The sequence below is a fragment of the Cherax quadricarinatus genome, chromosome 5, assembly GCF_038502225.1.
Source record: "Cherax quadricarinatus isolate ZL_2023a chromosome 5, ASM3850222v1, whole genome shotgun sequence".
In the NCBI taxonomy this organism is placed as follows: Eukaryota; Metazoa; Arthropoda; class Malacostraca; order Decapoda; family Parastacidae; genus Cherax; species Cherax quadricarinatus.
In genome coordinates, this window is record NC_091296.1 from 6,027,697 (window position 1) to 6,171,875 (window position 144,179).

At 41.8% G+C, this 144,179-nt stretch overlaps 4 protein-coding genes across 20 annotated transcripts; 1 reads left to right on the plus strand and 3 right to left on the minus strand.

Annotated features, from left to right (window-relative positions):
- Positions 1–9,586: 9,586 nt before the first annotated feature.
- On the minus strand, positions 9,587–20,257 carry mad2 (mitotic arrest deficient 2). Of its 2 annotated transcripts, none has more exons than XM_053771324.2 (5): positions 20,102–20,257; positions 14,496–14,642; positions 12,131–12,260; positions 11,560–11,666; positions 9,587–10,045 (listed from the first exon to the last, which is right to left on the minus strand). In XM_053771324.2, the coding sequence occupies exons 1-5, from the start codon at positions 20,175–20,177 to the stop codon at positions 9,879–9,881; spliced, it is 627 nt and encodes a 208-aa protein (XP_053627299.1). In that variant the 5' UTR covers positions 20,178–20,257; the 3' UTR covers positions 9,587–9,878. The 2 variants fall into 2 exon arrangements, with proteins under 2 accessions (XP_053627299.1, XP_053627300.1); XM_053771325.2 differs by lacking the exon at positions 20,102–20,257 and adding an exon at positions 19,952–20,086.
- Positions 20,258–23,477: 3,220 nt separating this feature from the next.
- On the plus strand, positions 23,478–63,945 carry Fibp (acidic fibroblast growth factor intracellular-binding protein). 5 transcript variants are annotated; one of them, XM_053771323.2, is made up of 9 exons: positions 23,478–23,602; positions 27,448–27,646; positions 28,989–29,108; positions 34,904–35,011; positions 37,136–37,390; positions 38,791–39,048; positions 52,548–52,565; positions 56,948–57,108; positions 60,863–63,945. In XM_053771323.2, the coding sequence occupies exons 1-8, from the start codon at positions 23,575–23,577 to the stop codon at positions 57,024–57,026; spliced, it is 1,065 nt and encodes a 354-aa protein (XP_053627298.1). In that variant the 5' UTR covers positions 23,478–23,574; the 3' UTR covers positions 57,027–57,108; positions 60,863–63,945. The 5 variants fall into 5 exon arrangements, with proteins under 5 accessions (XP_053627298.1, XP_053627294.1, XP_053627295.1 ...); XM_053771319.2 differs by having other exon boundaries at positions 23,502–23,659; XM_053771320.2 differs by lacking the exon at positions 60,863–63,945 and adding an exon at positions 59,957–60,853 and having other exon boundaries at positions 23,502–23,659.
- An 11,085-nt stretch (positions 63,946–75,030) lies between these two features.
- Positions 75,031–92,611, minus strand: LOC128684949 (uncharacterized). 12 transcript variants are annotated; one of them, XM_053771337.2, is made up of 6 exons: positions 92,424–92,588; positions 91,623–91,826; positions 83,230–83,371; positions 76,966–77,059; positions 75,994–76,187; positions 75,031–75,173 (listed from the first exon to the last, which is right to left on the minus strand). In XM_053771337.2, the coding sequence occupies exons 4-6, from the start codon at positions 77,054–77,056 to the stop codon at positions 75,069–75,071; spliced, it is 390 nt and encodes a 129-aa protein (XP_053627312.1). In that variant the 5' UTR covers positions 77,057–77,059; positions 83,230–83,371; positions 91,623–91,826; positions 92,424–92,588; the 3' UTR covers positions 75,031–75,068. The 12 variants fall into 12 exon arrangements, with proteins under 12 accessions (XP_053627312.1, XP_053627304.1, XP_053627306.1 ...); XM_053771329.2 differs by lacking the exon at positions 83,230–83,371 and having other exon boundaries at positions 92,517–92,611; XM_053771331.2 differs by lacking the exon at positions 83,230–83,371 and having other exon boundaries at positions 92,556–92,608.
- Positions 92,612–99,156: 6,545 nt separating this feature from the next.
- On the minus strand, positions 99,157–129,739 carry LOC128684625 (uncharacterized). The gene is made up of 6 exons (XM_070104689.1): positions 129,577–129,739; positions 124,944–125,097; positions 121,883–122,014; positions 120,968–121,111; positions 114,473–114,724; positions 99,157–100,932 (listed from the first exon to the last, which is right to left on the minus strand). The coding sequence occupies exons 1-6, from the start codon at positions 129,709–129,711 to the stop codon at positions 100,748–100,750; spliced, it is 1,002 nt and encodes a 333-aa protein (XP_069960790.1). The 5' UTR covers positions 129,712–129,739; the 3' UTR covers positions 99,157–100,747.
- Between the last annotated feature and the right edge of the window lie 14,440 nt (positions 129,740–144,179).

Below are 144,179 nucleotides of genomic sequence, written 5' to 3' on the forward strand. Positions count from 1 at the left end.
GGGGTTTAAGAGGTAAGACCCTTGCTCATCCTAAGGAAAATTGGCAAAAATCGAATATTTCTATTTGAGCAATTTCAAGCTACTTATAGTCCTGAAGCCACCTACAGTTATCTAAATCAGTAGTATATCTTCCATTCTATCAAAAGATATCAATTATATTATAAAGAACAAAAGATACCAAGCAGCAGCAAATAAAGCCATAAAAATAAAAAAACTCCTCAAAGTTGGTATATTAAACCAAACACACTATCAGTTTTGCTTTTCTCCATCGTGCACTGCATAGGGCAGGTTTTTTTTATACTGTGCACACTCACTGCACAGACCCATTCTCTCATATCCGGTCAAAATTTACCACTCACAGCTTATCTGAGGGAGCCGAGCTCAAAATGTAGATCTAAGTCAGCTACTAGCATCAATGACAGATCTGCAAACGAGACAGAAAAAGGGGTAACCTCCCTTGGACCATCAGTGTACTTAAGTAAAGTTTTTTCATATTTTGAGAGAGCATGGTGGAAGTGTTTAGCAAGATGTTAGTATGTGGAAGTTACTGCTGTAAGATAGGATGCATACATGAGCAACTTTACCTCTCCCTTTCTTTTGAAGTTTCCAAGTGGGCCTCTTCCTCATCCCATGAAACTAATGATTTTGAATTATACACAAGAGATGAACCAGCTAGTCAGGTAACTCACTGCTTCATCAATAAAGTGTGTTCTTCCAAGTGATATTGCAAAATGTAGAGTAAGAAAATGCTCAACTGTAGAGCAGATGTTATTTTCTTGATTAATATAAGAATCCAATGTGTTTGTATTATTAACTAATTTCTTGTATTCAAAGTGCTAACCTTCTGGGTTTTTCAGCACTGCATGGCCAAAGATATGCTGATACTATTTGGTAGTGTAAAAACTGAGCTTATGTGCAAAAGGGTAAAATTATAGTTAAATCAGTTTTAGTTTAAGTCAGATTATTATTATAATCAAAACCAAGCACTAAACCCACCAGGGTCATACAGCACTGTTAAGCAGCAGAGCAGGGCTACATAAATAAAAACAACTAAATGGTAAAAGCAGCATGAAAGGTGCAACTCGATGTCAGCCAGGTTGAGAATGTGTAATGCCAGGCAGTAACACAAGCATTTTTTGTATTTTAACCCTTTAACTGTCAAACTGTAGATCTACACATTACTGCTAGGGCTCATGACGTAGATCAATGCACTATATTTTCTGCCTCCAAATTTGGCGCCAGAGGACTGATAGGCCTAGGCAGTATAGAATGGGTCTTAACACTCAGTGTGCTCAGTATTACAAAAATCTGGGACCACTTAGTACCTTGTGGAAGCACCAGTTCAATTGAGTGCCAGATAGAGCAAACAGCATGGCAAACCCCAAGGATTCACTAATGCCATGTCGTAGTTAACACTCCTTTTTTTGAGGAAAGTGATGTTGAGCCTGAGTTTAGTGGCTTTGAGATGGATAACCCATGTGCAACATCCTTTCAATTTTGATGCAACTGGTAGTGTCATCATGACAGAATGTCCTAAGGAGAAAGAGAGAAATGTTCAGACAAATGAACACTAAATAGACAAGAACCAAGAGGTGGAGACCACTGTCCCAACTATTTAAATGTTTTATTATAAAAGTGTAATTTCTATTTACACACACTACTGATTTTTAGTACTTTTAAATATTTCTTGTTGGATAAATAAAAACCAATTCAGGAATAATTTTAAAAGTATAAAATATCTATATTATGCAGATAATAAATGTTGAATACAAACTACAAAAAATAAATTTCAAGATTACTACAGTATCAATAAGTCTGAAGATGAAACAGCATATGCTAGTTATGAAAACATTAATTACTGCACTCAGCACATCTGTGTATATTATACCTTAGCCTAGCAGAAATCTTAACTCATACTTACAATCGATGAAACAACTGAATAATACTTTTGGCAATCTCATACAGTCTTCTAATCTCTGCATAATACTCGCCCCTCAAGGAAGGTTCCTTGATGTTGGTGAGGGGCTCTTGATTTAGGGAATGGGATCTGTGCTCCAGTTCCCCAAATTAAGCCTGAATGCCTTCCACATCCCCCCCCCCAGGCGCTGTATAATCCTCCGGGTTTAGCGCTTCCCCCTTGATTATAATAATAATGCATAATACTCGCACCACACGTTGCTCTCAACCACATCTCCACTGCCTCCAGCTGTTTCCTTGCTGTAATGTCTAAAGTCCATGCCTTACATCCGTACAAGTGATGATACTCGTATACTCGATGCATTCCAATTTTTGTCTCCGTGAACTACTTTTTACAGATGCCTCAACACACTTAACATTTATACGAAGGGATTCAGGGAAACTAGTTAGCCAAACCCGAGTCCTGGAGATGGGAAGTACAGTGACTTAATACTGAAGGTGAGGATGTTGTACAGAGGGTCACTTGAACTGTGATGTCAGCACACTTCTGGGAAGACAATGATTGAATAAATGATGGTGAATGTATATCCATTTTTGCAGGTTGGGGGTGAGCCACCCTACCTTAGCAGGACACAGCTTGTATGTTGAGAAAAAACAATTATCCTACAAAATCAAAATGAACAGGCGTTGAATGACTTCTTTGTTGCACATACTGGTAAAATACAAATAAAATCCCTACAATAAGCTAGGTTTTAACAAAATTACTGGTGTGAAAGATTGTCAGAACTGGAACATTACATTCATTAAACTGAATAAACAAGAGCTGTGGGAGCACAGATTACCCTGCCTCTATTTAAATAGACAAGAAAATTTTACTTGGAAAATAATAAGCATCACATCTATCGAAATGCTTGCATTCTCAACAGCTCCATATTCATCTAATATGAACTATAATAGGTGTTCTGTAGCTCGATCGCTAGCGCACTCAGCTCACACACTGAGGTCCGGAGACTGAATCCCCAGTACGGCTGGAAAACATTAGGACATGTTTCCATGAGACACCTGCTGTCCATGTTCACCCATCAGTATAAAATGGGTACCTGGGCGTTAGTCGACTGGTATGTTTTGCATCCGGGGACAAAACTGACCTAATTTGCCCGAAATGCTCTGCATGACAAGTGGCTTTCCATATACAGTAGTCAGCGCTGTATAGCCCTTGTGGCTTAGCGCTTCTTTTTGATTATAATAATAATAATATTGTATTCTGAGCACCTCTGCAAAAACAGTGATAATGTGCGAGTGTGGTGAAAGTGTTGAATGATGATGAAAGTATTTTATTTTTGGGGATTTTCTTTCTTTTTTGGGTCACCCTGCCTCGGTGGGAGACGGCCGACTTGTTGAGAAAAAAAAAAAAAAAAAAAAAAATAATAATAATAATAATAATATATACAGTAGCAGTATGTATGTCATTGATGTCAGCTAAGCCTGTATACCTTATACATGTACTTGTAGAAATAAAGATATTATTATTATTGCAGCAGACCTACAAAATCATCATTATAATAATCATCTTGGGAAATGGTAAACAAACAGGGATCATAAAGCACAAAGGAAATGAGAGGCAATCAGATTCAATCCAAGGGAGGGAATGCTCAAACAAAAAATCCTGCAAGTAATATTATGTAGGTTTGTAGTTGTGAGTGAGTTAACCCAAGTCCTGTTATATATATTGCAAATGATTAAGAAATTTGGTAATAAGTAATACATATTTTATGAAAAAGAGGATAAATAAATATACAAGGTATGATGTAGCACGTAATGAAAGTAGTTTATTAGATTATGTATTGGTGGATAAAAGGTTGATGGGTAGGCTCCAGGATGTACATGTTTATAGAGGGGCAACTGATATATCGGATCATTATTTAGTTGTAGCTACAGTTAGAGTAAGAGGTAGATAGGAAAAGAGGAAGGTGGCAACAACAAGTAAGAGGGAGGTGAAAGTGTATAAACTAAGGGAGGAGGAAGTTCGGGTGAGATATAAGCGACTATTGGCAGAAAGGTGGGCTAGTGCAAAGATGAGTAGTGGGGGGGTTGAAGAGGGTTGGAATAGTTTTAAAAATGCAGTATTAGAATGTGGGGCAGAAGTTTGTGGTTATAGGAGGGTGGGGGCAGGAGGAAAGAGGAGTGATTGGTGGAATGATGAAGTAAAGGGTGTGATAAAAGAGAAAAAGGTAGCTTATGAGAGGTTTTTACAAAGCAGAAGTGTTATAAGAAGAGCAGAGTATATGGAGAGTAAAAGAAAGGTAAAGAGAGTGGTGAGAGAGTGCAAAAGGAGAGCAGATGATAGAGTGGGAGAGGCACTGTCAAGAAATTTTAATGAAAATAAGAAAAAATTTTGGAGTGAGTTAAACAAGTTAAGAAAGCCTAGGGAAAATATGGATTTGTCAGTTAAAAACAGAGTAGGGGAGTTAGTAGATGGGGAGATGGAGGTATTGGGTAGATGGCGAGAATATTTTGAGGAACTTTTAAATGTTAAGGAAGAAAGAGAGGCAGTAATTTCATGCACTGGTCAGGGAGGTATACCATCTTTTAGGAGTGAAGAAGAGCAGAATGTAAGTGTGGGGGAGGTACGTGAGGCATTACGTAAAATGAAAGGGGGTAAAGCAGCTGGAACTGATGGGATCATGACAGAAATGTTAAAAGCAGGGGGGGATATAGTGTTGGAGTGGTTGGTACTTTTGTTTAATAAATGTATGAAAGAGGGGAAGGTACCTAGGGATTGGCAGAGAGCATGTATAGTCCCTTTATATAAAGGGAAAGGGGACAAAAGAGACTGTAAAAATTATAGAGGAATAAGCTTACTGAGTATACCAGGAAAAGTGTACGGTAGGGTTATAATTGAAAGAATTAGAGGTAAGACAGAATGTAGGATTGCGGATGAGCAAGGAGGTTTTAGAGTGGGTAGGGGATGTGTAGATCAGGTGTTTACATTGAAGCATATATGTGAACAGTATTTAGATAAAGATAGGGAAGTTTTTATTGCATTTATGGATTTAGAAAAGGCATATGATAGAGTGGATAGAGGAGCAATGTGGCAGATGTTGCAAGTATATGGAATAGGTGGTAAGTTATTAAATGCTGTAAAGAGTTTTTATGAGGATAGTGAGGCTCAGGTTAGGGTGTGTAGAAGAGAGGGAGACTACTTCCCAGTAAAAGTAGGTCTTAGACAGGGATGTGTAATGTCACCATGGTTGTTTAATATATTTATAGATGGGGTTATAAAGGAAGTAAATGCTAGGGTGTTTGGGAGAGGGGTGGGATTAAATTATGGGGAATCAAATTCAAAATGGGAATTGACACAGTTACTTTTTGCTGATGATACTGTGCTTATGGGAGATTCTAAAGAAAAACTGCAAAGGTTAGTGGATGAGTTTGGGAATGTGTGTAAAGGTAGAAAGTTGAAAGTGAACATAGAAAAGAGTAAGGTGATGAGGGTGTCAAATGATTTAGATAAAGAAAAATTGGATATCAAATTGGGGAGGAGGAGTATGGAAGAAGTGAATGTTTTCAGATACTTGGGAGTTGACGTGTCGGCGGATGGATTTATGAAGGATGAGGTTAATCATAGAATTGATGAGGGAAAAAAGGTGAGTGGTGCGTTGAGGTATATGTGGAGTCAAAAAACGTTATCTATGGAGGCAAAGAAGGGAATGTATGAAAGTATAGTAGTACCAACACTCTTATATGGGTGTGAAGCTTGGGTGGTAAATGCAGCAGCGAGGAGACGGTTGGAGGCAGTGGAGATGTCCTGTTTAAGGGCAATGTGTGGTGTAAATATTATGCAGAAAATTCAGAGTGTGGAAACTAGGAGAAGGTGTGGAGTTAATAAAAGTATTAGTCAGAGGGCAGAAGAGGGGTTGTTGAGGTGGTTTGGTCATTTAGAGAGAATGGATCAAAGTAGAATGACATGGAAAGCATATAAATCTATAGGGGAAGGAAGGCGGGGTAGGGGTCGTCCTCGAAAGGGTTGGAGAGAGGGGGTAAAGGAGGTTTTGTGGGTAAGGGGCTTGGACTTCCAGCAAGCGTGTGTGAGCGTGTTAGATAGGAGTGAATGGAGACGAATGGTACTTGGGACCTGACGATCTGTTGGAGTGTGAGCAGGGTAATATTTAGTGAAGGGATTCAGGGAAACCGGTTATTTTCATATAGTCGGACTTGAGTCCTGGAAATGGGAAGTACAATGCCTGCACTTTAAAGGAGGGGTTTGGGATATTGGCAGTTTGGAGGGATATGTTGTGTATCTTTATATGTGTATGCTTCTAGACTGTTGTATTCTGAGCACCTCTGCAAAAACAGTGATAATGTGCGAGTGTGGTGAAAGTGTTGAATGATGATGAAAGTATTTTCTTTTTGGGGATTTTCTTTCTTTTTTGGGTCACCCTGCCTCGGTGGGAGACGGCCGACTTGTTGAAAAAAAAAAAAAAAAAAAATTGATTCTCACATCCCATACTTATGATACCAATTTTACCAAAAAGCTGAACACTAACTTAAAGCTACCAGAGCACTAAAAGAAGTATTCTGGATAAACTGCTTTCTCTACAGCTAAATCAAGGATTTGCAGAATGTAAAATGGTCAGTTAAATGGTGTGCAGGAATGCATGCAAAAGATAAAATCCTAATATAGAATACTTTATATCTCTGCAAGTAGTAATCTATGCTTCCTATCTTGCCTCCAAGACAATCAATATGATAAAACATATCTCCACTGGCCAAATGCAAGAATACAGGGAAGTCTTACTCAACACAACCCCACAGGAAATAGTCATGGGAGCAATGACCTAAGTGTCGTGTTTTCAGTTTCTCCAATTTCTAATATTATACGTGGCATTATTCTATGTTATATTCCATCATCCAACTTTTGCTATTGTTTCCAGTCTTTGTAAAGCTTACTTTTTGAAGGGTTTTGGTAGTCAACAAACATATTAATATTTTTCTTTCTGAAAAATAATTTATATTAGAAACACTAGTTGGTTAATTAGTAATCCTTGTGGGACACCACTGATGGTATCCCTCTCACTTTTCTCATCTCAATTTCAAACTACCTTTAGTGCCCAAAAGTTTCAATTAAGTGGTGCCATTTGCTGTACACTTCCCATGCTGCAATGCACATACATACCAACAAGTTTCAATGTGAGAGTACTGTACTATTTTCCACAGCACAATATTATTTTTTACTTTAGGCATCTGTCAAGGCAGGGCGAGCCAAACAAGAAAACACTCGCCACCATTCATTAACTTGCTGTCTTGCCAGAAGTGTGTTGACATCATGATTCAGATTACCCTCTGGCCTCAACATCCCCACCCCTCGTTTTAGAGTGCAGTCACTGCCCTTCCCACCTCCAGAACTCCAGTTTAGCTAACTGGTTTGCTTGAACCTTTCATAAGTTACCTTGCTCACATTCCAACAGAGCTTGTCCCAGTAATTTTAAAAAAAAAAATGGAACAAAGCCATAAGATATGCAGACATCTCGCATCTAAACCACTTCAAAGGAATAAATCCTTTTTTGACGTAAATTTGCTTTGACTCAATATAGCCAACTTCATAGCAAAATGAAGTACTGTAGTTTCTAAAGCAAAATACACAAGTCTAATAAGAAACTGGATAAAGTTCAGATGTTGATCCCTTACATATGTTTACTCACTGAATATCAGCAATCTACAGGATATAATACTCTTCATGTATGATGGAAGCAAAGCTATAAATTGTACTCATGGACAATTGATACAGATGGAAGGTCATATTTTTAGTTACAAAAACTCCAAGTACAGTGGAACCTCGAGTTTCGGCCATAATCCGTTCCAGAAGCTCGGCCGAAACTCAAATTGTTCGAAAGTCAAAGCAATATTACCCATAAGAAATAATGTAAATCCAATTAATCCATTCCAGACACCCAAAAGTATTAAAAAAAATACATTTTTTAAAGAATAACTATAGTTTTACAAACATAAAACAATTAATAAACATTTAAAATCACATTTACATACCTTTATTGAAGACTCTTCTTGGTGTATGGAAGACAGAGAAGAGAGAGAGGAAGGACTTATTATTGTTTGGAAGGGTAATCCCCCACCCTAAAGACTTCAGGTATCAAAGCCCTTCTTTGCCTTTTACAGGCACTAGGACCAGCTTGAGAGTCGCTGGACCCCTGTCGCACAAAAAAACTGTCCAGAGAGATCTGTTTCTGGCGTCTCTTTAAGATTTGCCTAAAATGGGACAAGGCATTGTCATTGAACATGTTGCAGACATAGCTTGCAACAGCTTTGTTAGGATGATATTTCTCCACAAAATTTTGCAGCTCATTCCACTTTGCACACATGTCCTTAATCACTGAAGAAGGCACATTTCCCCCTCTCTCTTCCTCCTGCGTGATGTAGGTCCTCTTTGGCCTTTTCTTCCCAAAGAGGCCTGTTTCATCACAACTGAACACTTGTTGGGGGATGAATCCTTCAGCCTCTACATAGTCCTTGAATTTATGAACGAATTTTTCAGCCGCACGTTTGTCTGAACTTGCAGCCTTGCTATGCCTTACAACATTGTGTATGCCACTACGCTTCTTGAATCTGTCGAACCAGCCTCTGCTGGCCTTAAATTCACTAACAGCAGCACTTGTTCCAGGCATTTTCATCACGAGATTTGTGTGCAACTGCCTCGCCTTTTCACAAATGATCGTCTCCGAAACACTATCTCCCGCTAACTGTTTATTGTTGATCCACACCAACAACAACTTCTCAACATCTTCGACTGTTTGTGATCTATTTTTCGTAAGCATAGTTACCCCTTTCGCAACATCAGCTTCCTTGATTTCTTTTTTCTTCGCCAAGATGGAACTGATGGTTGATTTGTTTTTGCCATACATCCTGGCAAGCTCGAGCACACGCACACCACTTTCATATTTTTCTACAATTTCTTTCTTCAATTCTATAGTGTTTCTCACTTTCTTTACCGAAGGGCTGGCACTAGGAAGTTTCTTTGGGCCCATGGTTAATTATATAGCAGTCGTACTCAATCAACAAGCACAAAAAACAATGGATTATTGTGAAATGTTTGGATGAACGCGCAGAGTAATCTTCACTCGAGGAGGAACAAAGCCAGACTGACTCACAACACATGCGTGGGATGGTTTATTTTGGGCACGAGCAGGCGGTCAGGTCTGGTATGGCGGCCGAAACTCGAGGTACTGTTTGAAACTCGAGACAAAATTTAGGTGAACTTTAACAGACTCAGGAAAACTTGCTAACCCCACACATCCCAGAGGTGGGAAGTACAGTGCCTGCACATTGAAGGATGGGTGACAGTGTTGCAACTCGAAAAGGTCATGTAAACTGGGATGTCCATGCACTTCTGGGGAATGAGCAATGGTGAATGTTTATTTCTTTGGCATCATTATCTTGGTAAGAAACTGACACTGTATTAAACAATATACCACACATTCCTAGTTCTTTCAAAAATATCACCAGGCAGTGCCTAATGTTGCCTATATAGGCTGCGCTATGCTGAATCATCTGCGTATTTAAACTCTTCACTTCACATACCAAAAGCTAGATGGGACACCGAGATGATCTTTCTGTATGATCAAGGAAGCTGGAAGGCAAAAGCAATACTACTATAGAAATGCAGTTTAGCCATCACAATGTGTATTTGGAAGTTTACATAAAAGATAAATCTTGTATATTACTGAAGTAAAAACCTACATAATGGGAACAAATTTGGAAAGTTACCCACATACTTAATTTTTTAAAAAAATCACCATTAGGTGCACTATATTACCTAAATATAAGCTGCTGCACTACAGTGAATTATCTGCATAATAAATGGCATTAACTTATTTCATAAAACTGGACAGTGTGATGGAAGAAGGTAGCCAATGACTTGTTCATCTCTCATAAGATCCCTACAATTTTCATGCATCAGTTTTGTAGCTAACACATGCTTCGACTTTGTGGACAGAGGTAGAAAATGACTTCAAACGAACTTCTTGCGAGTTAGCAATGAAGCAGGGAGCAGACTCTGCCCACTTTTCTGGCACATCAGCACTTTGATAGGTATAAACCAATAAGTCGAATGCACCTGAAATTAGAAAATAAAGTAAATTGGAGGATATTTAAACATTCCTTTACAAACCTTATTATAATGAGCTTTATCACAACTTTACCTTATTTCAATCTTTCCAGCACTGCTCTCTTTCAGTTTAATAATCAAACACTCCTCAGAACACATTTCTAATGAGATGGAATGCAGTATGTCCCCGTTTTACAAGGTTCTGTTTTTACAACACTGGCACTTTGGAACCAGTTAACATCTTCTGAACACAGATTCACTCTTCCAATATGTGAGAATACAGTAGTTACTTAAGATTGAATTATATAGGATTTTTCTCATTTTATTTACCAAATGCCATCATACATGATATTCATGTTATGCATTAATAGAGCTCTCACATTTGTTTGGTTGAGACTTAACAGCTAGAGACTTAAATATTTACAGTTTTCTGAAGGATGAACTATATTTTCATAGTAAGTTTACCAAATTCATTCATACCTTGTGTGTGTGTGTGTGTGTGTTTTATGCATGTATACAACTCACACTGATTTGAATAAGACTAATCAACAACTATATATTTATAAATTTTTTGATTACATATCGGCTGTTTCCTACCAAGGCAGGGTGGCCCGAAAAAAAAAAAAAGAAGTCATCATTCACTCCATCACTGTCTTGCCAGAGCCGAGCTCACACTACAGTTATAAAAACTGCAACATTAACACCTCTCCTTCAGAGTGCAGGCAGTAGGCCTACTGACCCATGCTAGGCAGGCCCATCTAAAATCTAACCTTTTTCACTCATAAATCATAAGAATGGAGAAGCATCACAGTAAGCCTATTGGCCAATGCTAGGCAGCCCCTTAAAAAAAAAAAAAAATTATAATGAATTCAGATATTTTTCACATCCCAAATTCAATGATGTAGCTCTATAAATAAGTAAAATATTAGATGCTAAATGTTGAAAAATACAAGTGGCAGGAGTTGCAGGCAGCATCTCTGCTTGCACTAAGACTTCCTGCTGGCCAAGTACTGGATGTGTATGAGCAGAGGAAGGTTTTGAGCTTGTCACATAAAGACCTATACTGCCCAATAACAAAATTGACCTACATTTTAGCAAGCAAAACAAGTGATGAATATTAAGGGTTGCTCTCAAAAGAGGCATCCTGAAATTATCACTTGGTTATGAAACAGAAGAAAAAAAAAAAAAAAAAGTGAACCATTATAGGTATCCCCTCCCAGAAAGACTTAATTTATAGTTTATAGTGTTTAATAATAGGTGGGTTTTGCAATATACAGGCACAAAATATAAGGTTCTCCATTAAACAACTCACTTATTGTTGGAGAAGTTTCAAAAAATCCATATTTTCCTAGTGGCTAAATTAAATAGTGACTAATATTTTATTTATAAATCATGTATAAAAATGAACTTAGTGAGCACATACATCTTAAAATACATATGAACTTCAGAACACAAAAATTAAGCAATAAAATATTATTTATACTGTTTATAATCCAAATACATAAAGCAAAGAGAATACCTACACACACAATCAAGCAGAGGCAAGAAGGTGACACAAGCAGTTATCTGACGGATCACATCTCGCATCTCATTCTGGATCACTTTCAGGTCTTTCTCTCCAACTTTGCCCCTGTAAAGTTAAAAAAGCTATTGATAAACTTGCCTTGTAATATGTGATCTAGTATGCCCACAACTTTTCAAAAACGAACTTTTAAAATTCACAAGAGGGGGAGAGGGTGTCTGGTAATTCTGAACATTCGTTAAATCTGAATGATGGGAATGTTTTTCCATGATCATAACAGTAATGGACAGTGCTGGAAACAATACACTTTGTTCATTAAATCCAAAATAAATTTACCCAGCAGAACACAATATTAACGGACAACTCTGGAAACAAGAGACTTTGTCCATCTTTTCCATTAAATCCAAAATCCATAAAAATAGATGTTTTTTTTTTACCATAGGATGCTATTGATAATAATCTTTTTTAACATACAGCACCTGTAACATATATATCAAAATAAAAATACCCAATATTACTTTTAGAAAATCTTACTGATAACCTGTCAACCCCATTCTACAGTAATTACTTACTCTTTGATAGACAGTGGAGCAAAGCCAGGTTCATGTTGAACAGTGAAGTCCCACCTCTCTATAACCTCCTTTGTGTCAACATTGGTCAGCACCAGTACCAGCCTCTCCACCTCCCCAGCCTCCAGCCAGTCTGTCATAAAAGTACAGTAGTGAGACGAGGATACTTCACACAGTTTTGTCTGCACACATCAGCTTTTCTCGTGGTAGGTAAGACACATAGGCAACAGTTAGGCAACTTTATTCCGAAACGTTTCGCCTACACAGTAGGCTTCTTCAGTCGAATACAGAAAGTAGGCAGGAACAGTAGAGATGTGAAGACGATGTAATCAGTCCATCACCCTTGAAGTTGTAGAATTTTGAGGTTGTCAGTCCCTCAGCCTGGAGAAGTTCAGTTCCATAGTCAGGAACTATGGAACTGAACTTCTCCAGGCTGAGGGACTGACAACCTCAAAATTCTACGACTTCAAGGGTGATGGACTGATTACATCGTCTTCACATCTCTACTGTTCCTTCCTACTTTCTGTATTCGACTGAAGAAGCCTACTGTGTAGGCGAAACGTTTCGGAATAAAGTTGCCTAACTGTTGCCTATGTGTCTTACCTACCAACCTGTCGGTATTGTATACCATTTTGATGTTCAGCTTTTCTCATGTTGTCTACATTCACATGGAAACAAGAGAGAGTCCCCAATGACACACTGACTTTCTTGAGTTATCCTCTGTGGCTAACCCTCTGGGTTAAAAATCCAAATAAATCATATTTTATTTTCTCAATCTTTAGTAAATCTTAAGCTTTTAATCTGGATTCTGATAATATTAAAACTTCATCAGAGTATAAAACAAATTCCAGCCACAAAATAGAGCGAAAAACTAACGTCAAAGACCTGGGAGTGATCATGTCGGAGGATCTCACCATCAAGGACCATAACATTGTATCAATCGCATCTGCTAGAAAAATGACAGGATGGATAATGAGAACCTTCAAAACTAGGGATGCCAAGCCCATGATGACACTCTTCAGGTCACTTGTTCTATCTAGGCTGGAATATTGCTGCACACTAACAGCACCTTTCAAGGCAGGTGAAATTGATGACCTAGCAAATGTACAAAGAACCTTCACGGCGCGCATAACGGAGATAAAGCACCTCAATTACTGGGAGCGCTTGAAGTTCCTCAACCTGTATTCCCTGGAACGCAGGAGGGAGAGATGCATGATTATATACACCTGGAAAATCCTGGAGGGACTAGTACCGAACTTGCACACGAAAATTACTCACTACGAAAGCAAAAGACTTGGTAGACGATGCAACATCCCCCCAATGAAAAGCAGGGGTGTCACTGGCACGTTAAGAAACAACACAATAAGTGTCAGGGGCCAAATACTGTTCAACTGCCTACCAGCATACATAAGAGGGATTACCAATATAGACCCCTGGCTGTCTTCAAGCAGGCACTGGACAAGCACATAAAGTCGGTACCTGACCAGCCAGGCTGTGGCTCGTACATTGGATTGCATGCAGCCAGCAGTAACAGCCTGGTTGATCAGGCTCTGATCCACCACAAGGCCTGGTCTCAGACCGGGCCACAGGGGCGTTGATCCCCTGAACTCTCTCCAGGTAAACTCCAGGTAATTCCCATATTAAGTAATACTGGAAACTTAATGCCTCATTTTTTCTCAACTCTCATAGCATAAATCCCAGAACAGTACAGTACCTGTCTTATGGATCAATTTTACAATTATTATATTTATGAGGCAGCACAAAGCTCATAAATTATACAATAACTGGAGAATCTGAGGTGTTCAAGTTTATTCCAAGGAATGGAAGGCTAGCTCCAATTCCCCAGATCAAAAGACCTTCACAAGCATCAAAGCACCTCTTATGAAAGGAGAGAGCAAGCCAGAAATTAGCACCTACAGATGCTACATAGCATTTATGGCACCATATAAGTACCTATACTATACAGGTAAGCCATTAATAATAATAATAATAATAAAAATGTATATGACAATTTCAAGTTACATTAAGGTTATATTCATGAAAAGCATTTAAACTATGAAATTCTCAGCTACAAAAGTATATAAATTTATACACAACCTTAAAAATTTATCTAAATTATATATATAGCATATATAAATTATAAGATAAAATCATATAAATTATAAGATAAAATCATATAAATTATAAGATAAAATCATAAATTGTAAGATAAAATCATATAAATTATAAGAAAATCATATAAATTATAAGATAAAATCATAAATTATAAGATAAAATCATATAAATTATAAGATAAAATCATAAATTATAAGATAAAATCATATAAATTATAAGATAAAATCATAAAATTATAGATCAGCTTGCTCACCTTTGATTTGTGTCAGGGTTTTATCCAGGAAATCTTTGACACCATCATCTGTGATGGTTAAGAGGGTCAAACCATACTTTTGCTTGCAAGTGAATGATTCCTGAGGATATATACCTCGCTGGTACAGGATGCTATTGATACCAAAGTCTTGGAAAAGATACAAGAAAAAATACATATATAAACATTTCAGGGTAAAACTCTATAAGAAACATATTCTTTTTGCCACTAGCTATGTAAAAGTTGTAATTTTTTATTATAAAATTAGGTAGCAAGGGGGTAGTACCCTTTGTTTATCTTTTTATATCACCAGTAAAAATAAGTCAGTTTGCATGACTTTTTTTTGGGCTATCTAGGTAATTTACACTATTTATGATAATTGTATTTAAGAGATGATTTTGTTCAGATTTTTAACCCTGAAGGGTTAGCCACCCAGGACAACCCAAGAAAGTCAGTGAGTCATCAAGGACTGCTTGTCTTTTTTCTATTGGGGTCCTTAAATCTTGTCCCCCAGGATGCAACCCACAATGGTAAACTAACAGCCAGATACCTACTTGCTTGCTAGGTGAACAGGGATAGCAGGTGTAAAAAAAAAAAAACGCCCAATGCTTTCACCCGCGCCGGGAATCAAACCACAGACACTCAGTGTGTGAAGCGAGTGCTGCCTAAGAGGCCACGGGACACCCGTGTACACCTGTGTACCCGTACCTAAATAAACTTACACCCGGCCTCGGTGGGAGATGGCGAGTGCATTAAAAAAGATGTTAAGCTACAATCAATCTTTCTATCAGTTGCTACATACAGGTAAAACATTCCTTAAGTGTATGAGCATAAAATTCAGAGATTATACCAAATGGACGAGAAAATTTAATAGATATGAAGGGAAAAGAGTTTATTTCGGTACAGGTACACATAAGCAGTTATCATATATAGTAAATTACCCACCAGGATAACACAAAAAAAGTCAGTGACATATGCCCAGGTCCTTCAGACTTCAGTTAAGGACTTTAGTGGAAATAAATAACTGATTTTTTAATTTTTATCCTGGTGGGTAATTTACACTATGTATAATAATAATAATAATAATAATAACATGTAATATGTTCATTTCTACCAGTACATGTACAAGGTATACAGACCATAGTTGACATCAGTGACATACTACTATTTAGAAAGTCACTTGTTATGCTCAGTATTTCCTGCAAATTAGGTAAATTTTGTCCCAGGATGCTACCCACACCAGTCCACTAACACCAAGGATGCGACCCACACCAGTCCACTAACACCCAGGATGCCACCCACACCAGTCCACTAACACCCAGGATGTGACCCACACCAGTTTACCTGGAGAGAGTTCCGGGGGTCAACGCCCCCGCGGCCCGGTCTGTGACCAGGCCTCCTGGTGGATCAGAGCCTGATCAACCAGGCTGTTGCTGCCGGCTGCACGCAAACCAACGTACGAGCCACAGCCCGGCTGATCAGGAACTGACTTTAGGTGCTTGTCCAGTGCCAGCTTGAAGACTGCCAGGGGTCTGTTGGTAATCCCCCTTATGTGTGCTGGGAGGCAGTTGAACAGTCTCGGGCCCCTGACACTTATTGTATGGTCTCTTAACGTGCTAGTGACACCCCTGCTTTTCATTGGGAGGATGGTGCATCGTCTGCCAAGTCTTTTGCTTTCGTAGTGAGTGATTTTCGTGTGCAAGTTCGGTACTAGTCCCTCTAGGATTTTCCAGGTGTATATAATCATGTATCTCTCCCTCCTGCGTTCCAGGGAATACAGGTTTAGTAACCTCAAGCGCTCCCAGTAATTGAGGTGTTTTATCTCCGTTATGCGCGCCGTGAAAGTTCTCTGTACATTTTCTAGGTCGGCAATTTCACCTGCCTTGAAAGGTGCTGTTAGAGTGCAGCAATATTCCAGCCTAGATAGAACAAGTGACCTGAAGAGTGTCATCATGGGCTTGGCCTCCCTAGTTTTGAAGGTTCTCATTATCCATCCTGTCATTTTTCTAGCAGATGCGATTGATACAATGTTATGGTCCTTGAAGGTGAGATCCTCCGACATAATCACTCCCAGGTCTTTGACGTTGGTGTTTCGCTCTATTTTGTGGCCAGAATTTGTTTTGTACTCTGATGAAGATTTAATTTCCTCATGTTTACCATATCTGAGTAATTGAAATTTCTCATCGTTGAACTTCATATTGTTTTCCGCAGCCCACTGAAAGATTTGGTTGATGTCCGCCTGGAGCCTTGCAGTGTCTGCAATGGAAGACACTGTCATGCAGATTCGGGTGTCATCTGCAAAGGAAGACACGGTGCTGTGGCTGACATCCTTGTCTATGTCGGATATGAGGATGAGGAACAAGATGGGAGCTAGTACTGTGCCTTGTGGAACAGAGCTTTTCACCGTAGCTGCCTCGGACTTTACTCTGTTGACGACTACTCTCTGTGTTCTGTTAGTGAGGAAATTATAGATCCATCGACCGACTTTTCCTGTTATTCCTTTAGCACACATTTTGTGCGCTATTACGCCATGGTCACACTTGTCGAAGGCTTTTGCAAAGTCTGTATATATTACATCTGCATTCTTTTTGTCTTCTAGTGCATTTAGGACCTTGTCGTAGTGATCCAATAGTTGAGACAGACAGGAGCGACCTGTTCTAAACCCATGTTGCCCTGGGTTGTGTAACTGATGGGTTTCTAGATGGGTGGTGATCTTGCTTCTTAGGACCCTTTCAAAGATTTTTATGAGATGGGATGTTAGTGCTATTGGTCTGTAGTTCTTTGCTATTGCTTTACTGCCCCCTTTGTGGAGTGGGGCTATGTCTGTTGTTTTTAGTAACTGAGGGACGACCCCCGTGTCCATGCTCCCTCTCCATAGGATGGAAAAGGCTCGTGATAGGGGCTTCTTGCAGTTCTTGATGAACACAGAGTTCCATGAGTCTGGCCCTGGGGCAGAGTGCATGGGCATGTCATTTATTGCCTGTTCGAAGTCATTTGGCATCAGGATAACATCGGATAGGCTTGTGTTAATCAAATTTTGTGGCTCTCTCATAAAAAATTCATTTTGATATTCGCCTCTCAGTCTGGTTAGCGGCTTGCTAAAAACTGAGTCATATTGGGACTTGAGTAGCTCACTCATTTCCTTGCTGTCATCTGTGTAGGACCCATCTTGTTTAAGTAGGGGCCCAATACTGGACGTTGTTCTCGATTTTGATTTGGCATAGGAGAAGAAATACTTTGGGTTTCTTTCGATTTCATTTATGGCTTTTAGTTCTTCCCGCGATTCCTGACTCCTAAAGGATTCTTTTAGCTTAAGTTCGATGCTTGCTATTTCTCTGACCAGTGTCTCCCTACGCATTTCAGATATATTGACCTCTTTTAGCCGCTCTGTTATTCTTTTCCGTCGCCTGTAAAGGGAGCGCCTGTCTCTTTCTATTTTACATCTACTCCTCCTTTTTCTTAGAGGAATAAGCCTTGTGCATACATCGAGTGCCACCGAGTTAATCTGTTCTAGGCATAAGTTGGGGTCTGTGTTGCTTAGTGTATCTTCCCAGCTTATATCGGTTAGGACTTGGTTTACTTGGTCCCACTTTATGTTTTTGTTATTGAAGTTGAATTTGGTGAATGCTCCCTCGTGACTAGTCTCATTTTGTCGGTCTGGGGCTCCACGCATACATGTCTGAACCTCAATTATGTTGTGATCTGAGTATATTGTTTTTGATATGGTGACATTTCTTATCAGATCATCATTGTTAGTGAAGATGAGGTCTAGTGTATTCTCCAGTCTAGTAGGCTCTATTATTTGCTGGTTTAAATTGAATTTTGTGCAGAGATTTAAAAGCTCGTGCGAGTGTGAGTTTTCATCAGAGCTGCCTCCTGGTGTTATTACTGCAACAATATTATTTGCTATATTCCTCCATTTTAGGTGCCTTAAGTTGAAATCCCCCAGGAGCAAGATGTTGGGTGCAGGAGCTGGAAGATTTTCCAGACAGTGGTCAATTTTTAACAGCTGTTCCTGGAATTGCTGGGATGTTGCATCCGGAGGCTTGTAGACTACCACAATGACTAGGTTTTGGTTCTCGACCTTTACTGCTAAAACTTCCACTACATCATTTGAGGCATTAAGCAGTTCTGTGCAAACAAGTGACTCTGCAATGTACAGGCCAACCCCCCCCTTTTGCCTGTTCACTCTGTCACATCTGTATAGGTTGTAACCTGGGATCCATATTTCGTTGTCCAAGTGATCCTTTATGTGGGTCTCAGTGAAACACCCACTACTACACCACCACTAACACCCAGGATGCGACCCACACCAGTCCACTAACACCCAGGATGTGACCCACACCAGTCCACTAACACCCAGGATGCAACCCACACCAGTCCACTAACACCCAGGATGTGACCCACACCAGTCCACTAACACCCAGGATGCGACCCACACCAGTCCACTAACACCCAGGATGCGACCCACACCAGTCCACTAACACCCAGGATGCAACCCACACCAGTCCACTAACACCCAGGATGTGACCCACACCAGTCCACTAACACCCAGGATGCGACCCACACCAGTCCACTAACACCCAGGATGTGACCCACACCAGTCCACTAACACCCAGGATGTGACCCACACCAGTCCACTAACACCCAGGATGCGACCCACACCAGTCCACTAACACCCAGGATGTGACCCACACCAGTCCACTAACACCCAGGATGTGACCCACACCAGTCCACTAACACCCAGGATGTGACCCACACCAGTCCACTAACACCCAGGATGTGACCCACACCAGTCCACTAACACCCAGGATGCGACCCACACCAGTCCACTAACACCCAGGATGTGACCCACACCAGTCCACTAACACCCAGGATGCGACCCACACCAGTCCACTAACACCCAGGTACCCATTTTACTGATGGGTGAACACAGACAACCAGTGTAAGGAAACACGCCCAATGTTTCTACTCTCGTCGGGAATCGAACCCGGACCCTCACCGTGTGAAGCGAGAACTTTACCCACCAGACTACGTGCTGCCGTGAATGTTGTACTTATGTGTACCTGTGCCTAAATAAAATTAATTACCAACTGAGCCACGAGTCAACATATTACATGTTCGTAGTTACATTAATTACACCAACGGCATTATTATACTTAAGGGAAGTGATAAACCCGTAGGGGATCATACAGCGCCTGGGAGGAACGAAAGGCAACGAGGTTTAATTACTTTTTTTTGGGTTTATCATAGTTATTTTACACATACGTTACTATATATGATAATTCACAAGCTATTTACATACCTGTACCTAAATAAACTTAAATTACTTAACAGAGATCCAGTAAATTTCAAGACTCCCTGACATCAAGGATCATCCCTACACAGCATAATTAAATCTCCACAATATACTTTTGTGCCCTGAAGACCACAACAAAATTATTTAATAAGTTACGTGCTTAATAAAAACATAAAATCTTGCTACACTGTCCAGACTGGTAACTTCACGTGAACATAATTCTCTCCCCCTCGAGGGTCTTGCCAGGCTCCATCAACCACACCAGCAGCCGGGGAGTTACATGGAGAAACTTTCTAGGTGGGTTACTCACAGAAAAATTCCGACACATGTTGTGCAGAGCCTTTTAAAGTGATGCAGTTCTTGTTGCCTAGTTTGGTGCCCTCCATGTTTGTCCCGCGTGGCAGCTTGAATGTGATTGGTCAACAACCGAGCTCTCTGATTGGCTCACACTCTCCACAATGTCACATCTACATTAAATTGCCTTCCTCCTGGAAAATACTATACTTTTTCTTTATAAATATAATGTATTCCGATACATAAAAATACATCTTACTCTTATAATGTTTCGTATTGGGAATCATTAAAATTTATTATCACTAAACATTTGGCACACTGGCATTTGTTTTCCTGTTCAGCTGATGCTTGTGGTTGTCAGAGGTACAACAACGACCACTTATATACGATAATGCAATACTAAATGTGATGTGAAAGTGAAATATAATTCCCTCTCATGTGATTATTGTTTTCTGGTCACCCGCTTGATTATACTCCATTAAAGCTACCTTACAACTTGATTACACTCCATTAAAGCTTCCTCACAACTTGATTACACTCCCTTTCAGCTAACTCACAATTTAATTACATTCTGGTACAGCTAATTCACAACTTAATTACACATCATTACAGCTAATTCACAACTTAATTATACATCATTACAGCTAACTCACAACTTAATTACACATTATTACAGCTAACTCACAACTTAATTACACAGCATCACAGCTAATTCACAGTTTAATTACACATCATTACAACTAACTCACAACTTAATTACACATCATCACAGATAATTCGCAGCTTAATTACACATCATTACAGTTAACTCATAACTTAATTATATATCATTACAGCTAACTTACAATTTGCAAAGGAACCTTTATACTCACCTTCAATCCGTCTTGGACTAATGCCAAATGTAACTTCTTAATTTCCTTTTTGCAAATAATTATCTGAATCTAAGACTAAATTAATCAACTCACAACTGAAATACTTTAATCAAGTTCTTGTTGGGTGACACAGTAACTTATATGTCAGGGTGTAAATAGGGGTTACATACTTACCACACCTACTTACCTTACTATTCACCTTACACCCTATATTAAGATCATTAAGACAACAGATATTTTAAGGTAAGTAATGAGTGTACTGGATATGCATTTTATCGCTCTAGGGCACTTTAAATGCCTATGTTCACTCGAGGAGAAACAAAGTCACACAGACTCACTATGCCTGCTTAGGGAGGCACCCAGGCAGACAGGTCTGGTACGTGGTACGAAACACGGGACACATTTGATAATAGGGACAAAACGGGTTCGAAAAAACGGTCGAAACTCGAAGCATTCGATAGTCGATGCATTCAAGGTTCCACTGTATTTTAACTTGATAAATCAAAGTTCAGTTGGTAGTAAGTCGCCACTGATAAACTAGAGAAGGTTAAGAGCTTACTGATTGACTGACAACAAATATCTTATATTAATAAGTCATACTGACATCCATGTGATACCACTGTACAAATAACAGTTACTTGCAGTTAATGTACAAGAACCAGTTGCTGTATAAGATGAAGAACCACTTGATGTACAAGATTAAGAACCAGTTGATATACAAGATGAAGAACCAGTTGATGTACAAGACGAAGAACCAGATAATGTACAAGATGAAGAACCATTTGAAGTACAAGATGAAGAACCAGTTGATGTAAAAGATAAAGAACCAGTTAATGCATAAGATAAAGAATCAGTTGATATACAAGATGAAGAACCAGTTGATGTACAAGATGAAGAACCAGTTAATGTACAAGATGAAGAACCAGTTAATGTACAAGATGAAGAACCAGTTAATGTACAAGATGAAGAACCAGTTAATGTACAAGATGAAGAACCAGTTAATGTGCAAGATGAAGAACCAGTTAATGTACAAGATGAAGAACCAGTTAATGTGCAAGATGAAGAATCAATTGATGAACATGATGAAGAACCAGTTGATGTACAAGATGAAGAACCAGTTAATGTAGAAGATGAAGAACCAGTTGATGTACAAGAAAAATAACCAGTTAATGTAGAAGATGAAGAACCAGTTGATGTACAACAAGATGAAGAACCAGTTGATGCACAAGATGAACCAGTTGATGCACAAGATGACGAATCAATTGATGCACATGATGAATCAGTTGATGCACAAGAAGATGAAGAACCAGTTGATGTATAAAATGAAGAACCAGTTGATGTACAAGATGAAGAACCAATTGATGCACAAGATGAACCAGTTGATGCACAAGATGAAGAACCAGTTAATGTAGATGAAGAACCAGTTAATGTACAAGATGAAGAACCAGTTAATGTAGATGAAGAACCAGTTAATGCACAAGATGAAGAACCAGTTAATGTAGATGAAGAACCAGTTAATGTACAAGATGAAGAACCAGTTAATGTAGATGAAGAACCAGTTAATGCGCAAGATGAAGAAGCAGTTAATGTAGATGAAGAACCAGTTAATGTAGATGAAGAACCAGTTAATGTACAAGATGAAGAACCAGTTGATGTACATGATGAAGAACCAGTTGATGTACATGAAGAACCAGCTAATGTACAAGATGAAGAACCAGTTGATGTACATGAAGAACCAGCTAATGTACAAGATGAAGAACCAGTTGATGCACATGAAGAACCAGTTAATGTACAAGATGAAGAACCAGTTGATGTACAAGACGAAGAACCAGTTGATGTACATGAAGAACCAATTAATGTACAAGATGAAGAACCAGTTGATGTACATGATGAAGAACCAGTTGATGTACATGAAGAACCAGTTAATGTACAAGAGGACGAACCAGTTGATGTACATGAAGAATCAGTTGATATACAAGATGAAGAACCAGTTGATGTACAAGATGAAGAACCAGTTGATGTACAAGATGAAGAACCAGTTAATGTACAAGATGAAGAACCAGTTGATGTACAAGATGAAGAACCAGTTAATGTACAAGATGAAGAACCAGTTGATGTACAAGATGAAGAACCAGTTGATGTACATGATGAAGAACCAGTTGATGTACAAGATGAGGAACCAGTTGATGTACATGAAGAACCAGTTAATGGCCCGGTGGCCTGGTGGCTAAAGCTCCCGCTTCACACACGGAGGGCCCGGGTTCGATTCCCGGCGGGTGGAAACATTTCGACACGTTTCCTTCCACCTGTTGTCCTGTTCACCTAGCAGCAAATAGGTACCTGGGTGTTAGTCGACTGGTGTGGGTGGCATCCTGGGGGACAAGATTAAGGACCCCAATGGAAATAAGTTAGACAGTCCTCGATGATGCACTGACTTTCTTGGGTTATCCTGGGTGGCTAATCCTCCGGGGTTAAAAATCCGAACGAAATCTTATCTTATCTTACAAGATGAAGAACCAGTTGATGTACAATAAGAGGAAGCATCATGTACGAGGTCACTGGGCTCATGGCTGCCATCTCTGGTCCTCAGCTTGACGGCAGAATTTGAGAGCTCAGAATGCTTCCAGAAGTTGATATATTTGTGGGTAATTACACTATAATTGACCAGGATGTGTTTGAACTGTGGGTACAAGGTTACTCTGGTGAGTCACTCAACACTGTGTACCTGTCATGTTCATTGATGATGGCCCCTCAGGGGAGGTACCATACTCTCCCTTGTGGGTTTAGCGCTTGGTTTTGATTATAGTAAGTCCTTGATGCTAGTCAGGGGTTCTTGATCTAGTGAATTGGATCTGTTCTCCAGTTCCCTGAATTGAGCCTGAATGCCTTCCATCTCCCATCCCCACAGGTTTAGTGCTCTTCCATGAGTTTAATCCCTGCTGGTTTAGCGCTCCCCATTATAGTAATCATAGTATTGCTGAAGGCTTGATTAGTCTTTAATTTTGGGCATAAATCATCATTATATTTGATTTTTCTAGTCACAGTCACATCAAGGAATTGTGCCTTGATGCATGTGAGGGGCTCTTGATCCAAGCAGCTGGACATATTTTCCTTGAACCTGAATACCTTCCACTCCACAGGTGCTATATAAACCCTGTGAGTTTAGCACTATCCATTGATCAAAGTTGATAGATTATCACATACACGGGGGTCGTCCCACAGTTACTAAAAACAACAGACATAGCCCCACTCCACAAAGGGGGCAGTAAAGCAACAGCAAAGAACTACAGACCAATAGCACTAACATCCCATATCATAAAAATCTTTGAAAGGGTCCTAAGAAGCAAGATCACCACGCATCTAGAAACCCATCAGTTACACAACCCAGGGCAACATGGGTTTAGAACAGGTCGCTCCTGTCTGTCTCAACTATTGGACCACTACGACAAGGTCCTAAATGCACTAGAAGACAAAAAGAATGCAGATGTAATATATACAGACTTTGCAAAAGCCTTCGACAAGTGTGACCATGGCGTAATAGCGCACAAAATGCGTGCTAAAGGAATAACAGGAAAAGTCGGTCGATGGATCTATAATTTCCTCACTAACAGAACACAGAGAGTAGTCGTCAACAGAGTAAAGTCCGAGGCAGCTACGGTGAAAAGCTCTGTTCCACAAGGCACAGTACTCGCTCCCATCTTGTTCCTCATCCTTATATCCGACATAGACAAGGATGTCAGCCACAGCACCGTGTCTTCCTTTGCAGATGACACCCGAATCTGCATGACAGTGTCTTCCATTGCAGACACTGCAAAGCTCCAGGCAGACATCAACCAAATCTTTCAGTGGGCTGCAGAAAACAATATGAAGTTCAACGATGAGAAATTTCAATTACTCAGATATGGTAAACATGAGGAAATTAAATCTTCATCAGAGTACAAAACAAATTCTGGCCACAAAATAGAGCGAAACACCAACGTCAAAGACCTGGGAGTGATCATGTCGGAGGATCTCACCTTCAAGGACCATAACATTGTATCAATCGCATCTGCTAGAAAAATGACAGGATGGATAATGAGAACCTTCAAAACTAGGGAGGCCAAGCCCATGATGACACTCTTCAGGTCACTTGTTCTATCTAGGCTGGAATATTGCTGCACACTAACAGCACCTTTCAAGGCAGGTGAAATTGCCGACCTAGAAAATGTACAGAGAACTTTCACGGCGCGCATAACGGAGATAAAACACCTCAATTATTGGGAGCGCTTGAGGTTCCTAAACCTGTATTCCCTGGAACGCAGGAGGGAGAGATACATGATTATATACACCTGGAAAATCCTAGAGGGACTAGTACCGAACTTGCACACGAAAATCACTCATTACGAAAGCAAAAGACTTGGCAGACGATGCACCATCCCCCCAATGAAAAGCAGGGGTGTCACTAGCACGTTAAGAGACCATACAATAAGTGTCAGGGGCCCGAGACTGTTCAACTGCCTCCCAGCACACATAAGGGGGATTACCAACAGACCCCTGGCAGTCTTCAAGCTGGCACTGGACAAGCACCTAAAGTCAGTTCCGGATCAGCCGGGCTGTGGCTCGTATGTTGGTTTGCGTGCAGCCAGCAGCAACAGCCTGGTTGATCAGGCTCTGATCCACCAGGAGGCCTGGTCTCAGACCGGGCCGCGGGGGCGTTGACCCCCGGAACTCTCTCCAGGTAAACTCCAGGTAAACAGTACAGTAGACCCCCGCATAACGATCACCTCCGAATGCGACCAATTATGTAAGTGTATTTATGTAAGTGCGTTTGTACGTGTATGTTTGGGGGAATGGAATGGACTAATCTACTTCACAATATTCCTTATGGGAACAAATTCGGTCGGTTTAGAACAGGTCGCTCCTGTCTGTCTCAACTATTGGATTACTACGACAAGGTCCTAAATGCACTAGAAGACAAAAAGAATGCAGATGTAATATATACAGACTTTGCAAAAGCCTTCGACAAGTGTGACCATGGCGTAATAGCGCACAAAATGCGCGCTAAAGGAATAACAGGAAAAGTCGGTCGATGGATCTATAATTTCCTCACTAACAGAACACAGAGAGTAGTCGTCAACAGAGTAAAGTCCGAGGCAGCTACGGTGAAAAGCTCTGTTCCACAAGGCACAGTACTAGCTCCCATCTTGTTCCTCATCCTCATATCCGACATAGACAAGGATGTCAGCCACAGCACCGTGTCTTCCTTTGCAGATGACACCCGAATCTGCATGACAGTGTCTTCCATTGCAGACACTGCAAGGCTCCAGGCGGACATCAACCAAATCTTTCAGTGGGCTGCAGAAAACAATATGAAGTTCAACGATGAGAAATTTCAATTACTCAGATATGGTAAACATGAGGAAATTAAATCTTCATCAGAGTACAAAACAAATTCTGGCCACAAAATAGAGCGAAACACCAACGTCAAAGACCTGGGAGTGATTATGTCGGAGGATCTCACCTTCAAGGACCATAACATTGTATCAATCGCATATGCTAGAAAAATGACAGGATGGATAATGAGAACCTTCAAAACTAGGGAGGCCAAGCCCATGATGACACTCTTCAGGTCACTTGTTCTATCTAGGCTGGAATATTGCTGCACTCTAACAGCACCTTTCAAGGCAGGTGAAATTGCCGACCTAGAAAATGTACAGAGAACTTTCACGGCGCGCATAACGGAGATAAAACACCTCAATTACTGGGAGCGCTTGAGGTTTCTAAACCTGTATTCCCTGGAACGCAGGAGGGAGAGATACATGATTATATACACCTGGAAAATCCTAGAGGGACTAGTACCGAACTTGCACACGAAAATCACTCACTACGAAAGCAAAAGACTTGGCAGACGATGCACCATCCCCCCAATGAAAAGCAGGGGTGTCACTAGCACGTTAAGAGACCATACAATAAGTGTCAGGGGCCCGAGACTGTTCAACTGCCTCCCAGCACACATAAGGGGGATTACCAACAGACCCCTGGCAGTCTTCAAGCTGGCACTGGACAAGCACCTAAAGTCAGTTCCTGATCAGCCGGGCTGTGGCTCGTACGTTGGTTTGCGTGCAGCCAGCAGCAACAGCCTGGTTGATCAGGCGCTGATCCACCAGGAGGCCTGGTCACAGACCGGGCCGCGGGGGCGTTGACCCCCGAAACTCTCTCCAGGTCTCCAGGTACTGGCACCTGAACATACTTCTGGAGTGAAAAAATATCGTTAACCGGGGGTCCACTGTATACAGTTAATAGATTATCATACACTATGAGGTATACAGTGATGTACATATCTTTTAAACACTACAGTATAGTTAAAAAAACAAGAGTCATAAATGGCCATGTTTACTAAGCCATTATTGTTTACTTTCAGCGGAGTCTGACATTATGGTAGGGAGAGTTTATCTTAGTAATTTAGAGAATTTATTTTTGTCTTCATCTTTTAATGCATGTTTCTCCACAGTGGTGGAGACTGTGTCGGTACTTCAGCAACGGGGTGAACTGGAGACATGGGGTGCTACATTGGAGCTGCTGACCTCTGACACGGCTGACCACTACCGCACCTTCGGCTTGCTAGAAAAACTTTTGCAGACACCCACTAAACTAGCAGAGGAATGGACGTTTCAACTGGAACCTGCAGTCCAGAAGATGGTCATTCAAAAGTAATATAGCCCTTTGTTTATCATGGTAAAGGAGAATTTTTTTTTTACAGCAATAGTGATGAGCCTGGCTGAAGACCAGGCTTTGGGAATAGAATAACTCTTAAAACTCATCAAACATATATGCATGAAAGTAAAGTATTCAGTTTATATGGAATTCTTAACATGATTATAAATATCTGAATTTTTCCTCTTATTCAGACCAAATAATCTGAAGTAACTTGCTTTGATAAATGATAGAATGCGAACCATTCAGTTTGATATGAGTCATGAAGTTGTAATGACATGATTGCAAACAAACCACGGTACTGGTGGGGCTTGAACTTGCAGTGAGTCATAAAACTCCAGGCCAGTGCGTAAGCCTCTGGGCCAGTGGCTTACCCGCTGGCCTTGAGTTTTACAACTTGCTGCTTGTTCAAGCCTCACCCATACCATGGTCAGTTTGACCCATGTTCAGGGGTCTTTGCCCAGTGTGATACTTAATTTGTTACATTCAAATAGTGTAAAATGTATTATACTGTGTGTAAATAAGGTAATCTGAAGTCAGTGTTTAACACTGTATGAGGGTGAGAAGGGCAAGAATTTGAAGGAATAAGGTTAGATAAGATAAGATTTGTTCGGATTTTTACCCCAGAGGGTTAGCCACCAGGATAACCCAAGAAAGTCGGTGCGTCATTGAGGACTGTCTGTCTTATTTCCATTGTGGTCCTTCAATCTTGTCCCCCAGGTTGTGACCCATGCCAGTCAACTAACACCCAGGTACCTACTTACTGCTAGGTGAACAGGGACATCAAGTGTAAGAAATCATGCCCAACATTTCCACCCATGCTGGGGATTGATCCATGGACACTCAGTGTGTGAGGTGAGAGTGTTGCCTACTGAGCAAGAGGACCTACTCTGAGAGTTTAATTAGGAAATATGATGTAATTTAGTAATTGTAACAGTAGTACTAGATGAAATATGTAAGCAAGACTCATTACACCTGCTGCCTCTGCTCCTCTAGCAGTAAATAGATAACTGGGTGTTTGTCAGCAATTTTGGGTTGCATCCTAGGGAAGGGGACCCAAATGCAAAATAGAAATAAACAACATTATTTCACTTTCTTATATTGTCCTGGGTTAATAACCCACCAGGGTTACTCTAAAGAAAACTGTCACCTTTCCCTGTTTTACATTAGCTTAGGAATAATGCTGCCAGTTTGTGTTTTTATTCGGCATTTAGGTTCTCCCTTGTATGATGTACAATAATTATTGTCAAACATATGAAAGGATATAAGTCTTTGTTTAATATGCATAATAACAATTTATCATTATTAATCACTAAACTGTCATTTCTATTATTACAGATATTATGAATTTGATGATATAGTCATTCGAGAGATTCTTGGCAAGAAGCTCTCCAGTAGAACACGCAAAGATCTTGATGATGTTGCTGAAAAGACTGGCGTCCTACTACGATCATGCAGGTAGTATTGTTTTGTAAATAGATAAAAATAGTGGATTTTCCGAGATATTGACACTGTAAAGTTGTGTGAATGAACCTCAAGGCAGAGTTGTTGTTTTTATGGGTTAATTAGGCTTAAAATGAATTGCTGAGATCTGTGGAGATGTTAACATGTCCTCTGCATTAGTTTTTTGCTGTATTGAATGTATACTTTTAAACCAGTTTCTCTACATTTGCTATTTATGTTTGGTCAGGATAAGTTAATTAACCAAATTTAACCAATTACCCTACAGTAAAATATTCATTAATACAATGTATACAATAGTTCATAATAACAAAACTATGTTTTTATGAACACACAGGAATTCACTGACAAGTGCGAAAATAAGACAGTGTAATTCCAGTTTTAGTGGAAAAGAATTCTTTCGTAAGCCATGCGTGTCGTAAGAGGCAACTAAAATGCTGGGAGCAAGGGGCTAGAAATCCCTTGCCTCGGTGGGTCACCTTGCCTCGGTGGGTCACCTTGCCTCAGTGGGTCACCTTGCCTCGGTGGGTCACCTTGTCTAGGTGGGATGCGGCCGGTTCATTAAGAAAAGCAAAATTCCAATTTCCCAATTTAGTATCACAGTCACTTTACCAGCAATTCTGAATTACATTAAAATAGCAACATTTGCTTGAAAGAATGGGTTCGTATATGTGAAGTAAGCTGTAAGAATATTTGTGAGTTAAATGATTATGGAGAAGTTTTGAGGAGGACTGAAAGGTTCATAGAGGCTAGAATAAGGAAATATTTCTTTACTGTATACTGATCCTGCATTATGCCAGGGGTCTGTGATACAGCCACACCTTACTATACAGCCACACCTTACTATACAGCCACACCTTACTATACAGCCACACCTTACTATACAGCCACACTTTACTATACAGCCACACCTTACTATACAGCCACACCTTACTATACAGCCACACCTTACTATACAGCCACACCTTACTATACAGCCACACCTTACTATACAGCCACACCTTACTATACAGCCACACCTTACTATACAGCCACACCTTACTATACAGCCACACTTTACTATACAGCCACACCTTACTATACAGCCACACCTTACTATACAGCCACACTTTACTATACAGCCACACCTTACTATACAGCCACACCTTACTATACAGCCACACCTTACTATACAGCCACACCTTACTATACAGCCACACCTTACTATACAGCCACACCTTACTATACAGCCACACCTTACTATACAGCCACACCTTACTATACAGCCACACCTTACTATACAGCCACACCTTACTATACAGCCACACCTTACTATACAGCCACACTTTACTATACAGCCACACCTTACTATACAGCCACACCTTACTATACAGCCACACTTTACTATACAGCCACACCTTACTATACAGCCACACCTTACTATACAGCCACACCTTACTATACAGCCACACCTTACTATACAGCCACACCTTACTATACAGCCACACCTTACTATACAGCCACAGGCAGTATACATAAGGCATACACATGTAAGATTTAAAATTCTTCAGTCTGAAGAATGGATGATTCAACCTGAAGATTGAAGTACCTGTTTTAGTCCATAAAAGTTTCATTATAATCTGGATGATAATTATCATATTCTTCTTAGAAAGGTAAAATATAATGTTAATTCCTTATTTTTTTTTTTTTGTGTGTGAAAATATGAAAGTCATATACCGTGGACCCCCGAGTTTCGTGATTAATCCGTTCCAGAGAGTCTGCCGAATGTCGAAATTGCCGAATGGTGAAACCATTTTCCCCATAAGAAATAATGGAAATAAAATTAATCCGTTCCTGACACCCAAAAATATTAAAATAAAATATTTTTTTCAAATTAAATAAAGATTTACATACTTAAAACAATGAGAAATCAAGTACATAGATATAAAAAATAATAATATCATTACATTTACCTTTACTGAAGGCTTCTGGGTGGATGGAAGACGGGAGGAGGGGATAGGAGGAAGGTGTACACTATTGTTTGGAAGGAGAATCTCCTTCCATTAGGACTTCAGGTATGAAGTCCTTATCTGGGGTTATTTCCCTTCTTTGTTTTTTAAAGACACTGGGAACAACTTGAGAGTCACTGGACCCCTGTCGCACAAAATATCTGTCCACAGATCTCTGTGTCTGGCGTTTCTTTAAGATTTGTCTGAAGTGGGACACAACACTGTCATTGTACATGTTGCCAATATGGCCTGCAACAGCTTTGTTAGGGTGAAGTTCACCCATAAATGTTTGCACTTCAGTCCACTTTGCACAAATGTCCTTAATCTTTGAAGAAGGCACCTTCCTCCTTCTCTCTTCCTCCTCTCCTCTGCAGCAGTTTCCTGAGCTGTGATCTGTTGCTGTTGCAGATGAAGCTCTTGCAGCTCTTCAGTGGTTAGCTCTTCCCTGTGGTCCTCCACCAACTCTTCCACATCCTTGCCACTCACCTCCAACCCCAGGGACTTCCCCAATGCCACAATAGATTCCACAGCTGGCATAGGCACCTTAGGGTCAGCCCCAAACCCTTCAAAATCCCTCTCTTGTACACATTCTGGCCACAATTTTCTCCAAGCAGAATTCAAAGTTCTGCAAGTCACTCCTTCCCAAGCCTTACCTGTAAGGTTTATGCAAGTGAGGATATTGAAGTGATCTTTCCAGAACTTTCTTAGGGTCAATTCAGTGTCTGAGGTCACTTCAAAGCACTTTTGAAACACTGCTTTGGTGTACAGTTTTTTGAAGTTTGAAATGACCTGCTGGTCCATGGGCTGGATGAGAGGAGTTGTATTAGGGGGCAAGAACTTCACCGTGATGAAACTAAACTCCTCCACTATTTGCTCTTCCAAGTCTGGAGGATGAGCAGGAGCATTGCCCATTACCAGGAGGCACTTGAGTGGCAGCTTATTTTCCAGGAGGTATTTCTTCACACTGGGGCCAAACACTTCATTAAACCAGTCTAGGAAAATTTCCCTTGTGACCCATGCCTTACTGTTAGCCTTCCACATCACACACAAATTACTCTTGGCGGCACTGTTTTTCTTGAACACTCTGGGATTTTCAGAGTGATACACCAGTAAAGGCTTCACTTCGCAATCCCCACTAGCATTACTACAAAACATGAGAGTAAGCCTGTCTTTCACAGGCTTGTGTCCTGGGAGCCGTTTCCTCCTGCATGATGTAGGTCCTCTTTGGCATTTTCTTCCAAAAGAGGCCTGTTTCATCACAATTAAACACTTGTTGGGTTTTGAATTCTCCAGTGTCTACGCACTCCTTAAACTCCTGTACAAACTTCTCAGCTGCTTTTTTATCAGAACTGGCAGCCTCACCGTGCCTTATCACACTGTGAATGCCACTACGCTTCTTAAATCTCTCAAACCAACCTTTGCTGGCCTTAAAATCACAAGCATCACCACTTGTTGCAGGCATTTTCTTTACGAGATCATCATGCAACTGCCTTGCCTTTTCACATATTATCAACTGCATAATACTATCTCCTGCTAACTGTTTTTGGGTAATCCACACCAACAATAACCTTTCCACTTCTTCGAGGATTTGCGATCTCTTTTTTGTCAGCATATCTACCCCTTTTGCAACAACAGGACACTTTATTTCCTTTCCCTTTGCCACGATCGAAGTGATGGTTGAATGGGGTTTGCCATACATCCTGGCAATTTCTGTAACACGCACTCCACTCTCATATTTTTCAATGATTTCCTTCTTGAATTCGATCGTGTTCCTCACTTTCTTTACCAAAGGGCTTGCACTAGCTTTCCATGGTAACTTATTTAGCAGTTGCAAGCACAAAAAACAATGGATCATTATGAAATGTATTGTATGAACCCGCGGGGTGATGGTCACATGCTGGTAAACAATGGCACACTGAGTGTGAATGGTGCGGGAGACTGGCTTTGTGTGCGCGGTGACGGGCGGATGGTTGCCGAATCACAAGTCCAATCACGAACCACGAGGCTAAATTTTGCCAAAAAAACTTGCCGAAAGTCGGATTTCATGAAAGTTGATGCCGATGAAACTCGGGGGTCCACTGTACAGTAAGTATAATGTATTAGCTGTGGGTATGGCAATAAACATTGTAGGTGCGAGTATTTTTTGTAGGCTGAAAATAATGCGAAAGGTCTTAGTAACTATTATTTATTATACAGTGGAACCTCAAAAATTGAACTTAATCCTTTCCAGGAGCTAGTTCTAAATTTGAAAAGTCTGAAATTCGAAGCAATATTTCCCTTAAGAAATAATGGAAATACAATTAATCCGTTCCAGAAACCCAAAAATATTCACACAAAAAATACTTTTTATAGAGATTAATTACAGTTTTACATACAACAAATACTATAGCTTTTAATTATGGATTGTAATACATATAAAATAACATTTTTACTTACCTTTATTGAAGATTGGTGATGGCATCTGGTAGATAGGGAGGAGAGAGGGAGGGAATTGGGGTTAGTGTTTGAAAGGAGAATCCCCCTCCATGAGGACTTCAGGTAAAGCCGTCTCTGGGGTTACTTCCCTTCTCTGTCTTTTAATGCCACTAGGACCAGCTTGAGAGTCAGTGGACCCCTGTCTCACAAAATAACTGTCCACAGTCCTCTGTTTCTGGCGCCTCTAACATTCCCCTAAAATGGGACATGGTTCTGTCACTGAACTTGTTGCAAAGATGGCTTGTTTCAGCTTGCTCAGGGTGGTACTTCTCCACAAACATTTGGACATCATTCCACTTGGCACAAATCTCCTTAATCTTTGAAGAAGGCGCCTCATCCACTCCCTATGTTAACACCTTTTGCAACATCAGCTTCCTTGATTTGTTCTTTCTTTGACAGGATAGAACCGATGGTCGACTTGTTTTGTCCATACATCCTGGCAAGCTCAACAAGTCTCACACCACTCTCATACTTCTGTATTATTTCCTTCTTCACATCTATGGTGTTTCTCACTTTCTTTACCACAGGGGTACCACTAGCAAGTTTCTTTGGGCCCATGGCAGCTTATTTCACAGTCCCACAAGCACTAAACACAACGAAATAATCGTAAAATACGTGAATGAGAGCGCAGGTTAGTGTTCACTCAAGCATAACAAAGCTAGACTGCTCACGGTGCCTGCACGGGGACACGGACAGAGCGGGCGGTAGACAGGTCCCGTACCCGGCGATCTGAAAATAGGGGTGCGTTCGATAATAGGGACACAGTTTGTCCGAAAGAATGGTCCTATTTTCGAAACGTTCGATATGTGATGCGTTCGATTTTTGAGGTTCCACTGTAATGGGTCACTGGAACTGTTTTTTTATTAAGAAATATATTACATATTGTAATTTATTAGTCATGAATAGTTACCAGTCACTTTAAATATACAGTGGACCCCCGATTAACGATCTTTTTTCATTCCAGAAGTATGTTCAGATACCAGTACTGACCGAATTTGTTCCCATAAGGAATATTGTGAAGTAGATTAGTCCATTTCAGACCCCCAAACATACACGTACAAACGCACTTACATAAATACACTTACATAATTGGTCGCATTTGGAGGTGATCGTTAAGCGGGGGTCCACTGTACTGTAAATGTTGTGTAATATTTTTATTGTCGTAGTAACCAAATCTGCGAGGTTATTGAAAGACTGGTGTGTAGACATAGCTTTTTATTTTATCATTTTAATATGTATGAAGTTTATTGTTTTATTGCTCCTCACCTAAATAAAACTTCAGTTGCAATGCATTAATTCTTGGCTCAAGTATTGTTCTGTTTTTTTCAGGCGACAGTTTGATAACGTTAAGCGGATCTTCAAGCAAGTGGATGAAATGACCGGCTCCGTTGTCACAAACATTCAGTCAGTGTTTCTTCTGTCAACTCCTCTGGCCAAGTGAGTCGAGCAGTCTGTCTTTGCTTCATCATGGCTTCACTAGCTGCACATGTTCTTGATCAAGTAGTCTTAGTTTTTATATACAGGTGCTCCTTGACGTACAGTGGTTTGACTTACAGTATTTCGACTTTATGATATTGCAAGAGCAGTTACTCTGGAGCTCAAACTTAAGATAATTACCCATCATGAGGGCGGCAAGTCCATAACTTGTATACATTTTTTTACTTTTCAATACTGGTATTTAGTTAGTTACAGGAATTATTTATTTACTTATTTAGTGACAGTAGTTATTGATTTACTCATTTATTTAGCATATTATATTTATATTTGACTTACAATATTTTTTATTTATAATGGGTTCATCAGAGCACAACCACCATTGTAAGCTGAGGATCAGCCCCTACACTGCCGCTGTAGGGGTATTAACTCTTTCACTATCGGTCCTGTAATATTACGGTTTGCAAGCCAGTGTTGGTCCTGTAATATTACGCCAAAATTCTAGCGGCTTCAAATATTGCAGGAGAATGCTGGTAGGCCTACATATGAGAGAATGAGTCTGAGTAATCAGTGTGCACAGTATAAAAAAAATCCTGCAGCACTTAGTGCTGTAGGATTGCTGTGTTTTTCGTTTAAAACGCCAACTTTGCAGTGTATTTTCATATGGTATTCATGGTTGTATTCTCGTTTTCTTGGTCTCATTTGATAGACTGGAAAATATGTTACAGAAATAGAGATGATTTTGAATGGTTTACGGACGAAAAAATACCTTGACATTGAACTCAGAGTAGTGGAAATGTTCAATTTTTGCCTATGTTCAAGAGTAAATAAATCATGTCACATGTGCAATACATGTCAACTGGTGAATCTAATATGCTTTCACATATGCACTGATATTATTTATACCATTTTTACAATAATGCAATAGTCTGCATAACAGTAAATCTTCAATTTTTTGTGTGAATAAAAATTCAAAATGGAAAGCAAGCATAATATAAGAGGGGCTTGGAGACATGACTAATGAATAGAGAAAATATTATTTTAGTGCTAGGAATGTTTGTATTGTTAATTTTGAACCCTATTTTGAAATTGGTGTTACTTGAATTGTGTATGAAACTGGCAAAATTACCAATTTCTCATCACTTTATTGGGTAGTTGAAATCGGTAAATGGGTGGTTTCTTGTACTCAATCAATAGGACAAATGGAGTTCTAGCGAAACAGCTATGAGTTTGGTCGACTGGAACACTGGAATTGGCCGAAAATTAGGCTCAAAGTGGGCGAAATCATCGATTCATGAATATTGCCGAGACCGCTGAATTTATGAGAGAGTATTTCCATAAGTTTTCCATCAAATTTCGAACTTTTGGTGTCATTACCATCGGAAAAAGATTCTCTATCGTTTCATAAGAAAAAATAATATTTTTTTAAGTTCTTCAACACTGAGAGCAAGATTGTGAGCAGGGGTCTCGACAGTGAAATGGTTAATCTCATTTCTTGGATCTAACCTACTAATTCCCTTTACCCATATGTTGTATGACCCCTTTGGGTTGAGTTCTTCAACATAATTGCAAACTCTCCTCACTTAATGATGGGGTTCCATTCCTAGGAATAGGTAGGTAAGTGAATTGGTCGTTAAGCGACGAGCATACTATACTGGTAGTGGGTTTGTGTCAATCATCTCTAGACATTTTTTAATGTCACTTTTGCACTATTTATAACATTTCTGGTATATTTTTGAATGTTTATACAGTAGTGTACTGTATACTGTAATAAAGAGAATAGAGGAAATCAGCTCTAATATACAGTATTTAGGTATGCATACTGGTCAAAGAGCCCATCATAAGTCTGAGGTGTCAGTAAATGAATATGTTGCTAAGTGAGAAGTGGGTGTATATATTGTTTAACTTGTGTTTATTCCTGTAACCACTAAACTTTTTACGTCAAATCAATGAACGTGCTCATTTTTGGAACTGATCTAACCCCATAACTTTTAAAGAATTCATCTTAACTTTTTCTTGTATAAAACTAATAGTGTTTTTGGGGGCGGGGGAAGAGGATGGTTACATATCTAGTTTTCTTGTTCATTGTTTGAGTACGTGAGTAGATAATTTTTCCTTCAATTTCAGAAAATATGCAGCTATTGTCTTCATTATCAACAACCGCTTTGAGACCAGCAAACGCAAACTGAATTATCTCACCTTTGAGGATTTTTGTGTGTGTGCCTCACTGATGATGTCCACCTGGACGACTGCCAGTCCTCTTGCTGCTGGGGGTGCCAACACTGGACCAGATGCAAGAGATGACACAGATTTTGATCGTGACTTCCTGATTGAGCTCAGGGACTTCAAGTTTTTATTGGATCGTGAAAAAGAGCATCGAAAGTAAATATTACATGATTCTTGTTGAATATCTTTCACTGTAATGTGTAGTTGTCCATTTCATTATCTGTTTCTTATGATTTCTGTATATTAGCTGTAGTTTTGGGAGGTAAATTAAACCTATTGTACGTACTATGAGGGGTCAGTCTTTCTGAAAGTTGTTTTTATGGCAATGTGTGGAGTTTTTAAGGTTAAGACTAAGATTCTTAGTTTCAGCATGATACGGTGTTTGTAGAGAGATGAATAACATTCAGGTGTGTGTGTGCAGAAAATCCCTTTATGTGCAGAGTATTTCGGGCAAACTTAAGACTTTCTTGAGATTAATGAGGCAATGACTAACTGAGCGCTTTTTAATACAGTCTCTTAGGGAGGTTGTAGAGATAAATTTAGTAGTTAAAATGACTCCAAGAAAATTGAACTTTGCATTATTGCAGTGTTGTTGTGAAAATATCCCTTATGCATTTTGCTTAATAATAGCCCATCAACACTCATGTCTTACTGTGTGTAATTTATCAGTTAAACTTTATCGTAGGTACTATATGTATATGTAAATGAAATGCCTTATATATATGGTTTGCTACTATCTGCAGTTTTGAGCATCCCTGGCAGGTCTTGGAATGTATCATCTGCAGATACGGGGAAGCTACTGTATTACATAATATAATGCAGTACTGTAGTGCAGTACAGCATAGAAGGGCCCTGCTTTACACTGTTTCACTAATACCATTCTTCATTTATACCATTCTTCATTTATTCAGACTTCCAACAATAAATATATTCACCACTTGCTATAAGTAAGGATGAAAATATTTTAAGGTAAGTATTGTGTGTACCGTATATGCATTTTTTAGGTCTAGCTCTCTTGCTTACTTAATATACATATGATAGTGTAAACATGTTGTGTCTTTTTTATATGCATTTGAAAGTGAAAAAAGTTATGTTTCATTTTACAGCGATTTTTGCTTTTACAGCAGTAGTCCACACCCTAACCTGCTGCACAAGTGGGGCCCTCCTGTACTGCAGTGCAGTACAATACTTGCTCACACACTGAATTTTGCAAAAACAAAACTTGGTAAAGGAAGTTACTCAACTTTCAAACTTGTTGCACTCCTGATATTTCTGCTTACAAATAAGTTTTGTTAAAAAAACATTAATACAAAACTGCAGTATGACCATATTGCAATTTTGGGGTCATAAAACTTTATTTAGTTGCAGAATGCTGCTAACCCTGATTTTGGACCTATCCTTTCCTTGAATTGAACTTGATTGCTTCCCATTCTCCCAGGTACTATGTGATCCCTACGGGTTTAGTGATCCCCCCCCCATGAATGTAGGAATAATAATCATAAATTCTATATGAAACTTCTCTAGTTTATATATTTTGATTTTTGTTTATCTAACAGTGTGACTTTAAGTCATCTTCGTGGGAAAATTCCAGACCGTATGTGTTCAGAAGTTGAAAACAATTTCAAGGTGTACTCACGAGGCATCATTAATATTGGATGTGCCCTTAATAACACCAGAGACATGCGGGACTTCTTCGTTGACACAGTGGAAAAGGTGGTAGACCCCTGTCGTCAGTCACGATGGAAGGGGACAGAGCTAGAAGTGTTCCTTCAGGTATATACTGATGCTGGTTCTGCACTCGACATTATGACCAGGTAAGGCCAAATTTCACATATTTATTTTGAAAATGAGCATATTCATATATACTCCATGGGGAAGTGGAGAAGAATCCTTCCTCTGTAAGCCATGTGTGTCGTAAGAGGTGACTAAATTTGATAGTGGACTGACTACAATGTGGTCTATTAACTATTAATGTGATAATTGAAACAGGAACACAGTGTTTTATATTTTGGAGTGTGAGCAGGGTAATATTTTGTGAAGGGATTCAGGGAAACTGGTTAACTGGACTTGATTCCTGGAAATGGGAAGCACACAATGCCTGCACTTTAAAGGAGGGCTTTGTGGCAGTGTGGAGGGACATCTAAGCTGTCATATCTGAGCGCCTCTCCAAAGACAGTGATTATGTATGATTGATGGTGAAAATGTTGAATGATGATTAAAGTTTTTTTTTTCTTTTTGGGTTTCTCTTTCTTTTTGGGTCACCCTGCCTTGGTGGGAAATGCTGACGTGTTAAAAAAAAAAATGTCTATAAAGTGAAATGGAATAAAAGTTAACTTATAGTGATGCAGTGGTTTATTTGTTTAGTGAAATGAGATATAGATGTCGTTTTAGCATTAGATACAGAAGGGGTTACTAGTTCCTTGCTTCTGGCATTTTAGTCACCTTCAGCATTCATTGCTTATGAAGGAAGGATTATAACCCGCTTCTTTCTGGAATCAAAAGGAAACAGTACTAGGGCAACAAATTAAGAAATTAGAAAGAAACTCTTGAGTGTGCATATACATGCACAATTGCATTTGTGTAGTGTTTACTGGATGTCATTATGTGGTAGTAGTAATAGTAGAAGTGGAAGTAGCAGCAGCAGCAAGTTTTTCCAGTTATCTTTTGTGTTTATGATACAGAAAGAAAAGAGACTAGTACAATCAGCAGTGTCTTGTATAAAAAAAATTCTGGTAGGGGACTATGGCTTTGTGTTGGGCCACATCTGAAGCATAAGGTTCAACTATGGGAAGTAAGATACATGTTTGGTAGCAGAGCAGGAGTTGCGCAAATTAACATTAAGATCAACAACACTCTAATTGCCAGACATAATGAGGGCAAATTCCTAGGCCTATACCTCGACAACAACCTGAATTTCAGCACCCATGTCCAACACATAACCAAAAAAGTATCCAAAAGAGTTGGGATCCTCTCCAAGTTATGATACTACATGCCGCAAAATGCCCTTCTCACACTATACCACTCACTTATTTATCCATACCTCACCTATGCTATTTGTGCTTGGGGATCAACTGCAGCAACACACCTAAAGCCAATAATAACCCAACAAAAAGCCGCAGTAAGAATAATCACTAAATCCCATCCCTGGCAACACACCCCCCCCATTCTTCATAGATCTAAACTTACTCCCTGTTCAGTACATCCACACTTACTACTGTGCAATCTACATCTACAGGACCTTAAATTCCAATATTAACCTTGACCTAAAACTCTTTCTTGATAGTTGTGACAGAACCCACAGGCATAACACCAGACACAAACATCTCTATGACATTCCCCGTGTCTGACTAAACCTTTACAAAAATTCAATGTATGTCAAAGGCCCTAAAATCTGGAACACCCTACCTGAAAACTCTAGAACTGCAGACACATTCATCACCTTCAAAGCTACCATTAGAAAACATCTTATCTCCCTGATACACCCTGTCAACTAATTACACGAATACCACTTGGTGGTTCACACTTACACTCACTCACCCATTTGACCATAAACAGAAATATCAATCTCAATCTTAAAATAATGAATCCTAACTAGTCATAAGTATTGTATTGTATTGTGCCAAAACAAAAGCACTCACATTGCTAAACTCACAAACTAGTATTTAGTCACTTAGCCATAATACCAACTTACCTCATAATTTGTAATATTTTAAATTTAAGATTTAATCTAAGACTGCCCGAAGTGCCTAGCCATGCTAGGTGTTCTAGTGGTACACTCTGTAATCATTATTTTACTACATGTAAACCACACAATAACCAAATTCTGTAAACTCAGCATTGTAATCCTTATAGAGAATAAACTTTGAATTTGAATTTGAATTTGAAGGATTCTTTAAACTTGCTCAACAAATGTATCACCAATAAATAATGAAACAACATTTACATTTACAATTAACATTTACATTTAACTTGAATAATATAAGAAAGATCAAGAATATTATATGTGCAGGAAAGATGTCCTCACCTGGACTGAGCTGCACATAGGATCCATACATAACTTTAAGAATAGGTATAATGGCTCAGGAAGCCAGGAGAAAGTGAGCCTAGTAGTGGTCACTTTGAGTGGCAGGGCTAGGAGCTGAAATTTACTTCTACACCCACAAATAGGCAAGCACATTAATATATTTACAAGTCAAATATGCATTGTTAGTCTGAAGATGAACCAGGAAGACCTATTGTAATGGAATTATATAGGTCTCCTGTTCTTGCTAATCTTCATATGGAATACTTTGAGGCTGTTCTCTCTTTCTCTGTGCTCTTTGTATTTGTGATCCTCAGTTCCTTGAATTGGAAATTTCCACTCTTCGTAATTCATTTTCTCGTCTTGGCTACCCTTCCTATTTCATAGACTCTGCCTTCTCATGTGCTGAACGGACTTTCTTCTTTCCTAAACTTTCTACTCCTGGGAACTCTCCTGTTCTCTGCCTTCCCTATATTTCCAGTCTTTCTAATCTCAACAACTCTCTCCATTCCTTAGACATCAAACTTACTTTTTGCCAGACTAACAGTCTTTGCACCTATTTAGTTCATACTTCTCCCTCTATAGATGCTCCTAGTGTCTACTCTATTTCCTGTTCCTCTTGTCCTCTTCAGTACTTTGGAGAACCTGGCCATTCTCTTTCTGACAGACTCAAGGAGCACAAAAGTAGTGTTAGGCTTGCCGACACCAACAATGCTCTTTTCTGTTGTGTCAGAGATCACAATCATCCTATTGACTGGTCTTCTGGTAAAACTGTCTACCCTACTTCTAACTTTCACAGTCGCTGTCTGGTTGAATCCTCCCTTGAACACAGCTTTCCTTGTATGGATCTTGGTCTTGGCTTTGCATCTGTAGATGCCTTCCTTTCCCATTACATTGTAAAATGCTCAAAACTTCAGAACACCCGTGACTTAACCTGATTCTTTTTTCTCCTTCTCCCTCTTCCTCTTTCCTCTTTCTTCTTTGGGTTTTCTTTCTTCTGCCCTGGGTGTTTGGTCCTTTATTTCTCCCCCCTTCCCTCTGTGTTTTTGCTCCTACCCTTTGTGGGCCCCTAGCTCTCTTGCAGTGTTCCTCTTTCTTGGTCTTTGACTGACTACACTATTACTACAACTACCTCTCTGCTTCCTTTCCTACTACCTGTCTTGTTCTGGCCTTTATATACTGCCTCCTCCTCTCCTTTCTGTTAGTGTGACTTTGTAAATGGTCCAAGTCAGACCGAAACATCGTCGTAAGCTCCTCTCTCTAATGTGCGGGTTATTTGTGTATTGTTCCAGTCATGGTATTGTGTCTTTTTGTTATTTATAACTTAAACTTCTTGACCCTTACAGTATCGGATGGTGTATTTAATCAGGGATTTATAGGTTCTGTGTGGAAAAAAAAAATGGTTGAGTCTTTCAAGGCAGCACATTTAGCTGCAGCATTACCTTACTTATTTTCCCATATGCCAGACTGTCCAAGTGACAGGCAAAAATGCAGTAGCTGTATGTTTTGCAGAAATGAGAGAGAGGACTTGAATTTTCTACAAATTTTAATTTTTTTTTTTTTTTTTTTTCAACAAGTCGGCCGTCTCCCACCGAGGCAGGGTGACCCAAAAAAGAAAGAAAATCCCCAAAAAGAAAATACTTTCATCATCATTCAACACTTTCACCACACTCGCACATTATCACTGTTTTTGCAGAGGTGCTCAGAATACAACAGTCTAGAAGCATAAACATATAAAGATACACAACATATCCCTCCAAACTGCCAATATCCCAAACCCCTCCTTTAAAGTGCAGGCATTGTACTTCCCATTTCCAGGACTCAAGTCCGACTATATGAAAATAACCGGTTTCCCTGAATCCCTTCACTAAATATTACCCTGCTCACACTCCAACAGATCGTCAGGTCCCAAGTACCATTCGTCTCCATTCACTCCTATCTAACACGCTCACGCACGCTTGCTGGAAGTCCAAGCCCCTTACCCACAAAACCTCCTTTACCCCCTCTCTCCAACCCTTTCGAGGACGACCCCTACCCCGCCTTCCTTCCCCTATAGATTTATATGCTTTCCATGTCATTCTACTGTGATCCATTCTCTCTAAATGACCAAACCACCTCAACAACCCCTCTTCTGCCCTCTGACTAATACTTTTATTAACTCCACACCTTCTCCTAATTTCCACACTCCGAATTTTCTGCATAATATTTACACCACACATTGCCCTTAAACAGGACATCTCCGCTGCCTCCAACCGTCTCCTCGCTGCTGCATTTACCACCCAAGCTTCACACCCATATAAGAGTGTTGGTACTACTATACTTTCATACATTCCCTTCTTTGCCTCCATAGATAACGTTTTTTGACTCCACATATACCTCAACGCACCACTCACCTTTTTTCCCTCATCAATTCTATGATTAACCTCATCCTTCATAAATCCATCCGCCGACACATCAACTCCCAAGTATCTGAAAACATTCACTTCTTCCATACTCCTCCTCCCCAATTTGATATCCAATTTTTCTTTATCTAAATCATTTGACACCCTCATCACCTTACTCTTTTCTATGTTCACTTTCAACTTTCTACCTTTACACACATTCCCAAACTCATCCACTAACCTTTGCAATTTTTCTTTAGAATCTCCCATAAGCACAGTATCATCAGCAAAAAGTAACTGTGTCAATTCCCATTTTGAATTTGATTCCCCATAATTTAATCCCACCCCTCTCCCAAACACCCTAGCATTTACTTCCTTTACAACCCCATCTATAAATATATTAAACAACCATGGTGACATTACACATCCCTGTCTAAGACCTACTTTTACCGGGAAGTAGTCTCCCTCTCTTCTACACACCCTAACCTGAGCCTCACTATCCTCATAAAAACTCTTTACAGCATTTAATAACTTACCACCTATTCCATATACTTGCAACATCTGCCACATTGCTCCTCTATCCACTCTATCATATGCCTTTTCTAAATCCATAAATGCAATAAAAACTTCCCTATCTTTATCTAAATACTGTTCACATATATGCTTCAATGTAAACACCTGATCTACACATCCCCTACCCACTCTAAAACCTCCTTGCTCATCCGCAATCCTACATTCTGTCTTACCTCTAATTCTTTCAATTATAACCCTACCGTACACTTTTCCTGGTATACTCAGTAAGCTTATTCCTCTATAATTTTTACAGTCTCTTTTGTCCCCTTTCCCTTTATATAAAGGGACTATACATGCTCTCTGCCAATCCCTAGGTACCTTCCCCTCTTTCATACATTTATTAAACAAAAGTACCAACCACTCCAACACTATATCCCCCCCTGCTTTTAACATTTCTGTCATGATCCCATCAGTTCCAGCTGCTTTACCCCCTTTCATTTTACGTAATGCCTCACGTACCTCCCCCACACTTACATTCTGCTCTTCTTCACTCCTAAAAGATGGTATACCTCCCTGACCAGTGCATGAAATTACTGCCTCTGTTTCTTCCTTAACATTTAAAAGTTCCTCAAAATATTCTCGCCATCTTCCCAATACCTCCATCTCCCCATCTACTAACTCCCCTACTCTGTTTTTAACTGACAAATCCATATTTTCCCTAGGCTTTCTTAACTTGTTTAACTCACTCCAAAATTTTTTCTTATTTTCATTAAAATTTCTTGACAGTGCCTCTCCCACTCTATCATCTGCTCTCCTTTTGCACTCTCTCACCACTCTCTTTACCTTTCTTTTACTCTCCATATACTCTGCTCTTCTTATAACACTTCTGCTTTGTAAAAACCTCTCATAAGCTACCTTTTTCTCTTTTATCACACCCTTTACTTCATCATTCCACCAATCACTCCTCTTTCCTCCTGCCCCCACCCTCCTATAACCACAAACTTCTGCCCCACATTCTAATACTGCATTTTTAAAACTATTCCAACCCTCTTCAACCCCCCCACTACTCATCTTTGCACTAGCCCACCTTTCTGCCAATAGTCGCTTATATCTCACCCGAACTTCCTCCTCCCTTAGTTTATACACTTTCACCTCCCTCTTACTTGTTGTTGCCACCTTCCTCTTTTCCCATCTACCTCTTACTCTAACTGTAGCTACAACTAAATAATGATCCGATATATCAGTTGCCCCTCTATAAACATGTACATCCTGGAGCCTACCCATCAACCTTTTATCCACCAATACATAATCTAATAAACTACTTTCATTACGTGCTACATCATACCTTGTATATTTATTTATCCTCTTTTTCATAAAATATGTATTACTTATTACCAAATTTCTTTCTACACATAGCTCAATTAAAGGCTCCCCATTTACATTTACCCCTGGCACCCCAAATTTACCTACTACTCCCTCCATAACATTTTTACCCACTTTAGCATTAAAATCCCCAACCACCATTACTCTCACACTTGATTCAAAACTCCCCACGCATTCACTCAACATTTCCCAAAATCTCTCTCTCTCCTCTACACTTCTCTCTTCTCCAGGTGCATACACGCTTATTATAACCCACTTTTCACATCCAATCTTTATTTTACTCCACATAATCCTTGAATTAATACATTTATAGTCCCTCTTTTCCTGCCATAGCTTATCCTTCAACATTATTGCTACTCCTTCTTTAGCTCTAACTCTATTTGAAACCCCTGACCTAATCCCATTTATTCCTCTCCACTGAAACTCTCCCACCCCCTTCAGCTTTGTTTCACTTAAAGCCAGGACATCCAGCTTCTTCTCATTCATAACATCCACAATCATCTCTTTCTTATCATCTGCACAACATCCACGCACATTCAGACTTCCCACTTTGACAATTTTCTTCTTCTTATTCTTTTTAGTAATCTTTACAGGAAAAGGGGTTACTAGCCCATTGTTCCCGGCATTTTAGTTGACTTTTACAACACGCATGGCTTACGGAGGAAAGATTCTTATTCCACTTCCCCATGGATATAAAAGGAAAATTAATAAGACCAAGAACTATTAAGATAAAATCAAAGAAAACTCAGATGAGTGTGTATAAATAAATGTGTACATGTATGTGTAGTGTGACCTAAGTGTAAGTAGAAGTAGCAAGACATGCCTGTAATCTTGCATATTTATGAGACAGACAAAAGACATCAGCAATCCTACCATCATGTAAAACAATCACAGGCTTCGTTTTACACTCACTTGGCAGGACGGTAGTACCTCCCTGGGTGGTTGCTGTCTACCAACCTACTACCTTATAAATTTTAATATAATGAGGAATTCACAAGTTACCGTCCAGAAATAACCTGCTGGAAAAGGAAAAAATGATGCTGATTTGAATACTACTGTACTATACATACGGTAAGGAAAGAGTATAGGAAAGCAGAAAATTTTAATCACATGTTAAATTTCTTTATAGGAAGTACAGTATGCTGTAAATTTTCAAATTTAATACAGCAGTACATCTTGTGTATGAACATTTATCACAGATTATTTTGATTGACTTTGAAGTAAATATAGATAATTTAGTTTATGTAATTCCCATTATACTTTGCTGAAGAAACTTTCATTAGAATAGAATATTAAATTTTGATTACAGTTCCTGTAATATAATCACAAAAATGTACGAAACTCATATGGGTCATTCAAAACTGGGTGGAATGTTGATATACTATAATTTCATTTTATGAAAAGAAGCTGCCTCATGTTCCTGTGTCATGGATATTGCTGTAAAGGCCAAGGAAGCTTGCTTTGTTGACAAGAAAGACCTTTTAACACCAACTGGCACAACTAGTGGCCATATATATATAAAGTAGGGAAGAAGGACTGCCAAAAGTACACTGGAAAGGTTTTCTTCAGTGATAGATCAGTGGAATGGTTTACAAAAAGAGGTAGTAAGTGTTACAACCACTGACAGCTTCAGACAGCTTTACGGTAGACTGATTGTTAAAATTGGGACACTAGAGTGGTCTTGTAGATATAAATAGGCAAACACACTATACTCTTTGATGTTATCTACCTTCCTTCATTATTATTATTATTATAATCATGGGGAAGCGCTAAACCCATAGGATTATACAGCGCCTGTGGGGGGGGGGGGGATGGAAGGCATTCAGGCTCAATTCAGGGAATTGGAACACAGATCCAATTCCCAAGATCAAGAACCCCTCACCAGTGTCAAGGAACCTCCCTTGAGGGGTACCTTCCTTCAGTTCTCAGAGCAACACACCATTCTCTTATGCTTGATTAATTACCTTAATTACTGCTTTGGACTATAATGAATGTTTAAAACACCTCTCAGTTGTTCCTTGTCTTCTGTATCTCAGTTGACTAAGCTCTGGCCATGACCCATTGTTCATTAGTTTAACCCTTTCAGGGTCGCCAGGCTCTCTCCGAGACTTGTTCTCAGGGTAGCCAAATTTAAAAAAAAAAAAAAATTTCTTATGAAAAGATAGAGAATCTTTTTCCGATCATAATGACACCAAAAGTATGAAATTTGATGGAAAACTTACAGAATTATGCTCTCGCGAAGTTAGCGGTCTCGATGTTTATGCATCGACGATTTTGCCCACTTTGAGCCCTATTTTCGGCCAATTCCAGTGTACTAGTCGACAAAAATCATAACTATTTCGCTAGAACTCCATTTTTTCTATCGAATGAGTGCAAGAAACCACCCATTTACCAATTTCAGCTATCCAGTGAAGTGGTCAGAATTTAGCAATTTTGCCAATTTCACACAAATTTCAAAAGATGCCAATTTCCAAATAGGGTCCAGAATAAACAAGAAAGACGTTCCTGGCACTAAAATAACATTTCCTCTGTTCATTAGTCATGTCCCCAGGCCCCTCTTACATTCTTTTGCTTTCCACTTCGAATTTTTATTCTCACAAAAAATAAAAGATTTACTGTTATGCAAACTGCTGCATTAGTGTAGAAATGGTATAAATAATATCAGCACACTTGTTGAAGAATATTAGACTCGCCAGTTGATGTATGTTGGACGCATAGCATGATTTGTTTATTTTTGAACTTTGGCAAAAATCGAAGATTTCTGCTACTTTGAGCTCAATTTCAAGGTACTTTTCATTGTAAAACCAGTCAAAATCGTCTCAATTTCTGTAATATGTCTTCCATTCTATAAAATGAGACCAGGAAAACTAGAATACCATAATAAATACCATACGAAAATACAGTGCAAAGTCGCTGTTTTAAACCAAAAACACTGTCAAAGTTTTTTTCCTCATTACGCACTGTGTGCTGCAGGATTTTTTTTTATACTGCACACACTGACCACATAGACCCATTCTTTCATATATAGGCCTACCAGCTTTCTCTCACTAGATTTGAGGGCGCTAGAATTTAGGCATACTAGTACATCAAAAACCCTGGTCCGAAACCCTGAAAGGGTTAAGCTAGTCTAGTGTAATAGGTTTGTAGAAAACAGTTTAAATACAATATACTTACCATACATGTATACAGTACATATACTGCATACAAATTTCAAAGGGCAGTACTTCTTAATTAAACAAGAGATCTTCAAATTTGGTTCCTCTTGCCGAGGTAGGAAAATTCATAGAAAAGTGAAAATATGGGAAGTACAGTGCCTGCACTCTGAAGGAGGGGTGTTAATGTTGCAGTTTAAAAACTAGTGTAAAGCACCCTTCTGGCAAGACAGTGATGGAGTGAATGATGGTGAAAGCTTTTCTTTTTCGGGCCACCCTGCCTTTGTGGGAATCGGCCAGTGTGATAATAAAAAATAAAAAAAATATATTTTTTTTTTTGTTTTTCAAATTACTTCAAAGAAGTAACCATATTTCTAGTAGCTTCTCAATAAATCTTTACTGGTAATATTGTGAAACTTTAGAGGTATGCCCCACATTAAATGATTTTATAGCTACAAGTTCACTTGTGTCAAAGCTCAAATGATGTGTGACATTTATAGCTGCTGTAATGTGTTACTTTTGCCAGTTATTAAATCATCTGCTGGTCTCTCAAAGTGGGTTACCATAGTTTTAAGGGTTGCATGAATGTGTCTATGGATATTATAGTATGTACATACTGCATTTATATTTCTCAGCGTGATCTTTAGTTATATATTGAGCTTTTTTTGATCATGAACTCTTGGAGTGACTGGACTCAGGATGTGGATCAACTTTTTTGTTTTTTAAACACATCAATAGTTTCCCACCAAGGCAGGGTGACCGTGGATTGACTTTTGTATATTCAATAAAATTTAGTCACTGACTTGAGTTTATTTAGGTTTAGTCTTGGCTTGTAATGCTACAATTGCTGGTTGATTCCTGGCTTCAGGCTCCATCATATCTGCCACTAATTGTAAAAATGTGTATAAAATTTATTTTGACCACTGTATTCATAAAGTTTAAAAAATAATACAGGTTATTTATAGTTATACTTCCAGCATCAGCTGCTTATTTTACTTTGATCCATATTTCCATCTCACTATTTGAGACAAATAAGAATTGATAGTTGAATCTGTAATGTTGTTTACAAGGTCGCTTGTTCCTTCAGTACTCTCCATGTTTTTACCATCTTTAACAGATACATTTTTCTTACATGTTCTAATTCTTGATAAAAGTTTTATATTTGGTTTATGACTTTATTTGATTATGTAAAATACTGTTGCTGTATTTTATACTTGTTTTGCAATTGTGTCCTGTCAGTGGGGGCTCCTATTAATACATAGTGACTTCTAGGTCCAGCAAAACCATATACTTTACTGTATGTATATATACAGAGATATTTAAAATTTATCTTTCTGTGCATAACTTTTTGAATACTGGTTAACTTTTAACTTTTATTTGTCAGGAAGTTTTGCAGTTGAAAATAGCATAACATTAAGTTTTTCTAAGTCATTTTTAGTGTTCTTATATTTTTAGGCTTAAGATTTATGTAGGACATTTTTCAATGTAAGTTTTAAAGGCTTTTTTCTCCAGCAAGACTGAAGTGGTAATGTTTTGACTGGGGGGTGATTGTACTACTACTCTGACCCAGCTGGCAAGATAGGCAGGTATCTTTTAGTAGTTATGGAGGGAGGGGCATTCCCTGTTACACTGGCAATTTTAATTACTCTCATTTTCTTGGCTGTGGAACCTTTTATGACTACTGTGTGTGGTGAGCTACTGGATTCTCTTCAACCTTTTACCTCTCATCATATTTAATTTTGGTGCTCCAATCATTGTCACCCTTCGACCTTGTACCGATTCTTATATTGACCTCTTGCTTTGTTTTTTTCTTCATATCTTATTTCTTGTTCACTGATCATGAATGATCTTCACAGCAGTGACCATTTCCCTAACATCACCACTTTGTTACTTATCTAGCCTCTTCACTGCTTTCATTGGCAATGTTAATGTGCTAGCCCCACTCCATTCATGTATTATAATTATTTTTTCTCAATTCCTTTCTTACTCCTTTGCCATTATTAAGTGACTATTATTTTCATTACACTTTTTCCAACTGCTGCTGTCTCCTTTCCATGGACTTCAGGGAACATAAAATACCATACAGTACTATGAGCAAGCAAAGGCATGTCATATGACACATATGACAATGCAGTACAGGTCAACCATCACTAATCCGGCAATCAGTTATCCGGTTCCATCAGTAATCTGGCACTAATTTTGGCTAGCATAATTTCAGATTTCATCATTGTACTGCCTCAAATCATTATACTGACTCTAATTCCATCATTATACTGACTCAGAAATTGTGCAGATGGTTGTAAATCCACAGCAACAAGCCAGTGGAGGAGAAAGCAGTGATGAAAATGAGGAAGATGTAGCAGAGAGTGTCTCTATTGATAGGTTAATTAAGTGTATTCTAACCTAACTACTCTGTAATCCGGCAAACTCACTAATCCGGCACATTACATGTCCCAATGATGCCGGATTAGTGATGGCCAACCTGTAATATATCTTTGATGGGAGGGCTGTCTCCTACCTCTTTGATATTCCTTTGTGACCTGAATTTTACCCAACAAATTTTGCTGATTAAATGCTTATAGTTGTATGTATATAATTGACTGGCATAGACTTTGCACTTGCCATAGCTATATTAGTCTCTTAATTCTATCTCTTATTTTTTCCATTCCTATGTCCATTTGTGATTTTCACCATTATTATAAGTAAATACAGTAATTGCTGAACATGCTAGCAATAATATTAGGGTATTATGTTAATATTACATTTGATAATAGTGTACTGTAATCATTTCACTTAGTTATGTCTTATTTTAAAATAGTTTGCTTTCTTGGTGATGATCAACTCTTAGATGCATTTCTGCTCATTTAATTAACTGCTTTAAAAATACTCCACATTGACAGCATAATGCTAAATATTCTGCAGCATGCATACACGTGCTGCATGGAGGCTGGCATACTAGGTATGAGCAGCATAAAAATGAATATTCTGCAGCATGCATACACATGCTGCATGGAGGCTGACATACTGTGTTATGAAGATCTGCATCACCACAAACTTTTAACAAGTTCAGATCTTAGGCGACACTAGAGGAGTTTCCCCTCTGAATGATTTATTTTGTATTAAACTTTGTGGATATTAAGGATGAACTTGACATCTAACACTTGGTAAAACAAAAAAGTTTTCAGTCAGTTAAGCATGCTAAAATGTAATGTATTAATTTATACATAAATAAATAGGATTTTAAGTTTTTTCTGTAGTAAAGATGTTGAGTTGACCCTTATTGTTTGCAATACCTCGTGTCTTAGGCAGTGTTATTCTTATGCCAGCTTGTATAGTCATGACATGAGCCGTAGTCTGAGGTGCTCGTACCACCAGTTTATGTAGTTTGAAGTGCTAATACCACCAGTTTGGTGTAATCTAAGGTGCTAGTAATACTACCAGTTTGGTGTAGTTTGAAGTTCTCGTACTACCAGTTAGATGTAATCTGAGGTGCTCATACCACCAGTTTGGTGTATTCCAAGTTGCACGTTCTACCAGTTTGGTATAGTCTGAGGTGCTCATACCACCAGTTTGGTATAGCCTGAGGTGCTCACACCACCAGTTTGGTGTAGTCTGAGGAACTCACACCACTAGTTTGGTGTAGCCTGAGGTGCTCACACCACCAGTTTAGTGTAGCCTGAGTATTACTACAATTAGTGTTATCAGACTTATGCAATACCATCTTCATGTACAGTACTGCTTACACACTTATATTTGAGCAAAATCTTTTCATAGTATAAGTTGGTCTTATACTTTTGTAAGACTGCATGTGAAAATATCTTATATTGAAAACTTATTCCTCTTTGTCCCCACTTCCCTCCAAGAACACCTAGAGGAAAAAGGTGAGAATTTTTGCCCGCATTTTGGGACTTTTTGTCGTAGTGTTTAAAGTCAGTACCAAAGTCGTATAGATCTGCACATTAATTTTACAATTGCACCAGCAACCAGCAATTCAATCTAGTAATATTATAGTAAAAAAATGCTAAACCCGTGTGGGTCATACAGCATGTATGCAACAACGAATGAGTCAACTTGTGTTGCCGACCACAGGGAGACCATAATCTAACATTAAGTTAACATGATAGCATTGAAGTTCTGTATATTATTATGCATTCTTAAGGAAACTCTGAACTCGTAAGGGTCATAGACTGCTACAAATATTTTAAATTTGTTTTTTATTTTAGCAGTAGAGTAAAAGAGGTAGAGGTACCAGCATTTAAAAAATTGTTAACTTTTTGGATGCATTTTAAATTTTTAATGCTGTGCATGAAATTAAAGTTTTTTCATTTGTTAAATACACCAATAATGAGGACAAATGTATAATAAGATGTGGTAAAGTAATATTTTAAAGCATGTTATTTTCACCTTATTGCCTCACCTATTCCTGGCTTCTCTGCCTAGTGTAGCCAACACGAGCAACCTTGTATTTCCAGCAGTGGCAACACGTGAGGCAGGGTTTAAATATACTATTTTCTTTTTCAACAGTAGGTATAATTTGTCCTAGATTGAATGTTTTTAAGTTGTTATTATATTTACATCATATGTAAAATGTCACTGCAGGTAAAAATTTTTATTTTAGGTTGGATAGGGCTTCAATTAAGTTTTTGTTCTTTTTTTAATTTTATTTCTAATAGTGACATAACTGTTGAGAGAAAAGTGGGCAGGAGAGAGTACAGGTCCGGTGGCCTGGTGGTTAAAGCTCCCGCTTCACACACGGAGGGCCTGGGTTTGATTCCTGGCGGGTGGAAACATTTTGACGCATTTCCTTACATCTGTTGTCCTGTTCACCTAGCAGCAAATAGGTACCTGGGTGTTAGTCGACTGGTGTGGGTCGCATCCTGGGGGACAAGATTAAGGACCCCAATGGAAATAAGTTAGACAGTCCTCGATGACGCACTGACTTTCTTGGGTTATCCTGGGTGGCTAACCCTCCGGGGTTAAAAATCTGAAGAAAATCTTATCTCTGTCTTATCTCTTACGATGCGAAAGAGGAGGTATGGGGTAGGTTAAAAAATGCTGTGTTAGTGTGTGTAGCAGAAGTTTGTAGGTATAAGTGGGTGGGTGTAGGAGGGAAGACAAGTCATTGGTGGAGTGATGAGGTAAAAAGGATGGTAAGGGAGGAAAAAGTAGGCATATGAAATGTTTTTACAGATGGAACAGTTATGGAGAGTAAAAGAGAAGTTAAAAGAGTGGTGAAGGAGTGCAAAAGGAGAGTTAATGAGAGAGGGGGAGGCATTTTATCAACAAATTTTGCTGAGAATAAGAAAATGTTTTGGAGTGAGATAAATAAGTTGAGAAAGCTTAGGGATTACAAATGGATTTAACAGTTAAAAACAAAAAAGGGAGCCATTAGATGGCAAAATGGAGGTACTGGAAAGATGGAGGGAATATTCTGAGGAATTGCTGAATGTTGATGAAAAGAGGGAGGCAATGATTTCTTACATTTGACAGGAAGGTTTAACACCTTTAGGAGTGAGGAAGAGCCAGATGAGTGTGGGGGAGAGGTGCATGAGACAGTGGGTAGAATGAAAGTGGATAAAGCAGCTGAGATAAATGGGACTAAGACAGAAATGTTAAAAGAAGGTGGAGATATAGTTTTTCATCGGTTGGCACATTTGTTCAATATATGCTGGAAAGGGGGAAAGGTACCTAGGGATTGGCAGAGAATGTGGATAGTTGTTTTGTTTTAAGTAAATGGGGATAAAAGAGTGTGTAAGACTTAGAGGGGAATAGGGTTGTTGAGTATACCTGGTAAGGTGTGTGGGAGTTATTACTGAAAGAAGTAAGGGTATGACAGAGTAGGATTGCAGAGAAACCAGGTTTTAGGAAGGGTAGGGCATGTGTAGACCTAGTGTTTACATTGAAGCACATAATTAGATAAAGGTCAGGAGCTTTTCATTGCATTTATGGATTTAAAAAAAACATATGATATGGTGGATAAGGAAGCAGAGTGACAGATGTTGCAGATTTATGGAATACATGGCAGGTTTTTATGTGGATAGCTAGGCACAGGTTAGGTATTTAGGAGAGAGAGGGAGATTATTTTTTAGTCAAAGTAGGCCATGGGGACATTATAGATGTATGATGTCACCATGGTTGTTTATTATTTATAGATGTTCCTGTAAAAGAAGTGAATGCAGGATGTTAGGGAGAGGTGTGGGATTGAAAGATAGTGAATCAGGGGTGGAGTGGGAGTTGTTATGGTTACTTTTGTACAAGGTAAATTATGTAATTATGTACAAGGTAAAATTTCTTTTGGAAGATTCGAAATATGTAGTTGCAAAGGCTGGTAAATACGTTTGTGAGGGTATGCAAATGAAATTAAAAGTAAACATAGGAAAGAGCAAGGTGATAAGAGTATCAAAAAATATAAGCAGTGAGAGATTGGACATTGGAGGGAGTATAGAAGAAGTAAATGTGTTTAAATGTTTGGGAGTGGACTTATTGGCAGATGATTCTATGAGAGATGAGACAAACCATAGAACTGATGAAGGAAAAAAAAGAAGGGTGGTGCATTGAGGCATCTGTGGAGACAAAGAACTATCCATGGAGGTAAAAAAGGGAATATACCAGAGTATAATGGTACCATCATTTTTGTATGAGTGTGAAGCATGGGTTTTGAATGTTGCAGCGAGGAGGCTGGAGGCAGTAGAGATGTCGTGTTTGAGGGCAATGTGTGGTGTGAATATTATGCAGAGAATTCATAGTTTGGAGATTACCAGGTATGGTGTTACCAAAAAGTATTATTTAGAGGGTAGAGGATGGGTTGTTAAGGTGGTTTTGACATTTAGACAGAACGGAGAAAAATATGATGACTGGGAGAGCATATAAATCTGGGGTGGATGGAAGGAGGGGTAAGGGGTCATCCTAGTAAAGATTGGAGGGAGGGGATGAAGAAAGTTTCAAGTGGTAGCAGCTTGGGCATACAACAGGCTTGTGTGAAAGTTTTAAATGGGAGTGGAGGCAAGCAGTTTTCGTGATTTGTTATGCTGTTGGAGTGTGAACAAGGTAACATTTATCAAGGATTCAGGGAAACTGATAGGCTGACTGGAGTCCTAAAGGTGGGAAGTACAGTGCCTACACGCTGAAGGAGGTGTGGGGATATTGTAGTTTGGAGGGTCATCTGAGCTGTGATGTTGGCAAGACAGTGATTAAATGAATGGCAATGTAAGTGTTTTCTTTGCCAGGTCACCCTACCTTGGTGGGAAATGGCTGGAGTGTTAAAAACAAGAAGGCTTTATAATATAAATTAAGTAATAAATGTACATATATAGGAGGAATAAATAAAACATTTTCCCATATGGAGATTGCCAGAAGGTTCATATGAAATATATATACATGTATTGAAGACCATAAATGTGCCTTCTGAACTGTGGTATCGGTGTGCCTCTGGCAAGACAGTGATTAGTGCGAATGATGGTGAGTGTGTTTCCTCTTTTTCGAGTCACCCTGCCTTAGTGGAAGAAGGCCAGTGTATTAAAACAAATAAATGTGCTTTCACTACTGACATGAAGAGTGCTTGCCCATCTCGTTGTAACTCTCAATCATTTCATGAAGTGGAAGAATGCAAAATTAGTTATAAAACAATCTGAGTTTCATAAAAGGAGGTGTCTGGAAACGTCTAATATCGGTCACAGACAGTATTGCCCAAAATAGTGGCATCTTCAGTGTTTTGAGGCAGAGTATTAGCAAGAATCATCACTTATTATATAACTTATTTTATACTTTGTTAAATTATATTTTACTTTAAACTCAGTAACCTCATGTTTTGTCACCTGCAATATCACCTTACCTTCTTGCTGTAAATACACTGTACCTGTTGTTCTGTCCTGGTATGTACTGTGGGGCTTGCCACAGCTTCCGGCATGCAAAATACGTAAATTAAATATTCACACGTTGCACACATATCCATTGAGGTTATCATTCACAAGCTACAGACTTCTTTTTCCTATTTAAAACATCAATGCTTGACTGACCAATAGGTCTGGTCTAAGACTGGACTATGGGGGCAGTGGCCCCTGGGACCATTGCAGGTAGACCCAATAGTAGGATGACAACATTACTTTCTTGTAGTATGTTGGCTCGAGAGTGAGTGCAGATAACAGTATTAGATGTTCACTTTAGTCAGTTATTAGTTTTTGTAAAAATCTTATTGCTTGTGTCATATTTTAATTGTATGTACAAGAATACTATCAGTCTTATTGATGTGTGTAATGTTTTGCAGTAGCCATTCCCTGCGAACAACGTGGGAGAGGTACATGAACACCATGCGAGGATGCATCTGTCAGTTGTATCATTCTTGACGTCACGCCCCACCGCTGCGACTCACACGCACAGCAACCGTTCAAGAAAAAGTGCCGTCTGATTGACCATCACTGTGGAAAGGTACGTTTTTAAAGACATTACTATAGAGTACCAGCACTGTCTGACCCTAGTGGGTTCAGCGCTTGGTTCTGATTATAATAATAATAATAATACTGTAGAGTACATATATCAGAAACAGCTGGCAGACTTTGTGTTGCAGAGGTTTGAGCTCTGCTCAGACCTCTGCAACACAATTGTCCTCAAAGATTTGTTATATTATACCATGAATTAAGGAAAGATCCTGGACTTCACCTTACAAAACAGACAAAGCAAACATGATAATAATTATGTACAAGGTAAAATATAGTAGAAAAATAAACATGTTATAAGATGGGGAAACTTATGTGCCCCTTAATGCCATACATATTACTGTACTGCTCACTTCACATCATTAAATACTGGACTGTTATGCTGGTGCTGACCTAAATCTTCCTAGATAATTATAACCAAACACACAGGCATCCTACCTGCCATCTTTCTTGAAACAAATACCCCTTTTGAAAGTTTGTGTGTTTGGCTGAATCACTGCAGAAAATGTGCAAATAAAAGGGCCAAAAATGAAGAATAGCTACCAAATGGTTTTAAGAATTGTAATTTTTTTTTTTTTTTCCAACAAGTCGGTCGTCTCCCACCGAGGCAGGGTGACCCAAAAAGAAAGAAAATCCCCAAAAAGAAAATACTTTCATCATCATTCAACACTTTCACCACACTCACACATAATCACTGTTTTTGCAGAGGTGCTCAGAATACAACAGTTTAGAAGCATATACGTATAAAGATACACAACATATCCCTCCAAACTGCCAATATCCCAAACCCTTCCTTTAAAGTGCAGGCATTGTACTTCCCATTTCCAGGACTCAAGTCCGACTATATGAATTATGAACTTGAAATGTATGTTTAATTAGTTCAATTATATTTACTCTGTGTATCTCCCTGAAGCAAATTATTTTAAGTTCAAAAACTCCCATTCTATACTCTAACTTTTTAGTTAAAATTTTTATTATTAAATATGGAATTTGACACTATGGTAGTCTGTTGGAATTTCAAAACTACCATTCAACCTTTTCTACCTTGTCAATTAAAATTTTAATTTTAGTGAGTAATATATTGTAATTTATAATTTTACTATGATTTTTAACTACTGTATCTTGAATACTTTTTACTAGACTTACAAACACGAAATCTGCATCTGTGTTAACTTTTTGCTTCAATTGTTATTTTTATAACAGAGCACTAAATTTTTAGTTCACTATTAACTGTTAACTGTCCAAACGTAGATCTACATTCTCTCGCCCAGCGCACCAAATCTTTTGATAAATTTTTTTTATAGAAATAAAGAGTTGATTTTTCTACGTGTCATAGTATAAAAAAAATTTTAGTGTCAGTACTTGCCGAGATATGAGCCCGTGAAGTTGGCACTTGATGCTCATCTGATGGCATTGAGTCCTGCCGATATACCTTTTTATCTTGTTTTTATATTATTTTATATAATTTTTATGTTCTGATAATTACAATTTATAGTAGTTCTTGTGATTTGATAGTCAATCTTTGTTCTGACACTAATATTAGGTACTGAAATAGTACTCAAATAATCACAAACACAGTGACAGGTGAACATTTTTACCTACCTTAGTCACGTACTATTGTCTAGAAATACGTATATACATAGCATTTATAGGTCCCAGCAATGTTTTGGATACACGGAAGTATATAATAATAATAATAATAATAATAATAATAAGTTCCCTTGAAGCATGATGTAAGAGTGTGTCACTCATCTTATCACTCCACTGCTGACAATGGTGATATTTGATGAGCTTATCACCTCACTAATGACAGTGGTGACATTTGATGAGCATTGTCTTATCTCTTCACTCCACTAATGACAGTGGTGACATTTGATGAGCCTTCGCTTTATTTTGCTCATGAACCAACTGGTATTACACACGATCACTATCTACAAGCACAGTATAGCACTTTGGTCTGGATTTTTGGGGTTAGCCTAGGTAATTTACACTATGTATAATTGTATTTACATATGTGTTCCTGTGAGATAGAGACAAAGAGATAGATAGGTGGAGATAGAGACAGCCAATCAGCCAGCCACCGAAATTACAGTTACAGAATTTTTTCTTTTTATTTAGGGCATAGGTTGTAGGACATTCTGGCAGGATGACACTCTCCTCTTAAAAGGGGAGTGTTAATATGACATGATATCAGTGAATCTTTGGTGTTTGCTGTGCTGTTTGCTCTAGCTAGTGCTCAATTGAACTGGTGCTCCCAGAAGGTACTAAGTGGTCCCAGATTTTTTTAATACTGCACACACTGAGGGTTAAGACCCATTCTGTGCTGATCAAGCATCTTAGGCCAGTCATGCCAAATTTGGAGGCAGGGAAAATAAAACGTAGATCTATGTTTGAAGCGCTAGCAGCAAGAACGTAGATGTACCTTTGGACAGGTAATGGGTTAATCAGTTTTAATCCTTGCCCTAAATGCTGTGCACACTACACTTTTCAATTTATACTGCATTCATGTATGTTTTGAAAAAAATTTTTGATTTAGATTGTTGTAATAGTTTCACAAATTTATTATGCCATATACACATCCTGTGGGAGGTAGTTACCCCCATAGCCACTATGGGATGGGATGTTGTCACCCCATATCCATCACGTGTGTGGTGGCTACTCCATTCCCATCCTATGGGTAGTAGTCACCACATTCCCATCCTGTGGGTAGCAGTCACCCCATTCTCATCCCATGGATAGTAGTTACCCTATTCGCATCCTGTGGGAGTAAGGATTGGGCCCCAGGCAAGCAAATTAAAGAAATAAAATATTTTAACACTGGTTATTTCCCACTTATGCAGGTTTATCTGAAAAAGCTGATGTACTTGCATTGTCACTCAATCACTGTTTTGCCAGAATCATTCTGGCATCACAGTCAGATGGCCCTCTGAACTGCAGCATTGCCATCCCTTATACCAAGTGCAGGCACTGTACTTTCCATCTCCAGGATTCAAGTCCAGCTAACGAGTTTCTTCTGAATCCCTTTTAAATGTTACCTTGCTCATACTCCAACATTGTATGGCCCTGGTGGTTTAGTGGTTAGTTTAGATTTTAATAATAATCACACTTCAACAGCATATCACCATAAAAACCACTTTTTGCCACTCATATCTAACATGCTCACACTTGGAAGTGGTCATGTGCAACATTGTGTGTGTTTGTACACCTTTGAATGTAGGCAGTATTTTTTTTTAAGTAATGATATTAGTAGAATTACCAATAGTATGTTAAGTAAAAGGACACACGTGCAAATGTCACATTAGTTGCACATGTATTTTTTTACCTGAATTTCTTTGTTACTCAAATTTAACAACCAACATTATGTGACCCCTATATTTAGTGAGTGACCAGTTTTGTGTGACTTATGTCTTTGATGACCAGTGTTATGCAACACCAATATTGGTGGTGGTGTATGGAGTGATGTAATAATAAAATAATGCATAACTACAGCTGAATGTTACACTACTACAACTCATGTTTGCTCAGCTATATCCTTCATAAAACAATATTAACAGCCCTAGCAGTACACTACCTGCTGTTCCTATATAAATGTAGAATAGAGAGGGTAGTATATACAGTACATCTCAAGGAATAAATGTAGATTATCAAGAAACATCAGATTGGCAGTTGCTGAAATAGATTAAAGATGCAGGTGCTGGCAGTAGTATTGCAAGACAATCTTGGTAACTCTGCTGCTCTTCCCACAGGTCGGCGGCATGCAAGTTTAGATTAGTAGCAGATCTGAAACTCTGGGTTCAACCACCAATATAATTTCATACCGTGGCCTCAAGAGAATTGAAAGAATAGTGTAAGAAGCTTATTTCCCTAAAAATCTTAAGATAAAATCAGTCAGTTATATTTTTGGAAATATTACTGGTCATTATTTAGGAGGGTATGTCTGTACTTGAGAAATTTTTCTTAATGTGTATTTAAATCATACATAGTCATCCTTCCAATGCTGTATTATATCATGAAGTTAGAAATAACATATTACACTGTCTGGTAATGTTAATCTTATTTGTTAGCAAGTTTTTCTTACTTCACCGAGGCATATGAAGACTCAACTCTGGACTTGGAGTAAATGTGTCTACTGAGCATGTTTGTGCTTAAGTTGCAATTATAATTCTGAGTAAATACTGTAAAATATTGTAATGAAATGGAACTGTGATCCTGAGTACACATTACTGTAATAATATAATCAGTTTAAGCACCAAACCCATAAAGGTCACAGCTCTGCTGGGAGGGATGTGCAGAGGTAGAATGTGTCAAGGTTAGGGGCTAGTGGAGGTGGGAGGTTAGTGCTACAGGAAAACAGATTTAAGTTGGTGCAATAGGTTAGTTTATTAAAGCCAGTCTGCATCAGAGGAAGGGTTTTCAGTGAGGAGCGTGTTACTGTAATAAGTTTGAATTTGTTGCTATGGAATTAAAAGGTGCATGTTTATTCCTGTGACAGTAGCTCTGTTCAGCCAGATGGGCATTGACCATCTTCAACTAGTCTTGATTTGACCACAGATGTAGAAAAATCTAGTAGATGGGAAAGGAGCTAGATTTGTCTTGCAATGATGACTATCCTGAGCCAATTTGCATAGAACAACATTAGACTATATGTATATATGTATTAAAGTAAAAGTGTATATAGCACATAATGAAAATTTATGTCTAAAGGGAATGAAATCTTATACCACTCTTGCAAAAGAATACAGAGGTATTAAAGCTAGTCTATTTTGAAAAGAAGTTTTAAACAATTTTTATTCAAATGTGTATATAATATAGGAATTTGTATGCATAAAAACATAGTATAACAGAATTATGGGATATTGTGACATTTTCTTGGGAGTTTGGAGAGTAAAGCACGCTTGTCTGCATGGAAACTTTCTAAAAGTGCCAAGTAGTTATTGGTGACAAATTGTAAATATTAACTTTCACATGCTATTTACATTACAAGGCGATATCCAGAACATATCTTTCAGTGTATTTATGTAATGGTTTAATGTCTGTGGTACTTTTTCAACACTGAATATTCTTTGAATATAAACTATAAATGTGTGTGATATTTTATAATAATTTATAAAACAGTTCTGCCATTATTAACAAGGTTATGTTGTATTTTAGGGATTATATATAATATACACTACTATGAAACTACTGCTCTGTATGTTAACATTTATGCTCCAGATATTTATAAAATACATACTCTCCTAGTGATAAATGCGTAAGTTACAAACAGTGGTGCTTAGAATAAAAAATTGTACCTGAAATTATGTACCTAATAACAAAAATGTTTGATGGATATTAGATATGAACTATACAAAAAGCAAATGAGTAACAAGCAAAGTACTGTATTCTTATTACTAATATTTGAAGGTATCTGTGGTCAATTCTGTTATTTTATGACTTGCCTTCCAAAAATACTTAATAAATATTTGGTGTATCAATGCTGATCTGCAGTACCAAATGTCTGGACCTGAATTCTTTATGCTATATTAGTCTTATGGGAAAACAGGTTCCAAGTTCCAAATAACTGGTTTGTAAATATTAAAATGGTATACAATACCAACAGGTTGGTAGGCAAGACATATGAGCAACAGTTAGGCAACTTTATTCCGAAACGTTTCACCTATGTAGGTGAAACGTTTCAGAATAAAGTTGCCTAACTGTTGCCCATGTGTCTTACCTACCACCTGGTTTGTAAGCCAAAACTTGAAAGGTTTAACTTGTTGGTTAGGTGTTTTGTTTTCTTTGTAGTGTTGCTTCAAGCTTTAACTCGGATATCCAACAAATGACTGAAAGGTTGTGGGAGTTCTTTGAAAATTAAATTTTAGAAATGAATGTGGGTGCATAACGTACCCTGAATTTTACACGTATACACTTCTGTTCAATGACCACAACATACTGACAGTATGTATTGGTTGTAAAAGGTTTGGCGATTCAAACAAACTGAAAAGGACACATGTAGAGTTCAGGACATTTATTAAAGGAAACGCTTTGCCAGAGGTGACTTCTTTAGTCCTAATACAGAGCAAACTAAAACAAGTTAATATATAATGAAGTTTAGTGAAGCACAACTAGTCATCCATGAAAACAACAGACAGGTGGAAGTTGCTGGAAGCTGTGTTAATTACCACAACTGACACTATCCTGCAAAGGTCTGGAAGCTTCAGTGTTTCCAAATTTTTGGCTAAAAGTCTTATTCAGTGTGTTCATGTGATGGTGAATCTATGCATGGAGAAGCTATGCAGCTGGCATATTGGCCCATGCTAAACAGTTCCTGCTCAAATCCAACCACTCACTTATATATTTGTCTAACAAATTTTCTGCAATTTGACATACTCCTGCCTCGCCTCACCTCACTTTTGATTCAGGTCACTGCACTGTTTACCCTATATTAGCCTGTTTTAGCAAATTCTGTATTGGAACTGAAGAAGCCACTCATGGCAAAACATTTCCTTTATTAAATGTCCTGAGCTGTAAATGTGCCATTTTTATACAACAGTGTGCATTGCATTCACTTCTGCCAATTATGAAGTTCAGTTTTAAGCATGGCTTCAGTCATATATGTACTATCTTACCTTTCTCTCTCTCTCTCTCTCTCTCTCTCTCTCTCTCTCTCTCTCTCTCTCTCTAGTGTTAAGATACCATGCACAGCATAGTATGATTACAGCACTGAAAGAATCACATGGCTTAAACACTTTGATGATAATCCTTCAGATTAAAAAAAAAAAAAAAATTCCATAGACTAAGCCCATGTGGGTCATTCAGCAATATAAGCATCTTAAACATCTGTATTCATGAGCCTATGGATAGGTACAAATTTATCCAAGGCTTAACATTTTTTTGGCAACTTGCATTGTGCACTGTTAACAAACCTGATAATAGATTATAACTAAATAATATAAAGGGTAATAAAAATATAATACAAATACTCCCCACATTACAAACTTCTTACAGTCCTATGTGCAACTTAAGAAATGTTGATCAGTAAGCATATTATAAATGCCAGTGTGCAGTTCTGACCATAAAAGTTTCAAGCTGAACAAGTAAAATTCTCAAGACATTACTTCTTAAGATTTTTTTTTTTTTTTTTATTAACACACTGGCCGATTCCCACCAAGGTAGGGTGGCACGAAAAATAAAAACATCATTCACTCCATCACTGTCTTGCCAGAGGGGTGCCTTACACTACAGTTATAAAACTGCAACATTAACACCCCTCCTTCAGAGTGCAGACACTGTACTTCCCATCTCCAGGACTTGTGTCCAGCCTGCTGGTTTCCCTGAATCTCTTCATAAGAAGTAATGTCTTAGCATGAATTAGCACAAGGCAGACCAATACTGTATACCAGCACCATCATAATTATTCTAACATTAACATTTCAATCATTGTGTTCTGAAACTGACCTGCAGGAAACATCATCCTTTATATTAATTTTGTAGGAAAATAGGTTCAGAGTTCCAAATGAGCAAGTTATCAACTTTATTACTGATCATCTTACCAAGGTTAAGTCTTGTATCAAAATATAGTTAACCTCAGGCTTTTCTCTAACAATAATCTTCTCTATTTATTTAAAAAAAAATATATACATACTGTACACTGATTATTTACAAGGTAAAGATTTTTATTTGAGACATTATACTTTTATAACTATCTTTTAAAGGTGAAATGTAAAGTCATACAGGAACAACCAAATTCAACATTAATGTTTATTTAAATAATTTTTTTTTTTTTTTTTTTTTTTCCAACAAGTCGGTCGTCTCCCACTGAGGCAGGGTGACCCAAAAAAAAGAAAGAAAATCCCCAAAAAGAAAATACTTTCATCATCATTCAACACTTTCACCACACGCACACATTATCACTGCTTTTGTAGAGGTGCTCAGAATACAACAGCTTAGAAGCATATACATATAAAGATACACAACATATCCCTCCAAACTGCCAATATCCCAAACCCCTCCTTTAAAGTGCAGGCATTGTACTTCCCATTTCCAGGACTCAAGTCCAACTATATGAAAATAACCGGTTTCCCTGAATCCCTTCACTAAATATTACCCTGCTCACACTCCAACAGATCGTCAGGTCCCAAGTATCATTCATCTCCCTTCACTCCTATCTAACACGCTCATGCACGCTTGCTGGAAGTCCAAGCCCCTCGCCCACAAAACCTCCTTTACCCCCTCTTTCCAACCCTTTCAAGGACGACCCCTACCCCTCTTTCCTTTCCCTATAGATTTATATGCTTTCCATGTCATTCTACTTTGATCCATTCTCTCTAAATGACCAAACCACCTCAACAACCCCTCTTCTGCCCTCTGACTAATGCTTTTATTAACTCCACACCTTCTCCTAATTTCCACACTTCGAATTTTCTGCATAATATTTACACCACACATTGCCCTTAGACAGGACATCTCCACTGCCTCCAACCGTCTCCTCGCTGCTGCATTTACCACCCAAGCTTCACATCCATATAAGAGTGTTGGTACTACTATACTTTCATACATTCCCTTCTTTGCCTTCATAGATAACGTTTTTTGACTCCACATATACCTCAACGCACCACTCACCTTTTTTCCCTCATCAATTCTATGATTAACCTCATCCTTCATAAATCCATCCGCCGACACGTCAACTCCCAAGTATCTGAAAACATTCACTTCTTCCATACTCCTCCTCCCCAATTTGATATCCAATTTTTCTTTATCTAAATCATTTGATACCCTCATCACCTTACTCTTTTCTATGTTCACTTTCAACTTTCTACCTTTACACACATTCTCAAACTCATCCACTAACCTTTGCAATTTTTCTTTAGAATCTCCCATAAGCACAGTATCATCTGCAAAAAGTAACTGTGTCAATTCCCATTTTGAATTTGATTCCCCATAATTTAATCCCACCCCTCTCCCGAACACCCTAGCATTTACTTCTTTTACAACCCCATCTATATATATATTAAACAACCATGGTGACATTACACATCCCTGTCTAAGACCTACTTTTACCGGGAAGTATTCTCCCTCTCTTCTACACACCCTAACCTGAGCCTCACTATCCTCATAAAAGCTCTTTACAGCATTTAGTAACTTACCACCTATTCCATAAACTTGCAACATCTGCCACATTGCTCCCCTATCCACTCTATCATATGCCTTTTCTAAATCCATAAATGCAATAAAAACTTCCCTACCTTTATCTAAATACTGTTCACATATATGCTTCAATGTAAACACTTGATCTACACATCCCCTACCCACTCTGAAGCCTCCTTGCTCATCCGCAATTCTACATTCTGTCTTACCTCTAATTCTTTCATTTATAACTCTACCGTATACTTTTCCTGGTATACTCAGTAAACTTATTCCTCTATAATTTTTACAATCTCTTTTGTCCCCTTTATATATTTATATATTTAAATATATATTTTTTAAATAATAAATTCTTCTTCCTTCAGTACATGATGTACGGTACAGTATAATTATTCATATTTTTTTTAATAATAATTTTAAATTTAATATTAAATATTCATCCTTTGTAAAGAAGAAAGTATTAAAACAAACTCACAAGCCCATAATTTGTAGAGGGAACTTTAAACATTTCAAATTGATGTTCCAAGAGAGACTTAAATGTAGTCTGAGGTATCCACTCTAAATTGTGGGATAGTTGTGAATTGTTTCAGCTACAGTATTCTAACTTTCATCCTGCAATAATCAACACTGCCTAGACATTAACCCAACTTAATGCAACATTCTAAATCATTATCAGACTTACTTTTTCTCTCCTCAGAGCTTCCCCTGGTTCTTTCATTGCACTTTCCTGACTTAATAAAAAAACAAATAAAATCCTCCGTTTTAGTTGCTATGTCAACTTTGATTTATCCAGTTAGGTATCTTTACACAATTAACTACCAATCAACATTGGCTTGAAGGACCCTACTTAGTATAAGTTGTACCTGAATCGTGTACCTAAGAAAACTTTGATATGTATTACCTACACTACGAAGAAGGAAATGTGTAACAAGAAAACTGTTATTATTAAATATTACAATTCTGTTTATCGTTCCTGGCATTTTATAACCAGACCACCATATTACTGATGTTACTCCTACATATAATGTATATACAGTATAATATATATATATACAGTGGACCCCCGCATAACGATTACCTCCGAATGCGACCAATTATGTTAGTGTATTTATGTAAGTGCGTTTGTACGTGTATGTTTGGGGGTCTGAAATGGACTAATCTACTTCACAATATTCCTTATGGGAATAAATTCGGTCAGTACTGGCACCTGAACATACTTATGGAGTGAAGAAATATCGTTAACCGGGGGTCCACTGTATATATATATGTAACAATCTACAAAAATTATAGTAAAATGTACTTTCCTACATGCTCATTGAACATTTAATATATAGAATACATTACTGTAGTATGTACTCCTCTTCAAGGGGGGCTCCTTGGCGTGGTGAAGAGGCTCTTGGTCTGAGGAATTAGACCTGTCGGTCTTCTTCCTCAGACCGAACCTAATTACCCCCCAATCTCCCCTCCCCTATCCCATCCTCCCCTTTTTCCTTTCCTCCTCCCCACCCCTCCCTTTTGCCCTTCCTCTTTTTGGCCTTTGGGATTTCTTCCACAGGCGCGCTAGTTCCTAGGTAGAGGAAAGGATACCGGGGTCCATCCCATTCCGTTGAGGTTCTTGGCGGTGGCGTAGTTTGCCGTGGAATCTGGATCGCCTGGGGATGTCCCGATCCCTCTCCGGTATCCCGGAGTAGCTTTGGGTGTCTTTCGGGCGACGGGTGTATCTCTGGAAGCCACCTTTCGGATTCCGGGGGTGGTGGCCGAAGGAGGTATGCTTTGTGGCGGATATCCGGCCGCCCTCTCTTTTGTCCACCGAGGTAGCTCGGCAGATGTGAGGTTGCTATCCCGGATTGCTGGTTTACTGGGATGAAGGGTAGGGTATGGCACGGGTTCCATGCTGCATCTGCGCTACTAGCGGTGCTGAGGTCCTCTTGGGCGCGGAGGGAGATTTCCGGCCCTTTCATTCCTCCTGGGAACTATTCCTCCCCGCTCCCCCTTTTTTTATTCTTTTTTTCTTTTCTTCTTTCTTTTTTTTTCTTAAAAAACAAAAAGCAAAGGAGTAACCTAAGCCATGGAGAACCCAATCCATGAACCCACTACCCCCGGGCCCCTTCTTGATACCGCACCCCATTCTGACCCTGCCTTGTGTTTAGACCACTCTTCGGACACTCCTGATGCCCCTGTAGTTCTTGCTGGTGCTGTTTCCTCACCCGCTTCAGGTACCGGGCCTTCGACTGACTCCTTCGATTTGTCTGAACTCCGCTCTCCTTTGACTATGCTTCCGGCTTCTCCCTCTACGGTACGGCAGTTTTCGAATCGCCCGCCCATTTCACGCCGGCCCAACTCCGGTCCTACTCCTAAACGCCAACGTCAATCTCCTGATGATGCTCCTTCGTTACCTTCCCATTCTACTCGGAAAAGACCGACACGTCAAGCACTCCCTCTCCACGCTCAGTTTCAGACCACACAATGGACTAAATTCTTTAAGACCGACTTCTTCTGCCTACCTTTCTGACCATAGTATTGGCAAAGCGCTCCTGCGTCACGTTGGTAGAGATATTTCATTTCATGCTCTCAAGAGCGGTACGTGCATCGTCACTGTCCAGAATGCTACCCAAGCTCATGATCTTTCTTTCCTTTCGAATATCGATACTACTCCTATCACTATCGAAAAACATCTTTCTCTCAATTCTTGTAGTGGTACTGTCATTCTGCCCCATACCATAGTCCAACAGAATTTCCAGTCATGTGGCAATGACATTCTTGAACAGCTGGAACTCCAGGATCTCCCAATCCTCAAAGTAGACACTTATGTCCTTCCTGCCTGTGGGCGGAGACGTTACCCTTGCAATGTGGCTCGTTTAACTTTTGACAGCCGAGAACTCCCGTCCTCTGTATATGTCGCGGGACATCGGTTACAAGTTCGAAAGATGATACCTACACCGCAACAGTGTAGAAATTGCTGGCGTTTTGGTCACCCAGCGAAATATTGCAGATCTATGGCCGAATGCCCAGTCTGTGGTGCCGACGACCATTCTAATACATCTTGCAGTCAACCTCCATCTTGCCTTAATTGTAATGAAGCTCACCCTTCGTACTCCCGCCATTGCCAGGTCTACTTAAATGAACGTGAAATCCGTTGCCTCAAAGAGGCAGAAGGTCTCCCTTATGCTATGGCAGTTACTCATCTCCGCCTCCAAGGGAGACTACCCCGTGTTTCTTATTCTCGTGTTTCAAAACATCCCCCCCCACTTCTGGGGTCCCATCTTCTGCAGCCTCCTCTGTTGTTACCCCTCCCATAGCCACTCCGGCATCTAATCCTTTTGCTGTCCTTTGCTCTGACGTCCCGACTACAACTCGGTCTGTTCTCACACCTTCGCGTCCTTCCTCACAAGCCCCAGTATCGACAAGACCTCGTACGACACCTAATACCAATCTCCCCTCTACTTCTCAGAAGTCCAAAAAATCCACATTGCTCAAATCTTCTTTGCCCCTTCCTTCCCTTCTTCCACCTCCACACTTTACCTTTCCAGTCTCTGTACCTAGTTCTTCTCCTCTCTCTGGCTCTATTACAAGTGTGGAGGTTCACCCTCCTCCTCGTACGATGCCTTCCACCCCCGTCCCCTCCCAAGTTTCTCCCTCTTCTGCCACCTCCCAGGTTTCTGCCTCTTCTGTCCCCCCCACACTTCATCTCCAGTCCCTTACACTCTTCCCTCCCCCTCTACTTTGGTACAGTCCATTCCTGTCCCAATCTTTACTCACCCTCCTCCTTCTATCTCCAATATGGTCTCCCATCCATCTTTGAATTCAGAAACACTTGAAGCCATTTCAGAAAATATTGCAGAGACTAAACCTTCAATGGACACTGATTCACTTCCTGTTCCTTCTCTTCCCTCTCCTCCATCTTCACAACCCCATTCTTCGCAACGCTCCGTTCCTTCGCTGCTTGAACGTCTTCCAATGCCACCACACGTTGACTTTTCTAACCCCTCTAGTCCGTAGGTGCCTTTCCCTACGGATTCCTGGTATTTTCTTCATCGCCAATCATGGCCTATTTACAGTGGAATATCCGCGGCCTCAGGGGTAATTGGGGCGAGCTTCAGATGTTGCTTTCCAGGTTTTCCCCTGTTGGTGCTTGCTTACAAGAACCAAAATTACACTCTGCTGTTTTCCAACCTATCTCAGGCTATAATTTATTGTATTCTTCAGATCCTTTCTCAGATGGGACCTTTAATGAAAGTGCCCTTCTTCTACACAATGATATTCCGTACTGTCAACTATCTGTCCATACCTCGCTGCATTACACTGCAGCCCGTATCCACTTGAATAAGTGGTTTACAATATGTTCTTTATATCTCTCTCCTTCTCGATCATTTTCTATCCCAGACTTTGCCTTTCTTATTTCATCCTTACCACCACCACTTCTGTTACTTGGTGATTTTAACGCCCACCATTTCCTCTGGGGATGGTCTCATTGTGACTCGCGTGGCATCCAGTTGGAGGCTTTTCTCGCCTCTCACCCCCTCCATGTTTTAAATACGGGTACTCCCACCCATTTTGATCCTCGTACTCATACTCTCTCTTGCATCGATTTATCAGTCTGCTCTTCCTCCACTGCACTAGACTTCACCTGGTCTGTTCTACCGGACTTACATGACAGCGATCATTTTCCAATCATTCTTCTCCTTCCTGTTCACCACCTTTCCGTAGCCCTCGCTGGCAATTTGATCGGGCAAATTGGGATCTTTACTCACACCTCACTGCTTTTAGTGAGGTTCCTTCTTCATCCTCCATTGATGAGCTCCTACACCTCTTCTCGACGTCAGTTTCTACCGCAGCTTCTCATTCTATACCCCAAACCTCAGGCAGGCATTCTCAGAAGTGCGTGCCTTGGTGGTCTCCTGCTTGTGCTCGTGCAGTACGTTTGAAACGTGCTGCATGGGGCAGGCACCGGTACAATAGAACCGCTGAGAGACTTCTTGATTTTAAGCAGAAGTGTGTGATCGCTTGCCGTGTCATCCGTGAAGCTAAACGCACTTGTTGGCGAGACTGTTTCCACCATCACCTCTGCTTCTTCTATGAGTGCAGTCTGGAAAAAAGTGAGGAAATTGAGTGGTAAATACTCTCCTGACCCGGCTCCTGTTCTACGGGTCGCTGGTGTTGATGTAGCAAACCCTCTCGACGTTACCATTGAACTTGGCACACATCTGGTCCGTATTTCCCGGGGGCTCCATCTAGGCCCCTCGTTTCTTTCCTCAAAGTCTGCCAGAGAGTTAGTACCCTTGGACTTTTCTTCTCTCAGAGAAGAACAGTATAATGTGCCTTTTACACTTCAAGAGCTAGAGGCAACGCTCTCAGCTTGCCGATCATCGGCAGCTGGGCCTGACGACATTCATATTCGTATGTCACAACATTTACATCGGTCAGCCCTTGTAGTCCTCTTACACCTCTTCAATCTTATTTGGGCACAAGGAGTTCTTCCCCAGCTGTGGAAATCTGCCATTGTTCTCCCTTTCCGTAAACCGGGTACTACAGGACATGCCTCCCACTATCGTCCCATCGCTCTTACTAGTGCAGTTTGCAAAGTGATGGAACGTCTCGTAAATCGACGTTTAATGTGGTATTTAGACACACACAACAGTCTCTCCGTAAGTCAATATGGCTTTCGTAAGGGTCGTTCTACCATAGACCCCTTACTACGCTTGGATACGTATGTTCGTAATGCCTTTGCGAATAATCACTCAGTTATTGCCATATTTTTTGACTTCGAGAAGGCATATGACAACTTGGAGGTATAATATTTTGGCCCAGGCCCACTCCTTAGGCCTCCGAGGCAATCTACCATCCTTCCTTAAGAACTTTTTAACTGACAGACATTTCCGTGCTCGAGTCAATAATGTTCTTTCCCCGGACTTCGTCCAAGCTAAAGGTGTCCCTCAGGGATGTGTTCTAAGCACAACACTTTTTCTCCTTGCTATAAATGATTTGGCCTCTGTTCTTCCACCCAATATTTGGTCATCACTCTATGTTGATGACTTCGCTATTGCTTGTGCAGGAGCTGACTGTCATCTCATTGCAGTTTCTCTCCAGCATGCGGTCGACCGTGTTTCCACTTGGGCCACCACGCATGGGTTTAAATTTTCAAGTACCAAAACTCACCAAATTACTTTCACTAGACGCTCTGTCATCTCCGATCATCCTTTGTATCTCTATGGCTCCCGTATCCCCGAACGTGATACAGTCAGGTTTCTAGGCCTTCTCTTTGACCGTAGGTTATCCTGGAAACCTCACATTACCTCTCTGAAGGCAACTTGTCACAGCCGGCTAAACCTTCTTAAAACCCTTGCTCATCTTTCCTGGGGAGCTGATCGTCGAACTCTGCTTCGCCTACATTCAGCCCTCGTTTTATCAAAACTATTATGGTGACCAGATTTATTCAGCGGCCTCTCCTGCTACTCTCTCTAGCCTTAACTCTATCCATCACCAAGGATTACGTTTGTGCCTTGGTGCTTTTCGCTCTTCCCCTGTTGAGAGCCTCTATGCAGAAGCGAATGTTCCATCCTTGTCTGATCGCCGTGATGCCCATTGCCTTCACTACTATGTATGCTCTCACGATCTCCACAATCCTTCCATTTATAGAATGGTCACTGATATTAGTAGACATTCTTTATTCGTTCGCCGCCCCTGTTTGCTCCGTCCCTTTTCTCTTCGCCTACATTCACTCTTGTCTTCCCTTCAGTTACCACCTTTATATGTTTATGTAGCATCTCACTTTCCCCTACCCCCCTGGGAAGTTCCAGCTGTTCGGGTCTGTTCTTTCTCACTCCCTGCTGTATAGCCCTTGTGGCTTAGTGCTTCTTTTTGATTATAATAATAATAATTTCTCACTCCCTGCTCGAAAGCTCAACTGCCTACGGTGGCTTCCCGCTCTCTTTTTCTTGATCACTTCCACTCCCATTCTCATGCCACCGCTGTGTACACAGATGGCTCTAAGTCTTCAGACGGCTTCGGATTCGCAGCAGTGTTTCCGGACAGCGTCGTGCAGGGGCATTTACTATCTTCGGCTAGCATTTTTACTGCTGAATTGTATGCCATTCTTACAGCACTTATTCGTATCGCATCTATGCCTGTGTCATCATTTGTGGTAGTCTCAGACTCCCTTAGTGCTCTACAGGCTATACGAAAATTTGATACATCTCACCCCCTAGTTCTCCGTATCCAAATTTTGGCTACGCCATATCTCTACCAAACAAAGATATTGTTTTTTGTTGGGTCCCTGGTCATGTCGACGTACAGGGCAATGAACAGGCAGACACTGCTGCGCGGTCAGCAGTTCATGACCTACCAATTTCCTATCGAGGTGTTCCATTTCTGGACTATTTTGCTGCAATAGCTACCCACCTTCGCACCCGTTGGCAATAACGTTGGTCAACTCTGCTCGGTAACAAACTTCATTCTATTAAACCGAGCATAGGTTACTGGCAGTCTTCTTGTCATCAGTGCCGAGGTTGGGAGACCACTCTCTCCCCGCCTTCGCATTGGCCACACTCGTCTTACTCATGGGTATCTCATGGAGAGGCACCCTGTTCCTCTCTGTGAGCAGTGCCAAGTTCCAGTATCGATTAGCCACATTCTGTTAGACTGCCCTCTCTATCAACGAGCACGCAGAATTTACCTCCGTCGTCTTCGTTCTACTACTCTCTCTTTACCTTCCCTTCTTGCTGATGGACCCTCCTTTAATCCTGACTCTCTCATTGACTTCTTGACAACGACTGATTTACTCCACAAACTCTGATGATACTTTTTGCACTCCCTCAGCCCTTTCTAGTTCAGTCTCTTGCTGCCCTTTCCCCTTTCACCATCCACTACCCCGCTGTTATCCGTAACCTATTACTCATCCATCTCCCTTTTGCCACCTGATGCCCTCGCTTCCTTCCTGCCCTGCAGCGCTGTATGGTCCTTGTGGCTTAGCGCTTCTTTTTTATTATAATAATAATGTAGTATGTACTAATATATTCACAAAGTATTAAACCTGTAATGGTCATTTTACTTATAACTTAATCCTTTTAAATTGCAGTTTTAAGCCTGAGATTTACCCAAAATGCTGTGCCAAATACTGTATGGGTTTTGTAAAACTACTAGGCATACATATACTACCTACCCTTCTCTTCCTTGGATCAAACCTAATTACCTCCTATTTCCCAAGTGCTGCAAGGCCTCTATGGATATAGTGCTTCCCTCTGACTACAGTATCTAGTAATAATAATGTACTTGGTAACTTTCATGATATATATATACAGCCTCTCCTTGCTTAATGACGGGGTTCCATTCCTAAGAGTAGGTCAGTAAGTGAAATGGTCGTTAAGCGACTAGCATACCATACTGGTAGTGGGTTTGTGTCAACCATCTTTAGATATTTTTTTAATGTTACCCTTGCACCATTTATAACATTCCTGGTTTATTTTTAAATGTTTATACAGTAGTGTAATAGAGGAAATCAGCTCTAATATACGTACATAATTTAGGTTTGCATACTGGTTGGAGGGCTGGTCGCAAGTCCAAGTGGTCAGTAAATGAGTACGTCGCTAAGTGAGGAAAGGCTGTATATGTATATATACATCTATCTATATATATATATATATATATATATATATTTATTATTGCTGTACATTTGCTTTAAACTGTGTATGAGAATAAAAATATATACCAATTATTTAGTTTCTTTAATGCTCTTAATATTAAACTTTATTATTTGCTTTTATTAATACTGAGAAGGGAAAAAAAAAACTGGAAAAAAGAAATTTTTTTATTTTTTTTTAAAGACCAAGGTACCTATCTGAGCAGTGACCACCTGACAATGGCTCTCAGCATGTTGCTTTCTATCCACTGCCATGAATATGGGCACACATCCGTTGTCATGCACAGCTGACGGGTGAACTGAATAATAAATCTTTCATTAACAGCTTGTTAGAAGGTAGTAGGTTGTGTAAACAAGGAATCATGCGAGTCTGACTCTGGGTCAACAAGGCAGCATGCTGGCTGACTCGGGTTCAATCACATAAAATTCTTTCTTTACACAGATTAGCACAATCTTGAAAATATAAAATCTTAATTCACAAGTTAACTAAATAAAATGTTAAAATATCTATTGTATATACAGGAGGGCCCTGCTTATACAGCAGGTTAGGTTCCAGGCTACTGCTGTAAAGTGAATCATGGCCTTTTTTCACTTTCAAATGCATATAAAAGCCTGATAACATTACACTATCAGATATTAAGCAAACAACAGAAATAGGCCTAAAAAATGCATATACATTACACACATTACTTCTTTTTTTTTCTTCTTCAGCGAACCAGCTGTATCCCACCGAAGCAGGGTGGCCCAAATGAAAAATGAAAGTTCCTCTTTTTAACTCTAGTAATATATACAGGAGAAGGGGTTACTAGCCTCTTGCTCCCGGCATTTTAGTCGCTTTCTACGACATGCATGGCATACGGAGGAAGAATTCTGTTCCACTTTCCCATGGAGACATTACTTACCTTGAAATATTTTCAGCTATAGCTTATAGCGAGTGGTGAATGTATTTATTGTAGGTAGTCTGAATAAATGAAGAATGGGTATAACTAATATCCGCTGTATTAGTGAAACACTGTAAAGCGGAGCCTGCCTGTATTAAACATAAAAGTACTTGAAAAATGTTTAATTTTAACTAAGTTGTGTTAGGTATTATGACTACAGTGATGCAAGGACACTGACCTCAGGGTCTTCACCAAGGCCAAGGTTAGTAGCAGCACGAACCATGGTGAGGGTGGCCGAGTTTGGGCCCTGTGACTGTTGCCTGGTTGGGTATGTAGCTTTCTGGCGAGGCTCTCTTCTGTTTACTTTGTGTGTGGCTGGGTGGTGAAGCTCTTGTCGACGGAACTGTGACCCTCCTTGAGATGACCTCATTCCTGATGACAAGAGGCTTGTTCATACATGATGTTTACTCTTGGCTAATAATCTAGTGGTGATTTAGTCATGTTCACTTTTACCTAGCACATGGTCACACTTAACTTGTGTTCATTCTTACTTAGCACATACTTAAACTCTAGAAACATAATTTACTGAATTAGTTAAGTTCTCAATAAGCTATAGAAAAATCATCAGAGTATATTCTTACAGTGCATCTGGGAGACATAAAATAATAGCATCCATCCTTATAGTCAGCCTGTAAAAAATAGTGGTACAATACGTACTTTGTACTTAGTGGTCTTTTTATTGATATTTGAAGTTATGGTCTTGCCTATCCTGTGATCTACTTTTTATTTTTTGAATGCACTGACCATTTCCTACCTAGGCCAGGTGACTAAAACAGATTAATTAGCACTGCTCATTCTCCAGTCATGTAATAAATCATCGAATAATGGTCTTACTTGGCTTATGGTCTGTATGTCAAAAGTTAATGAATCATATCTCCCCTGTCTTCTATGTCTGGAAGACCATATGTTCTGTGGTTTATTTTGGCAGAGTCTAGAGGATAACAATAGTATCTATCCTGTGTGTACATTATGGCTGGCAACTAGCCTTGAAACAAAGTCATACTTACCATGTGGCGAGTTGCTTTTCTAAGGAACTGGAGCTAACCTTCCCTTCCATGGATCAAACCTGATTACCTTCCATTACCTGTTCATTGTGTGGTCCAAAAAAATTTAGCATTTTCTCATGAATATAGGTTACTGCAATAATTACCCTGTGGTCTGCGTCTGATAGCAGGCTGAAGCAACCAGTCAGGCCAGATGAATGCATCAGCGGCCAGTGTTGTCACTGCCAACATCAACATTACCTGTTGGACATTATGTATGTTATTAAGCATCAGTTATTGCATATATGAATTTTTCTAATGCATGTTTTAGGGTTAAAACCCTCTCAATGGTACAATATTTTTTAGCTGAATTTATATTTTAGTGTTTTAATTTCTATGACAATATAGTATACAGAAGTTCAGTCTTGCTTTGAAGAGAAAAATAATTTGAAAAAAAATGGAACAATATGCCTAATATACGTATGCCAAACACTGACTCAGACATACACAAGGTCACTGGGAATGGTGGCTGATATATTCTACACCTAAAGTGGACAGACAGGATAATCTTTGCTGCATATGACTGACTTATGTGCTTGCCCTTCTCTTTGATGACCTTACCTTTGTTGCAGACCATAGTAGGACCTACCACGGATATCCGAAACTGCGGATAGTAGCGAACTCTATATAGTACATGTATATATAAGTAATTTTTCGTTTACGTACATACCTTTGATACAGTTTAATTGATAAATTACTCACAAAAAGTCGAGAATTAGCACTTTTTCCACTGATGAGAAGCACTTCATGACTACTCTCAGGCTTTGAAGAACTGTCACCATCACTACTTCAGTGTTATTGAGCAAAATTAAGGGTTATTTCAGGCCAGGGAAAACCGCAGACAACTGAAACCGTGAAAACCGGACCCTTGGATATGGTGGTCCTACTGTATTTTGATGTCTTGACTGACGCCAATTTACTTCAACCAGAACCACCATTATTCCTGACGATGTCCATCCTTCAACAAATCCACCTCTCGCCCCCTCTGCTGTGTAGAGCTAAATGACCCTTATAGGTTAAGCTCTTTCTATTATTATTTTTATTATTCTATTGCACATGGGGGTTTGCCAATTACATCAACAGACTTCAAAAATCTCAACTAGCAGTCAGGTTATATATTGCACACTTAATATGCGAGACTAGTACAGTAGAGGAGTATGCTAAAGAAGTACAGAACCCACATCTTAAGGACAAAGACATCTGTCAGGTCATCCCAACTGTCCAACATTTCTTCACTGATTGCTCCATTTATCAGAGTACACCAACTTCATTTCAGACATTCTTGAAAGCCCTGACAGGCTTACTTTATCCACTCCACACTCTCATGATCCTACCTTCAATGCAGACTCCCTCTACAATTTCTTAATTGACACCAGCTTACTATATTGAAACACCTTTCTGCCAAGGTGGCCCGCGGTCTGGTGGCAAAAGCTCTCGCTTCACACGGCGAGGGTCTGGGTTCGATTCCTGGCGATGGAAGGTATTCAGACTCAATTCAGGGAATTGGAGCACTGATCCAATTCCCTAGATCAAGAGCCCCTCACCAGCATCAAGGAACCTTCCCTGAGGGGTGTGGATCAAGAGCCCTTCACCAGCATCAAGGAACCTTCCTGAAGGGTCATCTTGGGTTAAATCACTTCAGTTTGATACACAAAATTGTAGAAAGCTGCATTTAACTAGATACTAGAAACCATCAAAAGGTATCTTGATGTTGGTAAGGGGCTCTTCATCCAAGGAACTAGATTTATCCTTCCCTTCCATTACTGAACTTGAGTGCTTCCCATTTCCCAGGTGCTGTATCATTACCAGGGCTTAGTGTTTTCCCCAAAATAAAAATATACAAACAAGTCACTCGTGGTTTATGCGGTCATGTCTGTCTCACAACAGACACCCACCCAGGCTGGATCCTGGTTTCCTATTGTGTCCTGGTAGGCAACGCTCTCGCTTCACACACTAAGGTCCGGGAGCTCGATCCCTGGTATGGGCGGGAACATTGGGCGTGTTTCCTTAAGACACCTGCTGTCCATGTTCACTTATCAGTAATATAGGCACCTGGGTATTAGTGGACCGGTATGAACCACATCCTGGGGACAAAATTTACCTAATTTGCCAGAGGTGCTCTGCATAACAACCCCTCATGGAAGGTTCCTTGATGTTGGTGAGGGGCTCTTGATTTAGGGAATTGAATCTGTGCTCCAGTTCCCCGAATTAAGTCTGAATGCCTTCCACATCCCCCCCTGGGCGCTGTATAATCCTACGGGTTTAGCGCTTCCCCCTTGATTATAATAATAATAATAATCTGCATAACAAAGGGCTTTCTATATAGTAGTAGCATCATTGATGTCAGCTAGGCCTGTAAACGTTTTACTTTACAATGTTGTCACTGCCCAGTTTGTCCTACTGACTTCTCCCAGCTCAGGCTGACATTTCAACAATATGTAACCTATCCTGTGTGATGAATATACTGTAGTTCACTTTTGTTCCCACTGTAACTATCATATAGAAAAGGGTAGCAGCACACTGCTGGCTCTAATTTTGTTAAATAAAAATAGAAATAATGAAAACATTGACTGCCACTAGTGTCCTCACCTGGGTTACTACCCACAATAGTTAACTAACACCCAGGTGCCAGGTACCCATTTGCTACTACTACTAGGTGAAGAGGGGCAGCAGGTGTTAGGAGACTTGTCCATACATCTCACCCAGCTCAGGAATCAAATCCAGGTCTTTTTTTGGTTGTGATAATATTATAATAATAACACGTATAATATTATTTACTACCAGTACATGTACAAGGTATACAGACCATAGCTGACAGCAATGACATACTACTATATAGAAAGCCGCTTGTTATTACCTGGAGTTTACCTGGAGAAGGTTTTGGGGGTCAATGCCCCTGTGACTCAGTCTGAAACCAGGCAGAGCATTTCGGGCAAATTAGGTCAGTTTTGTCCCAGGATGCGACCCACACCAGTCCACTAATACCCAGGTACCCATTTTACTGATGGGTGAACATAGACAACCGGCGTAAATAAATACGCCCAATGTTTCTACCCTCGCTAGGAATCGAACCCACTCGCCATGTGAAACGAGAGCTTTAGCCACCAAGCCATGGAATAGTTAATTACCCTCGCTGATTGTAATGTGTGGCGCTGGGTACTACTGGGCAGCAGGTAGACACCTTTGTAAATGTTAACGAGAGTGAGAGTGAGCATTAAATCCATAGGGGAACAAGGAATATCCACTAGGAATTTTTATTGACCTAAGAAAAGCTTTTGACACAGTAGACCACGGCATCCTACTCCACAAACTTGACCATTATGGTATAAGAGGCCATGCGCTTGCATATTTCAAATCTTACCTTACTAATAGGTATCAGTATGTCACCATTAAAGACACAGCATCAACAACACAGCCACTTGATACTGGAGTTCCGCAGGGAAGTGTCCTTGGTCCCCTGCTCTTCCTCATATACATCAATGATCTTCCAAACTTATCTCGACACCTGAACCCCATTCTCTTTGCTGACGACACGACTTATGTCATCTCTCACCCTAATCTTGCCACCCTCAACACCATTGTTAATGAGGAGCTGATCAAAATATCGACTTGGATGACAGCCAATAAACTTACGCTTAACGTTGACAAAACCTACTACATTATGTTTGGTAGCAGAGCAGGAGATGCGCAAATTAACATTAAGATCGACAACACTCTAATTGCCAGGCATAATGAGGGCAAATTCCTAGGCCTATACCTCGACAACAACCTGAACTTCAGCACCCATATCCAACACATAACCAAAAAAGTATCCAAAACGGTTGGGATCCTCTCCAAGATACGATACTATGTGCCGCAAACTGCCCTTCTCACACTATACCATTCACTTATATATCCATACCTCACCTATGCTATCTGTGCTTGGGGTTCAACTGCAGCAACACACCTAAAGCCAATAATAACCCAACAAAAAGCTGCAGTAAGAATAATCACTAAATCCTATCCCTGGCAACACCCCCCCCCCACTCTTCATAGATCTAAACTTACTCCCTGTTCAGTACATCCACACTTACTACTGTGCAATCTACATCTACAGGACCTTAAATTCCAATATTAACCTTGACCTAAAACGCTTTCTTGATAGTTGTGACAGAACCCACAGGCACAACACCAGACACAAACATCTCTATGACATTCCCCGTGTCCGACTAAACCTTTACAAAAATTCAATGTATGTCAAAGGCCCTAAAATCTGGAACACCCTACCTGAAAATTCCAAAACTGCAGACACATTCATCACCTTCAAAACTAGGGAGGCCAAACCCATGATGACACTCTTCAGGTCACTTGTTCTATCTAGGCTGGAATATTGCTGCACACTAACAGCACATTTCAAGGCAGGTGAAATTGCCGACCTAGAAAATGTACAGAGAACTTTCACGGCGCGCATAACGGAGATAAAACACCTCAATTACTGGGAGCACTTGAGGTTCCTAAACCTGTATTCCCTAGAACGCAGGAGGGAGAGATACATGATTATATACACCTGGAAAATCCTAGAGGGACTAGTACTGAACTTGCACACGAAAATCACTCGCTACGAAAGCAAAAGACTTGGCAGACGATGCACCATCCCCCCAATGAAAAGCAGGGGTGTCACTAGCACGTTAAGAGACCATACAATAAGTGTCAGGGGCCCGAGACTGTTCAACTGCCTCCCAGCACACATAAGGGGGATTACCAACAGACCCCTGGCAGTCTTCAAGCTGGCACTGGACAAGCACCTAAAGTCAGTTCTTGATCAGCCGGGCTGTGGCTCGTACGTTGGTTTGCGTGCAGCCAGCAGTAACAGCCTGGTTGATCAGGCTCTGATCCACCAGGAGGCCTGGTCACAGACCGGGCCGCGGGGGCGTTGACCCCCGGAACTCTCTCCAGGTAAACTCCAGGTAAACTACCATCAGAAAACATCTTATCTCCCTGATACACCCCGTCAACTAACTACATTAATACCACCTGGTGGTTCACACTTACACTCACTCACCCATATGACCATAAACAGAAATATTAATCTCAATCTCAAAATAATGAATCTTAACTAGTCATAAGTTGGCCTGTGATACTCCAATACTGAAACTATGTACTGTGCCAAAACAAAATCATTCACATTGCTAAACTCACAACTAGTATTTAGTCACTTAGCCATAATACCAACTTACCTCATATTTTTGTAATATTTTAAACTTAAGATTTAATATAAGTCTGCCCGAAATGCCTAGCCATGCTAGGTGTTCTAGTGGTACACACTAATTATTATTTTACTACATGTAAACCACACAATAACCAAATTCTGTAAACTCAGCATTGTAATCCTTATAGAGAATAAACTTTGAATTTGAATTTGAATACAGCACCAGGAAGCTTCCAGGTTCGATATAAATGGAGACCAATTTTAATACCTTGAATTTAGAGCCCCCCCCCACACCCATCAAATCCTTGAAGGGAGAGAGCCTCATTTGAAGCGGCTCATTACATTCCGCTGGTTTCTGATGTAATAAAAATGCACAATTCTTATGGACGTGAATATCGTCAGGCGAATCAAAATTGGCTCCTAGTACCGCCTTTGGCTCACACCCGAAGGCACTGAGTTTAATCCTGGGGCCGGTGAAAACGTTGTGAATGCTTCCCACTTATGGGAGGGGAAGGGCTAAACCCGCAGGTGTCAAACATTTCCTGTGGGGGGGGGGTATGGGAAGCAATCAGCTATCATCCAAAGAGGAGAGAAACTAACTTCAGTTACTTGGATCAAGAGTATTCACCTTAATATTAAGACACCTCTCTAAGGTATAACAGGGAATATACAGGAATTCAATACAGCACCTAGTTGGTAAAAAGGAACCAACATTAACTCTGTACAGTACCTGGTTTGTAGGAGCAACTAACAGTACCTAGTTGGTAAGAAGAAACAAGAGTCAAAAGTTTTACAAGAGTAATAAACTTGCCAGAAATATTGAACATATGGGATATCAATAACACTACGACGTACTTACAATTTTCTGAAAGCAAAATTTTAAATTTATGTAAAACTAATGAGAATATTAGGGAGAGGACAGAGGAGACCCAGGAAGACCTGCATGGCATCAGGGCACTCACTCCTCTTGAAGAGGCAAGAAATCCTTGGTCACGCAAACTGGAGGTGAGGGAAGACCGGACACAGAGTACAGCATAGAGGGGAAGCTGCAAACATCAGTGAACGAGGATAATCTGAGGGTAAATGCATCAAGAACATCACAAGAGCTACATATAAATTACACAATTTCACCGGCAAATGCAAGATTTGTAATCCTCTAACACAGCCGGGCTGTGGATCGTACGTTGGTTTGCGTGCAGCCAGCAGCAACAGCCTGGTTGATCAGGCTCTGATCCACCAGGAGGCCTGGTCACAGACCGGGCCGCGGGGGCGTTGACCCCCGGAACTCTCTCCAGGTAAACTCCAGGTAAACAGCATTCAGGAACCTGAACAAAGAATTTATCATAACTTTAGAGACACCATATGCTTGGTCAATCATCGAGTAAGCTGAACCAGTGTATAGCCCCTACCTGGTCAAGCAAGCATAGAATCTCTAGGCTAATCCCAGTACTGAAAGAAACTTACAAATATGACTATACCACACCAACCACTATGCTAGTAGCCGGCTGGATAACTTTTATAATACCATATTGCTGGGGAAACATTGTTTACTGTGGTAAGATGAGATTTTGATCGTATTTTAAACCCCGGAGGGTTAGCTACACAGGATAACTTTAAAGTCGGTGCCTCAATAAGGACAGTCTTATTTCCTCTGGGGTCATTAAATCTTGTTCCCCAGGATGCGACCCACACCAGTCGACTAACACCCAGGTACCTACTTGCTTGTTAGGTGAACGGGGATATCAGGTTTATGGAAACACGCCCAATGTTGCCACCCATGCCGGGGATCGAGCCACGGACAAGTGTCTGAGGCAAGAGTATTTAATAGTAGTTTAATATGTTTATCATGCACTCCGTACCCAACCTGTGGGCGGTAATCAAAAGATTACAGAGGTACCTAATGGGCCCAGGGACTGTACCTCAGTATTTACCTCAGTATTACAGAGGTACAGAATGGGTCCAGGGACTGTACCTCAGTATTACAGAGGTACATAATGGGTCCAGGGACTGTACCTCAGTATTACAGAGGTACATAATGGGTCCAGGGACTGTACCTCAGTATTACAGAGGTACATAATGGGTCCAGGGACTGTACCTCAGTATTACAGAGGTACATAATGGGTCCAGGGACTGTACCTCAGTATTACAGAGGTACATAATGGGTCCAGGGACTGGGCCGCAAAGTTTTGATAGTTGAACAAGTTACAATGGTAATGAACTATTTGCATGTTTATATCTGGAATACTGATTACTGTGATAGAAGACGTTATTCAGATTAACTCCTGTGTTCACAAACCTGGATAACCCAAGAAAGTCGAGCAGTGTGGATCCAGAAGTATAAACTAACTCCCGGGTATCTAACACTGAGGCAATAAGTCTCACCCGCCCAGGATTCGACCCGAATCTTTCGGTTTTGAGCCGGACAAACTACCACTGAACTAGGAGGTGGGCAATCATAAAACTACGCAAAAATACACACGTGCGCAAGCGCACACACATCATTTACAGAATAAGCACAATAGAGCTCACGTAACCAGGAGGAAACCCGGTAGCAGCTAGGGGCCAGGAGCTGAGACTACCACTGCAACCACAAATATTGCATATATATACACATATATATTACATATATATATATATACAGTGCAGCTGTTAAACTATTATTTTGACAACAATGATGTTTTTAAACCCACAGAGGTTAATGTTGAAATCTTCAAGGTTTTTTTTATGGCAGTAAATACTTCCTGCCACTCCAAGCTACATTCTTTGTAACCTTTCTCTCCGTAGCGACCACTTGGATAATCACATTCTTTCGGTATTGCCCAAAACGGTACACAATAACTGCAGCATTTACCAATTATCGTCCATTACATAATTATGTTTATTTCCTTACAGGGAAAATGAAGATAAACGCCCATTGACAACTGCACTTGTATGTACTAATTTTGCATCATAACTTTGTTTTTGAGTATGTAAGAACAATGGTACACTTATGTACGACGTTTAGTGAACGAGTACAATAGCCAAGAAACAATGGGACCCAACAGAGAAGAACTACCTTGAGTAATCTCAATACTTTCACCTTACATGACTGTACCAGGAGACGACGACTATGATCAGTCATCATATACATAACCATAAAGAAACAAGCTGATGAGTAAATACAAGACGAAGAATTAGAAAAGGAAATAAGTGAGGAGCCGCAGCAGCTATTGTGATTATATAACCTCGGAGGATTAATACCCAGGAAAACCCCCAAGAAAGGTCAGCATGCATAAGGGGGATTACCAATAGACCCCTGGCTGTCTTTAAGCAGGCACTGGACGGGCACCTAAAGTCAGTACCTGACCAGCCGGGCTGTGGTTCGTACGTTAGATTACATGTAGCCAGCAGTAACAGCCGTCCAAGATAACCTAGGAGGGTTATTAGTCCAAGATAACCTAGGAGGGTTATTAGTCCAAGATAACCTAGGAGGGTTATTAGTCCAAGATAACCTAGGAGGGTTATTAGTCCAAGATAACCTAGGAGGGTTATTAGTCCAAGATAACCTAGGAGGGTTATTTGCGCAGGATACCCCAACGTGTCACGTAGTGTACCTTAATTCCAATGGGGAGTCCTTCCCTAGGATGCGAACCACAAGTCAACTAAGGTTAACCAGTAAACTAGTCTAGTTTAGTATAGCAGAAGGCTCTCTCCTCCACTCCTCTGACCACACTGCCGGAAGTGGGTGTGAAGAATTGCCATGACGTATTGAAAATCGTGCTCCGATATTAGTATCCAACGAGAAAGTAAGATTTTGAACATCTACTACTACTATTCAATTACTACTAGAGAGAATAGAAAGCATAGAGCACCAAGGCAACAATAAAAGTTTCCCATCAGCAGTTGTTTTAGTTTAATATGTTTATTATGCACCCCATACCCATCCTGTGGGTGGTAGTCAAAAGATTACAGAGGTACATAATTGGTCCAGGGACTGGACTCCAGAGTTTTGATAGCTGAGCAAGTTACAGAGGTAATGAATCCTGTAAGAATGGTTATTTACGTTTATACATGGCTACAATCATGAACAAATTATAGAGTAATGAGCAATTCACACTTCCACACCCGGTCACAACTGTAATGAGTTATTGGTGCAAATATTGATTGTTGTGTCACTCTCTCACACACACACACAAACGCATATACTACAGGCCTAGTGTCTAATCGACATGTGCCTAGGACAAAATGGTAACACACACACACACACAGAGGCGGGGCCAGGAGCTTGGACTCGACCCCTGCAACCTCAACTAGGTGAGTACAACTAGGTGAGTACATGCACACACATGCGCACACACATGCACACACACATGCACACACACATGCACACACACAGATGTTGACACAGAAACAAGAGGCCACAATTGGAAGTTGACACAAATGAGTCAGAGAGATAGTAGGAAGTATTTCTTCAGTCATAGAGTTGTAAGGCAGTGGAATAGCCTAGAAAATGACACAGGAACCATACACAGTTTTAAGACGAGGTTTGATAAAGCTCATGGAGCGGGGAGAGAGACTAGTACAACCGGTGCCAGGAGCTAGGACTCGACTGCACAAATAGGTGAGTCACATGCACACATGCATGCACATACAACAGGCCAAGTGTCTAATCGACATGTGCCTAGGACCAAATGGTAAAACACACACACACACACACACACACACACACACACACACACACACAAAGTGGTCATTGCAGTGATGTATAATCCACCACAGAACTGCAGGAGGCCAAGAGAGGAATATGAAGAGAGCAACAGAGCAATGGTGGACACACTTGCTGAGGTGGCAAGAAGAGCTCACTCCAGCAGAGCAAAGTTGCTGGTTATGGGGGATTTCAACCACAGGGAGATTGACTGGGAAAACCTGGAGCCACATGGGGGTCCCGAAACATGGAGAGCCAGGATGTTGGACGTGGTGCTGGAAAACCTCATGCACCAACATGTTAAGGACACTACCAGAGTGAGAGGGGAGGATGAACCAGCAAGATTGGACCTTGTGTTCACCCTGGGCAGCTCAGATATTGAGGACATCAAGTATGAGAGTCCCCTAGGAGCTAGCGACCACGTGGTTCTGTGCTTTGAATACATATAGAGCTGCAAGTGGAGAGAATAACAGGAGTTGAATGGGAAAAGCCTGACTATAAAAGAGGGGACTACATAGGGTTGAAGAACTTCCTGCGGGAGGTCCAGTGGGACAGAGAACTGGCAGGAAAGCCAGTAAATGAAATGATGGAATATGTAACAACAAAATGCAAGGAGGCAGTGGAAAGGTTTATTCCCAAGGGCAACAGTAACAACGGGAAGACCAGAACGAGCCCCTGGTTTACCCGACGGTGTAAGGAGGCAAAAACAAAATGCAATAGAGAATGGAAAAAGTACAGAAGGCAGAGAACACACGAAAATAGGGAGATCAGTCGCAGAGCCAGGAATGAGTATGCACAGGTAAGGAGGGAGGCCCAGCGACAGTATGAAAATGACATAGCATCGAGAATCAAGACTGACCCGAAACTGTTGTATAGCCACATCAGGAGGAAGACAACAGTCAAAGACCAGGTGATCAGATTAAGGACAGAAGGTGGAGAACTCACAAGAAATGATCAGGAGGTATGTGAGGAGCTGAACAGGAGATTTAAGGAAGTTTTTACAGTAGAGACAGGAAGGGCTGTGGGAAGACAGCACAGAAGGGAACATCAAGAGGGAATATACCAACAAGTGTTGGATGACATACGAACTGAGGAGGAGGTGAAGAAGCTCTTAAGTGACCTTGACACCTCAAAGACGATGGGACCGGACAACATCTCCCCATGGGTCCTTAGAGAAGGAGCAGAGATGCTGTGCGTGCCTCTAACCACAATCTTCAACACATCCCTTGAAACTGGGCAACTACCTGAGAAATGGAAGACAGCTAATGTAGTCCCCATATTTAAGAAAGGAAACAAACGAGGCACTAAACTACAGACCTGTGTCTCTGACATGTATTGTGTGCAAAGTCATGGAGAAGATTATCAGGAGGAGAGTGGTCGAACACTTGGAAAGGAACAAGATTATAAATGAAAACCAGCATGGGTTCATGGAAGGCAAATCTTGTATTACAAACCTCCTGGAGTTTTATGACAAGGTAACAGAAGTAAGACACGAGAGAGAGGGGTGGGTAGATTGCGTTTTCCTAGACTGCAGGAAGGCCTTTGACACAGTTCCCCACAAGAGATTAGTGCAGAAGCTGGAGGATCAGGCGCACGTAAAAGGGAGGGCACTGCAATGGATAAGGGAATACCTGACAGGGAGGCAGCAACGAGTCATGGTACGTGAAGAGGTATCACAGTGGGCGCCTGTTATGAGCGGGGTCCCACAGGGGTCAGTTCTAGGACCAGTGCTATTTTTGATATATGTGAACGACATGATGGAAGGAATAGACTCTGAAGTGTCCCTGTTCGCAGATGACGTGAAGTTGATGAGAAGAATTAAATCGGACGAGGATGAGGCAGGACTGCAAAGAGACCTGGACAGGCTGGACATGTGGTCCAGCAACTGGCTTCTCGAATTCAATCCAGCCAAATGCAAAGTCATGAAGATTGGGGAGGGGCAAAGAAGACCGCAGACAGAGTATAGGCTAGGTGGACAAAGACTACAGACCTCACTCAGGGAGAAAGACCTTGGGGTGACCATAACACCGAGCACATCACCGGAGGCACACATCAACCAAATAACCGCTGCAGCATACGGGCGCCTGGCAAACCTGAGAATAGCGTTCCGATACCTTAATAAGGAATCGTTCAAGACACTGTACACTGTGTATGTTAGGCCCATACTGGAGTATGCAGCACCAGTCTGGAACCCACACCTGGTCAAGCACGTCAAGAAGTTAGAGAAAGTACAAAGGTTTGCAACAAGGCTAGTCCCAGAGCTCAAGGGAATGTCGTACGAGGAAAGGTTAAGGGAAATCGGACTGACGACACTGGAGGACAGAAGGGTCAGGGAGACATGATAACGACATACAAGATACTGAGGGGAATAGACAAGGTGGACAGAGATAGGATGTTCCAGAGAGGGGACACAGGGACAAGGGGTCACAACTGGAAGCTGAAGACTCAGACGAGTCACAGGGACGTTAGGAAGTATTTCTTCAGTCATAGAGTTGTCAGCAAGTGGAATAGCCTAGCAAGTGAAGTAGTGGAGGCAGGAACCATAAATAGTTTTAAGAAGAGGTATGACAAAGCTCAGGAAGCAGAGAGAGAGAGAGAGAGAGAGAGAGGATCCAGTAGCGATCAGTGAAGAGGCGGGGCCAGGAGCTGAGTCTCGACCCCTGCAACCACAATTAGGCGAGTACAATTAGGTGAGTACGTACACACACACACACACACACACACACTCCCATCAGCAGTGATGATAGTTCTGATCACCGGGGCCAGTCTGCAAGCCCGCTCAACATTGTGCAATGCATGAAGCAACATTTTAGCTTATAAACTCTATCTTGAGAAAATGTTAAGCATCAGTCAAATCATTACGTAAATGAAGGTAGTATAGACTATTATCAAGTAGGTGGGGGAGGTTGTAGTAGGGGTACCGGAGGTAATGGTTAGTGCGGTGGATTTAATGGTGGTAGAGGTTGTGAGGTGGTGGGTTAAGTAGTGATGGTAGGAAAATGATAACACCTTTCCTTAGACTGGTCCTTGATCCTTCCTCCAATCTCTTGCCTCCTGCGACAGTAACTCACACCTCCACCAGACCAATAATCCGCACTTTCCCAAACTTCCTGTCTTTCACCAGTCGTCCCTACATCTTTACTTCCTTTCCTCTCACCTCCCCTCTCTCAATCCCCTCTTGCCGTCCCTTCCTTACTTCACTTCGATAAAAAAAAGTCAAGGGTTGTGATGTATTCCGGTGCTGAGTTATTAGTAACTTTGCTAGGCTTCAAACAGGTCACCTACACGAGGGTTATTAAGGCTCTATGTATACTTAATCCCGAAATATGGTGCAAGTAAACTTTATATACAAAAATATACCTTTGTGTATATACATTGATATACATTTTTGTACGAAAGTGTATACGCCTTTCAAAGTACAAGAGTACACTTTCCAGTGTAGTAGCAGCACTGCGACCACAAACATTACAGACATTCAATAATAATAAATAATAGCGATGAGAGACTGTGCCAATATATTCAAGGTACTGAAAATAAGATTAGGTTTATTCAGAAAATCTACAAATAATTTTACGGACAGTATAATAGACTTGTTTGTACAATGGTTGTGAGAGCACACATCTGTTATAGGCCTATATTAGTGGTATATCACGTAGATTTAATCTAGAATAACCCCAATAAAGTCAGGATTGATCTAAGTGACTCAATAATGAAGAAAAAAAACATTATAGAATAGTTTTTATTGGGAAAACATTTTGCTCTGATTTGCTTCAACTTGTCTAGATGACCTGGTAAAGCCATATATATATAGAGCGAAACGTTGACTCAATAAAATCTTATTCTGCAATGTGACTTTTTCGAGAAATTCATCGTGAATGTCTGATAATTAGGTTACCACACAAGACTGACTGTGGTTGGAGTCATGGGAAGAAAGTGTTCAGTAATACGCTTTATTCTCATTCTCGTGTCACCAATTTTTATATTACCAGAGAAGTGTCGAAACTCGATCATGTTCACCAAGATAATTAAACCGTGTCTGACATTTTATAAGCAATTCTGTCGACAGGCTAAGATTGAAAGTTACCTTATTTTCTGCTAGGCAATTATAAAAAAGAAGCGCTAAACCTACATGGGTCATACAGCTACTGCTTGGCAAACTAGGTAGCAGGTGTAGACTGGCTAACATGTCTCGCCCAACCCGGAAATCGAACCAGGGTTCTTTCGGTTGTAACTATCTGCAAGATTCAGGTTACTAATATATGGATAATGTGTAAGCATCTTGTGTTGTAGGCTATCCGAGAAAAATAAGTCAATACCGTAGCTCGACTGGTAGCGCACTGCGCTCACACACCGAGGTCCGGGGTTCGATCCCCGGTTCGGGTGGAAACACTAGGACTTGTTTCCTTAAGATACCTACTGTCCATGTTCACATAGCAGTAAAATAGGTGCTTGGGTGTTAGTGGATTGATGTGGGTCGCATCCTGGGGACATAATTGACCTAATTTTCGGGAAATGCTCAGCATAACAATGACTTTCTATATAGTAGTATGTCATTGATGTCAGCTATGGTCTGTATACCTTGTACATGTACTGGTAGTAATAGATTATTATCATAACCTTAAAGTTCAGTTCTGAGAAGATTATTATAATCAAGGGGGAAGCGCTAAACCCGGAGGATTATACAGCAGCTCTGAGAAGAATAACATCACAATATCGTAGTTATAACAACTCACAAATAAAGGCTTATTATTTGTATCACAACTTAGAAGATAGGAAGAAATACACAAGTTCTGTGTAGAAAATACATTGTTAGGTTTAAAGCCTATCAACTGCACGATGGTCGTTAAATTCATTAATTTAACATAGTAGAAAAATAATAAAAACTTTCTTACCTTAAAAATCTTCATGTTTGTGAAGAGGGAGAGAAGAGACCTTAAATGTGCTGTAAATTCCTTGGATCCAAAGCCTTCACCTTTCCCGCCTCTTAATACTCGTTCTTCATACAATAAAATAATGTATTTCCAAGGTATATTCTCATTATTTTCACTAAACTAAGTCATACAGAGTTTGACGAATAAGAGACAATCACAGCTGATCTGAAAAAAAGGGGGGGGGGATATTTTCCCGGAATAAAAAAAAAGAATCCGTAAAGTCAGTTCCTGATCAGCCGGGCTGTGGCTCGTACGTTGGTTTGCGTGCAGCCAGCAGCAACAGCCTGGTTGATCAGGCTCTGATCCACCAGGAGGCCTGGTCACAGACCGGGCCGCGGGGGCGTTGACCCCCGGAACTCTCTCCAGGTAAACCAGAATTAAAAACCTTAACCCCCCCAGGACAAAACCCTGGGGGGGGGGGGACTCAAAATTCATTCTTCATCCAGTTATGTAGGTTAAAATAACATTACATTCAGAAAGAAGCGCTAAATCCTCATGGATCATAGTGAACATATCCGAAGGATGCTTCTCGGGGGTCAAAGTCCCTCCTCCCCGGTCACAAACCAGGCCTCTCAGGTGGAACAAAAACCTGTTCAACCTGGCTGTTACCGCTGGCAGCATGCAGTTATCGTCACTGAACCCCCCCCCCCACAAAAGAACAATTAAGAACCGATGCCGAGTCGTTCAACATATATAAATATCACCTAATATGCAAGAGTTGATATATACAATATTAAATAAACCAGACGGTAAGTCACTCACTCCACCACTAACACAATCTTACTTCCACTTCATTCTGAGAAACCTATTTTACACTCAGTTTGGTAAAAACGTTGCCACTGAGAATATATAAACCATTTTTCAAGTGTGGAAGGAACCAGGAGAGCGACACACCCTGACTCCACCAGCTGTCACCACCAACTGTCAGCTCACCATGGCTGACTTCCACCTAACAATCCTGCCACTGTACTCATCCAGTTCTTCTCCATATTCAGAATCCCCCCCTCCCCCTCGCGCTCCATTTTAGTGTCATTATTTCAGTAACAGCCTGGTTGATCAGGGTCTGATCCATCACTGAGCCTGGTCACAGACCAGGTCGTGGGGGCGTTGACCCCCAAATTTTCATTTCCACTTTTCCCTATTTAAATTTTAAATTAATAAAAATTATTACATTTGAAAAGTAATTTATTTAAAAATGACTTAACATATTAATTATGTATTAACAAAAACTAAACTGGCTAATAACAAGATTTATCATGAACAACAAATTATAAATATTTAAGAAATTGTCAGAACATTGTACTCTCCACCACTGTCAGAACACTGTACTCTCCACCACTGTCAGAACACTGTACTCTCCACCACTGTCAGAACACTGTACTCTCCACCACTGTCAGAACACTGTACTCTCCACCACTGTCAGAACATTGTACTCTCCACCACTGTCAGAACATTGTACTCTCCACCACTGTCAGAACACTGTACTCTCCACCACTGTCAGAACACTGTACTCTCCACCACTGTCAGAACATTGTACTCTCCACCACTGTCAGAACACTGTACTCTCCACCACTGTCAGAACACTGTACTCTCCACCACTGTCAGAACACTGTACTCTCCACCACTGTCAGAACACTGTACTCTCCACCACTGTCAGAACACTGTGCTCTCCACCACTGTCAGAACACTGTACTCTCCACCACTGTCAGAACACTGTACTCTCCACCACTGTCAGTACACTGTACTCTCCACCACTGTCAGTACATTGTACTCTCCACCACTGTCAGAACATTGTACTCTCCACCACTGTCAGAACATTGTACTCTCCACCACTGTCAGACAACACTGTACTCTCCACCACTGTCAGAACACTGTACTCTCCACCACTGTCAGAACACTGTACTCTCCACCACTGTCAGACCATTGTACTCTCCACCACTGTCAGAACATTGTACTCTCCACCACTGTCAGTACATTGTACTCTCCACCACTGTCAGACAACACTGTACTCTCCACCACTGTCAGAACACTGTACTCTCCACCACTGTCAGAACACTGTACTCTCCACCACTGTCAGAACATTGTACTCTCCACCACTGTCAGAACACTGTACTCTCCACCACTGTCAGAACATTGTACTCTCCACCACTGTCAGAACACTGTACTCTCCACCACTGTCAGTACATTGTACTCTCCACCACTGTCAGAACACTGTACTCTCCACCACTGTCAGAACACTGTACTCTCCACCACTGTCAGAACACTGTACTCTCCACCACTGTCAGAACATTGTACTCTCCACCACTGTCAGAACACTGTACTCTCCACCACTGTCAGAACACTGTACTCTCCACCACTGTCAGTACATTGTACTCTCCACCACTGTCAGAACACTGTACTCTCCACCACTGTCAGAACACTGTACTCTCCACCACTGTCAGAACACTGTACTCTCCACCACTGTCAGACCATTGTACTCTCCACCACTGTCAGAACACTGTCACTGTAACATTGTACTCTCCACTCTCCACCACTGTCAGAACACTGTACTCTCCACCACTGTCAGAACACTGTACTCTCCACCACTGTCAGAACACTGTACTCTCCACCACTGTCAGAACATTGTACTCTCCACCACTGTCAGAACACTGTACTCTCCACCACTGTCAGAACACTGTACTCTCCACCACTGTCAGAACATTGTACTCTCCACCACTGTCAGAACATTGTACTCTCCACCACTGTCAGAACACTGTACTCTCCACCACTGTCAGACCATTGTACTCTCCACCACTGTCAGACCATTGTACTCTCCACCACTGTCAGAACACTGTACTCTCCACCACTGTCAGAACATTGTACTCTCCACCACTGTCAGTACATTGTACTCTCCACCACTGTCAGAACATTGTACTCTCCACCACTGTCAGAACACTGTACTCTCCACCACTGTCAGAACACTGTACTCTCCACCACTGTCAGAACATTGTACTCTCCACCACTGTCAGAACACTGTACTCTCCACCACTGTCAGTACATTGTACTCTCCACCACTGTCAGAACACTGTACTCTCCACCACTGTCAGAACACTGTACTCTCCACCACTGTCAGAACACTGTACTCTCCACCACTGTCAGAACACTGTACTCTCCACCACTGTCAGAACACTGTACTCTCCACCACTGTCAGAACACTGTACTCTCCACCACTGTCAGAACATTGTACTCTCCACCACTGTCAGAACATTGTACTCTCCACCACTGTCAGAACACTGTACTCTCCGCCACTGTCAGACCATTGTACTCTCCACCACTGTCAGACCATTGTACTCTCCACCACTGTCAGAACACTGTACTCTCCACCACTGTCAGAACATTGTACTCTCCACCACTGTCAGTACATTGTACTCTCCACCACTGTCAGAACATTGTACTCTCCACCACTGTCAGAACATTGTACTCTCCACCACTGTCAGAACACTGTACTCTCCACCACTGTCAGAACATTGTACTCTCCACCACTGTCAGAACACTGTACTCTCCACCACTGTCAGACCATTGTACTCTCCACCACTGTCAGTACATTGTACTCTCCACCACTGTCAGAACATTGTACTCTCCACCACTGTCAGAACACTGTACTCTCCACCACTGTCAGAACACTGTACTCTCCACCACTGTCAGACCATTGTACTCTCCACCACTGTCATAACATTGTACTCTCCACCACTGTCAGAACACTGTACTCTCCACCACTGTCAGAACATTGTACTCTCCACCACTGTCAGAACATTGTACTCTCCACCACTGTCAGAACATTGTACTCTCCACCACTGTCAGACCATTGTACTCTCCACCACTGTCAGTACACTGTACTCTCCACCACTGTCAGAACACTGTACTCTCTACCACTGTCAGAACACTGTACTCTCCACCACTGTCAGAACACTGTACTCTCCACCACTGTCAGAACACTGTACTCTCCACCACTGTCAGAACATTGTACTCTCCACCACTGTCAGAACATTGTACTCTCCACCACTGTCAGAACATTGTACTCTCCACCACTGTCAGAACATTGTACTCTCCACCACTGTCAGAACACTGTACTCTCCACCACTGTCAGAACACTGTACTCTCCACCACTGTCAGAACACTGTACTCTCCACCACTGTGAGAACACTGTACTCTCCCCCACTGTAAGATCATTGTACTCTCCTCCACTGTGAGGACGCTGTACTCTACTGTGAGAACACTGTACTCTCCTCCACTCTGAGAACACTGTACTCTCATCCACTCTGAGAACACCGTACTCTCCTCCACTGTGAGAACACTGTACTCTCCTCCACTGTGTGAACACTGTACTCTCCTCCACTGTGTGAACACTGTACTCTCCACCGTGAGAACACTATACTCTCCACCACCCTGAGAACACTGTACTCTCCACCACCGAGTACACTGTACTCCCCACCACCCTGAATACACTGTACTCTCCACCACCCTGAGTACACTGTACTCTCCACCCTGAGTACACTGTACTCTCCACCGAGTACACTACTCTCCACCACCCTGAGTGCGCTGTACTCTCCACCACCCTGAGTGCGCTGTACTCTCCACCACCCTGAGAACGCTGCACTCTGACCTGACCTGATGCTGCTGCTGGGGAAGGGCTCTTGATCCAAGGACCTTGAGCTAGCCCACCCTTTTATGGATCAAGAAAAAAACAACTGTCCCAGTGTGTGTTTTATTGGTAATACATCAAGGTACACAGAGTGATACATCAAGGTACACAGAGTGATACATAGTGTAAGATTACTGATACATTCTCTACCACATATTGTAAAACTACGGTAATAGGTAGTGTACTGTACTAGTTATTAATGATACTGTGTACAACATTACTGATACATAGTGTACTAATATAATTAATGATACATAGTGTACTATAATTAAGTACTTAGTTAACTACTACAAATAGTGATACATAGTATAATATCACAATTAGTTATATACATTAAACTACTATAATTAATAAGTTAATATTATTACTGATACATAGTGTACTAACATAGATAGTGTACTACTATAGTTAGGTACACAGTCAACTACTAGTTACCGATACACGATATAATACCACAGTTATAAACTACTGTAATTACCGATACACAGTATACAGTAACTTATAATTGAACGAGAGGAAATATTTTTTTTTTTTATTCGGCGGTATTCTCCCGGCCCGGGTCTTTTCCAAGTAGTGGTGACCCGGCCTTGGCTCCCTATCTGGGGAGTGTCTCGAGACTTAAGTCTCCCATGGGAGGAGGTACAAGTACCCCCTCATCTTTGGGACCAACTGTCCCCAGGCCTAGTCACATTCCCCGCCCTCACGGGGCTCGTAGGGAGAAGCTAGGCCTCTGGCCTGCCATCTGCCCCGCCCGAAAGGGGCTCGTGGGGATGGCAGTCTTGTGAGCTGCAGGTGGTAGCAAGCTCAGGCCTTCCTTCTGAAGAAATAGTTGTGACCTGTAAACACAAAGATCTTTTTTTTTTTTAATAAATACATTATTTAACAGTAATATATTATTATCTGGTGAAATTAGGCAGGTGACACACATCAGTTTTGATTACCAGTTAGGTAAATTTTGTGACGAAGACGAGATAATGGGACTGACAGGGCAACACAGAGAAGAAACATATATTGCCTTTGTGAACGATTATACAGGGTTAAGTGTACTGTGCTATTTGTGATACGATGAAAAAGGTTAATATTGGTTGGCTGGTTTGTTAGTGGGGTTTCAAGCCTACCATGTGGGTCATTGAGGCTGCATGACACCACCGTCAGCTATGGTCACAGTCACCTGCCAGCGGCAGAAAAAAACAAATCGGTTGTCGGAAGAACACAGAGTATAACACCATCATTCATTCACAAATATATGCTAATTTTAAGTCTGCTGACATACCTGGAGTATACCTGGAGAGGGTTTAGGGGGTAAACGCCCCCGAAGGTCTCGTGGTGGATCAGGGCCTGATCAACCAGGCTGTTATTGCTGGCATGAGGGATTAAACAAAAACTTTACTTTTCTCTTTTACAATCTTTTCAGTTTTGAACTAAAAAAAAAAATGGAAAATTTAAGAAAACGGCATTAAGAGGCTGCGCACATCTCCAGTGTACTAACAAATAGTACCAGGGGCCATTTATTGCAAAGCCTCTAGCTAAACGCTTGAAAATTCTCCAAAATAGTGTGTGCAGGTGATCCAATGGCCTGTGCAGGTGACCTAATAACCTGTGCAGGTGACCCGATAACCTGTGCAGGTTACCCAATACCCTGTGCAGGTGACTTCATAACCTGTGCAGGTGACCCAATAACCTGTGGAGATGACCCAATAACCTGTGCAGATGACCCAATAACCTGTGGAGGTGACCCAATAACCTGTGCAGGTGATCCGGCGATAACCTGTGCATGTGACCCGATAACCTATGGTGACCCGATACCTATGGTGACCCGATAACCTATGCATGTGAGCCGATAACCTGTGCAGGTGATCCGACGATAACCTGTGCAGGTGATCCGGCGATAACCTGTGCATGTGACCCGATAACCTATGGTGACCTGATAACCTATGCATGTGAGCCGATAACCTGTGCAGGTGATCCGACGATAACCTGTGCAGGTGATCCGGCGATAACCTGTGCATGTGACCCGATAACCTATGGTGACCCGATAACCTATGCATGTGAGCCGATAATCTGTGCAGGTGATCCGACGATAACCTGCGCAGGTGATCCGACGATAACCTGTGCATGTGACCCGATAAACTGTGCAGGTGACCCAGCAACCTGACAAGGTCACCACTCCATCACCTCACTACACCTTCCTTTACAAAACGTACTACTTATTGTATGTAACATCTACTAACTTCAAGTACTTGTGTCGACGGTAACTCATCTCTAAAACAATGGTTTGGTTTATATACAGTGGCTTATTACCTGGTAATGGAATGTTTTTAAACCAAAAAAACTGTGAGAGTTTTCTCAGAATCTGTGAGAATTTGGGTAGGCTATATTAGACTTTTATTTATGAGAGCATCAATATTATAACAAAAATATCGACACGGAGAAATGTTAACAGTGGAGCCCCACAAGTCATCAGTACTGAGACCAATAATGTTTTTAGGAGAAAGTGAGATCTTATGAAGAATATAATTTGTGGTGTAATAACGAAAACATTAAACAGCGAGCCTAATCCGATTATTATTATTATTAAAGATTAGCCGGTATTCTCCCGGCCCGGGCCTTTTCCAAGTGGTGGCCCGGCCTTGGCTCCCTCTTTAGGGAGTGTCTGAGACCTAAGTCTCCCATGGGAGGAGGCACAAGTACCTCCTCATCTTTGGGACCAACTGTCCCCAGGCCTAGCCACAAGCTAGGCCTCTCTGGTCTGCCATCCCCGCCCCAAGGGGGCAAATGGGAATGACAGTCTTATGAGCTAAAGGCTCGGGCTCAGGCACCTACCCTACCCTAGAAGGGTTAGGCATGGTATTGATCTGCCTAATCCGAGAATAATAATAAACGATAAATTTTAAGAGATCGCCTAAATGCAGTTAGTAAGGACTTCATATAGTATAAATGCTAAATTTCTGAATAGTCTTCAGGTATATGAGCGGTGATGTTCAGTAACTAAGAACAATTTATAACAGCTGCGAAATCAAATCTAAAATATGCAGCTTTAGTATGGTCACCCCTATAAAATATGTAGATAAACCAGAAATATTTAGGAGGGGTCCTCTTCTAGGCTCAGGTGTGATAAGATAAGATAAGATTTCGTTCGGATTTTTAACCCCGGAGGGTTAGCCACCCAGGATAACCCAAGAAAGTCAGTGCGTCATCGAGGACTGTCTAACTTATTTCCATTGGGGTCCTTAATCTTGTCCCCCAGGATGCGACCCACACCAGTCGACTAACACCCAGGTACCTATTTGCTGCTAGGTGAACAGGACAACAGGTGTAAGGAACGTGTCGAAATGTTTCCACCCGCCGGGAATCGAACCCGGGCCCTCCGTGTGTGAAGCGGGAGCTTTAGCCACCAGGCCACCGCCAGGCCACCGGGGGGTCCCATGGCCTCTGAGACTTCCTATAGAGCTTTATCTACCTGGAGTTCATTATCTTTGTAACTAGTTCAGCTATCAAAACTCTGTAGCTCTGTAATCTTTTAATTATCGTCCACAGGATGGGTATGGGGTGCATAATGATATTAAACTAAGACAACAAAGGCAGGGATTATAAACTTTTTTCACAAATAGATGTTACATAATGCAGGAGTCTATCTGCTGATTCCTAACTTGGTTAACATAATAACGATCTCAGCTTACAGATGAACTGATAAGTCAAAACATACCACAATTGCTGTTTTCGCAGATATAAGTAATGCATGTACTTACAAAATGGTGCTGTTAAGTGCAATTTTGAGTGTTTGTCTGCTGTCATATTGACAATACTTACTGCCTAAAATGCTAATGAGGAATTAATGATAATGAAACGAACCTAATCTAACCAAAATAACAAAAAAACGTATGTTGAGAAATTAGCTTAAAAGGTTATGTAAAATTAAATGATTCACTGATTATTCTACAGGTACTTACATTACTTATTGCCGGAAAAAAACACCAATTATGTCATTTTTTCGACTTATCTGTTTCTCAGTGAATTAAGATACACTGAAGAACACCTTTATGTAACAGTTTCAGTGTTACACATCAAGGTTTTAACAGATCAAAACATTGTCAATGTTGAAATCTCTTACTTACCAAAGTAATTAACAATCTGAAGGTTACTACCATACAATTTGCAGTTTATGGTATTTCCTTGAGAAATCTTCCCCAACAAGGTACCATAAACCGTACATTGTCTTATTAACATACGTGTGGGTATATAACATCAATTATTCACAAACAGAAGGACGGGCTGCAGGAAAGTAATTAAAGAAGAGATAGCAAATACCACAACTACTGAAATGTTTAAGAAAACATTAATAAACTAATCAAACAAGAACGCAATAAACATTACTGCTCCTTTAGCTACACACAGGAAGTTACACCTAGACCGCCTCACATATAACTGAAGTTGAGGCGAAGGGACCGTCACAGTTTGTGAAGGCGATGTACTCATCTGTCTGTGTTGGAATGAATGACTTGACTGTCATCCTCACACAGCTGAAACTTGGGGTGTTGGTCGCACTTGCTGAACCAGAACTCCACTTCAGTATTGGGTTACTCCCCACACCTGGATAGCAGAAATGAGAAAAGTACAATTACAGATAAGTATAATGTTGGTCAGGAAACAGGACGTGTGTTTCTTGACGCGGGTCTTAGTTATATAATGACCCACAGCTGGAGCTTTTGGTCATTGGCTGAGGCCTTCCGCTGGCTTGCCCCTCCACCTCGTTAAAAATCATGGTTAGGATTATAACCGTTTTTTTTAATATAGGCCAGTGGCCCGTGGCCTCGTGGCTAAAGCTTTCGCTCCATACGGTGAGGGTCCAGGTTCGATTCCCGGCGAGGGTTGAAACATTATGCGTGTTTCCTTACACCTGTTGCCTATGTTCACCCATCAGTAAAATGGGTACCTGGGTGTTAGTCGACTGGTGTGGGTTGCATCCTGGGGACAAAGTTGACCAAATCTACGGGAAATACTCTTCCTAACAAGCGGCTTTCTATATAGTAGTATGTCATTGATGTCAGCTATGGTCTGTATACCTTGTACATGTACTTGTACAACCTGTGCAGGTGACCCAATAACCTGTGCAGGTGACCCAATAACCTGTGCAGGTGACCTCATAACCTGTGCAGGTGACCTCATAACCTGTGCAGGTGACCCAATAACCTGTGCAGGTGACCTCATAACCTGTGCAAGTGACCCAATAACCTGTGCAGGTGACCTCATAACCTGTGCAGGTGACCCAATAACCTGTGCAGGTGACCCAATAACCTGTGCAGGTGACCTCATAACCTGTGCAGGTGACCCAATAATTGTGCAGGTGACCTCATAACCTGTGCAGGTGACCTAATAACCTGTGCAGGTGACTCAATAACCTGTGCAGGTGACCCAATAACCTGTGCAGGTGACCTCATAACCTGTGCAGGTGACCCAATAACCTGTGCAGGTGACCCAATAACCTGTGCAGGTGACCTCATAACCTCTGCAGGTGACCCAATAACCTGTGCAGGTGACCTCATAACCTGTGCAGGTGACCCAATAACCTGTGCAGGTGACCTCATAACCTGTGCAGGTGACCCAATAACCTGTGCAGGTGACCCAATAACCTGTGCAGGTTATTACTACTATTAAAATTATTATGATTACTACTATTAAAATAATTATGATTATTATTAGTTATATTTTATTTAAAAGGTTGTATACATATAACAGATACTGGTCATTTAAAAAGGTGTGATTCGGCAAGCCAGCGGTCATCATATGACTAAGACCCGCGGAAGGAAACACTTAGTCTCGTTTCCTGACAAACTCAGTACCTATCTACCTACATAATGGCACCGAATATAAAATACACACAAGACATACACGGACACAGAGAACTCAGCACCAAACACGCACCCAAAAATACACTCCAACAAAAACGCTAACGCGAGAGAAAATATTTGTCCTAGTTTATGATCGTTGTTAGGTAAGACATATGCAACAGTTAGGTATCTTTATTTCGAAACGTTTCGCCTACACAGTAGGCTTCTTCAGTCGAGTACAGAAAAGTTGATAGAAGCAGAAGATACTTGAAGACGATGTAATCAGTCCATCACCCTTAAAGTTTTGAGGTGGTCAGTCCCTCAGTCTGGAGAAGAGCATTGTTCCATAGTCTGAAACTAGTTTATGATCGTTATAAATTTAAAGCCCTACAGAAAGATTTTTCTCAAATGATTGTATCTAAATTAACTCCAGTTATTAGAAATGTAATTTGTCACCCAGACAGCCCAATGACAACGTAAAACCTTCCTCTTAAGTAAAATACACAGAGTCTGAATAAGCTGACAAGATTTAATCAAGTTATAGCGGAAACCTTGCAAGAAGGATAAAAATATAACTATTATAGGTATTCCCTCTCAGTATCCGCATTTTGCATTAGTTAGATGAATGAATTGCTATTTAATGAGATCATTATGATGTAAATGATCAATATTTCTAGTAGTAATGATATACTATACGATTTTTATATTCCCACATATTGCACTTTATAGATGATTAATGTAGCTACAGGATAAGATTGTAATATATAAAACTACTGATGTGTGTACATATTGGCAGTGAGGGTCTGACAAAGACCAACTGTGACATTTGTAATGTTTCTTGTACAACCCCACACACACACACACACACACACACACACACACACACACACACACACACACACACACACACACACACACACATCGACAAGGTGGACAGAGACAGGATGTTCCAGAGATGGGACACAGCAACAAGAGGTCACAATTGGAAGTTGAAGACTCAGATGAGTCACAGGGATGTTAGGAAGTATTTCTTCAGTCATAGAGTTGTCAGGAAGTGGAATAGTCTGAAAAGTGAGGTAGCGGAGGCAGGTACCATACATAGCTTTAAAAAGAGGTATGATAAAGCTCATGGAGAAGGGAGTGGACCTAGTGGCGACCAGTGAAGAGGCGGGGCCAGGAGCTATGAATCGACCCCTGCAACCACAATTAGGGGAGTACAATTAGGTGAGTACACACAACAGCCGAGTAACCTCTGCAGCCTTCAGGAATCTCAAAGTGCTATTTCGGACCATTTATACATGTCAAACCCATCATGGAGCATGCAGCACCAGTATAGAACCCGCACCTGAAAAGGCGTATAAGGAAAGAACGGCGAGAGAGTCCAGAGCCATGCAACGAGGCTTGGTCCAGTGCCATGGGGTCTGAGTTACAAGAAGCTAATGGAATTGATTCTATCAAATGGAAAACAGAAGAACCAGGGAAGACATAACACCATGCAAAAAGCTCAGATGAATTGATAGAGCAGAGAGAAACAGACTGAAAGGCCAGAAAGAAGTACATGGAGGACACAGCTGGAAGTTAAAGACAAAGATGGACCATAAGGATGTCAGTTAATATTTCTTTAATTCCAGAGTGGTCGGGAAGTGGGATGAGCTCAGTGAAGCGGTGGTGTAGCAAGACACCATACATAGTTTTAAGATTAGGCAAGACAACCCGGTGGCCCGGTGGTCTGGTGGCTAAAACTCCCGCTCCACACACGGAGGGCCCGGGTTCGATTCCCGGCGGGTGGAAATTCCGACACGTTTCCTTACACCTATTGTCCTGTTCACCTAGCAGCAAATAGGTACCTGGGTGTTAGTCGACTGGTGTGGGTCGCATCCTGGGGGACAAGATTAAGGACCCCAATGGAAATAAGTTAGACAGTCCTCGATGACGCACTGACTTTCTTGGGTTATCCTGGGCGGCTAACCCTCCGGGGTTAAAAATCCGAACGAAATCTTATCTTATCTAACCCTGGCTAGGAGGGAGTGAATCTGGGCAGGGCTGGATTAAGGCACGGGCTTTAGGGGCTGCATCTCAGGGGCATCCGCCAGCTGGAGGACCTCCTGAGATGTTGTCAACAACTTACAATCTACTGATCTAGAGGAATTTGTTTCAAATAAATTCCGCGGCGCAAATGTTTGAATTTTAATTGTGGTTAACATTGTACAAATAAATCTAATATTTCTTTAAATTTCTTTCCTTAAGAAAATATCACCGGGGCCCCTCGCAGTACCTGTAGCCCCGGGGCCCCACACAGTACCTGTAGCCCCGGGGCCCCTCACAGTACCTGTAGCCCCGGGGCCCCTCACAGTACCTGTAGCCCCGGGGCCCTTCGCAGTACCTGTAGCTCGGGGGCCCCTCACAGTACCTGTAGCCCCGGGGCCCCTCACAGTACCTGTAGCTCCGGGGCCCCTCACAGTACCTGTAGCCCCGGGGCCCCTCACAGTACTTGTAGCTCCGGGGCCCCTCACAGTACCTGTAGCCCCGGGGCCCCTCACAGTACCTGTAGCTCCGGGGCCCCTCACAGTACCTGTAGCCCCGGGGCCCCTCACAGTACCTGTAGCCCCGGGGACCCTCGCAGTACCTGTAGCCCCGGGGCCCCTCACAGTACCTGTAGCCCCGGGGCCCCTCGCAGTACCTGTAGCCCCGGGGCCCCTCACAGTACCTGTAGCCCCGGGGCCCCTCACAGTACCTGTAGCCCCGGGGCCCCTCACAGTACCTGTAGCCCCGGGGCCCCTCGCAGTACCTGTAGCCCCGGGGCCCCTCACAGTACCTGTAGCCCCGGGGCCCCTCACAGTACCTGTAGCCCCGGGGCCCCTCACAGTACCTGTAGCAACGGGGCCCCTCACAGTACCTGTAGCAACGGGGCCCCTCACAGTACCTGTAGCCCCGGGGCCCCTCACAGTACCTGTAGCAACGGGGCCCCTCACAGTACCTGTAGCCCCGGGGCCCCTCACAGTACCTGTAGCCCAGGGGCCCCTCGCAGTACCTGTAGCCCCGGGGCCCTTCACAGTACCTGTAGCCCCGGGGCCCCACACAGTACCTGTAGCCCCGGGGCCCCACACAGTACCTGTAGCCCCGGGGCCCTTCGCAGTACCTGTAGCCCCGAGGCCCCTCACAGTACCTGTAGCCCCGGGGCCCCTCACAGTACCTGTAGCCCCGGGGCCTTCACAGTACCTGTAGCCCCAGGGCCCCTCACAGTACCTGTAGCCCCAGGGCCCCTCACAGTACCTGTAGCCCCGGGGCCCCTCACAGTACCTGTAGCCCCGGGGTCCTTCACAGTACCTGTAGCCCCAGGGCCCCTCACAGTACCTGTAGCCCCGGGGCCCTTCACAGTACATGTAGCCCCGAGGCCCCTCACAGTACCTGTAGCCCCGGGGCCCTTCACAGTACCTGTAGCCCCGGGGCCCCTCTCAGTACCTGTAGCCCCGAGGCCCTTCACAGTACCTGTAGCCCCGGGGCCCCTCACAGTACCTGTAGCCCCGGGGCCCCTCACAGTACCTGTAGCCCCGGGGTCCCTCACAGTACCTGTAGCCCCGGGGCCCCTCACAGTACCTGTAGCCCCGGGGCCCCACACAGTACCTGTAGCCCCGGGGCCCCTCACAGTACCTGTAGCCCTGGGGCCCCTCACAGTACCTGTAGCCCCGGGGCTCCTCACAGTACCTGTAGCCCCGGGGCCCCACACAGTACCTGTAGCCCCGGGGCCCTACACAGTACCTGTAGCCCCGGGGCCCCACACAGTACCTGTAGCCCCGGGGCCCCTCACAGTACCTGTAGCCCCGGGGCCCCTCACAGTACCTGTAGCCCCGGGGCCCCTCACAGTACCTGTAGCCCCGGGGCCCCTCACAGTACCTGTAGCCCCGGGGCCCCTCACAGTACCTGTAGCCCCGGGGCCCCACACAGTACCTGTAGTCCCGGGGCCCCACACAGTACCTGTAGCCCCGGGGCCCCTCACAGTACCTGTAGCCCCGGGGCCCCACACAGTACCTGTAGCCCCGGGGCCCCTCACAGTACCTGTAGCCCCGGGGCCCCTCACAGTACCTGTAGCCCCGGGGCCCCTCACAGTACCTGTAGCCCCGGGGCCCCTCACAGTACCTGTAGCCCCGGGGCCCCTCACAGTACCTGTAGCCCCGGGGCCCCTCACAGTACCTGTAGCCCCGGGGCCCCACACAGTACCTGTAGCCCCGGGGCCCCTCACAGTACCTGTAGCCCCGGGGCCCCTCACAGTACCTGTAGCCCCGGGGCCCCTCACAGTACCTGTAGCCCCGGGGCCCCTCACAGTACCTGTAGCCCCGGGGCCCCTCACAGTACCTGTAGCCCCGGGGCCCCTCACAGTACCTGTAGCCCCGGGGCCCCACACAGTACCTGTAGCCCCGGGGCCCCACACAGTACCTGTAGCCCCGGGGCCCCGCACAGTACCTGTAGCCCCGGGGCCCCTCACAACACCTGTAGCCCCGGGGCCCCACACAGTACCTGTAGCCCCGGGGCCCCACACAGTACCTGTAGCCCCGGGGCCCCTCACAGTACCTGTAGCCCCGGGGCCCCTCACAGTACCTGTAGCCCCGGGGCCCCTCACAGTACCTGTAGCCCCGGGGCCCCTCACAGTACCTGTAGCCCTGGGGCCCCTCACAGTACCTGTAGCCCCGGGGCCCCTCACAGTACCTGTAGCCCCGGGGCCCCTCACAGTACCTGTAGCCCCGGGGCCCCTCACAGTACCTGTAGCCCCGGGGCCCCACACAGTACCTGTAGCCCCGGGGCCCCTCACAGTACCTGTAGCCCCGGGGCCCCTCACAGTCCTGTAGCACCGGGGCCCCTCACATTACCTGTAGCCCCGGGGCCCCTCACAGTACCTGTAGCCCCGGGGCCCCTCACAGTACCTGTAGCCCCGGGGCCCCTCACAGTACCTGTAGCCCCGGGGCCCCACACAGTACCTGTAGCCCCTGGGCCCCACACAGTACCTGTAGCCCCGGGGCCCCGCACAGTACCTGTAGCCCCGGGGCCCCTCACAACACCTGTAGCCCCGGGGCCCCACACAGTACCTGTAGCCCCGGGGCCCCACACAATACCTGTAGCCCCGGGGCCCCTCACAGTACCTGTAGCCCCGGGGCCCCTCACAGTACCTGTAGCCCCGGGGCCCCTCACAGTACCTGTAGCCCCGGGGCCCCTCACAGTACCTGTAGCCCTGGGGCCCCTCACAGTACCTGTAGCCCCGGGGCCCCTCACAGTACCTGTAGCCCCGGGGCCCCTCACAGTACCTGTAGCCCCGGGGCCCCTCACAGTACCTGTAGCCCCGGGGCCCCACACAGTACCTGTAGCCCCGGGGCCCCTCACAGTACCTGTAGCCCCGGGGCCCCTCACAGTCCTGTAGCACCGGGGCCCCTCACAGTACCTGTAGCCCCGGGGCCCCACACAGTACCTGTAGCCCCGGGGCCCCTCACAGGACCTGTAGCCCCGGGGCCCCTCACAGTACCTGTAGCCCTGGGGCCCCTCACAGTACCTGTAGCCCCGGGGCCCCTCACAGTACCTGTAGCCCCGGGGCCCCTCACAGTACCTGTAGCCCCGGGGCCCCTCACAGTACCTGTAGCCCCGGGGCCCCACACAGTACCTGTAGCCCCGGGGCCCCTCACAGTACCTGTAGCCCCGGGGCCCCTCACAGTCCTGTAGCACCGGGGCCCCTCACAGTACCTGTAGCCCCGGGGCCCCTCACAGTACCTGTAGCCCCGGGGCCCCACACAGTACCTGTAGCCCCGGGGCCCCTCACAGTACCTGTAGCCCCGGGGCCCCACACAGTACCTGTAGCCCCGGAGCCCTTCACAGTACCTGTAGCCCCGGGGCCCCACACAGTACCTGTAGCCCCGGGGCCCCTCACAGTACCTGTAGTCCCGGGGCCCCACACAGTACCTGTAGCCCCGGGGCCCCTCACAGTACCTGTAGCCCTGGGGCCCCTCACAGTACCTGTAGCCCCGGGGCCCCTCACATTGTGTATACATAGTGTATAGTGTATACTACAGTGGCTCCCTAGTATATAGATGATAAAGGCTAAAGTGTCATTTGAAAACAGGTGAATTTGTAAATGAAGTGATAAGCCTATAGAGGCAGGTGCCAGAAGTCGCCAGAAACTTACCACAGGTCAGCTGTTTTTAATAATCTTCCTGGCCTGCTAGTGTACTCGCATATAATCTTCCTGGCCTGCTAGTGTACTCGCATATAATCTTCCTGGCCTGATAGTGTACTCGCATATAATCTAGTGATACCAGTGAATAGCAGAATAGTGTTGTAGTAGCAACTAACCAGTATTATAATGGTACTTAGTGGAGTGGAGTGACTTTCATTAGTTTCTTTTTTCTTGAAATACCAGACGTTACTGTGATTTTCATATAACCTGTAGTTACCAGCGGTCGCAATATACACAACGAGAAGCAATTATTACTACAGAAAAAGTGTCCTTCCTCCAAAATTTCCACCAGTCAACTATAGTGATAATATAGGATTTATTGTAGTGGAGACGAAAAAAAACTAGAAAAGCTAGATACAGCGATTGATAAACAAGGGTTGAGGCTCGACCGTTCGTCACTGTAGGAGCTGCCAGAAATCACTGGTTCTTCAACACGCAAGTTATACTTTTGTATCAATCAAATCACATATTACTCGGGTAGATAATTTCAAGTAGATCCTTCATGTGTTAGCCCAAATCACCGACCAGTATGTTTTAAATAAGCGACCCACTGATCAGATCAGCCTGGTTCCGAACCCTTGACTGGTCCGAACCCTTGACTGGTTTCAAACGGATTCGTTAGACAATAAAGCAGAGTATAAACGGATGGGGTTGTAGGCGCCCTTATCAAACACAAACAATAAATATAAATCAGGAACGTACACGGTAAGCTGTCCAATATACAAGTACAGTTAGAAATAGAAATACAAATAGCTAGAGCTTCATTTAAGGAGGTTATTAGTAGAATATTCAAGAGGCTGCTAGTTGAATTACAGTAAATCAACCATTCAAATCATTATGAAGCTCTGTGTAGTCTGCAGTAAATCAAACAAACTGGCTTCCACATGGATAAATTGTCATTTTTGTGGAAATTGGTGTCATGCCCCTTGTGCAGATATCCAAGAACTAGCTACAAGCAGTATTAAAACAGGGAAGTGTTTTTGGGTATGCCCAAATGAGATAAATCTGTGGACTAAAATCCCAAGGATATTAAAAGAGGATAACATCAAAGCTGCTTTCATAGACAACCTGGAAGCTTTCTACAACAGATGGGAACATAAAAAGTCTGGGCTGAATGGTACTGCCCTTGATACTGGCCATGTAGTCAGAAACTGTAAGGCTGGAGGTGATGTCCTGGTAGTCAGTAAATGTGGGGCTGATAGTGCTGTCCTGGGAGACAGTAATGGTGAAACCGGAGGTGCTGTCCTGGGAGACAGTAATGGTGAAGCTGGAGATTTTGTCCAGGTAGTCGGGAATTATACGCAGGAAGGAATATATATAAATGACCTCATAGGGGACAGGAGCCACAGTGGGGAAACAAGTGTAGTCAAAGATAAGATAAAACCAATATTGCAAACTAGAAATACCACAGGAAATAGCAAACAAGAGGACTTCACTAGCAATAGTGAGGATATATTACCAAAAACAACTGGTGGGAGCTCCATTGTTGGTGCTAGGGAGGATAGGAATAAGACAGAGAAACATGCACCAACAGGGAATACAGTCACAGAAACCCAAGGCAAACGGAAACCAAGCCTGTGCACATACTATGCACTTGGTATCTGCAGACATGGGAAATCTGGAAAAACAGACGGGACGTGCAACTATGACCACCCTAGAAAATGCCATGCCCATATGACAACAGGAAAATGCAAACTCCCTTCCTGTAAGCTTTTTCACCCTGAAATGTGTACCTCTTCAGTACAGGAAAGACTGTGCTATAACTTAAATTGCCAGGCACACCATCTAAAGGGGACAAAAAGATACAAAACATCCAGGCCATGGGAAAACCTGGGTAGCCACAGCCACTCAAGAGGGAGAGGTTTTTTAGTGCCAGGAAGAAAAAAAAAAAATGGCAGGAAATGGCAGAAATCGTACACCAAATCCAGTCATTCCTGGAATGGAACCACAGTCGATGGCCTCCACTCCAAACCAACAGATACAGATACTAATGCCGGAAAAAAAATCCCCCCCAGTACCAACAATACCACCAGTCCGATGACATTCTTCTTTGCAAATATACAGGGTCTAAAGCCAGCAACAACAACAAAATACCTTTCATCCGTGGACTGCTTGCAGAGGCAAAGGCATTGTTCGCGGCTTTTACTGAGGCCCACATAGGACAACGAAATACGGATCCCAGGTTACAACCTATACAGATGTGACAGAGTGAACAGGCAAAAGGGGGGGGGGGTTGGCCTGTACATTGCAGAGTCACTTGTTTGCACAGAACTGCTTAATGCCTCAAATGATGTAGTGGAAGCTTTAGCAGTAAAGGTCGAGAACCAAAACCTAGTCATTGTGGTAGTCTACAAGCCTCCGGATGCAACATCCCAGCAATTCCAGGAACAGCTGTTAAAAATTGACCAATGTCTGGAAAATCTTCCAGCTCCTGCACCCAACATCTTGCTCCTGGGGGATTTCAACTTAAGGCACCTAAAGTGGAGGAATATAGCAAATAATATTGTTGCAGTAATAACACCAGGAGGCAGCTCTGATGAAAACTCACACTCACACGAGCTTTTAAATCTCTGCACAAAATTCAATTTAAACCAGCAAATAATAGAGCCTACTAGACTGGAGAATACATTAGACCTCATCTTCACTAACAATGATGATCTGATATGAAATGTCACCATATCAAAAACAATATACTCAGATCACAACATAATTGAGGTTCAGACATGTATGCGTGGAGCCCCAGACCGACATAATGAGACTAGTCACGAGGGAGCATTCACCAAATTCAACTTCAATAACAAAACCATAAGGGGGACCAAGTAAACCAAATCCTAACCGATATAAGCTGGGAAGATATACTAAGCAACACAGACCCCAACTTATGCCTAGAACAGATTAACTTGGTGGCACTCGATGTATGCACAAGGCTTATTCCTCTAAGAAAAAGGAGGAGTAGATGTAAAATAGAAAGAGACAGGCGCTCCCTTTACAGGCGACAGAAAAAAAGAACAGAGCGGCTAAAAGAGGTCAATATATCTGAAATGCGTAGGGAGACACTGGTCAGAGAAATAGCAAGCATCGAACTCAAGCTAAAGGAATCTTATAGGAGTCAGGAATCGCGGGAAGAACTAAAAGCCATAAATGAAATCGAAAGAAACCCAAAGTATTTCTTCTCCTATGCCAAATCAAAGTCGAGAACAACGTCCAGTATTGGGCTCCTACTTAAACAAGATGGGTCCTACACAGATGACAGCAAGGAAATGAGTGAGCTACTCAAGTCCCAATATGACTCAGTTTTTAGCAAGCCGCTAACCAGACTGAGAGTCGAAGATCAAAATGAATTTTTTATGAGAGAGCCACAAAATTTGGTTAACACAAGCCTATCCGATGTTATCCTGACGCCAAATGACTTCGAACAGGCGATAAATGACATGCCCATGCACTCTGCCCCAGGGCCAGACTTATGGAACTCCGTGTTCATCAAGAACTGCAAGAAGCCCCTATCACGAGCCTTTTCCATTCTATGGAGAGGGAGCATGGACACGGGGGTCGTCCCACAGTTACTAAAATCAACAGACATAGCCCCACTCCACAAAGGGGGCAGTAAAGCAACAGCAAAGTACTACAGACCGATAGCACTAACATCCCATATCATATCCTAAGAAGCAAGATCACCACCCATCTAGAAACCCATCAGTTACACAACCCAGGGCAACATGGGTTTAGAACAGGTCGCTCCTGTCTGTCTCAACTACTGGATCACTACGACAAGGTCCTAAATGCACTAGAAGACAAAAAGAATGCAGATGTAATATATACAGACTTTGCAAAAGCCTTCGACAAGTGTGACCATGGCGTAATAGCGCACAAAATGCGTGCTAAAGGAATAACAGGAAAAGTCGGTCGATGGATCTATAATTTCCTCACTAACAGAACACAGAGAGTAGTCGTCAACAGAGTAAAGTCCGAGGCAGCTACGGTGAAAAGCTCTGTTCCACAAGGCACAGTACTCGCTCCCATCTTGTTCCTCATCCTCATATCCGACATAGACAAGGATGTCAGCCACAGCACCGTGTCTTCCTTTGCAGATGACACCCGAATCTGCATGACAGTGTCTTCCATTGCAGACACTGCAAGGCTCCAGGCGGACATCAACCAAATCTTTCAGTGGGCTGCAGAAAACAATATGAAGTTCAACGATGAGAAATTTCAATTACTCAGATATGGTAAACACGAGGAAATTAAATCTTCATCAGAGTACAAAACAAATTCTGGCCACAAAATAGAGCGAAACACCAACGTCAAAGACCTGGGAGTGATCATGTCGGAGGATCTCACCTTCAAGGACCATAACATTGCATCAATCACATCTGCTAGAAAAATGACAGGATGGATAATGAGAACCTTCAAAACTAGGGATGCCAAGCCCATGATGACACTCTTCAGGTCACTTGTTCTATCTAGGCTGGAATATTGCTGCACACTAACAGCACCTTTCAAGGCAGGTGAAATTGCTGACCTAGAAAATGTACAGAGAACCTTCACGGCACGCATAACGGAGATAAAACACCTCAATTACTGGGAGTGCTTGAGGTTCCTAAACCTGTATTCCCTGGAATGTAGGCGGGAGAGATACATGATTATATACACCTGGAAAATCCTAGAGGGACTAGTACCGAACTTGCACACGAAAATCACTCACTACGAAAGCAAAAGACTTGGCAGACGATGCAACATCCCCCCAATGAAAAGCAGGGGTGTCACTAGCACGTTAAGAGACCATACAATAAGTGTCAGGGGCCCGAGACTGTTCAACTGCCTCCCAGCATACATAAGGGGGATTACCAACAGACCCCTGGCAGTCTTCAAGCTGGCACTGGACAAGCACCTAAAGTCGGTTCCTGACCAGCCGGGCTGTGGCTCGTACGTTGGTTTGCGTGCAGCCAGCAGCAACAGTCTGGTTGATCAGGCTCTGATCCACCAGGAGGCCTGGTCACAGACCGGGCCGCGGGGGCGTTGACCCCCGGAACTCTCTCCAGGTAAACTCCAGGTACCTGTAGCCGTGGGGTCCCTCACAGTACTTGCAGCCCTGGGGCCCCTCACAGTACCTGTAGCCCTGGGGGCCCCTCACAGTACCTGTAGCCCTGGGGCCCCTCACAGTACCTGTAGCTCCGGGGCCCCTCACAGTACCTGTAGCCCTGGAGTCCCTCACAGTACCTGTAGCCCCGGGGCCCCTCACAGTACCTGTAGTCCCCGGCCCCTCACAGTACCTGTAGCCCTGGGGCACCTCACAGTACCTGTGGCTCCGGGGCCCTTCACAGTATCTGTTGTCCCGGGCCCCTCACAGTACCTGTAGCCCCGGGGCCCCTCACAGTACCTGTAGTCCCGGGCCCCTCACAGTACCTGTAGCCCCGGGGCCCCTCAGTACCTGTAGCCCTGGGGCCCCTCACAGTACCTGTAGCCCCGGGGCCCCTCACAGTACCTGTAGCTCCGGGGCCCTCACAGTACCTGTAGCCCTGGGGCCCCTCAGTACCTATAGCCCCGGGGCCCTTCACAGTACCTGTAGCCCTGGGGCCCCTCACAGTACCTGTAGCCCTGGGGCCCCTCACAGTACCTGTAGTCCCGGGCCCCTCGCAGTACCTGTAGCCCCGGGGCCCCTCACAGTAACTGTAACCCAGGGTTCTCACAGTACCTGTAGCCCAGAGGCCTCACAGTACCTGTAAGGCCCGGGGCCCCTCACAGTACCTGTAGCCCAGAGACCTACAAATATTATTCCAGTTCTGAATTTGGCAAGTGGCAAGTTGAGAGGTGGAATACACACCCACACACATTAGTTGTAAGAACAGGTACGATAGGGCCCACGAGGCTAAGAGGGAGTAAGTCTGAAGAGTAGAAAGTTAAGAGGCAGGGTGATGAGCTGAGAATCAACCCCTTCAACTACAAATAGGGGAGCACACACACACACACACACACTAAAATAGCGCACATTATTCTAACGATAGCCAGCATGTATCTCTCATACAGTAAACATCACCCCCTTATAATAAACCAATACGTTCACTCATCACCCCATTTTTCCCCTCACTTGTGCCATTGTTCCACACTGGGTTGCCCTCATTAGACTTGTCATTGATAGGGAAGTAAACGTATGTGTCTAAGAAGGTTCTTGTCGTCTGTTCCATCCAGTCCCATTCAGCGGAATTACGAGGTATGAACATCCTGGACATGATCCACGTGCAGAAGACGAATGCATAGTTCCAGGTGGAAGGTGTCGGACCGCCCACTAAGTGGTACACATAGCGACCATTGTATGAGGTGAAGCCATAACCTGCGTAATCTGGAAAAAAATAGAGATTTTTTTATCTTACTTATCCAGGTTAAAATCTGCGTTTGTTTTCATATGTTTATGTACTTATTTTTTTTAACTTTATTTAAGACTTCATATATATAATACATACATAGGCATACAGAACACACCTAAAACATATTGATAACTAGCACTAACTTTGCAACCCCTCTGAATCAAATCGAAGGGACTGACAGGTTAGGATCCACTAGGAGTGAGGAGGAGAGAAGGAACAGTTGAAGAATAGCTCTGGAGAAGTACTTCTTGAGTTGTACAAAAAGAGCCAGAGCTAAACCCAGCAGCAGAACATTCTGAGACACATGTAGAAGAGCAGTACACATGCTAAGCTTGCTGACAGTTATCTGGAGTTTATGCTGGTAATGTAGAGTTGGGCGGCAGGGCAAACCCCCTCTAACAGGTAACATAAACACATATACAATAACACTGTATACACACACACAAAAACAACTGGTGGGAGCTCCATTGTTGGTGCTAGGGAGGATAGGAATAAGACAGGGAAACATGCACCAACAGGGAATACAGTCACAGAAACCCAATGCAAACGGAAACCAAGCCTGTGCACATACTATGCACTTGGTATCTGCAGACATGGGAAATCTGGAAAAACAGACGGGACGTGCAACTATACCTGGAGTTTACCTGGAGAGAGTTCCGGGGGTCAACGCCCCCGCGGCCCGGTCTGAGACCAGGCCTCCTGGTGGATCAGAGCCTGATCAACCAGGCTGTTGCTGCTGGCTGCACGCAAACCAACATACGAGCCACAGCCCGGCTGATCCGGAACTGACTTTAGGTGCTTGTCCAGTGCCAGCTTGAAGACTGCCAGGGGTCTGTTGGTAATCCCCCTTATGTGTGCTGGGAGGCAGTTGAACAGTCTCGGGCCCCTGACACTTATTGTATGGTCTCTTAACGTGCTAGTGACACCCCTGCTTTTCATTGGGGGGATGGTGCATCGTCTGCCAAGTCTTTTGCTTTCGTAATGAGTGATTTTCGTGTGCAAGTTCGGTACTAGTCCCTCTAGGATTTTCCAGGTGTATATAATCATGTATCTCTCCCTCCTGCGTTCCAGGGAATACAGGTTTAGGAACCTCAAGCGCTCCCAATAATTGAGGTGTTTTATCTCCGTTATGCGCGCCGTGAAAGTTCTCTGTACATTTTCTAGGTCGGCAATTTCACCTGCCTTGAAAGGTGCTGTTAGTGTGCAGCAATATTCCAGCCTAGATAGAACAAGTGACCTGAAGAGTGTCATCATGGGCTTGGCCTCCCTAGTTTTGAAGGTTCTCATTATCCATCCTGTCATTTTTCTAGCAGATGCGATTGATACAATGTTATGGTCCTTGAAGGTGAGATCCTCCGACACGATCACTCCCAAGTCTTTGACGTTGGTGTTTCGCTCTATTTTGTGGCCAGAATTTGTTTTGTACTCTGATGAAGATTTAATTTCCTCATGTTTACCATATCTGAGTAATTGAAATTTCTCATCGTTGAACTTCATATTGTTTTCTGCAGCCCACTGAAAGATTTGGTTGATGTCTGCCTGGAGCTTTGCAGTGTCTGCAATGGAAGACACTGTCATGCAGATTCGGGTGTCATCTGCAAAGGAAGACACGGTGCTGTGGCTGACATCCTTGTCTATGTCGGATATAAGGATGAGGAACAAGATGGGAGCGAGTACTGTGCCTTGTGGAACAGAGCTTTTCACCGTAGCTGCCTCGGACTTTACTCTGTTGACGACTACTCTCTGTGTTCTGTTAGTGAGGAAATTATAGATCCATCGACCGACTTTTCCTGTTATTCCTTTAGCACGCATTTTGTGCGCTATTACGCCATGGTCACACTTGTCGAAGGCTTTTGCAAAGTCTGTATATATTACATCTGCATTCTTTTTGTCTTCTAGTGCATTTAGGACCTTGTCGTAGTGGTCCAATAGTTGAGACAGACAGGAGCGACCTGTTCTAAACCCATGTTGCCCTGGGTTGTGTAACTGATGGGTTTCTAGATGCGTGGTGATCTTGCTTCTTAGGACCCTTTCAAAGATTTTTATGATATGGGATGTTAGTGCTATTGGTCTGTAGTTCTTTGCTGTTGCTTTACTGCCCCCTTTGTGGAGTGGGGCTATGTCTGTTGTTTTTAGTAACTGTGGGACGACCCCCGTGTCCATGCTCCCTCTCCATAGGATGGTAAAAGCTCGTGATAGGGGCTTCTTGCAGTTCTTGATGAACACAGAGTTCCACGAGTCTGGCCCTGGGGCAGAGTGCATGGGCATGTCATTTATCGCCTGTTCGAAGTCATTTGGCGTCAGGATAACATCGGATAGGCTTGTGTTAATCAAATTTTGTGGCTCTCTCATAAAAAATTAATTTTGATCTTCGACTCTCAGTCTGGTTAGCGGCTTGCTATGACCACCCTAGAAAATGCCATGCCCATATGACAACAGGAAAATGCAAACTCCCTTCCTGTAAGCTTTTTCACCCTGAAATGTGTACCTCTTCAGTTCAGGAAAGACTGTGCTATAACTTAAATTGCCAGGCACACCATCTAAAGGGTACAAAAAGATACAAAACATCCAGGCCATGGGAAAACCTGGGTAGCCACAGCCACTCAAGAGGGAGAGGTTTTTTAGTGCCAGGAAGGAAAAAAAACTGGCAGGAAATGGCAGAAATCGTACACCAAATCCAGTCATTCCTGGAATGGAACCACAGTCGATGGCCTCCACTCCAAACCAACAGATACAGATACTAATGCCGGAAAAAAAATCCCCCCCTAGTACCAACAATACCACCAGTCCGATGACATTCTTCTTTGCAAATATACAGGGTCTAAAGCCAGCAACAAACAACAAAATACCTTTCATCCGTGGACTGCTTGCAGAGGCAAAGGCAATGTTCGCGGCTTTCACTGAGACCCACATAAAGGATCAATTGGACAACGAAATATGGATCCCAGGTTACAACCTATACAGATGTGACAGAGTGAACAGGCAAAAGGGGGGGGGGGTTGGCCTGTACATTGCAGAGTCACTTGTTTGCACAGAACTGCTAAATGCCTCAAATGATGTAGTGGAAGTTTTAGCAGTAAAGGTCGAGAACCAAAACCTAGTCATTGTGGTAGTCTACAAGCCTCCGGATGCAACATCCCAGCAATTCCAGGAACAGCTGTTAAAAATTGACCACTGTCTGGAAAATCTTCCAGCTCCTGCACCCAACATCTTGCTCCTGGGGGATTTCAACTTAAGGCACCTAAAGTGGAGGAATATAGCAAATAATATTGTTGCAGTAACAACACCAGGAGGCAGCTCTGATGAAAACTCACACTCACACGAGCTTTTAAATCTCTGCACAAAATTCAATTTAAACCAGCAAATAATAGAGCCTACTAGACTGGAGAATACATTAGACCTCATCTTCACTAACAATGATGATCTGATAGGAAATGTCACCATATCAAAAACAATATACTCAGATCACAACATAATTGAGGTTCAGACATGTATGCGTGGAGCCCCAGACCGACATAAGGAGACTAGTCACGAGGGAGCATTCACCAAATTCAACTTCAATAACAAAAACATAAAGTGGGACCAAGTAAACCAAGTCCTAACCGATATAAGCTGGGAAGATATACTAAGCAACACAGACCCCAACTTATGCCTAGAACAGATTAACTTGGTGGCACTCGATGTATGCACAAGGCTTATTCCTCTAAGAAAAAGGAGGAGTAGATATAAAATAGAAAGAGACAGGCGCTCCCTTTACAGGCGACGGAAAAGAATAACAGAGCGGCTAAAAGAGGTCAATATATCTGAAATGCGTAGGGAGACACTGGTCAGAGAAATAGCAAGCATCGAACTCAAGCTAAAGGAATCTTATAGGAGTCAGGAATCGCGGGAAGAACTAAAAGCCATAAATGAAATCGAAAGAAACCCAAAGTATTTCTTTTCCTATGCTAAATCAAAGTCGAGAACAACATCCAGTATTGGGTCCCTACTTAAACAAGATGGGTCCTACACAGATGACAGCAAGGAAATGAGTGAGCTACTCAAGTCCCAATATGACTCAGTTTTTAGCAAGCCGCTAACCAGACTGAGAGTCGAAGATCAAAATGAATTTTTTATGAGAGAGCCACAAAATTTGGTTAACACAAGCCTATCAGATGTTATCCTGACGCCAAATGACTTCGAACAAGCGATAAATGACATGCCCATGCACTCTGCCCCAGGGCCAGACTCATGGAACTCCGTGTTCATCAAGAACTGCAAGAAGCCCCTATCACGAGCCTTTTCCATCCTATGGAGAGGGAGCATGGACACGGGGGTCGTCCCACAGTTACTAAAATCAACAGACATAGCCCCACTCCACAAAGGGGGCAGAAAAGCAACAGCAAAGAACTACAGACCGATAGCACTAACATCCAATATCATAAAAATCTTTGAAAGGGTCCTAAGAAGGAAGATCACCACCCATCTAGAAACCCATCAGTTTCACAACCCAGGGCAACATGGGTTTAGAACAGGTCGCTCCTGTCTGTCTCAACTATTGGATCACTACGACAAGGTCCTAAATGCACTAGAAGATAAAAAGAATGCAGATGTAATATATACAGACTTTGCAAAAGCCTTCGACAAGTGTGACCATGGCGTAATAGTGCACAAAATGCGTGCTAAAGGAATAACAGGAAAAGTCGGTCGATGGATCTATAATTTCCTCACTAACAGAACACAGAGAGTAGTCGTCAACAGAGTAAAGTCCGAGGCAGCTACGGTGAAAAGCTCTGTTCCACAAGGCACAGTACTCGCTCCCATCTTGTTCCTCATCCTCATATCCGACATAGACAAGGATGTCAGCCACAGCACCGTGTCTTCCTTTGCAGATGACACCCGAATCTGCATGACAGTGTCTTCCATTGCAGACACTGCAATGATGTCCGCTCCAGGCGGACATCAACCGAATCTTTCAGTGGGCTGCAGAAAACAATATGAAGTTCAACGATGAGAAATTTCAATTACTCAGATATGGTAAACACGAGGAAATTAAATCTTCATCAGAGTACAAAACAAATTCTGGCCACAAAATAGAGCGAAACACCAACGTCAAAGACCTGGGAGTGATCATGTCGGAGGATCTCACCTTCAAGGACCATAACATTGTATCAATCGCATCTGCTAGAAAAATGACAGGATGGATAATGAGAACCTTCAAAACTAGGGAGGCCAAGCCCATGATGACACTCTTCAGGTCACTTGTTCTATCTAGGCTGGAATATTGCTGCACACTAACAGCACCTTTCAAGGCAGGTGAAATTGCTGACCTAGAAAATGTACAGAGAACCTTCACGGCGCGCATAATGGAGATAAAACACCTCAATTACTGGGAGCGCTTGAGGTTCCTAAACCTGTATTCCCTGGAACGCAGGCGGGAGAGATACATGATTATATACATCTGGAAAATCCTAGACGGACTAGTACCGAACTTGCACACGAAAATCACTCACTACGAAAGCAAAAGACTTGGCAGACGATGCAACATCCCCCCAATGAAAAGCAGGGGTGTCACTAGCACGTTAAGAGACCATACAATAAGTGTCAGGGGCCCGAGACTGTTCAACTGCCTCTCAGCATACATAAGGGGGATTACCAACAGACCCCTGGCAGTCTTCAAGCTGGCACTGGACAAGCACCTAAAGTCAGTTCCTGACCAGCCGGGCTGTGGCTCGTACGTTGGTTTGCGTGCAGCCAGCAGCAACAGCCTGGTTGACCAGGCTCTGATCCACCAGGAGGCCTGGTCACAGACCGGGCCGCGGGGGCGTTGACCCTCGGAACTCTCTCCAGGTAAACTCCAGGTAAACACACAAAACCACACAGACTAGGCCTAGTTCTATTCGATATGTGCCTAGGACAGAATGGTAACTAATTAAATGCAATCCTAACACATCATTCACTCGACACAAATTATGCACTTATCTGTAATCACCTTACTTATTTACTGTTGCTAGGGTTGAGTCGGAGCTCCTGGCCCTGTGCCTTAAAACTCACAAATATATACATTTTTTATATTTTTAATTATGGAGGGAAAACGCTAAACCCTTAGAGGTCAGAGTACTTGGAGGGAGTTCCGTGGATGAAGAGACTTCACCGGCATCCAGGTACCTCCCAAGAGGAGTTCAATATCTCTAGTAAATATAATAAAAAAACTAACTGAAATAAGAAACATGTCTCACCAAATAGGCAGCCATTCCCCGAAGCGTTGACGTTGAAGTGAGGCTGACACACACATGTCATGTTGCTTGGATTACATGTAGAGTTCATGGTATTTGCTTGGCACTGGGCATTCACAACACAGGTGCCACCCAACCCCACTGGCACTGGCAACACAAGAGAATTTTATCAACACCTATCAACCAGGATGGGAACTGAACAGTCCGAAGAAAAAAATAACTAATAATTCATTTATGACGTAAATAGCGGGGAGATGTCCCCTTTCCTTAAAATTTGCTTATAACTTTGAAATAATGAAAGATATAATTTGAACTGTGATCAATTGATTTCATTAATATTGTGTTCATGTTAGATGTTATGTTATAGATTAGTTCCAATGTTTATATAATGCACAAGCTTATACATCACTACAAAAGTTTATATTTCTACTACACCAGAATGAGAAAAGGAAAGTAACTATCAAAAGTTTGCGATCCAGTCCCTGGACCCTTTATGTACCTCTGTAATCTTTTGACTATCGTCCACAGGATGAGTATTGGGCGCATAATATAGATATTTAACTAACTATCGCCAAATGCCTGATCCTTCGACACAATTAGGGAAGGAGGGTAAAAACATCCATGGTGCGTATTATCAACATTTTGCTTGTAACTTGATGTTTCTATGCTTACTATCAAATGCTAAGCAAAATGGGATGCACTTGACTTAAATGACAAGGATGAGGACTCGATTTCTTGGCAAACCCAAACATATAAGTAAGTCTCACACCTGCTGCTTATTTACTTAGCAGTAAATAGAAACCTGGAGTTGGTTGACTGTTCTAGGTCGCTTCCATAACAGTAAGCACTCTAACACAAACTAGTAACACGAAAAATGTCCTGTTCATCATACTAAATATATTATACAGATATTCATACCCATTATGCACTGCGTTCCTGAAACACTGTACGCTGGCGGACAGGAACAGACGCCACCGCTGCAACTGGCCAGAGGCTCCAGTGTTGTACAGTCACTGTTCTGGGTACAAGATTGACCCAGGGTCTTACAGTCTGTGGAAACAACGGCAGTAGTCAGTGGAACATCAGGAGGTGAGTGGTCAGGAAGGGGGGTGAGAGTAAGATTAATATAGAAACAGCAGCGTTAGTATGGAATAACGGGCTATGATCCAGGCTAGAACATACTGTAAAATTAACGTACCTGGAGTTTACCTGGAGAGAGTTCCGGGGGTCAACGCCCCCGCGGCCCGGTCTGTGACCAGGCCTCATGGTGGATCAGAGCCTGATCAACCAGGCTGTTGCTGCTGGCTGCACTCAAACCAACGTACGAGCCACAGCCCGGCTGGTCAGGAACCGACTTTAGGTGCTTGTCCAGTGCCAGCTTGAAGACTGCCAGGGGTCTGTTGGTAATCCCCCTTATGTATGCTGGGAGGCAGTTGAACAGTCTCGGGCCCCTGACACTTATTGTATGGTCTCTTAACGTGTTAGTGACACCCCTGCTTTTCATTGGGGGGATGTTGCATCGTCTGCCAAGTCTTTTGCTTTCGTAGTGAGTGATTTTCGTGTGCAAGTTCGGTATTAGTTTCTCTAGGATTTTCCAGGTGTATATAATCATGTATCTCTCCCGTCTGCATTCCAGGGAATACAGGTTTAGGAACCTCAAGCGCTCCCAGTAATTGAGGTGTTTTATCTCCGTTATGCGCGCCGTGAAGGTTCTCTGTACATTTTCTAGGTCAGCAATTTCACCTGCCTTGAAAGGTGCTGTTAGTGTGCAGCAATATTCCAGCCTAGATAGAACAAGTGACCTGAAGAGTGTCATCATGGGCTTGGCCTCCCTAGTTTTGAAGGTTCTCATTATCCATCCTGTCATTTTTCTAGCAGATGCGATTGATACAATGTTATGGTTCTTGAAGGTGAGATCCTCCGACATGATCACTCCCAGGTCTTTGACGTTGGTGTTTCGCTCTATTTTGTGGCCAGAATTTGTTTTGTACTCTGATGAAGATTTAATTTCCTCGTGTTTACCATATCTGAGTAATTGAAATTTCTCATCGTTGAACTTCATATTGTTTTCTGCAGCCCACTGAAAGATTCGGTTGATGTCCGCCTGGAGCCTTGCAGTGTCTGCAATGGAAGACACTGTCATGCAGATTCGGGTGTCATCTGCAAAGGAAGACACGGTGCTGTGGCTGACATCCTTGTCTATGTCGGATATGAGGATGAGGAACAAGATGGGAGCGAGTACTGTGCCTTGTGGAACAGAGCTTTTCACCGTAGCTGCCTCGGACTTTACTCTGTTGACGACTACTCTCTGTGTTCTGTTAGTGAGGAAATTATAGATCCATCGACCGACTTTTCCTGTTATTCCTTTAGCACGCATTCTGTGCGCTATTACGCCATGGTCACACTTGTCAAAGGCTTTTGCAAAGTCTGTACATATTACATCTGCATTCTTTTTATCTTCTAGTGCATTTAGGACCTTGTCGTAGTGATCCAATAGTTGAGACAGACAGGAGCGACCTGTTCTAAACCCATGTTGCCCTGGGTTGTGTAACTGATGGGTTTCTAGATGGGTGGTGATCTTGCTTCTTAGGACCCTTTCAAAGATTTTTATGATATGGGATGTTAGTGCTATTGGTCTGTAGTTCTTTGCTGTTGCTTTACTGCCCCCTTTGTGGAGTGGGGCTATGTCTGTTGTTTTTAGTAACTGTGGGACGACCCCCGTGTCCATGCTCCCTCTCCATAGGATGGAAAAGGCTCGTGATAGGGGCTTCTTGCAGTTCTTGATGAACACGGAGTTCCATGAGTCTGGCCCTGGGGCAGAGTGCATGGGCATGTCATTTATCGCCTGTTCGAAGTCATTTGGCGTCAGGATAACATCGGATAGGCTTGTGTTAACCAAATTTTGTGGCTTTCTCATAAAAAATTCATTTTGATCTTCGACTCTCAGCCTGGTTAGCGGCTTGCTAAAAACTGAGTCATATTGGGACTTGAGTAGCTCACTCATTTCCTTGCTGTCATCTGTGTAGGACACATCTTGTTTAAGTAGGGGCCCAATACTGGACGTTGTTCTCGACTTTGATTTGGCATTTCCTGCCAGTTTTTTTTTTCCTTCCTGGCACTAAAAAACCTCTCCCTCTTGAGTGGCTGTGGCTACCCAGGTTTTCCCATAGCCTGGATGTTTTGTATCTTTTTGTACCCTTTAGATAGTGTGCCTGGCAATTTAAGTTATAGCACAGTCTTTCCTGTACTGAAGAGGTACACATTTCAGGGTGAAAAAGCTTACAGGAAGGGAGTTTGCATTTTCCTGTTGTCATATGGGCACGGCATTTTCTAGGGTGGTCAAAGTTGCACGTCCCGTCTGTTTTTCCAGATTTCCCATGTCTGCAGATACCAAGTGCATAGTATGTGCACAGGCTTGGTTTCCGTTTGCCTTGGGTTTCTGTGACTGTATTCCCTGTTGGTGCATGTTTCCCTGTCTTATTCCTATCCTCCCTAGCACCAACAATGGAGCTCCCACCAGTTGTTTTTGGTAATATATCCTCACTATTGCTAGTGGAGTCCTCTTAATAAATATATATTTGGAGATAATGAAATAATGTGATACTAACAGGTACCACAGCTAATACAGTATCCCCCTTCTGACAAAACTCCAACAAGACTAAGGGTACACTGGACGCATGGTTGTTCGATACTGTTATATATGTATTTGTATAAAAATAGGTCTAGATGTGAAAGTAGTAGGACAACACTGGGAGCTGTAGTGAAAGACTAGGTAGATTGAGAGCCACTCCAGACACCACCTCCACTGTCTGCGATGGTGTTAGCGTGGGGTGTCTATTACGGTACTGGAGATAGCAAGGCAGAACAAGGAGCATCCACACAATACGAACGACAGTGAAACATGGGACACCGGACCAATACTAGTGACAGTAAAGCAGTACTAAGAGAAATGTGACAAAAGAAACACTAATACATTTACCTCCACAGTAGAAGGTGTAATTGCCGTTGACGGTGGTGTTGGTGTGAGTGCCAAGGACGAGACAATCCTGGGGTGCCCCAGGAGAGAGTGCCAAGTTGTAGCCTACACCAGACAACTGGGCACACACTGCTGCACACTCCAGTACTGTAGCTACCTGCACAACAAGTAACTCAACTATATTTTTGTGTTCATGAAATCGGATACCTCACCAGAATTCTGTTGCCCACCTGTTGTCTATGTTCCCCATCAGTAAAATGGGTACCTGGGTGTTAGTCGACTGGTGTGAGTCGCATCCTGGGACACTGACCTAATTTGCCCGACATGCGGAGCATAACAAGGGGCTTTCTATATAGTAATATGTCATTGTTGTCAGCTAGGACTGTATACCTTGTACATGTACTCGTAGTAAATAAAGATATTATTATTATTATTACACTGTAAGAACAAAATCCAACAGTTTACCTGTCAAACACAAGATGGTTTTCTGAGATGCTGCATCCCAACAGAACAGTTTTCCTTTCATACTGCACCAAACAGGATTATTTTTTTAGTCACACTATTACAGGACAGCTTTCCTTAAATAATTTTCCTGTAATACTCTACCAAACAGGAAGCTTTTCTTTAAGGGGGAGGCGGGAATATATATTTTTTTTCAACCGATTTATTTTATTTTTGGTGTACTTTTAGAGGTGCATATATAGTTTAATGTGACAAAGTTTCAGTATGATTGGCCAACAAACAACATAGAAAAAAAATATTAACATAATTTTGATATATGGCAGCATCCCGACAAATTGGCACTACGAGTGGCACTACGAGTGGCACTTCCGACATTCCCAACTGTTAGAATACAACTAGCACGAATTTTTTACATTGCCATTTCATCTAATATATCTTATTATCATGGTAAAAAAAAAATACATTTGACAGAATTTTTGGCATTCACCAAAATATCTGCCTTTTACCCCCCACAAAATCAAAAATATTTGAGATATTCCAAAAAATCTATCATTAAAATTTAAAACACACTTTGTTTTATATTGTCTGTGAAAATCATTTCAATACAATCATTAATAATGGTGCTGGTTAGCGAAATAAGTGAATAAGTTACTTCCGATATATAGGCCTAGAACGCCGGCAGGCCTACCGTCAAAATTTTTTTTTGTTTTTTTCGCGAAAATCGCGTTTGTTTCGGTGTATTTCTTAGTAAACTGATGTTCTAGTGCAGTTATCCTCTTCAAAACATCGATTTCTCTCACTCACAGACCAAACAATACAACATGGAGACGAGGAGTAACTTTTTTATATCGAGATATTGCTGGTGGACTCGCGCTATATTATGGCCTATTTTATTCAGTCTAGAGTATATAACATGTTTGTTTGTTATTTACAGTGATTATTATATCATATTAGATCAATTCTGATAGATAAATAAGCCGTATAGTTAATACATAAGCTGATATAAGCGTAATAATGAAGTGATTTCACCTGGCGCCGTATGGAGAGGGAGCACTGCCGAGTGTACCTAGGTGCTTCCCGATAGGCTAGACGTCTATTGATAAGCTCCAACTACTCTTATATGATGCCAAATAATCAATTATTATATTAGAAAGAATAATGCAAAGAAAAAGCGATAAAAAACAAGGAAAAAATTCCAAAAAATACATGGGTTGAGAACAGACGCGCTACCTACATCGCCGCCACCATACCTGATATAAATGACTATAATTTCTTGTAGAAACGTTGTAGAACATTGATTCTTGTACCATTGTGTTGCCAAAGAGTTAAGCTATTTTTCTATATGAATAACTCATTTTCATAATTTTTCGAATTTTTCTTGAGAGCGCTGAAAAAATGTTCCCGCCTCCCCCCTTTCTTTCTGACAATACAATTGTCATATTGTATTATTTTACTTATCCACATAAATATTTAATTAATGAGCCCCTGTGAAGTTACCTGATCTAAATTACAGAGATTACATACTGAAGAAAGTGGCAGATGAAGGAATCAAGTCCCTTAGCCTTGATAGATGTCGAGTCCCATAGCCTTGGTCAGTCTGATCCATTAATGTGATGACACAAGATTCTCAACAGAGCACATCCCTGGTCACTGGTCAAGATAGTTTTGGTTATATTATGGGTGTTTATGTCACCATCACATAAGCTGCTTGCTGACTGTGTTGTAGGTGACGCTGAAGTCTGGTGATTGCTGATATACAAATGGGATGAATTGCTCGGAACTCACTCATAACAGTATCTGTCAAGCTGATCATTTTGCTCTACGTTGATTGAAAGTATAATGACGGCAAAGTTTTGAAAGTTACATCCCATTCATGGCAAAAAATATAATTTATTATGAATTAATTACATAGTTATTTAAGACTAAACTCGTTTACCCAAGCCTAATTTCGAAAATTTAAAGTTTAAGGAAGCCCTTATGATTGTACACAACATTTGATGCAATCTCGATAATATAATGTAATATTTAATCAATTCATCATGTACAAAACTTAACTATGAAAAAAAATGATGATTGACATTTCATTTTAAGAATTCCAGTGTCAAATTGCTGATAGGATTACCTGAGAACTGAAATGTCAAAGGGGAACCTCATAGGTATGGTAACCTTAGACCTGCAAAAGGCCTTCGATACTGTCAACCACAATATATAAGATAAGATAAGATTTTGTTCGGATTTTTAACCCCGGAGGGTTAGCCACCCAGGATAACCCAAGAAAGTCAGTGCGTCATCGAGGACTGTCTAACTTATTTCCATTGGGGTCCTTAATCTTGTCCCCCAGGATGCGACCCACACCAGTCGACTAACACCCAGGTACCTATTTGCTGCTAGGTGAACAGGACAACAGGTGTAAGGAAACGTGTCGAAATGTTTCCATTCGCCGGGAATCGAACCCGGGCCCTCCGTGTGTGAAGCGGGAGCTTTAGCCACCAGGCCACCGGGCCACCTAAGAAACTTCAAGCTATCGGTATAAGTTCTGTAGACTGGTTTAAGTCCTACCTTAGCAACAGGAGACAAATAGTCAAAATCAACAAAACGGAATCAGAACCCCTGCCGATAACATGTGGAGTTCCCCAAGGTAGTATTCTGGGTCCCTTATTATTCTTATGTTATGTCAATGACATGCCTATCAGTGTCAGGTGCAAACTCCTACTGTATGCAGATGACAGTGCCCTGTTAGTGTCAGGTAAAGACCCACAAGATATAGCTAATGTTTTAACACTGGAGCTGGAGTCCTGCAGCAAATGGTTAGTAGACAACAAACTATCATTACACCTCGGGAAAACTGAAGCCATTCTCTTTGGCACGAAACATAAACTGAGAAGGGTAAATAATTTTAATGTCCAGTGTAATGGGAAGCACATCACTTCGGTTCCCTCAGTAAAATATCTGGGAATCCCCTTTGACCCATGCATGTCAGGAGAATTGATAGGGAACAGTGTAGTAAAGAAAGCGAATGCCAGACTGAAGTTCCTGTATAGACAAGCACAGTGTCTACCTACTGAGGCTCGCAGGACCCTATGTCTGGCCGTTATACAGTGTCATATGGATTACGCTTGCTCTTCATGGTACTCGGCCTTGACAAAAAAACTGAAAGATAGACTGCAAATCACCCAGAATAAAATCGTAAGATTCATCCTGGGGCTGGGACCAAGAGAACATGTAGGCCAGGATGAATTACAGCAGTTGGATATGCTGAATGTTGAAGACAGAGTAAAACAACTGAAGCTAAATCATGTTTATAAAATTGCTCACAAACAGTGTCCAGAATATCTTGCTGTCAATTCTGTCAAGGTTGGGAACCAAAGCAATCATAGTACTAGGGGGAGAGAGCACAACTTTGTAGTAACCACAGTCAGTGACCAGGCTTCAAACACCTTTTATTGTACAGCAATAAAGGAATGGAACAGACTACCCGCACATGTCAAAGCCAGTCATAGCATGAACCAGTTCAAGAAGAGTGCCAAAAGGTGTCTGATGAATGTAGCTACAGAAAGGGAGGAGAATGATTTTCTATTTTTTAGCTAACATACGTGTAAATTTTACCTTATTCCTAGTAATGACCCTCGTATTGTAGATAGTCTTAATGACCCTCGTGTAGTAGATAGTCTTTTTAGTATGATAATAAGATGTTATCTTCATTATAGAATAATAAGAAAATATTATGACCTTTATATTATAATAATAAGGTAAAAGGACCCCAATGGAAATAAGTCACTCTGTCTGACTTTTTTGGGTTATCCTAGGTTCTCTACACATATGCTGCTATGTATGATAATTCTATGTAACTATTTGTGTATACCTGAATAAACTTACTTACTCTGGTCTGCGAAAAGATTCAGCTATCAAAACTTTGGGGTCCAGTCCCTGGACCCATTATGTACCTCTCTAATCTTTTGACTAACGCCCACAGGATGGACAGGAGGGCATATATATATTTTACAATAAAATAATTAGTGTGTCACACCTTTAGGACGGTGACTAGGCCTTGGACTAGCCTCGTAACTTAGGCATTGTCATTTCTACCTACCAGGCATTTTATGGGTTATATTACTAATTATGCCATGTGATAATTTAATGTCTGAAAAAAGTGAATTGTTTTACCCATACTTACTTTTTTCTCAAAGAGGACAGTACCTTCGCCCTGGGTCTGAGTTATCTTCAAAAACTGTGATTGTTTGACCACAGAATCTCCCTCACGAGCCACCATCACCACCAACACCATCACCAACACTCCAATACTCGTCATCTGGGGAGAGAACCCACTTATATTATTATTTTTTATTAACACATCGGCCGATTCCCACCAAGGTAGGGTGGCCCGAAAAAGAAAAACTTGCATCATCATTCACTCCATCACTGTCTTGCCAGAAGGGTGCTTTACACTACAGTTTTTAAACTGCAACATTAACACCCCTCCTTCAGAGTGCAGGCACTGTACTTCCCATCTCCAGGACTCAAGTCCGGCCTGCCGGTTTCCCTGAACCCCTTCATAAATGTTACTTTGCTCACACTCCAACAGCACGTCAAGTATTAAAAACCATTTGTCTCCATTCACTCCTATTAAATACGCTCACGCATGCTTGCTGGAAGTCCAAGCCCCTCGCACACAAAACCTCGTTTACCCCCTCCCTCCAACCCTTCCTAGACCGACCCCTACCCCACCTTCCCTCCACTACAGATTTATACACTCTCGAAGTCATTATGTTTAGTTTCATTCTGTCTACATGTCCGAACCACCTCAACAACCCTTCCTCAGCCCTCTGGATAATAGTTTTGGTAATCCCGCACCTAATTTCCAAACTACGAATTCTCTGCATTATATTCACACCACAAATTGCCCCTCAGACATGCCATCTCCACTGCCTCCATATATATATATGTATATATATATATATATATATATATATATATATATATATATATATATATATATATATATATATATATATATATATATGTATGTATATATATATATATATATATATATATATATATATATATATATATATATATATATATATATATATATATATATATATATATATATATATATGTCGTGCCGAATATGTAAAACTTGCGATAAATAGCAACGGTCGTCTTGCCATATAAGACAAGCGAAAATTTGTGTATGCAACAATTTCGCAAAAATAATTCTGAACCTAACGAAAAAAATATATTTCATTGTGTTTGTTTAGTATTAAATTATTGTAAACGTATTTAAAATATATTTAGTAGGATTAGGCTAAAATAAATTGCGAATGTTACAATACGGTTTCTAAGATTCTTTTGGTGCAAAATTATAAATTTTTGCATTAACAGTAATGAAAAAATATATCTTTATACGTATAAAAGAAAATTTTAGAAAGGACTTAATTTAAAATGAGTTCTTGCTAACTGACCAGTTTTACATATTCTGCACGATATATATATATATATATATATATATATATATATATATATATATATATATATATATATATATATATAATATATATATATATATATATATATATATATAATATATAAAAATATAGGGAAGTACCACCTCTATAGCTGGAATATATATATTATATATATATATATATATATATATATATATATATATATATATATATATATATATATATATATATATATATATATATATATATATATATATATATATATATATATATGTAATTTTAGCACATCGGCTATAAGGTCGTACTCTGTATAATTGTAACTGATTTTCACACAGTTGAGTTAGATCGACACCATGCCTAACCCTTCTAGGGTAGGGTAGGTGCCTGAGCCCGAGCCTTTAGCTCATAAGACTGTCATTCCCATTTGCCCCCTTGGGGCGGGGATGGCGGACCAGAGAGGCCTAGCTTGTGGCTAGGCCTGGGGACAGTTGGTCCCAAAGATGAGGAGGTACTTGTGCCTCCTCCCATGGGAGACTTAGGTCTCAGACACTCCCTAAAGAGGGAGCCAAGGCCGGGCCACCACTTGGAAAAGGCCCGGGCCGGGAGAATACCGGCTAATCTTTAATAATAATAATAATAAGTTGAGTTTGTTGTTTTAATTTTTAAGGTTATAATCACGACTGATTTCTACTCTAACTTTCAACTAGGCTTGAAATATTAAGCCATTACAAGGACCCAGTGGAAATAAGTCACTGACTTTGTTTTGGGGTTATTCTAGGTAATTTACACATGTTAAACTATGTTTGATAATTGTACTTATCTGTACCTACACCTAAATAAACTTATTTGGCCAGTAAAAAAAATAAAAAATGGATCCTTGCTATATAATGTACTATACGAAGATTTTATCATAGACCTCTGAAGCCAACTCATAAACATGGGCTTTGTAGGCACCCCTGACTAATTATATATCCTTAGATTAACGGTGTCCTCATAATTACCACAACTCTGTATGACAGAGCATCAAAATATAGTAATACCCAAGTAACTTCATTACCTTTGTACCTTGTTCAGCTATCAAAACTTTGGGGCCCAGTCTCTGGACCCATATGTACCTCTGTAATCTGTAAATACCTGTGTAACTTGTCATGACTGTGACCAGATCTACCTGGAGTTCATTACCTTTGTAACTAGTTCAGCTATCAGAACTTTGGGGTCCAGTCCCTTGACCCATTATGTACCTCTGTAATCTTTTGACTGCCGCCCACAGGATGGGTATGTGGTGCATAATAAACATTAAACTAACCCACGTAACAGAGATGCTGAACACTCAAAATTTTGACGATATCCTCATCAAACTAGAGAAATCTCTCAGGTCAGGCTAACATTACTCATGATCACACTGTTTCTTCTACATTAGATATTTCTTATGATATATAATACGAATAATTTCAACACAGGATGTGGTTCTTGGTGTCGATATCTGGAGCAAAGTTTTCTTGCGTGCCTCCAAGACAACATTAGTTACGTCTGAAAAAAGACAATTACCTTCCAATAAAAAGCAAAATAATTCTTAACTTTGATGTCAAAACTTACTCAGGGTATAATTTAATTAATTAAGATAAGTAGAGCGTTATACTATTTGTACTCACCTATTTATAGTTGCAAGGGTCAAGTCTCGTATCCAGGCCCTACAGCTTAATTTGTGACTCTTTAGATTCACTCCCTATTACCCTCATGGGCCCTATCGTACCTGTTCTTCACACTGTACACAGCCTGCCACCACCACTTCTTCGCCAAGAAGTACCCGATATCTCAGGTTAAAAAAAATATTTCTTAACATCCAGAAGTATTTGAGTTCCCGTTTCTCGCCTCTGAAACAGCCTATCCCTGTCTACCTTACCAATTTTCCTAAGTATTTTGTATGTTGTTATCATGTTCTCCCTGGTTCTTCTATCGTCCAACGTCGTTAAGTCCAACGTCTCCTCGTAGTTCATGCTACCTACCTCAGGAGCCTTGTTACACTTACTCCAGATCTTAAGAGGCGCCTGAGTTTCCCTGTTTCCTAATATCATATTTATTTTTACCTTATAATCTACCTTGTCCATAATTACTATCGCATTTACTTTGTTTGCTTTCGTAAGGTGAAGTCCAGGATCTTTCCTTAATTCATGGTATAACTTAACAAATCTTTTAGGACAATAGTGTTGTAGAGGTCTGAACTTTGCCAGACACTGCTCACCCCTAGGTCTCTATTTTTTAAATTAGGTCTACAATCTCTGTACTCCAAGTCCGGTCTTTTTCCCTCTTTCCCAATTAATATAATCTTGAACTTGTTGTAATTTAAATTCGGGGAATCACTTATCTTAATGATCTAGTGTGTGTACTCACCTAATTGTGGCTGCAGGGGTCGATACTCATCTCCTGGCCCCGCCTCTTCACTGAGTGCTACTATGTCCTTTCTCCCTGCTCCATGAGCTTTATCATACCTCGTCTTAAAGCTATGTATGGTTCCTGCCTCCACTACATCACTTGCTAGGCTATTCCACTTCCTGACGACTCTATGACTGAAGAAATACTTCCTAACATCCCTGTGACTCATCTGAGTCTTCAGCTTCCAACTGTGACCCCTTGTTTCTGTGTCCACTCTCTGGCACACCCTGTCTCTGTCCACCTTATCTATTTCACGCAGTATTTTTTATGTCGTTATCATGTCTTCCCTGGCCCTCCTGTCCTCCAGTGTAGTCAGTCCGATTTTCCTCAACCTTTCTTAGTAGGACATTTCCCTGAGCTCCGGAACTAGCCTTGTTGCAAACCTTTGCACTTTCTCTAATTTCTTGACGTTCTTGACCAGGTGTGGGTTCCAAACTGGTGCTGCATACTCCAGTATGGGCGTGACGTACGCTGTGTACAGTGTCTTGAACGATTCCTTACTAAGGTAACGGAACGCTGTTCTCAGGTTTGCCAGGCGCCCGTATGCTGCAGCAGTTATCTGGTTGATGTGTGCCTCCGGAGACATGCTCGGTGTTATACTCACCCCAAGATGTTTCTCCTTGAGTGAGATTTTCAGTCTTTGTCCACCTAGCCTATACTCTGTCTGCGGTCTTTGCCCTTCCCAATTTTCATGACTGCATTTGGCAGGGTTGGATTCGAGAAGCCAGTTGCTGGACCACGTGTCCAGCCTGTCCAGGTCTCTTTGTAGTCCTGCCTGATCCTCATCTGATTTAATTCTCATTAACTTCACATCATCTGCGAACAGGGACACTTCTGAGTCTATCCCTTCCATCATCTCATTCACATATATCAAAAATAGCACTGGTTCTAGGACTGACCCCTGTGGGAACCCGCTCGTCACAGGCGCCCACTATGATACCTCATCACGTACCATGACTCGTTGTTGCCTCCCTGTCGGGTATTCTCTGATCCACTGTAGTGCCCTTCCTGTTATATGCGCTTGGTCCTCCAGCTTCTGCAATAATCTCCTGTGAGAAACTGTGTCGAAGGCTTTCCTGCAGTCCAGAAAAATGCAATCAAACCACCGCTTTCTCTCGTGTCTTACTTCTGTTACCTTGTCATAGAACTCCAGAAGGTTTGTGACACAGGATTTTCCTTCCATGAATCCGTGCTGGTTGTCGTTTATAATCTTGTTCCGTTCCAGGTGCTCCACTACTCTCCTCCTGATAATCTTCTCCATGACTTTGCATACTATACACGTCAGAGACAATGGTCTGTAGTTTAGTGCCTCGTTTCTGTCTCCTTTCTTAAAAATGGGGACTACATTTGCCGTCTTCCATACCTCAGGTAGTTGCCCAGTTTCAAGGGATGTATTGAAGATTGTGGTTAGTGGCACGCACAGCTTCTCTGCTCCTTCTCTCAGGACCCACGGGGAGATGTTGCCCGGACCCATCGCCTTTGAGGTATCAAGGCCACTTAGCAGCTTCTTCACCTTCTCCTCCGTTGTTTGTATGCCATCCATCACTTGGTATATTCCCTGTTGGTGTTCCCCTCTGTGCTGTCTTCCCAGAGCCGTTCCTGTATCTACTGTAAATACTTCCTTAAATCTCACGTTGAGGTCCTCACATACCTCGTGATCGTTTGTTGTGAGTTCCCCACCTTCTTTCCTCAGCCTGATCACCTGGTCTTTGACTGTTGTCTTCCTCCTGATGTGGCTATACAGCAGTTTCGGGTCAGACTTGACTTTCGATGCTATGTTATTTTCATGCTGTCGCCGGGCCTCTCTCCTAACCTGTGCATACTCGTTCCTGGCTCTTCGACTAATCTCCTTATTTTCTTGTGTTCTTTGCCTTCTGTACCTTTTCCATTCTCTAATGCACTTAGTTTTTGCCTCTCTACACCGTCGGGTAAACCAGGGGCTCGTTCTGTCCTTCCCATTATTTCTGTTGCCCTTGGGAACAAACCTTTCCTCTGCCTCCTTGCATTTTGTTGTTACATATTCCATCATATCGTTTACCGACTTTCCTGCCAGTTCTCTGTCCCACTGAACCTCCTGCAGGAAGTTCCTCAAATCTATGTAGTCCCCCCTTTTATAGTCTGCCTTTTCCCATTCAACTTCTGTTACCCTCCCCACTTGTAACTCTACTATATATTCAAAACAGAACTACGTGGTCACTAGCTCCAAGGGGCCTTTCATATGTGATGCCCTCGATGTCTGAACTGCTCAGGGTGAACACAAGGTCCAGTCTTGCTGGTTCATCCTCCCCCCTCTCTCTCTGGTAGTGTCCTTAACATGTTGGTGCATGAGGTTTCCCAGTACCACATCCATCATCTTGGCTCTCCGTGTTTTGGGACCCCCATGTGGCTCCAGGTTTTCCCAATGGATCTCCCTGTGGTTGAAATCGCCCATAATCAGTAACTTCGCTCTGCTCTGTACTCGCCTACTCACCTAATTGTAGTTGCAGTGGTCGATACTCAGCTCCTGGCCCCGCCTCTTCACTGAACGCTACTAGGTCCTCTCTCTCCCTGCTCCATGAGCTTTATCATACCTCGTCTTAAAGCTATGTATGGTTTCTGCCTCCACTACATCGCTCGCCAGACTGTTCCACTTCCTGACCACTCTATGACTGAAGAACTGCTTCCTAACATCCCTGTGACTCATCTGAGTCTTCAACTTCCAAGAGTGACCCCTTGTTTCTGTGTCCCCACTCTGGAACATCTTGTCTCTGTCCATCTTGTCTATTCCACGCAGTATTTTGTATGTAGTTATCATGTCTCCCTTATCCCTCCTGTCCTCCAGTGTCGTCAGGCCGATTTCCCTCAACCTTTCTTCAAGGGACATTCCCCTTAACTCTGGAACTAACCTTGTCGCAAACCTTTGCACTTTTCTAATTTCTTAACGTGCTTGACCCGGTGCGGGTTCCAAACTGGTGCTGCATACTCCAGTGTGGGCCTGACGTACACGGTGTACAGTGTCTTGAGAGATTCCTTACTTAGGTATCGGAATGCTAATCTTAGGTTTTCCAGGCGCCCATATGCTGCAGCAGTTATCTGGCTGTGTGCTTCCGGAGACATGTTCGGTGTTATACTAACGCCAAGATCTTTCTCCTTGAGCGAGGATTGCAGCTGTTGGCCACCTAGCCTATACTCTGTTTGCGGTCTTCTTTGTCCTTCTCCGATCTTCATGGCTTGCATTTGGCAGGGTTGAATTCGAGAAGCCAGTTGCTGGACCACGTATCCAGCCTGTCCAGGTCTCTTTGAAGACCTGCCCCTGTGTGTGTGTGAGTGTGCGAGTGCATTCCAGCTGCTGGCCCCCCCCCCATTTATTATTACACTGTTTCGTGGCGCTTACTCCAACCCCAAATTTCAAGTATATTTAATAATATCTCTATTACGGCAATTTATCGGCTGCTGTAATAGTTTATAAGAACTTACGTTACTCCTTGATGATGTTCAACTATGAGAAACACAACTCCCTCAACAAACAGGACCTTCTCATGCTCTGGTATATTTGTCTACGTAAACACCTGATCAATAATATCCTTCGTATATCCACCTTGTTACACTGCTCTATATTATCAACACAATGTACTGAAAGACTACAGGAATTTCAGATCTAAAACCTTACCAGTTAGGTCTTGACTGGTGGCTAAAGCTCCCGCTTCACACACGGAGGGCCCGGGTTCGATTCCCGGCGGGTGGAAACATTTCGACACGTTTCCTTACACCTGTTGTCCTGTTCACCTAGCAGCAAATAGGTACCTGGGTGTTAGTGGACTGGTGTGGGTCGCATCCTGGGGGACAAGATTAAGGACCACAATGGAAATAAGTTAGACAGTCCTCGATGACGCACTGACTTTCTTGGGTTATCCTGGATGGCTAACCCTCCGGGGTTAAAAATTCGAACGAAATCTTATCTTATCTTATATTATCTTGACTACAGGAACTTCATATATCTTACCAGCCGGTGTTGACGACTACAGGAACTTCAGATATCTTACCAGCCGGTGTTGACGACTACAGGAACTTCAGATATCTTACTAGCCAGGTTCTGACGACTACAGGAACTTCAGATATCTTACCAGCCAGGTTCTGACGACTACAGGAACTTCAGATATCTTACCAGCCAGGTTCTGACGACTACAGGAACTTCAGATATCTTACCAGCCAGGTTCTGACGACTACAGGAACTTCAGATATCTTACCAGCCAGGTCTTGACGACTACAGGAACTTCAGATATCCTACCAGCCAGGTTCTGACGACTACAGGAACTTCAGATATCTTACCAGCCAGGTCTTGACGACTACAGGAACTTCAGATATCTTACCAGCCAGGTTCTGACGACTACAGGAACTTCAGATATCTTACCAGCCAGGTCTTGACGACTACAGGAACTTCAGATATCTTACCAGCCAGATTCTGACGACTACAGGAACTTCAGATATCTTACCAGCCAGGTCTTGACGACTACAAGAACTTCAGATATCTTATCAGCCAGGTCTTGACGACTACAGGAACTTCAGATATCTTACCAGCCAGGTCTTGACGACTACAGGAACTTCAGATATCTTACCAGCCAGGTCTTGACGACTACAGGAACTTCAGATATCCTACCAGCCAGGTTCTGACGACTACAGGAACTTCAGATATCTTACCAGCCAGGTTCTGACGACTACAGGAACTTCAGATATCTTACCAGCCAGGTCTTGACGACTACAAGAACTTCAGATATCTTACCAGCCAGGTCTTGACGACTACAGGAATTTCAGATATCTTACCAGCCAGGTCTTGACGACTACAGGAACTTCAGATATCTTACCAGCCAGGTCTTGACGACTACAGGAACTTCAGATATCTTACCAGCCAGGTCTTGACGACTACAGGAACTTCAGATATCTTACCAGCCAGGTCTTGACGACTACAGGAACTTCAGATATCTTACCAGCCAGGTCTTGACGACTACAGGAACTTCAGATATCTTACCAGCCAGGTCTTGACGACTACAGGAACTTCAGATATCTTACCAGCCAGGTCTTGACGACTACAGGAACTTCAGATATCTTACCAGCCAGGTCTTGACGACTACAGGAACTTCAGATATCTTACCAGCCAGGTCTTGACGACTACAAGAACTTCAGATATCTTACCAGCCAGGTCTTGACGACTACAGGAACTTCAGATATCTTACCAGCCAGGTCTTGACGACTACAGGAACTTCAGATATCTTACCAGCCAGGTCTTGACGACTACAGGAACTTCAGATATCTTACCAGCCAGGTCTTGACGACTACAGGAACTTCAGATATCTTACCAGCCAGGTCTTGACGACTACAAGAACTTCAGATATCTTACCAGCCAGGTCTTGACGACTACAAGAACTTCAGATATCTTATCAGCCAGGTCTTGACGACTACAGGAACTTCAGATATCTTACCAGCCAGGTCTTGACGACTACAGGAACTTCAGATATCTTACCAGCCAGGTCTTGACGACTACAGGAACTTCAGATATCTTACCAGCCAGGTCTTGACGACTACAAGAACTTCAGATATCTTACCAGCCAGGTCTTGACGACTACAGGAACTTCAGATATCTTACCAGCCAGGTCTTGACGACTACAAGAACTTCAGATATCTTATCAGCCAGGTCTTGACGACTACAGGAACTTCAGATATCTTACCAGCCAGGTCTTGACGACTACAGGAACTTCAGATATCTTACCAGCCAGGTCTTGATAACTACAGGAGCTGCAGGTATCTGAAGGGATACAGGTGTGTGTACATTAACAGTAAGACACAAGACACTGTTAACTAAACTTGCAATTGGTCAGATAACCTCCACTTACAACCAATCACATCACAATGCACCTAGCTCTCCACCAATCATATTTACTCTAAATGCACATTAAATATTACATTCCCCTTGAGTGCAGGAATAGTTTGTTAGGCTTTCTCACACGCACACCACCAAACTTTAAATTAAGTTTGGTTAATTACAGAGTAATATATATATATATATATATATATATATATATATATATATATATATATATATATATATATATATATATATATATATATATATATGATAGAGAGAGAGAGAGAGAGAGAGAGAGAGAGCAACCACCCAGGGAGGTACTACTGTCCTGCCAAATGAGTGTAAGACAAGAAATCTTTATTTGTTGTACATGATGGTAGGATTGCTGGTGTCTTTTTTTCTCATAAATCACAAGATAACAAGTATGTCATGCTACTTTTACTTACATTTAGGTCACACATACATATACACGTTTATATACACACACTCTTCTGATTTTTCTTTGAATTTTTCTTAACAGTTCTTATTATTATTCCCTTTCATATTGACGGTGAAGTGGAGTAAGATTCTTTCCTCCATAATCCTGCATATAGCAAAATTCATCTAAAATGCCGGGAGCAATGGGTTGGTAACCCCTTCTTTCCTGCACGGTGCCCCGTGGCCTGGTAGCTAAGTAAGTTTATTCAGGTATACACAAATACAGTTACATAGAATTATCATACATAACAACATATGTGTAGAGAACCTGGGATAACCCAAAAAAGTCACACAGAGTGACTTATTTCCATTGGGGTCCTTATAATACCTTATTATTATATTATAAAGGTTATCATATATCTTATTATTATTCTATAATGAAGATAACATCTTATTATCATACTAAAGACTATCTACTACACGAGGGTCATTAAGACTATTACACGAGGGTCATTAAGACTACAATACGAGGGTCATTACTAGGAATAAGGTAAAATTACACGTGTTAGCTAAAAATTAGAAAATCATTCTCCTCCTTTTCTGTAGCTACATTCATCAGACACCTTTTGGCACTCTTCTTGAACTGGTTCATGCTATGGCTGGCTTTGACATGTGCAGGCAGTGTGTTCCATTCCTTTATTGCTGTACAATAAAAGGTGTTTGAAGCCTGGCCACTGACTGTGAGTACTACAAAGTTGTGCTCTCTCCCCCTAGTACTATGATTGCTGCGGTTCCCAACCTTGACAAAATTCACAGCAAGATATTCTGGACACTGTTTGTGAGCAATTTTATAAACATGATTTAGCTTCAGTTGTTTTACTCTGTCTTCAACATTCAGCATATTCAACTGCTGTAATTCATCCTGGCCTACATGTTCTCTTGGTCCCAGCCCCAGGATGAATCTTACGATTTTGTTCTGGGTGATTTGCAGTCTATCTTTCAGTTCTTTTGTCAGCTAAAGTTCTCCCTTCGCACGGCGAGTGTCAGGGTTCGATTCCCTGCAAGGGTAGAAATATTGGGCGTATTTTCTTACACAGGTTGTCCATGTTCACCGAACATTAATGGGTACCTGGGTGTTAGTCGCTGGTGTGGGTCGCATCCTGGTTTAGTTTAGTATGTTTATTATGCACCCCATACCCATCCTGTGGGCGGTAGTCAAAAGATTACAGAGGTACATAATTGGTCCAGGGACTGGACTCCAAAGTTTTGATAGCTGAGCAAGTTACAGAGGTAATGAATTCACAATTTACAAAGGTAATGAACTCACAATTTACGAAGGTAATGAACTCACAGTTTACAAAGGTAATGAACTCCAGGTAGGTCTGGTCACAATCATGACAAATTACAAAGATATTTACAGATTACAGAGGTACGTAATGGGTCCAGGGACTGGGCCCCCAAAGTTTTGATAGCTGAACTAGGTACAAAGGTAATGAGCTCACAAGTTACAAAGGTAATGAATTCTGTAGAATGGTTACTTACGTTTATACATGGCTACAATCATGAACAAATTATAGAGTAATGAGCAATTCACACTTCCACACCCAGTCACAACTGTAATGAGTTATTGGTGCAAATATTGATTGTTGAGTCACACACACACCACACACACACACACACACACACACACACTTTAGTTTAATATCTTTATTATGCACCCCATACCCATCCTGTGGGCGCTGGACCCATTATGTACCTTTGTAATCTTTTGACTATCGCATCCTGGGACAAAATTGACGTAATTTGCGGGAAATGCTCTGCGTAACAACCGGCTTTCTGTAAGTAATAAGTAAGTAAGTTTATTCAGGTATACACAAATACAGTTACATAGAATTATCATACATAGCAGCATATGTGTAGAGAACCTGGGATAACCCAAAAAAGTCAGACAGAGTGACTTATTTCCATTGGGGTCCTTTTACCTTATTATTATAATATAAAGGTTATAATATTTTCTTATTATTCTATAATGAAGATAACATCTTATTATCATACTAAAAAGACTATCTACTACACGAGGGTCATTAAGACTATCTACTACACGAGGGTTAAGACTATCTACTACACGAGGGTCATTAAGACTATCTACTACACGAGGGTCATTAAGACTATCTACTACACGAGGGTCATTAAGACTATCTACTACACGAGGGTCATTAAGACTATCTACTACACGAGGGTCATTAAGACTATCTACTACACGAGGGTCATTAAGACTATCTACTACATGAGGGTCATTAAGACTATCTAGTACACGAGGGTCATTAAGACTATCTACTACACGAGGGTCATTAAGACTATCTACTACACGAGGGTCATTAAGACTACTACACGAGGGTCATTAAGACTATCTACTACACGAGGGTCATTAAGACTATCTACTACACGAGGGTCATTAAGACTATCTACTACACGAGGGTCATTAAGACTATCTACTACACGAGGGTCATTAAGACTATCTACTACACGAGGGTCATTAAGACTATCTAGTACACGAGGGTCATTAAGACTATCTACTACACGAGGGTCATTAAGACTATCTACTACACGAGGGTCATTAAGACTATCTACTACACGAGGGTCATTAAGACTATCTACTACACGAGGGTCATTAAGACTATCTACTACACGAGGGTCATTAAGACTATCTACTACACGAGGGTCATTAAGACTATCTACTACACGAGGGTCATTAAGACTATCTACTACACGAGGGTCATTAAGACTATCTACTACACGAGGGTCATTAAGACTATCTACTACACGAGGGTCATTAAGACTATCTACTACACGAGGGTCATTAAGACTATCTACTACACGAGGGTCATTAAGACTATCTACTACACGAGGGTCATTAAGACTATCTACTACACGAGGGTCATTAAGACTATCTAGTACACGAGGGTCATTAAGACTATCTACTACACGAGGGTCATTAAGACTATCTACTACACGAGGGTCATTAAGACTATCTACTACACGAGGGTCATTAAGACTATCTACTACACGAGGGTCATTAAGACTATCTACTACACGAGGGTCATTAAGACTATCTACTACACGAGGGTCATTAAGACTATCTACTACACGAGGGTCATTAAGACTATCTACTACACGAGGGTCATTAAGACTATCTACTACACGAGGGTCATTAAGACTATCTACTACACGAGGGTCATTAAGACTATCTACTACACGAGGGTCATTAAGACTATCTACTACACGAGGGTCATTAAGACTATCTACTACACGAGGGTCATTAAGACTATCTACTACACGAGGGTCATTAAGACTATCTACTACACGAGGGTCATTAAGACTATCTACTACACGAGGGTCATTAAGACTATCTACTACATGAGGGTCATTAAGACTATCTAGTACACGAGGGTCATTAAGACTATCTAGTACACGAGGGTCATTAAGACTATCTAGTACACGAGGGTCATTAAGACTATCTACTACACGAGGGTCATTAAGACTATCTACTACACGAGGGTCATTAAGACTATCTACTACACGAGGGTCATTAAGACTATCTACTACACGAGGGTCATTAAGACTATCTACTACACGAGGGTCATTAAGACTATCTACTACACGAGGGTCATTAAGACTATCTACTACACGAGGGTCATTAAGACTATCTACTACACGAGGGTCATTAAGACTATCTACTACACGAGGGTCATTAAGACTATCTACTACACGAGGGTCATTAAGACTATCTACTACACGAGGGTCATTAAGACTATCTACTACATGAGGGTCATTAAGACTATCTAGTACACGAGGGTCATTAAGACTATCTAGTACACGAGGGTCATTAAGACTATCTACTACACGAGGGTCATTAAGACTATCTACTACACGAGGGTCATTAAGACTATCTACTACACGAGGGTCATTAAGACTATCTACTACACGAGGGTCATTACTAGGAATTATGTTATTTATGTCACCTATGAAGAGGGGTTTGGGGGTCAACGCCCCCGCGGCCCGGTCTGTGACCAGGCCTCATGGTGGATCAGGGCCTGATCAACCAGGTTGTTTCTGTTGGCTGCACGTAAACCGACGTAGGAACCACAGTCCGGCTGATCAGGTACTGACTTTAGGTATCTGTCCTGCGCCTTCTTGAAGACAGCCAGAGGTCTATTGGTAATCCCCCTTATGTATGCTGCAAGGCAGTTGAGCAGTCTTGGGCCCCTGACACTTATTGTGTTATCTCTTATAGTGCTAGTGGCGCCCCTGCTTTTCATGGGGGAATGTTGCATCGTCTGCCGAGGCTTTTGCTGTCGTAGGGAGTGATTCCCGTGTGCAAGTTTGGTATTAATTCCTGGCACAGGTAAGCCAGTGTATATATAGCACAGGTAAGCCAGTGTATATATAGCACAGGTAAGCCAGTGTATATATAGCACAGGTAAGCCAGTCCATACATAGCACAGGTAAGCCAGTGTATATATAACACAGGTAAGTCAGTCCATACATAGCACAGGTAAGCCAGTGTATATATAGCACAGGTAAGCCAGTCCATACATAGCACAGGTAAGCCAGTGTATATAT

What these genes read in the sequence shown, in the direction of transcription:
- mad2 (XM_053771324.2), bottom strand. Translation starts at nt 20,177, where the DNA reads ATGGAGGGCACCAAACTAGGCAACAAGAACTGCATCACTTTAAAAGGC. An exon ending in ACATGTGTCGGAATTTTTCT is followed by an intron (nt 14,643 to 20,101) that starts GTGAGTAACCCA and finishes ATCTTTTCCAAG; the next exon opens with ACTTTGGTATCAATAGCATC. An exon ending in AACCCTGACACAAATCAAAG is followed by an intron (nt 12,261 to 14,495) that starts GTGAGCAAGCTG and finishes CTTTTATGACAG; the next exon opens with ACTGGCTGGAGGCTGGGGAG.
- Fibp (XM_053771319.2), top strand. Translation starts at nt 23,575, where the DNA reads ATGCTTCCAGAAGTTGATATATTTGTGGGTAATTACACTATAATTGAC. An exon ending in CAGAAGATGGTCATTCAAAA is followed by an intron (nt 27,647 to 28,988) that starts GTAATATAGCCC and finishes CTATTATTACAG; the next exon opens with ATATTATGAATTTGATGATA. An exon ending in GTCCTACTACGATCATGCAG is followed by an intron (nt 29,109 to 34,903) that starts GTAGTATTGTTT and finishes TGTTTTTTTCAG; the next exon opens with GCGACAGTTTGATAACGTTA.
- LOC128684949 (XM_053771329.2), bottom strand. An exon ending in TATCAGACGCAGACCACAGG is followed by an intron (nt 76,188 to 76,965) that starts GTAATTATTGCA and finishes TCTTGTCATCAG; the next exon opens with GAATGAGGTCATCTCAAGGA. An exon ending in GCCTTGGTGAAGACCCTGAG is followed by an intron (nt 75,174 to 75,993) that starts GTCAGTGTCCTT and finishes TTTATTATTCAG; the next exon opens with TTCACCCGTCAGCTGTGCAT.
- LOC128684625 (XM_070104689.1), bottom strand. Translation starts at nt 129,711, where the DNA reads ATGACGAGTATTGGAGTGTTGGTGATGGTGTTGGTGGTGATGGTGGCT. An exon ending in TTACACCTTCTACTGTGGAG is followed by an intron (nt 122,015 to 124,943) that starts GTAAATGTATTA and finishes TTGTTTCCACAG; the next exon opens with ACTGTAAGACCCTGGGTCAA. An exon ending in AGGAACGCAGTGCATAATGG is followed by an intron (nt 121,112 to 121,882) that starts GTATGAATATCT and finishes TTGTGTTGCCAG; the next exon opens with TGCCAGTGGGGTTGGGTGGC.